Source organism: Loxodonta africana, chromosome 3 (assembly GCF_030014295.1).
Source record: "Loxodonta africana isolate mLoxAfr1 chromosome 3, mLoxAfr1.hap2, whole genome shotgun sequence".
Lineage (NCBI taxonomy): Eukaryota > Metazoa > Chordata > Mammalia > Proboscidea > Elephantidae > Loxodonta > Loxodonta africana.
In genome coordinates, this window is record NC_087344.1 from 105,750,952 (window position 1) to 105,895,130 (window position 144,179).

General features: G+C 41.1%; 1 protein-coding gene across 2 annotated transcripts; it reads left to right on the plus strand.

The window, feature by feature from the left end:
* The first annotated feature begins 7,071 nt into the window (after positions 1 to 7,071).
* AK4 (adenylate kinase 4) lies at positions 7,072 to 98,647 on the plus strand. 2 transcript variants are annotated; one of them, XM_003411039.4, is made up of 5 exons: positions 7,082 to 7,400; positions 52,104 to 52,223; positions 92,680 to 92,852; positions 96,364 to 96,482; positions 97,847 to 98,647. In XM_003411039.4, exons 1-5 carry the CDS (start codon positions 7,256 to 7,258, stop codon positions 97,959 to 97,961), a joined length of 672 nt encoding a protein of 223 aa, XP_003411087.1. In that variant the 5' UTR covers positions 7,082 to 7,255; the 3' UTR covers positions 97,962 to 98,647. The 2 variants fall into 2 exon arrangements, with proteins under 2 accessions (XP_064138167.1, XP_003411087.1); XM_064282097.1 differs by lacking the exon at positions 52,104 to 52,223 and having other exon boundaries at positions 7,072 to 7,400.
* The last annotated feature ends 45,532 nt before the right edge of the window (positions 98,648 to 144,179 follow it).

Sequence of the window (144,179 nt, forward strand, 5' to 3'; positions counted from 1 at the left end):
ACCAGCTGGAATTTGGTAGCCTTATTTCATTGTTCTTGTATTCATTTTATTGCATTCATTTATTTATGGGTAGTGAATGATATATAGTTCCCTTCTCAAATAAATTATTCAAACAAAATCAGTCAATATAAAGAAACATAATAAGTAGATAAGAGCCCAGGTGGTATGAGGCTATGGCAAAATTGTGAAAGTTGTAGAGAAATGGCTGAAGTTTAGAAAATAAGAGCACTGGCCTCGGAATTAGAGAATCTGGGGTTGAGTCCTAGCTGTACCACCAACTAGCTCTATGACCTTGGGCCGTTCACATAACTCTTAGAACATTAGTTTTCTCACCTGTAAAACAGGCATAAGACCCTTTGCACTGCCTTCTTTGCAAGCTTGTCAGAATCTGATGAATGTGTAAATTACCATGAATTGTAAGAGGCAACATGGACTGATGTTGAGTGTGTTAAGTCTGAGAGTGAGACTTGCCAGTGTTAATAGAATACATATTACAGGCAAAGTGCCATATGTTTTTGAGGATACAAAGATGAATAAAACTGGACCCCGGCCCTCAGAGCTTACACTGTTGGGTAATATGTAGACAAACATAACATAACAGACAGTTATATAATATTTGGCAGGCTATGATAAGTATTATAAATGGGTTAAAAATTCGAGGCAAAGTAAATAGTATGAAGTTAGTTACTTGAGTATATGTGGTAAGAATTGTTGTTAGCTCTTGTTTGGAAACCCTGGTGGTATAGTGGTTAAGTGCTACAGCTGCTAACCAAGAGGTTGGCAGTTTAAATCCGCCAGGAGCTCCTTGGAAACTCTATTGGGCAGTTCTACTCTGTCCTATAGGGTCACTGTGAGTTGCAGTCAACTCGATGGCAGTGGGTTTGGTTTTTTTTCTTGTTGAGTAGGCCCCTGACTCATGGATACCCCATGCACAGTGGAAAAAAATGCTGCCCAATCCTGTGCCATCCCCATAATCAGCTGTGGATTTGACCATAGGGTTTTCATGGGCTGATTTTCAGATGCAGATAGCCAGCCCTTTCTTCCCAGTCCATCTTAGTCTAGAAGCTCCACTGAAACCCCTTCAGCATCAAGACAACACACAAGCCTCCAGTGACAGATGAGTGGTGGCTGTGCATGAAGCTCATTGGTCAGGAATGGAACCTGAGTTTATCGCATGGAAGATGAAAATTCTGCACCGAACTATCACTGCCCTCTGTGATAAGGATGTTGTTATTTGCTCTGGAGTCAGCTCTGACTCATGGCAACCTTACACATGATAGAACAAAATGTCGCCTGGTCCTGCAGCATCTCCATGATCTTTGATGTGTTTGAGGCCATTGTTGAGGCTATTGTGTCAATCTACCTCATTGAGGGTCTCCCTCATCTTCACTGATCCTCCAATAAGAATATAGTTGTTGTCATGTGCCATTGAGTCAATTTTGACTCATGGTGACCCTATATAACAAAGTGAGCTGCCCGATAGGGTTTCCTAGGCTGTAATCTTTAGAGGAGCTGTTGGGTGGGTTCAAACCACCAACCTTTCAGTTAGCAGCCAAGCTCTTAACCACTGCACCGCTAGGGCTTCTTCCAATAAGAATAGTTATGATTTACTGAGTGTCTTCCAAGTACCAGGGAATTTGCTCTGTCTTTGTTATATTATCTCATTTACTCCTCATCATTCAGGAACTAAGATCAGAGAGGCTATATAATTGGCCCATGGTTAATAATGATGATGATGTTCACGATTGTATACTATTATATATCCAGCATTGTGCTAAGTCCTTTATATACATTATCTCATTTAGGCCTCACCACAAGCCTATGAGGTAGGTATTATCTCCCTTTTACAGATAAGCAAGTTAAGGCTCACAGAGATCAAAAGGCTTGCAGAGTTAATAAATGGTGCTGTTGAAATTTGATCCCAGGTCTGTTTGACTCTAAATCCTACTTCTTCTTGTTCTGCTGTCCTTTCAGCAACTGATCTTTGGGACCCTGAGGTGGCTGCGCACAGGGATGCTCAGTGGTGGACTCTTTTGTGAAATCTTAGGTTCCACTTTCAGCTGGTTTTTTCTAGTTAGTTTACCTGTGTCACTCCTCTTTCCATTTCATAATCTAAGCTCCAAAAAAAGCTAAGTAAAGTATAAAGTCCTAGGACCACATATGTGATTAGCAGTGCTCTGTGACTCTGTAAACTGATGTTAGTGGAGGCATCTCAAAAGTAGGCAAAAGAACCAGTTGACAGGGCAAGGTGTGGCTACAGGGCATCAGTTTGTGGGGGTGAGTAGCTGTATGTCCTGTGTGAACTAACAAAATTAGTTTTTGATAGATAAAAAGGGAACATAGGGATATTCTAAATCCAACCTCATTTTACAGACAAGAGTTAAGGGCCAAAGGTCACACAGCAGGCAGAGGAATCAAGAGACCACATATCTCCCTTGTTTCAGTTTAATGTTTTTTTCGCTACAGCAGTGGTTTTCAAAGTGTGGTTTCTGTATCAGCAGACTCAGCATCACCTGGGAATTTGTTTTTGTTGTTTTCAGTTGCAGACCACTGGATTCTGACTCAAAGTGGCCACATGTGTTACAGAGTAGAACTGTTCCACAGGATTTTCTTTGCTGTAATCTTTTAAAAAAAATTTATTTTGTTGTCGTTGGGAATATACACAGCAAAACATACACCAATTCGACAGTTTCTACATGTGCAGTTTAGTGACACTGATTACCTTCTTCACGCTGTGCAACCATTCTTACCCTCCGTTTCTGAGTTTTCATCCCCCATTAACTCACTGCCCCCTAAGGTTCCTATCTAATCATTCAAGCTATTGTTGTCAATTTGATAGTTCTTAAAAGAACATAATGCTCAAAGCAGACTTTTTTTAGTAGTTAAGCTAATCTATTATTTGGTTTTAAGAAGATGTCAGGTATTTTTTTTTTTTTTTGTACTTTAGATGAAGCTTTACAGAACAAACTAGCTTCTCATTAAATTAGTACACATATTGTTTTGTGACATTGGTTAACAACCCCATGACACAAACTTGAGTTCCCTATTACCAGCCTTCCTGTCCCCTCCTGCGTTCTAGTCCTTGCCCCTGAGCTGGTGTGCCCCTTTAGTCTCATTTTGTTTTATGGGCCTGTCTAATCTTTGGATGAAGAGTGAACCTGAGGAGTGACCTCATTACTGAGCTAAAAGGGTGTCTGGGGGCCATTCTCTCACGGTTTCTCCAGTCTGTCAGGCTAGTAAGTCTGGTCTTTTTTTGTGAGTCAGAACTTTGTTCTACATTTTTCTCCAGCTCTGTCTGGGAGTCTCTATTTTGATCTCTGTCAGAGCAGTCAGTGGTGGTAGCCAGGCACCATCTCGTTGTACTGGACTCAGTCTGGTGAAGGCTGTGGTAGTCCTTTGTCCATTAGTTCTTTGGACTAATCTTTCCCTTGTGTCTTTGGTTTTCGCCATTCTCCCTTGCTCCAAACAGGGTGAAACCAGTGGATTATCTTAGATGGCCGCTCATAGGCTTTTAAGACTCCAGACGCCACTCACCAAAGTAGAATGTAGAACATTTACTTTATAAACTATGTTATGCCAATTGAGCTAGATGTTCCCTGAGACCACGGTCTCAGGGAATTTTTTTTGTTTAAGGTTTAAAGATTATCTCAGGGGTTCATTCAACCTCCATGGCTCCAGAAAGTCTGGAGTCCATGAGAATTTGAAATCCTGTTCTGTATTTTTCCCCATTTAATCAGGATTCTTCTATAGAATATTTGATCAAAATGTTCAGTAATGTTAAGAGTGAGGGGAGGGGCAGGGACAGAAAAACACTTAATAGACAATAAAAAAAAAAAAATCCACTGCCGGGGATTCCGACTCATAGCTACCCTACAGGACAGAGCAGAACTGCCCCATAGAGTTTCCAAGGAGCGCCTGGTGGATTTGAACTGCTGACCTCTTGGTTAGCAGCCGTAGCACATAACCACTACACCACCAGGGTTTCCTAATAGACAATAGATAAGTGGTAACTTTGACGAAGGATAAGACAGTACGCAATACTGGGGAAGCCAGCACAACCTGTACAAGACAAGGTCATGGCAGCTCCATAGACACATCCAAACTCCCTGAGGGACGGAATTGCTGGGCTGAGGGCTGTGGAGACCATGATCTCGGGGAATATCTAGTTCAACTGACATAACATAGTTTATAAAGAATATGTTCTACATTCTACTTTGGTGAGTAGCATGTGGGGTCTTAATAGCCTGTGAATGGCCATCTAGGTTACTCCACTGGTCTCAGCCCTTTGGGAGCAAGAAGAATAAAGACACCTGAAGATACAAGGAAAGATTAGTCTAAAGGACTAATGGACCACATCCACCAGGGCCTCCACCAGACTGAGTCCAGTACAATGAGATGGTGTCCGGCTACCACCACTGACTGCTCTGACAGGGATCACAGTAGAGGGTCCTGGACAAAGCTAGAGAAAAATGTAGAACAAAATTTTAACTCAAAAACAAAGACCAGACTTGCTGGCCTGACACAGACTGGACAAACCCTGAAAGTATGGCCCCCGGACACCCTTTCAGCTCAGTAACGAGGTCACTCCTGAGGTTCACCCTTCAGCCAAAGGCTGAACAGGCCCATGGAACAGAACAAGACTAAAGGGGTGCACCAGCCCTGGGGCAGGGACTGGAAGGCAGGAGGGAACAGGAAAGCTGGTAATAGGGAATCCAGGGTTGAGAATGGAGAGTGTTGACGTGTTGTAGGGTTGTTAACCAATGTCATAGAACACTGTGTTTACTAACTAATGAGAAATTAGTTTGTTCTGTAAACTTCACCTAAAGTACAATAAAAAAAAAAAGTTCAGCAATGATTCTTGGCTGTACTTTTAACGAAGAGTACTGCTGGGTAGGTTGGAACTGCCAACTTTAGGCTACCAGTACAGCACAGTTCGTACCTTGGAGATTTGTTAGAAATGCAAATTCTAGGGCCTCACCCCAGACCCACTGAATCAGAAACTGTGGGATATAATATACAGGATGTTGTAGGAGGAAGACAGGGAGATTTAAGTCCTTATAGAAGCTCTTCTTCCTCTTTGTTCCCAGGTGAAGGGCTGAAAAGGCTCAGTATAACAACCTCCTGAGGTCTACAGAACACTCCCTGAGATAGTTTAGAGAGTTTAGAGTCTGCCCTATCCAGCCTGGGCCTTTGACAAGAAGGTGGATGAGCCTATGGAACAAATGCCAACCTGGGGTTGGTAGTCTGCGTGTGCTTCCAGGTAGCCAGAGAATAGGCACTATCTGGACCATTCTGTGCTTGAAGAAGGCTGTGGGGTAGAGGGGCTGGGCAGCAGGATACTATGTCATGTTCAGCTCCTCTCCCCAACACAGCAGAACAGCCAGGAATCAACAGCAGGCTCTTCTCCACACCGTCCCCACTGTCCGTGTCCTTCCGTTTCTCTGAGCTGTGAGCGGCGGTGCTAAGATTCCTCACTGAATTTCCTAAAGGCAGGAGGCCTGTGGAACGAGGGCAGAGGAGAAAGGGCTGGCAGAAAAATCAAAGGCGTATGGGAGGCACCTGTGTGCTCCTGCTGAATTTTTTTTTTTTTTTACTTTATTCAAAGAAAGATAATATCTGAAATGCCAAAATAATAGAAACTGATTTTGCACTTTAGCAGTATTTCCGGCAGGTTAGACTGGCCAGGAAGCAGGAAACCTATGAATGGTTATCGCACCAATTGAGGTGGGAACAGATTTAAGAGAATACGGATTGGGATATTCAGGGGAGGGGGGAGAGCATGGAACCCCAACTTGGACCTGGTGAGTTGAAAGGCCAACATCCGGTTGCTGAAGTCAGGGAATAAGTTGGCTATAAAGTCCTGAGCATATGAGCAGCTGTTAGCGCCTTGCTTTTCCCCTAGGAGCCTGGGCTTTGGAGTCAAGTAGACACGGATTCTAAAGCCTTGCTGGAATGTGGCCCCCACGAGGGTGGGACTTGTTTTCTGTTGTTCACTACTATATCCCAAGCGCCTAGATACTGTCTGGCACAAAGTAGGAGCTCAATAAACATTTGTTGAATGAATGAATCAATGAATGAACGGCCTCATTCCAAGCATCTTTTCACCTGTAAACACCCTACCTTGGAAGACAGTTGGAAAAGGAAATCACCTAGCACCAAACTTGACAGACAGTAGGCACTCAACAAGTTGTATTTTTCTTTCCCATTAGCACTACACCCGGTACCTCCATGACCGTTGAGATGCTTCTAACTCATGTGACCCCAAAAAAGGGATTTCTCTCCCTTCCGTCTTCTCCACATCCCTTCGTTCCAGCAGATCCCACTGGGTCCTGGGGAGCACACGGGTCGGGGAGGGCGGGTTGGGGCGCAGAGCTGGGGAAGGGGAGGGGGCGCCGGCCGGCGGCTAGCTCGGAGCCGGGCTCCCGGGTTACGTAAGGCGCGAGTCCCGCGCGGCCGGCCAGGGCGCGGAGTGGGGGCGGGCGGAGGCGGCACCGCCCAGCGGGATCTGGGCTGGAAGCCACTCGGCGCGCTGCTTCCCAGCCGAGGTGTGTGCTTATTTGATTGCTCTTTGTAGGGAGGCGCCGAGCTCCGGCTCTTTGCGAGCCCCGCGGAGGGGGAGCGCATCCCAGCAGCCCTCGGCGAAGGTGGGCGCTGGGCCGCCCGCTCGGCCGGCTGGCAGCCACGGCTGCTGAGAATCCGGGGAATGTGACAGCCGCGGGGGAGGGGCCGGGGCACGGACTAAACGCTGCCCACGTGCAGGGACCCGGGCAGGGGCTCAGCCCACAGGCCGGCTGGTGCGTGGGGCGGTGGGTTGCGCGCTTCGACTCTCCCGGTTTTATTGGCTCGGCGGGGACTGTCGTGGGGATGTCCGGCCTCCCGGCCCCCCTCCTCAATCCGGCGGGGGGAGCGAGATAGAGGAAGGGATGGAGGTGGGGCTGGCCAGGCTGACCTCTTCCCCTCGAGGCTGATCACGCTGGCGGGGGGTGCTCTAAAGTGCTGCAGAACCGCTGCGTGGGGGCGAGGAGGCTGGTGAGGGCGGGGAGGTTTAGCGTGGCGCGCTACTCCGCCTTAGAGTCCGCCTGGGCGTGGAGCTGAGGGGAGGGGTTGTCTCAAAAGTCTCTCCTTCCCTCTGCAGGGTGCCTGGCGAGTACACGCGCGAGCGAAGGGTGCCAGGGACAGGGGAAGAAGAAACAAAGTTCCCGGGGCTCCCTCCGGGGCCGCTGTCTTTTTAGCCGTCCCTCTCCTCGCGAAGGCAATGGCTTCCAAACTCCTGCGCGCGGTCATCCTTGGGCCGCCCGGCTCGGGCAAGGGCACGGTGTGTCAGAGGATCGCCCAGAACTTCGGCCTCCAGCATCTGTCCAGCGGCCACTTCTTGCGGGAGAACATCAAGGCGAACACGGGTGAGCCAAGGGGGGATCGGTTAGGCCGGGGAGAGAAACGGCTGGAAAGGGGCCAGTTCTCCGCTGGTCCCCGGGCGCCCTTCCCCCGCCCGCGTGTGGTCGTGCAGGCTCGTACGTGACGGGGCGCATGCAGCCGACAGGCGGGCGGTCCGCGGCGGTGCGGGTTAACCGCGCCCGGGGAGGAGTCCGAGGCTCGCTTGGAGGATGGTGGGAGGTGCACAGGGCTCCTCTCTCCGCCGGACTCCTGCGGAAAGCTGATGACAACCCAGCGGAGGGAGCGAGAATCAGGCAACTGACAATTTCAAAGCTTCCGTTTACGTTGCCGCCTTAAGGCAAAGCCGCCCTTGATCCCCATGGTTCCCCCTGTACCCGTGTCCCTGAGGAACCGCGGCACCCTGCCCTCTTGTCCGACCCCCGGAGGCCGAGCGTCATCCACCTGTGGGAACCGGGCCCGGCTGCACGCGGGGGAACCTGTGGCGCTGCGGGGCTCTCAGCTGCGCACCCAGCCCCGCGCGGTCTCGGCCCCCGGGCCAGAGCCCTGGGCGGCTCCGAAAGGCGTGTTTGTTGGCTGCCGCCTTCTAAGGTAAACTCTTTACCGCCAACTCACCCTCCTCCCCAAGCCAGGGCCTGGCCCTTAGGAGACTTTCTGGTAAATTACATTTTGAATCTAGCCTCCCGTGGCTTGTGTGCTGAAGCTGGGGACGTAGACCGCTTGATCTCAGTCTGATCATCCCCCAACTCGTTTCCTCCCACCCCAAGTTCACACTAGTTCGTAATGAATTGGCATTAAAAGGCGAGAGGTCGCAGTTGTGCCGCAGCGAGGTACTTTCCCCTTCTGGGATGCAGATACTCATAATTAGCAACTCCTTTATGAAAACTTGTTATTGCCGACTGGGTGCTTTAATGTCGCTCCTGTTCTCATCGGTGTCCAGCGCGGTTGTTGCCCATCATGGGCTAATTATCCAGGCATCTTCATTTCAGAAGCGCAAACTAGTTTGAAGAGGTGGGCGGAGGACTGTGCTGGAAAACAGAAGGAAAGCTTAAAAGCAAGAAATTAAGGATCTCAAAGGCAGAGTTTTATTCATTCTCTCTTAAACAAGTTGTAAAGGCAAGCTTAAATTTTGGTTTTCAAGAACATCCTACCCCTAATCTCTCAGAAGAAGTGTTTTGTGTACTAGATTGTACCCTGAGTTTTCTCTTGTGGGTACTGTTACCTCATTTGGGCCTATTTTAATTTCACATCCAAAAGCATTTTATTCTGTCTGTGTTTGGTATGTGGTTTTGAGGAAGAGAAGCTGGGCTCCCAACCTAATAGTTTTGTGTTTAGGTCTGGCTTCTCCAACAGTAGGGGAATAGAGACATAGTGAGGGAAGCGAACAGCCAGGGTGTTAACAACAACGACACACACACAAAAAAAAGGTTGCTATGTAGTTTATTCCAATTCATAGCAACCCAATAGGACAGAGTAGAACTGGTCCATAGGGTTTCCAGGGAGTGGCTGGTGGAATCAAACTGCGCACCTTTTGGTTAGCAGGCAAATGCTTAACCAGGGCTCCATAAAACACCAAAAAACCAAACCCATTGCATCGAGTCTATTCCAACTCATAGTGACCCCACAGGACAGAGTAGAACTGCTCCATAGGATTTTGAAGGAGCGGCTGATGGATTCAACTGCTGACCTTGGGGTCAGTGGCTATAGATGATGTAGCTCTTAACCACTGTACCACCAGGGTTCCAGAGAGTCCATTTATTAATTTTTTTTTTCTGTGTCTGGCTTGGTGACTTACTTTCTTTGGGCATGAAGGGCTTTACACTATGTGTCCTGGGACTGGACCCTTTCTATTTTTAAAGAAAGTGTGATAGAAAGTGGCTTCTTTCTGCTCTTAGGGGTTCTGTTTTCCCTTGTTCTCATTTTTTTTTTTTTCATTTTAACTCTCCAGTGCTCTGAATTTAGTTTCTGTTCTCTTTAAAATTCCTTCATTTTTTCCTCTTGGAGTAAAAAGTGACTATGAAATGTTAAGATTATCCCCTTTTCTTTTTTTTCGGGGGGGGGGAATCAAGTAGTTTTTGCCTGGATCAGTTTAGAAACTGTTATCAGGGAAGAAGGAGAAAAATTAAGGACAGCAATTTGTTTTGAAAGTGACTTGTTCTAGCGGGGGGTGGGGAGGGTGTTCTTAGATTATTTTTCTTTCTCAGAAGGTCTAAGCAAGAATCTTAAAGGGTGACTACCTGGTAGATGAGAAAACATTCTGCAGTATTTGTTTTTCTGTCTGTAACCTGCTGTTTGCTTTTACCTAATTTTCTGATAGAGAAGTATAACAACTCATCTGTATGGACCCTTTTATAGTTGAAGGTTTGAAAGAGATGATGAAGCACAACAAAACCCCAGGAAACAGAACCTTTGTAAGAATTTGAATCAGAAGGGAGCTCAGGCCATTTGCACCAGCCTTGATGGGGTGGTTCTCCTGCCTACATGGCTTTCCTCCACCTGCAGCGACTGCCTGGTGCAAAGTTGCTCTTCTAGGGAAGGGCCACTCTGATGTTGCTGCTTCTGTGAAGTCTTCCCTCACGTGCCATGGCAGAATTCATCTCTTTCCCCTATAGGTCTTTGATTCTTTTGCTGGTGTCACATACAGTTGTAATGCAGTGCAATAAATATCTGTCTAATTCATTCAGTAAACATTTACTGAGTACCTGCTATGGGTCAGTCAAGTGTCCTAGGTGCTGCTGGGGCTATAGCAGTGTTCAGGAGAGTTCTCTGACCCCTGTCCTTTCTCCCTTCCCCATGCTACCACTTGCCACTGAGACTCACAAGACAGGAATCTGCAAAGTATCTAATGCAGAAAAGGAGTTCAATGAGTTTGTGGTCATTGAAGGCATGGGTCACAAATTTTGTGTACATCTTCCCCAGGAGGAGTCAAACAGCCTCCAACAATAGAGTCCATTCTGTTTAATTGGCTCCAGTTTATGGTGAAAACTTGTACTTTATATGGATCTGAGATTAGCTTCATTATTGTTGTCACCCATTGGCCCTTCCTAGTCTGCCTGGAGCTGTGCAGGATGAGGCTTCTCAAATACCTTAGTTAATGACCCAGCCCCACATTTTCAGATCTTTGGCTCACATTCTCTTCAGCATATTGCGTGAGTGAATAGAGGAGAGAGTTCTCTTAGACCGCCAGGAGCTGGGTCCTAGACTCTGTCATAAGGAATACTAGCTTTTCTCTGTGTGTGCACACGTATGTGTAAGAGCACACACATGCATGTGGGGGCATTCAGTTGAGTGAGTCCCCTTGAAAATTCTTATGCTTAGTGATACATTCTTTTCTTGGGTGACGGGTGACTGAAACCTTCCTCTGAAGGATATGAGAATTCTGTTTTAAGAAGTTTGACAAAAAGTGGTATTTTTTTTTTTTTAAATCCCAGTTTTCTGTACTGGGTCTACTATCCCAAGTGTAGGAAAATTGGCAGGTTTCCACTTGGAAGCATCCTGGATTTGATTGAGAGAAAAGCTGTTCAGGAACAAACCTGTTTCTGTCCTTAATTAATATTAACTGCAGCTCATGCTGGAGTTTTACAGATGGGACTAGCATTTCAAATTATACTGTGGGCTGAGCTTTTCTTCTCTGAAAAGGCGACCTAGTTCATAGGGCTCAGGGTACACATTAAGTATAAATGTGTGTCTTTTTCTTATGCAAGGATGAAAACTGAGAATTGGAGGATAGAGAGGTTCTGTTGTACTTGAGAGAGTTCAACGATGTATCTAAAACAACTTTAGTTAGCCTTTTTGTAGATCATACAGCTTCTTTGCTTATTGCAGGGCTCTAGGGCTGAGTTTAGAATATGCCATATTCATTTCTTTTCCCCTAGCCTGGTGAGACATTGCCCGTGAGACATTGCCCAGATCTGACAGTTTTTTTTTTAATAATTTTTATTGTGCTTTGAGTAAAAGTTTACAAATCAGGTCAGTCTCTCACACAAAAACCCATATACACCTTGCTACACACTCCCAATTACTCTCCCCCTAATAAGACAGCCCGCTCTCTCCCTCCACTCTCTCTTTTCGCATCCATTTTGCCGGCTTCTAACCCCCTCCACCCTCTCATCTCCCCTCCAGGCAGGAGATGCCAACATAGTCTCAAGTGTCCACCTGATCCAAGAAGCTCACTCCTCACCAGCATCCCTCTCCATCCCATTGTCCAGTCCAGTCCATGATCTGACAGGTTTTGAGGCCTCTTCCCAGTCTTCAGGTCCACTCCACATCTCTGTACTTTTTCTGATTCCTGTGTCTGAGGGTTTTCACATGTATTTGAAGAGCCCTACTTGATTCTTTTTTGTTTATTTTGTTGTTGTTGAGAATATACCCAGGAAAACATACACCAATTCATCAGTTTCTACATGTACAATTCAGTGACATTCATTACATTCTTCAAGTTGTGCAGCTGTTCTCACCCTCCTTTTCTGAGTTGTTCATCCTCCGTTAACATTAACCCGCTGGCCCCTAGACACTTTAAAATACTAACAGAACTTTTTATTTTGTTCTTTTTTGTATATTGGCACCTCCCTGAACAAACTTGGCGATCAATTATTTGATAACTTTTTTCTCCCACCTAGATACATATTGTGAACATTTTCCTGTATTCTTAAAGCTTCAAAAATATTTTAGTGCCTATATAGAATTTTATATAGTATTCCATTCATTGAGTAGATACTTCTGAGTACCCACTCAAATGTTCCTTTGTTCACAGAGGTTATAGTCAGAGGGAGGTGACGCAATGAGCAGGTTGAGGAGACAGAGCATACACAAGTATAGAATAAACAGGATAAGATTAGATAAGAGGTATATATTATTAAAGAAATGCAATGGTGATGAGTTAGTGACAAGAGTTAAGGTTGTTTGATTAGGGAACGCCTCTCTGAGAGGTGAAAAACAAATAAGGAATGAGCGTGTGTGGATCTAGGAACAAAGTGTTCCTGGGAGAAGATGTAGCAAGTGCCAGGTCCCTAAGGTGGTAACAAGTGTAGCTCGTTTGAAGAACAGAAAGAAAGGCGCTATGGTTGCAGCCTGTTGAGCACAGGGGACATGGAAGAAGGTGAGATCAGATTGATGAGGGGGGGCTAAGTCAGGTAGAGCCTTGAGGACCCTGATAAGGATCAAATTTTATTCTAAGGACACTGAAGAATCATTGAAGGGCTTTAAATAGGACAGTGACACAAATTGGTTTATCTTCTAAAAGTTGACCTTTTGGACACTGTGTGGAGAATGACTCCAGGTAAGCAGGAGTGGTACCAGGAGACCATTGTGGATAAGGAGAGTAGACCATGGCTTGGATTGGGGTGGTAGTAGTGAAGAAAGAAATAAAAGGCTTTAGGGTATGTATGGAGGCAGACCCAACTGGACATAGTGAGTTGGGTGAGAGGAGTGATGGAGAGAGAGCTGTCCACAATGAGTCCTAGGACCTTGGTCTGGGTACCTACCTTGGCCTGAGCACCTACACAAATGTGCCTTGGAGCTGAACTAGAGTGTGTCTAAGCAATCCATGTGGAACATTTGGGTTATTTGCATTATTTGTCTTTAAATAATGTTCTTATGAGCATCATTGGGCACGTGTATTTTCTTTGTGATTGATTCCTAGCAATAAAACTACAGAACCAAATTGATTTTTAAACCACAGGGGAAGAAGAGAGTTTGAAACTTCACTTATAAATGTTCAGTCAAGTTCCTGGTGTTACCTTAACTCATTTACTTTTTGGCCTAACAAATATTTTATGTATAGATACACATCTAAACATACTTAGATATTTAAACAAACTTTTTCTTTGTTTTTCTGATTGTACAAATAATTGTCAGTTATCGAAAATTTACAAAGTTTAGAAGAACAAGGAAGACAATCACTTGTAACACCAGTAACTGGAAGAAAAAAAGACCGTTAATACGTTCATGTACAGTATATTCTTCCAGACTGTTTTAGGAATAAGTATGTAAATATACACACACATACATAGGTATTTTGAGTTATATTGTATATTACTGTTTTTGTAATTTTTTTTGCTTCATTTAACAGTGTATTGTTTAACATTTTCCAATGTCATTAAATTCTGTTCTTTAATGTGAGTTTAGTGCCGATGTACTATTTCAGAATAATTTATTGAGTCTGTATTTTTTTTCTGCAAAGGTAATATATGCAGGTGGTAAAATTTTCAAATAATATGCTCAGAATGGAGTGGCAGGTCTCCCTCCCATCTGTGACTTCTGGCTATCAGTTCCCCTCCACAGGGGCAGCCATTTTTTACTTTCCCTGGATGTTCATCCAGAGAGTTTGTGCATGTATAGCATATATGGATATATGACAATGCTTCCTTTTAAAAAAATATATATATATATAAATTTATACTTTGTTTTGCACTTTTTTTTTAACTTATAGCTTAGGTACTGATTTCTATCCACATATACTAGTCTACCTCATTCTTTTTTAAAAATGGCTACATACTCTGTTATTGTACAGATGTACCATAGTTTATTTAACCAGCTATTCGTAAATGTTTGGTGTCAGGACTTTTTAACACATTTAATATGATTGAGAACCCTAAAGAGTTTTTGTTTATGTGGGTTGTACCTATAGATATTTATCATATTAGAAATTAAAACTGAGAAATTTAAAAGACGTTGGTTCATTAAAAAAATAATAAGCCCATAAAAACATAAATAACATTTTTATGAGAAATAACTTTTCCAAACAAAATCTAATGAGAAGGGTAGCATTGTTTTGCATACTTGCAAATCTCTTTAACATCTGGCTTAATAGAAGGAAGCTAGATTTTTGTATCTGGTTCTTCATTCAGTCTTGGTGATACGTTGTTTTGGTTAGAGTATTTGAAGAGTATGGCCTTAGACAGATAAGTTTTTGGAGAAGGGAGGACCTCATAGACTCCTGAAAAATTTTCATTGCCCCTTAGAAATCTTTGGACCATACTTTGAGTACCACTGATTTAACCAGTCCTCTGTTGATGGGAATTTAGGTTATTTATAGCCCTTTGGTACATGAAGTGTGCTGACCTGAATGTCTTTTTAAATATGTCTTTCAACAAATGTTGAGTGCCAACTCAAACTTTTGAGTGTTGGCCTGTGGGATATAGAGAGGTAAGACAAGATTTTTCCCCTGAAGGAGCTGCTAGTTTATTGGGTGAGGCAGCCAGATAAACAAGTACAAAACAAAGTGATGAAGGTTGTAGATATTGTGGGACATAGATAGGGAAGAGGCAACTTAACCAGAGTTTAGGAGGAGATGGGATTATGGAAGGCTTTTTAAAGGAGGTGTTCCTCAATTGAATTTTGACAAGTCCCATTACCAGGTGAGGAGATGGGGTGGTCATGGCCCTATTATATCTGAAACTGCTCTTCTGGAGCTTGTTTGTGGTCTGCCAGGGATCATGCTTTTGTGGCACGGTCACACCTTGTGCATTATCATCTTTGCCTTTACTCACCTTTGTATTATCAAAGGAAAGGGTTATTATACCTGTTACGTATCACCTTTTTCAGTGCCCAGTACTTGTGCTTTCATTTATGATACAAATATATTGGCGTCATAGTTTATGAAGCCTTTAAACTACCACTTCAGAACTTCCTGGAGCTCAGTTGTTTATGTGGGTTGCACCTATAGATATTTATCATATTAGAAATTAAAAAATTGGGCACCAGACTATTTACCTATAAATCTACTCACTGTGAAGGACGTAGTGAATTGCCTGTTTCCTTTTAAACCACGCTTTAGCAATCTGTGTATTTGTCCATGTAAAAAGAGTTAAGGACTTGGAAATTTTGTTTTCTTTGTAAAGCTGTAGACAATATGTGTTTACAGTGGGTCATATATCTCAACCGTTTGCGAGTAGGTAGTAGAGGCTTTTGGATCACTCTGTGCTTCCCCCGCCCCCCCCCCCCCCGCCCCGGCCCCACTTGATGTTTAGTTCTCAGGTTGGCCTTTAAGACATAGTACAAAGGTCTCATTTGTACAGGTTCATGAAGTTCAGTTAGGTGGCTGATGTTACATTTTAACAGTCTCACCTCCAGGTTCCAATAGTTGTTATACTAGCTAAACAACAGATCTGGTAGCAAGCATCCCTTACTTAGCCAGAGAAAAATGTTGAAATAATGCAAAGTCATTGCTCCTCATCAAATTCTCAAGAAGCAAGAGATCAACTATTTTCTGACCTTCAGCACTTTCTTATGGGGAGCAGCATCCTGTGACCTGGCACTTTGTAATTCTTGTGACTTGGTAATCATAACTAGCCTTTGCAGTGGGCCAAGCATGTAACCAGGCCCTGGGATGGCTAATTTATGCAAATTATCTCTAGTCCATAAGGAGCACTGGTGGCACAGTGGTTCAGTGTTCAGCTACTAACCGAAAGATCGGTGGTTCGAACCTACCAGCTGCTCCATGGGAGGAAGGTGCAACAGTCTGTTTCCATAAAGATAACCCCATTGGAAACCCTGTGGGACAGTTCTCCTCTGTCCTGTAGGGTCATTGTGAGTTGGAGTCGACTATATGGCAATGGGTAGCTCTAGTCCATATACAAATATACAGAGTAATTTGTATTATATCATTTAATAGATGAAGAAATGGCCTCAGATATTGAGTAACTTGCCCTAGCTTAAACAGCTAGTTAAACTGAGAAGCTGGCATTCACACTTGGGACTCTAGAATCAGGGTTAAACTTCCCATTATGTCATGCTGCCATCCAGGCATGCTAGTAACTAGTAAAATCCCTACTTCAGGTCTTGTACATGCCATGCTGGGGCAGTGGATGGCAGGGCAGGCCTCCCAGCTTGGTTCTTCACAAGTGCACTGAGGTTCAGCAGGCCCTTTAAGGATAGGCTTAAGGTGTGTGGTATTACGTTCTATCCCCGACCCCCTCCCCCCAAAGAATTAAAAAGAGACAAGCTGAGTCCCTCTTCCATCACCAAAAAAAGACCAAAAAAGGTCTAAAATATAGACTTATAATTTTGAGGAAGTAGAAATTGCTTTGGATCACAATGGTAGGGTGCTAGGATAATGCCTGAATTTGCTTTTATTTTGTTAGCCATTCGACAAATGTTACTATGCCTGCATTTAGTATGGGGAGATATGCAAAAGTAAAACCTAGTCTCTGCTCTCAAGGCGTTTATATTGCAGGGTTCACAGTCTAGGATCCAAATTATGTTCCCATGAATGATGGTAGGGTGTATGTACATGGGTGAAACAGTGATATTATGGACAAAGGGGAGGAGGACATTGTTCAGATTTACCTTTCCCCTGTAATACCTTTCCCACTTCTGTTAACCTCTGACATCTATTTTTAGCCCCATAGATTCCATGAAGCTTTTCCCCAGTTATTGAAGCTACTGGTCATTTTCTTCTCTGAAATTTTTCTTACACTTATCTGTACCTCTAATTTGGCATTCATCATTTCCCTCCCTATGAAATAATCTATTTCATTAACTTCATTTATGGTCTCTTGCTGCTTGAACAGTAAATTCATTAATGGCAGTTCATTTCAACAAATGTTTTGACAGCCTATTAGGGCAGGAGGGGAGACAAGCTATAAAACGGAAGAGTAAACAAGATACCTTCTTATGCTTTGTACCTTATATCTTGTAGAAGTTCTATGAAGAAAATAAGAGCATAATGAAGGAGAGTGTCTGGGAAGGCTAATTTACATTGTGACATTGGAGAAGCCGTCTTTGAGGAGGTGACATTTAAGCTGAGCTCTGAACGAGGATAGGAGTCAGCCAGCTGAAGATTTTTGAGCTGACGGAACAGTATATGGAAAGATCGTGTCTTAGGCTGGGTTCTCTAGAGAAGCAAAACCAGTAAAATGTACTGGTATCTGCTTTGTATACATATATATATAGAGAGAGAGACAGAGATTTGTATCAAGGAAATGGCTCATGCGGTTGTAGAGGCTGGAAGGTCCCAAATCTGTGGGTCAGGCTGGAGGTTTCTCCTGATTCACTTAGTTGCTGGGGCTGGTGAACCCAAGATCGCCAGGTCAGAGAGCAGGGCTCTTTCTCACAGGCTACGAAGATCAACGAATCTCAAGATAGGCAGGCCAAGACCACTGCCAGCTCAAGTCCCAAGAACTGGAGGTCAGATGAACAGCAGCCAGCTGCAGGATCCAGAGTGAGCAAAAGCCCACAAGCCTTGCCAGAAAGTTCACTTATATTCAATGCAGGCCACAGCCCCAAGGAGACTCCCTTTCAACTGATTGGCTACTCATAGCAGATCCCTTCATGGAGGTGATCACATTACATCATATCTCATCACGGAAGTGATCACAACAACATACGACTGCCAAACTACATCGTAACTACCAAACCACTGAGAATCATGGTCCAGCCAAGTTGACGCGCAACCTTTAATTCATGTCTCAGAGGGACTCAGCATGTCTCTTTTTAATTCTTTGGAGGGGGAGAGTCAGGGGTAGAACATAATACCAGACACCTTAAGCCTATCCTTAAAGGGCCTGCTGAGCCTCAGTGCACTTGTGAAGAACCAAGCTGGGAGGGCTGCCCTGCCATCCACTGCCCCAGCATGGCATGTACAAGACCGGAAGTAGGGATTTTACTAGTTACTCATGCCTGGATGGCAGCATGACATAATGGGAAGTTTAACCCTGATTCTCTTTTTTTTTTTCTAGAGTCACAAGTGTGAATGCTAGACTCTAATGCTAAATGAGCTTGTGACAAGAAGAGAAGGCTGGTGTGGCTGTAGCACAGGGAGAAGATTATAGGAGAAGAGGCTAGAAAGGGAAACAGAGGCCTGATCATATAGATCCTCTAGGACATGACCAGGAGTTTGAGCTTCATCCTAGTTGGATAGGAAGCCATTTAGTGATTTTTTTTTTTTTTTTGGTGGTGGTAATAGTTTTTATAACAGCTTTACTGAGATAATTTCATATCATAAATTCACCCCTTTAAACTGTAAAATCCATTGCTTCTGAGTTGGTTCCAACCCATAACGACCCTATAGGACAGAGTAGAACTGCCCTGTAGGGTTTCCAAGGAGCAGCTGGTGAATTCCAACTGCCAGCCTTTTGGATAACAGCTGAGCTCTTTAACCACTGTGCCACCAGGCCCCTTAAACTGTAAAGTCACTTAAAATTTTCATTTTGTTAAAATGTATTAAAAAAAAAAACCCCCAAACCAAACCCCTTGCTGTCGAGTTGATTCCGACTCATAGCAACCCTATAGGACAGAGTAGGACTGCCCCATACAGTTTCCAAGGAGCACCTGGTGGATCTGAACTGCTGACCTTTTGGTTAGCAGCCGTAGCTTTTAACCACTATGGCACCAGGTTTTCCAAATATATTAAAAACACTTTTAAAGTTATTTGAAAATGTGAGTCAATGATTTTTAATGTATTTACAAAGTAGTGCAACCACCACCATGATGTAATTTTAGAACATTTTCCTCACTCAGAAAGAAACCTTGTTATCCATTAATAGCCACTCCCCATTTTCCTCTCCCTCCAGTCCCTGGCAACCATGAATCTACTTTCTGTTTTTATGGTTCAGCCTATTCTGGATATTTTTATATAAATTGAATCATACAATATGTGATTTTCGGTCCCTGGCTTCTTCACTTAGCATGTTTCAAGGTTCATCCATGTTGTTGTATCAATACTTCATGCCTTTTTATTGCTGAATAATATTTTATTGTATGGCTATACCATATTTTGTTTATCCACTCAGTCACTGATGGACACTGGGGTTGTTTCCTACTATGAATATTCATTTACAGGTTTTTGTGTGGACATATGTTTTCCTTTCTCTTAGGTGTATACTCCTAGGAGTAGAATTGCTGAGTCTCATATGATAATTCCATGTTTAACATGTGCACTGTTTTACATTCCCACCAGCAATGATCGAGGGTTCCAGTTTCTCCACATCCTTGTCTACACCTGTTATTGTCAGTCTTTTTTATTTTGGCCGCCCTAGTGGATGTTAAGTAGTATCTCGTTGTGTTTTTGATTTACATTTCCCTATGACTACTGATGTTAAGCATCTTTTCATGTACTTTTTGGCTATTCGTATGCCTTCTTTGGAGAAATGTCTGGTCAGATCCTTTGCTCATGTAAAAAATTGGGTTACTTGTCTTTTTGTTGTTGAGTTATAAGAGTTCTTCATGTGTTTTGGGTACAAGTCCCTTATCAAATATGTGATTTGCAAATATTTTCTCTCATTCTGTGGGCTGTCTTTTCACTTTCTTCATGGTGTCCTTTGAGGCACAGAAGCTTTTAATGTGGATGAAATCCAGTTTATCTGCTTTTTCTTTTGCTGCTTGTGCTTTTGGAGTCATATCTAAAATGCTATTGCCTAATCAAGGTGAGGCCGATGGTTTTAAACATAGGACTGATATCTGATTCACATTTTGAATAGGTCAGTCAGGCTATTTGGAAAGAGGGTTGGAGGGTGCTAAAGTAAAACCAGGGAGAACAGTTAAGAGGCTCTTACAATAGCTACAGACAAATGGGCAGACTTTAAACTTCAGTAAGTGCTTCTTGAATCAATGGATTCCAGTAGCATCTTCTTCACAGGAATAAGAAATGATCTCTAACGTCAAGGAATTCATGAGATAAAACATGTATTCAATTGATGGTTTTAGCACTGAGATTATACTGAGTTCTATTAAAAGGAATTTAAAAAATTGTGAAAGAGCAGTGACAGGAGAATTTACTTTATATAAACATTTATTGAGTTCATTTCTGTATATCCAGTGTCTAACATACCCCTTACCACGGAGTCATGTTACAGAGTAGAACTGCTCCGTAGAGTTTTCTTGGCTGTAATCTTAATGGAAGCAGATCGCCAGGGCTTTCTTCTAACGTACCAACTACTGGGTGGGCTTGAACCGCCAACTTTTTGGTTAGTAGTCAAGCACAAACTGTTTGCGCCACCTAGGGACTTTGTCTGACATACAGTAAGTGCTTAATAGTTGTTTCACTTCTGCATGAGAGAGTAAATGAGAATCTTATAGAAGAGATGGCATTGGAAGTGGGCCATGAGAATGGGTAAGGTCTTCTCAAGTAGAATGGTGAGAACAGGGTAATTTTGATGGAGGAACCATGTCTGGATGTTGATGATTAAAATTAGGAGTATTTTGATTGAAATCTAGAATTTAAGGAATTATATGCAAGGATACTGGATTGAGTTGATAAATAGGAAGTTTGTGGGGAGTCAGTGACTTCCTCAAAGCCCTTTAGTGACATGATCATAGTTGCATTTCATAGCAAAGTGCCGAGTAGATTAGAGTGGAAAGAAACGAGCACAGCTAACATAGTGTCAAAACAGTTTAGATGGGATGTAGTATAAAAGTAATGGAAAGAAGAGGATTGGGAGAGGTTGGGACACAGTGATGTATCAGGTAGTACCTGCTTTGACTGTCTGTGTATGGGGATAGTGGACCAGGGCAGAGCTGAGTGTAGCCCTTTGAAAGTTTTAGCTTCAGTGATTGGCAGAAAGGTGGTCGCATTTAATAGAAGGAAGGAAGACCAGCGTTGGTGAAGGTAATGAGTTTCTGAGTTTGGAATATATTGAGTTTGAGATACATTGAGTTTGAAGCATCTGTGGAAAGTTTGAGGTGGAGATATCCAGTGGGTTTTTGCATAAGAAAGTAGTGGGCTCAGGAGTTGGCTATATGATACAAAAGAAATATTGTGGACTTTGAAGTTAGGCATACCTCTGGCTCTATGTCTTACTGGGCCTGGCAAGTAGGAGGTTTCCCTCTGTTGTTTGTTCCCGTCTTCTCTGGAGTCATAATGCTTCAGTTTCATTTAAAATCTTCCCAGTGAGGGCCATGATCTTGGGGAATATCTAGCTCAGTTGGCATAACATAGTTTATAAAGAATATGTTCTACATTCTGTTTTGGTGAGGAGCGTCTGGGGGTCTTAAAAGCCTGTGAGTGGCTACCTAGGATACTCCACTGGTCTCACCCCTTTGAGAGCAAGGAAGAATGAAGAAAACTAAAGACATAAGGAAAAGATTAGTCCAAAGGACTAATGGACCACGTCTGCGACGGCCTCCACCAGACTAAGTCCAGTACAGTGAGATGGTGCCTGGCTCCCACCACTGACTGCTCTGACAGGGATCACAATAGAGGAGAAAAATGTAGAACAAAATTCTAACTCAAAAACAAAGACCGGGCTTGCTGGCCTGAGAGAGAGACTGGAGAAACCCTGAGAGTAAGGCCCCCGATACCCTTTCAGCTCAGTAAGGAGGTCTCTCTTGAGGGTCACCCTTCAGCCAAAAATTGAACAGGCCCAAGGAACAAAACAAGACTAAAGGTGCACACCAGCCCTAGGGCAGGAACTGGAAGGCAGGAGGGAACAGGAAAGCTCGTAATAGGGAAGGAACCCAGGGTTGAAAAGGGAGAGTGTTGACTTGTGGTTGTTAACCAGTGTCGTAGAACAATGTGTGTACTATTTGATGAGAAACTAGTTGGTTCTGTAAACCTTCATCTGAAGTACAAAAAAAAAAAAAAAGACATATAAAAAGAACCCTCCCCCCTCCAAATAAATAAAATCTTCCCAGTTAATATGGTGCCTTGAGTGGTGGAATCACTGGCACAGTTCAGTGGGATTTAGGCATTACATGGAGTGGGGGCATGGACTACCCAGCAGAGACTGCAAACACTAACCCTGATGGTGCAGTGGTTAACAGTTGTGGCTGCTAAACAAAAGGTCAGCAGTGGGGTAGCTCTACTCTGTCCTATATGGTCGCTATGAATCAGAATCGACTCGATGGCAATGAGTTTGGTTTTTTTTTTTTTTTTTTTGCTTGATTGTGGTGCCTTCTTATTTTTTCCTTGAACTTCTGTTGTATCTAACGTTGTCCAAATAAAAATGACTGCATTAAACTTAGCGTGTGTACTTATCTTGGAAGCCTCCCTGAACCCATAATTGATTTTTAAAAATCGTGTCATCATTAAGGTGGACAATTTTCTAAGTTTACCTGTTTGTTTGGGTAGATTTCTTCAAGGTCTTTTAATATACTGGGTTGTTGATATATGTGATTCAACTTTTTCTTTGCTTTGTTTTCCTAACTTCTAACTCACTGCTTCTATATTTTTCATCTATAGGACCCCAATAAATCTTCTTAAGAATAGCCAGTGTAGTTTCCATAAGAGCTATGACATATTGATTGCCTATATGAGCAGACATTTTCTTAATTGGTAACTATAAATATTGTCTCCGGATATAATTTAGTTTTTTGAAAAAGCAGATTGATTTTTAACTTCCATGACTTCAATGACTTAGTTTTTAAAAATTAAGACTCTAGCTTGGAGCAAGATGAAAATGCAAGACTGTTTCCATTGAACTCAGAGTTTTGTTTTGGCATTCCAAGGTTTTCAGGGACTAAACAGTATGCATAACAATGAATGTGTTAAGTTGAATTATTTGTTCCATTTCTTAATGTCTTAGAGTTGGAAGGGATTTTAGAAGTCATTCTGTCCAACTGGCCATTCTGTGCTGAGTCCCTTCTGTAGCAGCTGACAGACAACTTTCCTCCTCTGGTGGAAGGCCCTTTCATTGCTGGACAGTTCTAATTGTTGGAAGGTTTCTTTCCTTATGCCAAGATGAAAGCAAACTCCTTGAAACTGTCATTCATAAACTTTCATCCATTTCTCCAACTTCAGTCTTTTGGTGTCACATAAGTTAAATCCACTAGCCCTTCAGGTAATGCAAAATGGTTGCTGAGCACCACTTCTCTGACTCAAGTGGTCATTTTTTCCCTCAAGAAAAATAGCTCTAGTTTCTTCAACCATTCTTCCCATGATGTTGTTTCTAGATTCTTTTTCAGCCTGGCTTCTAAATAAACTTCACTGTGACCCTTTTAAATAGTGATGGCCACCACTTACCACTGGCTGAGTGTGGTGGAACCAGGGTAGCTGAGGTGGGTTTATGCTCCATATTCTATTTTCTTTCTAAATGAGCATGTTATTTGGGGACTATTTCTAAACAGTGTCCTGCAAATAATCGTTTGTATTATTAAGTATTCCTGAGTGAGGCTTGCTTTACCTTGTAGCTTGATTAGATGCTTAAAGCCTACAGTACTTTGAGGGTATGTCCTTGACTGCTAACTGTGAAAGGTTGGAGCTTTGAACCCACTCAGCCACTCTTCAGGAGAAAAACCTGGAATTCTTGGCTGCTATAAAGATGACAGCCAAGAAAACCCTAGGGAGCAGTTCCACTCTGTCACATGGGGTTGCTATCAGTTGGGAGTGAATTGATGGTACCCAACAACAACAACCAAGGTCATCTCAAAACCTAAGTATAGACACTGGCTACTCAAATCTGTAGTCTTGCCATTTGAGTCAGGGAACAGAAATTCTCTCCCTTGGCTCTTTCTAAGAGTTAGCATGATTCTATAGAGTTTGTGGCAAGGCAAATTAGGAAACTGTTGGGAGCATGGTAGAATTCATACTTTAAGAGCCTGACTATTACAGGACACTGATCCGTGTTGAATAACTCTTGACAAACTTTGTCTAAATTGTCTTTATAGTTTATTTGGATTGTTTTCCACATATTGTTATTTTCTAAAATCCAGGACTATATCGGTCTTAGTGATGCAAAGCTCTGAGGGGTGATATGGTTGTCTTTAAGAGCATGGGCTCTGGAGCCAGATGGCTTTGGTTTGGAATCTGACTAGGCCACCCTAGCTCTATGACCTTGAGGAAGGCAGCCAACCTCATTTATAAATGAGAGTAATGGTAACTACCTCATAGCATTTCCGTGTGAGTATTAAACAAATTAGTAGGTGTCGGCAGGACTGGAACTAGGGTGAGGTGAGGCACTCTCCTGGAATGAAAAATCTAAAGGGTTACCAAACAGACTCAATAATCAAGGTAGATAATATTCTGATGCCGTAAGATGAACAAAATACCAAAATGCTAAATAAAGACCAGACCCGAAAAGCTGGGGATTAGAGTGAGACGAGTGAGAACAAGTGGATTCTGTCTTTATTTACAATTGCAGTAGTTTTTCATTGTCAGTTTTTTGCATTAATTTCGATATTTTTAAAAGCTGCATTAAAATATTTATTTTTGATTACTGGGTTTGGTTTTGTTTTTGGTGCCCTCTTAAATTTTTTGTCTGAGGTGAATGCCTCACTTGCCTCACCCTAGTCCCGGACTAGTGTGCTGGAGTTTATTGTTAGTCGTTGATGGCTACGGTGGCTTTATAGAGGAAATAGCTTTTATTTAAGAGCATGATAGAAGGATTTTGTTTTGTTTTGCTTTTTAGGATAGATATTTCTGTTATGTTGTCTTAGAGTGCCAACCCCAGTCTTAAAACCAAGATCAGTTTTAGGATATTAAAGGATATAGTTGTTCTTGTCTGCTATTAAAGGTGTTTTGAATTTCAAGTTTCAAATGCTGCTGGGTCTCAAACCCCAGAAAATGAAAATGAGCGTACTTAGTTGATGTCTAGAGGAGACTAGCCAAACCACACAGACTGAAAGATTGCTTCTCCTTGATGACTGAGGTTGTGAAAGACAGCCACAGATGGTGGCTGAGCCAGCCGTAGCTGGAGCTGCTGTTAGCCATCGTGAGATGTTCTCCGTGACACGAGCCAGGGACTCACTGGAGAGGGGGAGGATTCTAGAAGTTCTATTATGATAATAGAATCTTCCTATAATCCTGGTTTTGCTCTTATTTACCTTTAGTTATATAGCTCTAATGCATAGATTATAAGCAGATCTTGAAAGTCTGTTTCATAGTTAATGGCCAGTGAAAAGCAAACAGAAGTTTCAAAATGATGCTTAGTGTAAAAACCATAGAGCAAAATATACTGCTTAATAGCCGCCATAGCTGTTAGCATTGGAGTTGGTTACGTTTGAATTTACCTGAAGAGTTCATCATTTTGTTTTTCTTTTCTTTTCTTTTTTTAATTAATTTTTATTAAGCTTCAAGTGAGCATTTACCATTCCAATCAGTCTGTCACATGTAGGTTTACATACATCATACTCCCTTTTTCCACTTGCTCTCCCCCTATTGAGTCAGCCCTTTCAGTCTCTCGTTTCGTGCCAATTTTGCCATCTTCCCTCTCTCTCTATCTTCCCATCCCCCTTCCAGTCAAGAGTTGCCAACACACTCTTCAGTGTCCACCTAATTTAATTGGCTCACTCTTCATCTGCATCCCTCTCCCCCCCACTGACCAGTCCTTTTCATGCCTGATGAGTTTTCTTCGGGGATGGTTCCTGTCCTGTGCCATCAGAAGGTCTGGGGAGCATTGTCTCTGGGATTCCTCTAGTCGCATTCATATCATTAGGTATGGTCTTTTTATGAGAATTTGGCGTCTGTATCCCATTGGCCTCCTGTTCCCTCAGGAGTTATCTGTTGTGCTCCCTAGCAGGGCAGACATCGATTGTGGCCAGGCACCAACTAGTTCTTCTGGTCTCAGGATAATGTAGGTCTCTGGTTCAAGTGGCCCTTTCTGTCTCTTGGGTTCTTAGTTGTCGTGTGGCCTTGGTGTTCTTCCTTTGCCTTTGCTCCAGGTGGGTTGAGACCAATTGATGTATCTTAGATGGCCGCTTGTTGGCATTTAGGACCCCAGGCGCCACAATTCAAAGTGGGATGCAGAATGTTTTCATAATAGAATTATTTTGCCCGTTGACTTAGAAGTCTCCTCAAACCATGTTCCCCAGACCCCAGCCCCTTCTCCGCTGACCTTTGAAGCTTTCATTTTATCCCGAAAACCTCTTTGCTTTTAGTCCAGTCCAATTAGGCTGACCTTCCTTGTATTGTGTGTTGTCTTTCCCTTCACCCAAAGCAGTTCTTATCTACTGATTGATCAATAAAAAACCCTCTCCCTCCCTCCCTCCCTCCCCCCTTTGTAACCACAAAAGTATGTGTTCTTCTCCGTTTTTTCTATTTCTCAAGATCTTATAATAGTGGTCTTATACAATATTTGTCCTTTTGCCTCTGACTAATTTCGCTCAGCATAATGCCTTCCAGATTCCTCCATGTTATGAAATGTTTCAGAGATTAGTCACTGTTCTTTATCGATGCGTAGTATTCCATTGTGTGAATATACCACAATTTATTTACCCATTCATCCGTTGACGGACATCTTGGTTGCTTCCAGCTTTTTGCTATTGTAAACAGAGCTGCAATAAACATGGGTGTGCATATGTCTGTTTGTGTGAAGGCTCTTGTATCTCTAGGGTATATTCCGAGGAGTGGGATTTCTGGGTTGTATGGTAGTTCTATTTCTAACTGTTTAAGATAACGCCAGATGGATTTCCAAAGTGGTTGTACCATTTTACAATCCCACCAGCAGTGTATGAGAGTTCCAATCTCTCCGCAGCCTCTCCAACATTTATTATTTTGTGTTCTTTGGATTAATACCAGTCTAGTTGGTGTGAGATGGAATCTCATCGTAGTTTTAATTTGCATTTCTCTAATGGCTAATGATCGTGAGCATTTTCTCATGTATCTGTTGGCTGCCTGAATATCTTCTTTAGTGAAATGTGTGTTCATATCCTTTGCCCACTTCTTGATTGGGTTGTTTGTCTTTTTGTGGTTGAGTTTTGACAGAATCATGTAGATTTTAGAGATCAGGTGCTGGTCTGAGATGTCATAGCTGAATATTCTTTCCCAGTCTGTAGGTGGTCTTTTTACTCTTTTGGTGAAGTCTTTAGATGAGCATAGGTGTTTGATTTTTAGGAGCTCCCAGTTATCTGGTTTCTCTTCATCATTTTTGGTAATGTTTTGTATTCTGTTTATGCCCTGTATTAGGGCTCCTAGGGTTGTCCCTATTTTTTCTTCAATGATCTTTATCGTTTTAGTCTTTATGTTTAGGTCTTTGATCCACTTGGAGTTAGTTTTTGTGCATGGTGTGAGGTATGGGTCCTGTTTCATTCTTTTGCAAATGGATATTCAGTTATGCCAGCACCATTTGTTAAAAACACTATCATTTCCCCAATTGACTGACACTGGTCCTTTGTCAAATATCAGCTGCTCATACATGGATGGATTTATATCTGGGTTCTCAATTCTGTTCCATTGGTCTCTGTGCCTGTTGTTGTACCCGTACCAGGCTGTTTTGACTACTGTGGCTGTATAGTAGGTTCTGAAATCAGGTAGAGTGAGGCCTCCCACTTTCTTCTTCTTTTTCAGTAATGCTTTGCTTATCTGGGGGTTCTTTCCCCTCCATATGAAATTAGTGATTTGTTTCTCTATCCCCTTAAAGTATGACATTGGTATTTGGATTGGAAGTGCGTTATATGTATAGATGGCTTTTGGTAGAATAGACATTTTTACTATGTTAAGTCTTCCTATCCATGAGCAGGGTATGTTCTTCCACTTAAGTATGTCCTTTTGAATTTCTTGTAGCAGAGTTTTATAGTTTTCTTTGTATAGGTCCTTTACATCCTTGGTAAGATTTATTCCTAAGTATTTTATCTTCTTGGGGGCTACTGTGAATGGTATTGATTTGGTTATTTCCTTTTCGGTGTTCTTTTTGTTGATGTAGAGGAATCCAAGTGATTTTTGTATGTTTATTTTATAACCTGAGACTCTGCCAAACTCTTCTATTAGTTTCAGTAGTTTTCTGGAGGATTCCTTAGGGTTTTACATGTATACGATCATGTCATCAGCAAATAGTGATAGCTTTACTTCCTCCTTGCCAATCTGGATACCCTTTATTTCTTTGTCTAGCCTAATTGCCCTGCCTAGGACTTCAAGTACGATGTTGAATAAGAGTGGTGATAAAGGGCATCCTTGTCTGGTTCCCGTTCTCAGGGGAAATGCTTTCAGGTTCTCTCCATTTAGAGTGATATTGGCTGTTGGCTTTGCATATTGCCCTTTATTATGTTGAGGAATTTTCCTTCAATTCCTATTTTGGTAAGAGTTTTTATCATAAATGGGTGTTGAACTTTGTCAAATGCCTTTTCTGCATCTATTGATAAGATCATGTGGTTTTTATCTTTTGTTTTATTTATGTGATGGATTACATTAATGGTTTTTCTGATATTAAACCAGCCTTGCATACCTGGTATAAATCCCACTTGATCAGGGTGAATTATTTTTTTGATGTGTTGTTGGATTCTATTGGCTAGAATTTTGTTGAGGATTTTTGCATCTATGTTCATGAGGGATATAGGTCTAAAATTTTCTTTTTTTGTAATGTCTTTTCCTGGTTTTGGTATCAGGGAGATGGTAGCTTCATAGAATGAGTTGCGTAGTATTCCGTCTTGTTCTATGCTTTGAAATACCTTCAGTAGTAGTGGTGTTAAGTCTTCTCTGAAGGTTTGGTAGAACTCTGCAGTGAAGCCGTCTGGGCCAGGACTTTTTTTTGTTGGAAGTTTTTTGATTACCGTTTCAATCTCTTTTTTTGTTATGGGTCTATTTAGTTGTTCTACTTCTGAATGCGTTAGTTTAGGTAAGTAGTATTTTTCTAAGAATTTATCCATTTCTTCTAGGTTTTCAAATTTGTTAGAGTACAATTTTACGTAGTAATCTGAAGTGATTCTTTTAATTTCATTTGGCTCTGTTGTGATGTGGTCCTTCTCGTTTCTTATTCGAGTTATTTGTTTCCTTTCCTGTTTTTCTTTAGTCAGTCTAGCTAATGGTTTATCAATTTTGTTAATTTTTTCAAAGAACCAGCTTTTGGCTTTGTTAATTTTTTCAATTGTTTTTCTGTTCTCTAATTCATTTAGTTCAGCTCTAATTTTTATTATTTGTTTTCTTCTGGTGCCTGATGGGTTCTTTTGTTGCTTTCTATTTGTTCAAGTTGTAGGGACAGTTCTCTGATTTTGTCTCTTTCTTCTTTTTGTATGTGTGCATTTATCGATATAAATTGGCCTCTGAGCACTGCTTTTGCTGTGTCCCAGAGGTTTTGATAGAAGTATTTTCATTCTCGTTGCATTCTATGAATTTCCTTATTCCCTCCTTGATGTCTTCTATAACCCAGTCTTTTTTCAGGAGGGTATTGTTCATTTTCCAAGTATTTGATTTCTTTTCCCTAGTTTTTCTGTTATTGATCTCTAGCTTCATTGCCTTGTGGTCTGAGAAGATGCTTTGTAATATTTCGATGTTTTGGATTCTACCAGGATTTGTTTTGTGACCTAATATGTGGTCTATTCTAGAGAGTGTTCCATGTGCACTAGAAAAAAAAGTATATTTTGCAGCAGTTGGGTGGAGAGTTCTGTATAAGTCTATGAGGTCAAGTTGGTTGATTGTTGTAAGTAGGTCTTCCGTGTCTCTATTGAGCTTCTTACTGGATGTCCTGTCCTTCTCCGAAAGTGGTGTGTTGAAGTCCCCTACTATAAATGTGGAGGTGTCTATCTCGCTTTTCAATTCTGTTAAAATTTGATTTATGTATCTTGCAGCCCTGTCATTGGGTGCGTAAATATTTAATATGGTTATATCTTCCTGATCAATTGTCCCTTTTATCATTATATAGTGTCCTTCTTTATCCTTTGTGGCGGATTTAAGTCTAAAGTCTATTTTGTCAGAAATTAATATTGCTACTCCTCTTCTTTTTTCCTTATTATTTGCTTGATATATTTTTTTCCATCCTTTGAGTTTTAGTTTGTTTGTGTCTCTAAGTCCAAGGTGTGTCTCTTGTAGGCAGCATATAGATGGATCGTGTTTCTTTATCCAGTCTGTGACTCTCTGTCTCTTTATTGGTGCATTTAGTCCATTTACATTCAGCGTAATTATAGATAAATAAGTTTTTAGTGCTGTCATTTTGATGCCTTTTCATGTGTGTTGTTGGCCTTTTCATTTTTCCACATACTTTTTTGTGCTGTGACGTTTTTCTTAGTAGATTGTGAGATCCTCATTTTCATAATGTTTAACTTTATGTTTGTTGAGTCGTTACGTTTTTCTTGAGTTATGGAATTGATATTCCTTTTTGTGGTTACCTTATTATTTACCCCTATTTTTCTAAGTAAAAACCTAACTTGTAGCGTTCTATATCACCTTGTATCACTCTCCATCTGGCAGTTCAATGCCTCCTATATTTAGTCCCTCTTTTTGATTATTGTGATCGTTTATCTATTGATTTCCATGATTTCCTGTTATGTGTATTATTTTGTTTATTTATTTATTTTTTAGAATTAATCTTACTTTGTTTTTGTGCTTTCCCTATTTGAGTTGCGTTGATATCAGGACGTTCTGTTTTGTGACCTTGTATTATGCTGGTACCTGATATTATTGGTCATCAGGTCATACAATCTCCTTAAGCATTTCTTGCAGTCTTGGTTTAGTTTTTGCAAATTCTCTAAACTTGTGTTTATCTGTAAATATCTTAATTTCTCCTTCATATTTCGGAGAGAGTTTTGCTGGATATATGATCCTTGGTTGGCAGTTTTTCTCCTTCAGTGCTCTGTATACATCATCCCATTCCCTTCTTGCTTGCGTGGTTTCTGCTGAGTAGTCTGAACTTATTCTTATTGATTCTCCCTTGAAGGAAACCTTTCTTTTCTCCCTGGCTGCTTTTAAAATTTTCTGTTTGTCTTTGATTTTGGCAAGTTTGATGATAGTATGTCTTGGTGTTTTTCTTTTTGGATCAATCTTAAATGGGGTTCGATGAGCATCTTGGATAGATATCCTTTTGTCTTTCATGATGTCAGGGAAGTTTTGTGTCAGGAGTTCTTCAACTATTTTCTCTGTGTTTTCTGTCCCCCCTCCCTGTTCTGGGACTCCAATCACTCGCAAGTTATCCTTCTTGATAGAGTCCCACATGATTCTTAGGGTTTCTTCATTTTTTTAAATTCTTTTATCTGATTTTTTTTCAGCTATGTTGGAGTTGATTCCCTGGTCCTCTAGAAGTCCCAGTCTACATTCTAATTGCTCGAGTCTGCTCCTCTGACTTTCTATTGCGTTGTCTAATTCTGTAATTTTATTGTTAATCTTTCGGTTTTCTACATGCTGTCTCTCTATGGATTCTTGCAACTTATTAATTTTTCCACTATGTTTTTGAATAACCTTTTTGAGTTCTTCAACAGTTTTATCAGTGTGTTCCTTGGCTTTTTCTGCAGTTATCCTAATTTCATTTGTGATATCTTTAAGCATTCTGTAAATTAGTTTTTTATATTCTGTATCTGATAATTCCAGGATTGTATCTTCATTTGGGAAAGATTTTGATTCTTTTGTTTGGGGGGTTGGAGAAGCTGTCATGGTCTGTTTCTTTATGTGGTTTGATATGGACTGCTGTCTCCGAGCCATCACTGGGAAACTAGATTTTCCAGGTAATCAGCTGGTACGCTGGCTCTTAGTTCTGAAAACGATCGCTGTCTGCCCGTATTTGTTCGTTCTCCGTCTCTAAGTCTGTGTTTGTTGTTCAGAGTTCGTAGATTGTTATATATGTGATCGATTCACTTGTTTTTCCGAGTCTTTGTTTCAAGAGGGATCCGCGGTAGCGTCCACCTAGTCCGCCATCTTGGCCCCGCCTCCCATCATTTTGTTTTTAAATACCAAGTGAAATCCAACTGTGTACATGAGAAGTGGAGTCAGTGTAAAGCATAACTTTATGTTGTTAGCGCTGCCAGACATTGTTGCCTCGTCGTGGTAAGATGGCTTTGTATACAAGTTTGATCATCTTCAGAGACACCAGGTATCTTCTGGCTTAGTGTTAAAAAACAAAAACAACCAACCAACTAGTTGCCATTAAATCAATTCTGACTCATGGCAACACCATGTGTGTCAGAGTAGAGCTGTGCTCCATAGGGGTTTCAGTAGCTGATGTTTTGGGAACTTGATTGCCAGGCTTTTTTTCCAGGGCACCTCTGGGTGGACTCAAGCCTCCAACCTTTTCTTTAGCAGCTGAGCACATTGAAGGGAGGGGAAATTCTTGTCACAAGGGAGTGTGTGTCACCTTCTTTGTATCAATTTTTAGAGAGCAGCTGTGTAGCCACTGAAGTATATACGCCTGCTTTGTTTTCCCCCTTTCCTTTGACAGGTGGAGAACGTGTGAGAATGTTAAAATGACTCTACAATTAGTATATCTGGTGGGGCATTCAGTTTCATGACTGTGCTATTTGGAATAGCAATATGGATCAGAAGAATATGTAGATTTGAGTATAGAAAAAGCTTAGGAGTCAAAATCGAGGGGCTGATACACTATATACAGTTTTATTTATGAGGGAAACACCCTCGGATATCTAGGAATGCACGTGAAAATGGAGGCATCTGTGAGAATAGATCGTCTTACCCAGAAAGCAATCTTTGGCATAATGGGCAGAGTTTAATATTTCCTGTTAGGGAATCTGCCAGCTCATTTCAAGATTAGTTAGTGAAGTAAGACTTCAAGAGTTACAAGATGAAATCCATGCTTTCTTCTCTTCCTCTTCACTACTGTTTCTGGACTAGCTTAGACTGAGTTTTAAAGAGATTTGTAAACTAAAAATCCTAGTTGTTGGTGTTCAGTCATCATGGTGTAGGGCATGGGAGTGGCTGTGTTATAGGGAAACAATTGTGTTCTCAGAGTGTGTGTGTCTGAGGGGTGGAGATAATTGGATAACAGTCTCTGGCACTTGGCTGGTCCATTTTTCATACTTAGCTGGTGTTTTCCAGCATTATCTATTGAAATGGAAAGATTCAGCCCTCATCCCCTTTTCTATGGGAAGCACAGCACTTCAGGCTACCACCTCCAGGGCTGGGAACTTTCCCTAGTTGCCTCTTCTTCAGATTTCAAGCTTCTCTGGAATTCTTCACTTCTGCTTTTCAACTCTTTTCTTATAACGGCAGCTCTTTGCTGCCGAATTTCACCCATGTTGGACGGTACCTTTACCCTTCCCTCCTCCCAAATGACCACTGAAACAAGGTAGCTGTTTGTTGCAAACTTGTATTGAAGGTTTGGAGGTAATGGAGATTAGAGTTTAGTATAGACAACTTCTTGACTTTGCATATTAGACATCATTATCCTAAAAACCCACCAGCCATTCCTTGCACCCGCTTCTAGCCCCTGCCTAATTCTCCCTTGGCTTAGAGTTACAACTTGCTGCCTTTTTGCCCTTTTCCTTCCTGTAGACTTTGCTCTTTTTCTATCAGCTTTTGATTGTCCAGTTTGTGTTACTTTCTTACCCAATACTATTTACCTCTTCATCCCCAATCCCTAAAATAAACCCTGGCCTTATTTTGCTGATCCCAAAACTCTTTAAATTAGTATCTTAGTTATCTAGTGCTGCTATAACAGAAATACCACAAGGAGATGGCTTTAACAGATGGTTATTATTTCACGGTCTAGGAGGCTAGAAGTCCAAATTCAGGGTGTCAGCTCCAGGGGAAGGCTTTTTCTCTCTGTCAATTCTGAGGGAAGGTCTTTGTCATAAATTTTCCCCTGGGCCTAGGAGTTTCTCAGTGCAGGGACCCCAGGTCCAAAGGACATGCTATTCTTCTGGCCCTTACTTCTTGGTGGTAGGTGGTCCTTCTCCTCTCTGCTTGCTTCTCTCTTTTATATCTCAAAAGAGATTGACTCAAGATACAACCTATTCCTGTAGATTGTATCTTGCTTCATGAACATAACTGCCTCTAATCCTGCCTCATTAACATCATAGAAGTAGGAGTTATAACACATAGGATAATTACATCAGATCACAAAATAGAGGACAACTGCATAATATTGGGAATCATGGCCTAGTCAAGTTGACACGTATTTTTGGGGGACACAATTCAATCCATGAAATTCCACCCCTTGGCCTTCTAAAATTCATATCCTTGCCACATGTAAAACACTTTCACCCCATCATATCATCCCAAAAGTCTTAAAATCAACTCCAAATCCAAATTCCATCCCAGGGCAAAATTCCTCTTCATCTGTGAAATCTAGAATACAAGTTACGTATTTCCAAAGTGCAATGGTGGAACAGGCACGAGGTAGATATCTTTGTTACAGTTCAGAGAAATTAGCTCTCAAGACTTGAAAATAATCCTCTGTTCTTTGGGACCGTCTGAGCAATGGCTCTGCCCTCCAGACTAGGGGTGTTAGCCATACTGTCTGGATTCTGGATGGAGGCCCCTCGGCCCTGGGGTTCATCTCTGCCTTCCAGGCCTGCTGGGGTGGCCCCATTATCCTAGCCTGAGTGGTGACCACATGCCCTTGGCCATGGCAGGCCCCATTATTCTGCCCTTGGGGCATAGCAGCCCTGCCCCCTCAGCTTTGGGCAGTGGATCCAGCCCCATTCCGCTGGCACTTGTGAATCATAGCCCCATACTCCAGAACCGAGTTGTGAAGATCTGACTCTTTGAAACCTAGGAGGCTGTGGCCCCACCCTTTGAGACCTCAGAGGTCATGGCCCTACCCTTTGAGAATGAGACAACTCTGCTTCCTGTGCTTCTTGTTTCTTCAGCTTCTGCTTTCTGGTTCCTTAACCTCTCGGCCTTTGGGCCCTTTGGCTTCTTGGTCTGGCTTGGCCTCTTCCCTGCTCTGTCAAGTGTTCCAAAGCTCTTTAGCTCCACCAGTAAGTGCCTGGAGGCTCTGCACTCTGCCAATAAGCGTTGGCCAGAAGGCACTCAGCTTTCTTGCTCTGTGAGTTGGCAAGTCTAGCTCTGCAGACAAGTGCCTGGAGGTACCCCACCCTGTCAAGAGGCCTCCTGCCCGAAGGCACTGAGCTCTTTTGCTCTGTAGGTTGGCTCCTATGCCATCTCACACCAGTCTCCTGGTTCTGCTGCTGCCATTTCTCTGTGCTGTTTCTTGCTGTCTGAGCCATCTCCTATTTACAGCTCTCCTCCCTTCCTTCTGAGACCTCACCGGAATTGTCTTTGGCGTCCATAATTCCACTGACAGTCTCTTCAAGGCAATCTAGGTTTTTACTGTTAGGTACTTTAAAATTCTTCCAGCCTGTACCCATTACTCAATTCCAAAACTGCTTTCACATTTTAGGTATCTGTTAGAGCAGCACCCCACTCCCAGTACCAAATTCTTAGTTATCTAGTGCTGTTATAACAGAAATAAAGCAAGTAGATGGCTTTAAAAAACAGAAATTTATTCCCTCTCAGGGTATAAATCCAAATTCAGGTCACCAGCTCCAGGAAAGGTTTTCTCTCTCTGGTGGCTCTGGGGGAAGGTCCTTGTCATTAACCTTGCCCTGGGCCTAGGAGTTTCTCAGCACAGGGACCCAAGGTCCAAAGGACACATTATTCTCCTGGCTCTTCTTTCTTGGTGGTAGGAGGTCCCTCTCCTCTCTGCTTGCTTCTTTTATATCTCAAAATAGACTGACTCAAGATACTACCTAGTCCTGTAGATTGCGTCCTGCGTCATGAATATAACTGCCTCTAATCCTGCTTCATTAACACCATAGAGGTTAGAATTTACAGCATGTAGTATAATAACATCAGATCACAAAGTGGAGGACAGCCACACAATACTGGGAATCATGGCCTAGCCAAGTTGCCACATGTTTTGGGGGGCACAATTCAACCCATGATAGTTGGTTTCCCTGAAAAAGGGGCCCAGAAAAAAGCATTAGGCAGAAGCTTTGAAGTTTTAGTTTTTTTTCTTTTAACATGATCAGATTTTTAGATAAAGTGTCTTCATTTCTACCATGTCTCTCTAAGAAAGAGAGGAAACATAGAGATTTAATTTCCCTTTACCTAGGACAGACCCTCAAGGGTCAGGGTTTATTATTTTTTTTTCCTATATCGTTTTTGCTTTTCTTTCTTTTTCCTTTATCTGTTCTTCCTTCATCTGTTCTATTTAAAAGCTATTGATTGGATCCATTACTCCGTGAAGCTTTGCTTAAGTTACCTTGCAGAACAAGACGTGCCCTTGAGGTGTTCTCAGTACAAAAGGGGAGGGAGACAGATGGTTGAACAGAGAATTACAATGTGGCAGGAGCTGCGAGAAAGGGACTAATTGCTGACTAAGTGGAGACTGTGCCTGGAAAGGCACTACACAGCATGCGTCAGGAGCACGGACTCTGGGATCAGGTTGCCTAGGAAGTGTACAGGGCAAGTTACTCATCCACTTTGTAACTCACTGTCCTTAACTGTGGAATAAGAATAGTAATGATATTCCCTCTGGGGGGGTATGAGAATTAAATAAGGTACTGCATCTAAGAGCTTAGAATAAGGTTTGGCCCAATGTTTAATTTTTTTTAAAACTCTGATCCATGGTAAAAGCTTAAGTATAACCTTGCAAATATGTATATGCATACAAACACGTAAAACTGACACATATTATACAATTTACATTATTTTCCCTTTTTGCAGAAAAAAAATTTTTTTTTTTCAGTTTCATAAAAACAGAATAGTGGCCTTGATTGCAGTTTCACAGCCACTGGTCCAGCACTAAGTACATGTTTAATGAATGTGGCTTCTGGTGGTGTTATTGCTGTTGTGGTGTTCTCCCTGGGTGTTGAAGGATAAGTGCATGTTGACTCACTTAGTGGACTGTTTGACCCCACAAGGAGTCTTGGTGGCATGATGACTCTGGGGGAGAACACACCTGACAATCTGCTACTGTAAAGATTTCAGCCTAGGAAACTGCATAGGGCAGTTCTACGCTGTCCTATAGAGTCCCTACGAGTAGGAATTGACTTGACAGCACACAACAACAACAGGAGTCGAGAAAGGAGCCCTGGTGGTGCAGTGGATGGTTAAGAGCTTGGCTGCTCACTGAAATGTTGGCAGTTCCAACCTACCCAGTGGCTCTGTAGGAGAAAGACCTGGCGATCTGCCCCTATAAAAAATACAGCCTAGAAAACCATAAGAGGCAGTTCTGTTTTGTCACGTGAGGTCGTTATGGTCTAAATGGACTCAACAGCACCTCATAATAACAACAAGGAGTCAAAAAGGTGCCGTCATAAAAGAGCGTCTGTGTCAGCTCCCTCCCTCCTCCCCTTTCTCTTTGTTCACTGGACTGTCTGGTGCCAGCCCTGGGAGGCTGATGAGCAGGGCACATTTTTGGTGCTCTTGCTGCATTCTCCACCAGAGCACTGCCAGAAAGTTATGACAGAGAAGAATACCCCATGGGCAGCAGTAGCAATTCATCCTGTTTGAGCAGATGGCACTGGAGAAGAGCAACTTCCCTCGTGCTGGTCTGCAGCCAAGATCCTGCACAGCGAGGCAGCCAGCCGACAAGGCGCATGGCACAGCCGGATCCACACCCCAGGCCTTCTACAGTTGGGAGGAATTACTTTTTATGTTGCTGTAAAAGTGAAATTCCTCCCTGTCCTCTGAACAGAGCTAGTAATTGGGCCGTAATCAGGTTATGGGGGTGACTTGTCTGTGCTGTTTGCAGAGAAAATGTAGAAACCCCATGAGTTTTAAGTGTAATCTTACTCCTTAGGACTGAAAGTGCTTGGTGTGGTGGATACCAAGGTAGACTTGAAGAATGTAAGCTTGAGAAGATGCTTAAACTCTCTGGGTCTAAGACTTATCTGTGATTTTGGAAAATCTTTCAGATCCCTTGTCTTTTTCCTGTTTTTTCCCTTGCCCAGCTTCTGTTGCCTACATCCCAATCTGTCTTTTCTCCTCTGCTGCTTATTTAAGGCAACATGTGGTACTGCGCCAGATGTTCATGGTGTGTTTATAAATGCACGTGTTTCTGTCCTTGGCCAAGAAAACAGTCCTGACGTAGGATAGCCAAAAATGTTTTGGCTTGTGCAACTCCCAATATCTTTTCCTTTCATGATTCATTTAAAGTCTTAAAATGAGGTTACTGTACCGCTTTTTTCTTTCAGTCAATATGAATGGTCAAATAATAATAATTGATCCTGCTGGTGAGATGAGAAGGTTTAGGAATAAAGAATCTACTGGATATTCTTTGTGCTTAGCTATTAAATCACCTTCTTCCTCAGTAATGTGAGCCCCTCCCCTACCCAAAGTCATCGTTGTTCATACATATTTTTCTCTTGGCTGTTACAGAAACACATCTACTACCAACACATTTCTGGACCCAGGGGGCAAAACTAGACTAAGTGAACATAAATATCCAATGTGGCTTGAGAGAAAAGAGCAAAGAGGCCTAAGAGAGCAGTGGCTCTCATTCTTAGAGTCTTCAAGTCAAAGTATGGGAGAAGGAACACTGGCAGATGATTCAGATCTGTGTTCTGCTCCCAGCTCCACTTCTCATGTCTGGAATAGGTCTAATGTCACTGCTTTTCCTGCCCATGAAAACTCTTAAAGTCTCTAAAGCACTCCTTACCTCAGAGGTAGAAATTCAGTGTCTGCAGTGAAGCTGGTATGTTTTGAAGCATACTGGGGAGGTCAGTCTTCTTCCCCTCACACAAGCCCCCAAGCCAGGTACAGTAAATGGAAATCCCACCATAGAGATAACAGAGGTAGAAGGGTCCAACTCCCTCATACAGATGAGGCAACTTGAGGCCGCAAGAAGTGAAGTACAGTGATGTCCTGTAGGTAGAGAATTGGAAGCAGACCTAAGATCTAAGACTGCTGATTCCCAGTCTGGTAGTAATTTTCTGTATCACACTCACTTCTTGCCTCATTATGAAGGCATCTTAATGTTTTTAAAAGAATATTCCCCTTAGATAAAATGCAAATATCAGGAAATAAATCATTAAGAATTTTTTTCATTTTTAAGTTCGCAGTTGGTGATGGAGAGATGCACTTTTGTACTTGACATAAGCTTGAGTTCAAATCTTGAGTGAAAAGATAATTTTTTCTTTTTGTAATTAATTTTGACTTGGGGGGGTAGTTGATTTACACAGATCACAAATTCAAATATTTTTGAAATACAGTTTAGTTAAACATGAATAATAGTCTTCCTATTATGAGCTAAATATTTTAGTCTAAGACCAAATTGTGCTCATGCAGAACCTGTACATAGACAAAGAAGCAGTTGTTCGAACAGAACCAGGGAATACTGCATGGTTTAAAATGGGAAAAGGTGGATGTCAGGGTTGTATCATTTCACCATACTTATTCAGTCTGTATGCTGAGCAAATGATCCAAGAAGCTATATAAAGAAGAACACGGCATTAGGATAGGAGGAAGACTGATTAACAACCTGTGATATGCAGATGATACAACCTTGCTTGCTGAAAGTGAAGAGGACTTGAGGCACTTAATGATGAAGATCAAAGACTTCAGCCTTCAGTATGGATTACACCTCAACATAAAGAAAACAAAAATTCTCACAACTGAACCAGTATCCAACATCATGATCAGCAGAGAAAAGATTGACGTTGTCAAGGATTTCATTTTACTTGGATCCACAATCGACACCCATGGAAGCAGCAGTCAGGAAATCAAATGAGACATTGCATTGGGTAAATCTGCTGCAGAAGACCTCTTTAGAGTGTTAAAAAGCAAAGATGTTCCTTTGAGGACTAAGGTACACCTGACCCAAGCCATAGTACTTTCAGTCACCTCATATGAATACAAAAGCTTGACATTGCTTAAGGAAGACCAAGGAAGAGTTGATGCCTTTGAACTATGGTATCGACAAAGAATATTGAGTATACCGTGGACAGCCAGAAGAATGAACAGTTCTGTCTAGGAAGAAGTATAGCCAGAATGCTCCTTAGAAGCGAGGATGGTGGGACTCTATCACATATTTTGGACATGTTATCAGGAGGGCTTAGTCCCTGGAGAAGGACATCATGCTTGGTAAAGTAAGGGGTCAGTGAAAAAGAGGAAGATCCTCAAGAAGATGGATTGACACAGTGGCTGCAACAATGGGTTCAAACATAGCAACAATTGTGAGGATGGCACAGGACTGGGCAACGTTACGTCCTGTAGTACGTAGGGTTGCAATGAGTCAGAACCGATTCAGCAGCACCTAACAACAACAACAATCACATGCAACTTTCAAAACAACTCTGGGTAGTACTGTTCACATTTTATAGATAGGTAAACTGAGGCATAAACTTGTCTGAGGTACATACAACTTGATCCAAGTCTTATACCCCTTAAGTGGCAGAGGCAGGATTTACACTCAGGCAGTCTAGCTCTGAAGTGTACACTTGTCCGTTATACTAGATTCACGATTTTCTTCATAGCTTCCAACAGTCAGTGTCAAAGAGTTATTTAAGACCATGTCTTTTTGGTGTCAAGGAAAAGAAAGCCTGGCTTTGAGCAAGGCCAGTTGAAGGGTGGACACTGAACATCTGAAATGAGTCATTTGAGTTCAGTGCCAAAATGCCTTAAATTTCAGAATTTCTTCCTCTAAAGGAGTTTGACATTTATTTTGTAGCCAATGTTTTTTAAAAGCTTATTTTCTTAATAGAAGAGATTCATCAGTGTGATATCAAAGATAAACCATTTATGGAATGAAAGTTTTCTTCAAGTAACTACATCAAGGCCAAAATATTCTTATAAGTAGGGATAGAAAGCACTTGTAGTTTGCAGAATCACAAAGCTACATTTCATGTTTCAACGTGCCTCTTAGTGTGTGTGTGTGTATTAAATGTGGGTGGTTGTGTTTTTTCCCAATTTTGTCCCTTATATGAAGTCTGATACATCCAAGGTGGGGCAGTCTCATAAGGGAATCAAACTTTTATATGGGGGTCTTTCACTCTAAGCATTCCTAGCTCCAGCAATGAAAAGAACATAAGTCGTTATCAGTTTCTGAAGACTTTGCCAAGGATCTTGGGAATTTGCTATTCTGTGGACAATTGTCCAGCTCTGTCTTCTTTATCCAGTTTGATCCACTTTATAGGCAGTCAGAACAAAAAGGGGATAGATTGTGTGTGTGTATATGTTAAAGATAAAAACTGTATGTAACTACCTAGCCTAAGAAATAGATATTACCAGTACCCTTGAAGCATCCATATGCCCTTTCTCTGTAACTACCTCCCCCCCACCACCACTACCACTGTCCTTCTGGTAATTATTCTCTTGCTTTACCATATACTTTTGCCTTGTATGTGTATCCCTTAATAATATATATTAGTTTTGTCTGTTTTCGATTTTTATATAAATGGGTAGACTGTAGGCAAAAAACAATAAAATAAACTTCATTATTTTTATTTATCGGTTGTGCCTGGGAAAAGGTAGACCATTCTTAAAACTTGACTTTCTTTGAAATAGGCCAGGTCGTCAGCTGTTTGGTGCCTGACCAAGCCATCAGAAACAGCTCATTCCTGATGCTCCCTTCGTTATTTCCCTGACACCTAGGGAAATGTGCCGTAGCCTGGCATGGAATTAGTTACTCAGTGAATAGTATTGAATGAATGGTTGAGTTATAATAGCAAAGTAAATGAACTTCAGTTATCAGGACAACTTCCCCGTAGTTAATTTTGATATCTCTTTGCAACTCAACTGAATGTGAAAACCCTAACTGGGAAAGGTGTATTCCAACGTAAATTCTGAATAAGCATAAAGATTAGTAATTGAAGTGTTTGCGTCTCCACGCATCCATCCTCCACTGTGTTTCTGTGACGGTTTGTACACCCCTGTCTCACAGCACTTGTGTTATTTTATTGTTATTTGTGTATGGGTATGTTGGGCCCCTCTCCTCACTAGTGAGCTTCAGAGGGCATTCCTATGCTTGTGACTAGCGCATAGTAGATGCGCGGAAAACTTTGGCAGGATAAATGGTGCGTTCTTGGGAAAGAGCATATTCACCTGTGGTTCAGAGTAATTGGAGTGACTTTGGGATTGAGGCAGTGATCTAGGGGTGAAATGGGAGCTCTCCTGTAGGGTGCTGACAGGGTCATCGCACAGCTGACTAGAAGCATGTCATTTTCCTTGCCTCTGTCACAGAACACACTTGACGTTGATGTCCTTATGCTGGCACTTTCTGAGTTAGTACTAAAAAATATATAAGACAAGGGAGATGAGGCAAACATTCAAATAACATAAAAAGACCTCATTTTCCTTTGCTTAAGTGTTAATGGGGAGGTGGTAGCGCAGTGGTTAAAAGTTTCTCTACTGACCAGAAGGTTGGCAGTTAGAATCTACCAGCTGTTCCTTGGAAAGCCTGCAGGGTGGTTCTGCTCTGTCCTATAGGGCCACTATAAGTCGGAATTGACTTGATGGCAATGGGTTGGTTGTTGATTGGTTGTTAATAGTAGTTGAGGTTTGATCCGAGAGACTTCTATTCCAGTGATGGATTTTACCTGAGTAATCTCCACCTTCGTTTGGTAAAACAAATATTTTTGTCTCCAGTGTCAAGAGACTTAAGGGAGCCTGGTTGGTTTTCTATAACTGCAGAGTAGCGTTTTCAAGAATAAACTATTCAGTGGTTGGAGGTGAATTAGCTGTCAGATTCAGTGTCCACCAAAACGCTTTAATTTCTGTGTGACCGGTAATCTATTCCTACATCATAATATATTTATGTGGAAGTTTATTGGCAATGTAAGTGCCTGTGTAACTTAATTGTGATAACTGCTGACTATTTTTCTATTGGGCACTGTGTAAAATTCCATAAAATTTTGCTTTGGAAAAGTTTTTGTGTGGTTAGCACCAAATCCTAGTATTTAGGCTCTAAGCTCTGGGGTAGGTAGGCCTCATATCAGGCCAACATTACCCATTACTTGGCATAGGGCCTGGCACATAGTAGGTGCTCAATAAATAGCAGCTGAATGAATATTTAGTGGATTCAGAGAGTATTTAAGCCATAAAACCAATCACACTCCATATTCTCCAGTTACCTTATTAGTGAATAGTGCACCTTTTTTTTTTTTTTTCTCCTAATTCATGACAATGATCCGTCTTTCACATTTTGGATATTTATGGATTTATTTGTATTTGGAAGTCATTCAGTCTCTGGAATGTTTAAGCTGGCTTTCCTGAATAATTAGGGTGGCTGTAGAGTTATTTTTATGCTACCTAAATATCTGGGTGTGTTTTGTTATGATTTTTGTAAAGAAATGTCATCCACTTGATTGGCTCTTCTAGTTACGTAGAAAGAGGAATTTTCTTTTCAACCAATTTTAAGGTAATTTACAATGTGGGTCCAACACCCTCCCCCTTGAGCAGCTGACAGTGTTTTGGCATATTCACTGCCCTGAATACAGTGATCTATTTCAGACTGTTAATGTAAATGCAGGCAACTTTAATGTAGGAGAATTAAGGCCAATAAAAGTATATTTTCCATAGTCTAGAGGCATGAATTTTGGAGAGATGATGCGTTTAGTAGGTAGTCTTAAATTCTGTATTATCTTAAATTTTTAATTTGGTATTATCTTAAATATACAAATTAATAAAAAAAAAGTGGTGCCATCGAGTCAATAGGTAGTCTTAAATTCTGAAAATTTATATATTATCTGATTTGGTTAGAAATTGAAATTGTATATTTCCCAAGGTTACCAAGTTTGTATTATCTATTTCAGCTGGAATAGGTTGTTAAGATGCGTGGTCACAAAATTTATATTGTTGTAAAATATGTGAAATATTGATTTACTTTTAATATACTTACCATTGATGATACCATTTTTGTATATCTTTACATTTTCACATGTAGTTTTGTTATATGTATGATTTTGTAATCTGACGCTTAAACTTTCTTTTTGGAAAAAGTTTTTTTCTATGTGGCCTTAATCATTGGTGTTCTGTTTAACCTCATAAACACAAGATGGATTTATATTTTGGTTGTTGTGAAGATTAAAAAATGCAAAGCTGTTGGCCTATTTTAGGCACCCTAAGTTTATTAATGCATATGAAAGCCAGACAATGAATAAGGAAGACGGGAGAAGAATTGACGCCTTTGAACTGTGTTGTTGGCGAAGAATATTGAATATACCATGGACTGCGAAAAGAACGAACAAATCTGTCTTAGAAGAAGTACAACTAGAGTGCTCCTTAGAGGCAAGGATGGGGAGACTGTGTCTTACATACTTTGGACATGTTGTCAGGAGGGATGAGTCCCTGGAGAAGGACATCATGCTTGGCAGAGTACAGGGTCAGCGGAAAAGAGGAAGACCCTCAACGAGGTGGACTGACACAGTGGCTGCAACAGTGAGCTCAAGCATAACAACAATTGTAAGGATGGCTTAGGACCGGGCAGCGTGTTTCGTTCTGTTGTGCCTAGGGTCGCTATGAGTTGGAACCAACTCGATGACACCTAGCAACAGCAACAACAACAAGTTTATTAAGTTTATTTTTAAAACCTTCCTGTGTGCTTTATGAATTACCTCTCTTTTTTTGTGTGTGTATGTGTATGGGGCCCTGGTGGTGCAGAGCAGTTAAGCATTTGGTTGCTAACTGAAAGGTTGGCAGTTCAAACCCACCAGCCGCTTCGTGGGAGAAAGATGTGGCAGTCTGCTTCCATAAAGATTACAGCCTTGGAAACCCTATGGGGCAGTTCTACTCTGTCCTATAGGGTTGCTATGAGTTGGAACCGACTTGACAGCGACGGGTTTCAGGAGCCCTGGTGGCGCTGTGGTTAAGAGCTAACCAAAAGGTCAGCAGCTCGAATGCACCAGCCACTCCTTTGAAACCCTGTGGGGCAGTTCTGTTCCTTCCCGTAGGGTTGCTGTGAGTCAGAACTGACTCGACAGCACCTAACAACAACATGTGCACTAAGGATACAAACGGTGTCTAAGACTGTCCACAGCCTTTCCTAGGAATATTACTAGAGAAACTGGAGAAGGTGTGCGTTGTATGCCATTCTGGCACTAGTATTTGAAAATGATACTGCTTTCTTTTCCAAGTAAACTGACAAGGGCAAATGAAGGTCTGTTTTTGTGGAATGGACCTCTATCTTCTGACAAAATATTTTATTTCAGTTTGTTGTTGTAATGAGGTCTTCATTCAGATACAGATACATCTTAAATTCATTTCTCTCAGGTTTGTTGATCTTCCTGGTTTTCATGATGAGAATTGAAAGACGTGGTGGAAGTTTGATCTTGTATCAGGTTAGAGGACGTGTTGCCGTCCCTGCTCCAGAAAGGAGCCAAGGCTGCCAAAAATAACAAACGTATGTTGAGCTTACTTCTTTCTCTTAATTAGTAAATTGGAGTAAGATGGTTCTGGAAGTCTTTTGCAGAATTATTTTAATCTTGGAAATGCACAGTGTATGTTGTATTAACTCAAGGTGCTATACCAAGGGGCAGATGAAGGTCTTCACTTGTTGCTGTTGCTTTAGCTCAGGCCTTCATCTCTTGCTTTGATTATCATCACAGCCTCCTTTGCTTCTACTCCCTCTCCTTCCCCACTCTGCATTTCGCGTTCTGGGAGCAGAGCTGGCTTCACAGAGTGCGGCCTGTGTAGTTAGTCCATAAGGCCCAGCGCTTAGAACGGGCTAGTGCTCGGTTTAAAGGTTTAATATTGATGCCTTGAAATACTTAATAATTTCTGAATAAGGAAACTCACATTTTCATTTTATACTGGGTTCACAAATTATGTAGCTGGTCCCATCTTTGGGGGTGGCATTTTTAAAACTACTTACTTAAAAAAAAAAAATCCTCCGAAGTCCAGACTTCTTACTCAGTTTGTCTAGCCCCACTTCTCATGGTGTTCCTTCCTTCAGGTATCCTACTCAGCTTGAAGTCCCCCCAGATATGCCCATGCCTTAGTGACATCTGCTAATGGTGTTTTCTTCTCCTGATTTTCCTGGCCCGAGCTCTTCATCTCTATTCATGTTTTGCTTGTCTCATATTTCCTCCACAAAAATTGATGTCTGGCAAGGTAGGTCTGTATTTGATCCTGGCGTAACAGTTCTTTGGTAACTGTGCAAGAAGGTTAGATTTTTTTGTCAGGGTAAAAAGAAATTCTCTATCAGGGTATTCATTCATGAACAAATTTTTGTGGCGCATCTAATATATGACAGACTATTCTAACACTGAGGTTATGACAGAACTGCACTCAGTTTGTTCTAGATGGGGGAGCAGAAAATGAATTGACAAAAACACATCAATACATAATATGTAAGATTTGGCATCTAGAAAAAATGCAAAATAGAGTAAAAGACTAGAGGGTTTTGGGTAAGTCTGTCTCTATGCTACCTTTATATAGGGTAGAAGACCTATTTAAAGTGACGATCAGAGATCTGAGTGAGGTGAAACCATGACCCCTGCAAAATTCTGGAGGAAAAGAGTGTTCCTAGGAGAGGAAACAAATGCAAAGGCCCTGAAGTGAATCTTCGGGAAACCACAGCGAAGCTAGTGTGGCTGGAATTGAGCAGGCAAAGAAGGGAGAAGTAGATGAGGTTAGAGAACTAGATAGCTAGGCCTTCATGATAAAAACTGGTTTTATTCTGAATAGGATGGGAAACTTAGAGGAAAGCCATCTGGCTTGCATTTAAAAAGAATCACTTTTGCTATTGTTTGCAAAAGGGGTGTTTTGGAAGCCTGGTATTAAAACTGTGTCAAAGAGAGGAGGTAGGTATTCAGCCATCTCAAATGGCACTGAGAAGTGAAGTAAGCTAAGAATTGAGAATTGACTGTTCAGGCAGTGTGTTTATTTTTTGGTTGCCTGATGTGCAAAAGACCCCCAAAGCTGTCTTGATTTTGTAGCGGGACAAGAAATGGTATGAGCAAAGGGCTCACTTCGTGGCCTTAGCTGTGAGATCCTTTATCCAGCCATCGATTCTTTGGCCAGTTGTCTCCTCTTTACTGCGTAAAGATTTGTAAATTAAGCTTTAGTGTGTAACTCACTGATTCCTTCCTTTCTGATGACCCAGCCACATGTTAACTACCACACGAGTCCAGTGCCATCATTGTGCCTTACTCTTCGAACAATGAAACATGAGGCTCTGCAGCCGTCCTCACAATTTTCTCTTGTTTGCTAACAGCAGTTACTGTTGCACTGTTATGTTCTGTTCGGTTGTCTCTTGGATATTAGAGACGTTGTGGAAGTAGAATTTTAAGAACTTCATGTTCAAGTGGATATAAAGAATGAGAAGTCAAGAAAATTAAGACACTGATGTTTCATCTTAGGTGACATCTGAGGAGAGTGATCTATTGACTGAGGCAAGAAACATTTGGGCAGAAACAGAGTGGGAGGGTAAAGTGTCATTTTAGACGTGATGAATTTGTCAGTGAGAGATACATACTGAACCATCTAGCAGAAATTCTGAGTCCTGGTGGTACAACGGTTAGTGCTTGGCTGCTAACTGGAAGTTTGGAGGTTCGAACCTATCTAGCAGCTCTGTGGGAGAAAAACCTAGTGATCTGCTCCCATAAAGATTACAGGGCAACTCTGCTCTGTCACATGGGGTTGCTATGAGTCAAAAATCGTCTCTGCGCCACCCAACAACAACAACAGAAGCAGGTTCGTTAAATTACTGAATCCAAATGCATCCTAATACTATAAAGCCCCCCCACTTGAAGTGAACATAAATGTGGTTGTGCGCCATTGAATCAATTCCGACTCATAGTGACTCTATAGGGCAGGGTAGACCTGCTCCATAGGGTTTCCCAGGCTGTAATCTTTATGGGAGCAGATCGTCAGGTCTTTTCTCCCATGGCTTCCAACCTCTGACCTTTCGGTTAGCAGCCAAGCGCTTAACCATTGTGCCACCAGGGCTTCTTCCATAAAAGTTGTTGTGGAGTCAGTTCCAACTCAAAACGACCTATGTACAACAGAATGAAGCACTGCCCAGTCCTGTAACATCCTCACAATCGTTGCTATGCTTGAGCCCATTGTTAATGTACCCTAATCCCCAGACCCGTTTTCAAAAGTCCTTATATAGTAGCCCTTCCCAGGCAGTCTTTCAGTCTTCGAACGTTTTCGAGGCAACTTTTCCCATCTCTTTATAATTTAATTCCCGCTACTAGCCCTGATTCTAAGTCCTGGGGATAGAAGGGGATAAAACCTTTTCCATGTGTCAAGTATCAAGTTATAGGTCAGTTGCTATCATGCCCTTCTCTGGGGCTTTTATTTTCGGACTGAAACATTTCTTACTCTCTCACAGTTTCCAAATGGGATGCCTGGAGCTAGTTCACATTTCAGTCTCTTGTTATGGATTGAACTGTGTCCCCCGAAAACTATCTTAAAGTACTAGCCCCTGCACTGGTGAATGTGACCTTGTTTGGGGAAATAGGGCCTTTCTTTGCAGATGCTATTAGTTAACGAAGACACACTGAAGTAGGGTTGGCCACACACAGGGGGAAGGCAGCATGTGAGAGTCTGCCTACCAGTCAAGGAACCGCAAGAAATACCCAGGGCTGCCAGAAGCTGAAAGAGACAGGGAAGGATCTTCCCCTAGAAACAACAGAGAGAGGATAGCCCTGCCAGTGCTCTGAGTTCAGACTTCTAGCTTCTAGAATTGTGAGAAAATAAATTTCTGATTTTTAAGGTCACTCATTTTGGGGCACAGTAAAACCTGTGAGAGCTGGAACTTGTATAAGGCAGAAACCTATCAGAGAAGGAAAACTCAAATATCTTCCACTAAAATGAGCGCTAGAAAAATGGTAAGACTGTACCCTGTCAAAGGCAGAAAACTTGGGAGACGCAGAAAAACAAGGCAGTCCCGTCGAGTTCTGGCTGTCACAGGTTTCACTGTGTTTTTTTATGGCAGCCCTAGGAAACTAAGCCCTTTGCCTTGGAAGATGTATGTTTGTTGTTTTTCTCTACCTTAAAGCTTGGAGGGTGGGACTGAGAACAGAGCTCTAGGTCTGGCCTGACATTGCAGAGAAGGATAGCACCAAACTTGTCCGTTACTCCAACCATACTTTCTGACAATGATTTTTCAGACATAAGCCATCAGACTTAACCTTTTAAATCATTTGAGCATACTTGGAATATTTTTGTCAAGGTTTATTTTATGGTCTCTGTTTCTTCTAACTTTGATCCTTTTTTGTTGCGGCTTAGGGTATTGAGCTGGTTGACTACAGACAGATGTCCACAGGGACTTAGTTGGACATACAGTCCTTCAAGCTCATGGTTTGTAATCCCCCTTCTACCATGATATGGTTCGTAGGTGACTTTGGTGGCTTAGAGCCATCCTGAAATCATTGTTTGGAAAGAAATGCTCAGATGTACAGTGTGATACAGTGAAAGAAACCCATTCATATGCATTGTTTATGAAAAGGTTAGTATCTGGTGGGTGGTTTTATTTTACTTTATTTCTTTCATATTAGACAAAGAAATACTATTATTAGAGTCTTTCTGGTTCCAAAGGAAATGGGAAGAATTGCCCATTATCTAGGCAGTGTGGTAGGTATTGTTAGTTAAGAACATAGAGTTTGAAATCAGATCTGAATTAGTTTCTGATCTAACATTTACTGGCTGCATGGCTTTGGAAAAGCTAGTGTTTTTGAGTTGCAGTTTTCTCACCTTTGAAATATGTGCACTACTCAAGAGAACGGAAAACATATGTCCACACAAAAAGATGTATTTGAACATTCATGGTAGAATTATTCCTAGAAGACAGAAAAGTGAAAACAGCCCAAATATCCATCATTGATGAAAGGATGAGCAATTGTGGTATATCCATACAGTGGAATATTGTTCTGCAATAAAAAGGATATACTGATACATGCTACAACATGGTTGGGCCTTGAAAATATTATACTAAGAAGCCAGACATAGAAGGCCTTGCTGGATGGATTCTGACCGCCAACCTTTAGGTTAGTAGTTGGGTGCAAACCATTTGCAGTGCCCAGGGACCTATAAAAGGCCACACATTGTCTGATTCCATTTATACGAAATATCCAGAATAGGTAAATCTATGGAGACAGAAAGTAGTTTAGTGGTAGCCAGGGGCTGCAGGGGGAGGCCAATGGGAAGTTACTGCTCGTGGGTACTGGGGTTCCTTCTGGGCTGATTAAAATATTCTGAAATTAGGTAGTGGTGATGTTTGCACAACATTGTGAATATACTAAAAACCACTGCGTTGTACACTTTAAAAAGTGAATTTTATTGGATGTTAATTATGTCTCAATAAAACTCTCTTAAAAAATATGACTGTTACCTCCTATCTTAAGGTGAGGATCTTCAGGGTATAAAAATTAAATGGAATAATACACATAAAATGCTTAAGGCACAGTAGCTGAGACATAGTATGTACTCAGTTAATGATGGGTGGGTGGTTTTATTTCTTTTTTTTATTTCTTGTTATTATCATTTATTTCTTATTGTGATCATTGCTCTTAATGAAAGTAATGCTACTTAAGTATCAGCAAGCTGGAACTTTCATTCTCTGCCACGCCTCTAGAATATTACCTGGTACGTAGTATGTAATCAATTAATATTTGTTGAATGAATGTGGTTCATTTCCATTCACGAATGTGGCTGTCCTTTGTGTTCTGCTTCCTGTGGCATGTTACTGAACCAGCATCAGTTGGGCCTGTGTTTTGAGCTACTTTGCCAATGAATTGACACAGATATAGAAATCTGTTTATATGGAGCTCTTCATGGAGCCCTGGTGGGGCAGTGCTTAAAGAGCTTGGCTGCTAACCAAAAGGTTGGCTGTTTGAATCTACCAGCCACTCCTTGGAAATCCTATGGGGCAGTTCTCCTGTGTACTCTAGGGTCGCTATGAGTTGGAATCAACCTGACGGCAACAGGTTTGGATTTTGGTTTGGAACTTTTCACAGCCCATATTTCAGTGCTGAAACTGGGGTTAGAGGTGTAGACTCAGTTTGGGAGAAGCTAAGACTCTACCTAAATTCAAGGCAAAAAGATTCCTGAGCTTTTTTCCAGTAACATTTCTGCTTTGATTTTATAGGGGGGCAGTGGTGGTTCAGTGGTAGAATTCTCACCTTCAATTCAGGAGACCTGGATTCAGCTCCAAGCCAATGCACCTCATGTGTCTCCACCTCCATCTGTTAGTGGAGGCTTGTGTGTTGTTATGATACTGAACAGGTTTCAGCAGGGCGTCCAGATTAAGACAGCCTTAGGAATACAGGCCTGTCGGTCTACTTCTGAAAATTGGCTGATGAAAGCCTATGGATCACAACAGTCTGAACCACAGCCTGACCAGCAACATTTTGTTCTGTTGTGCATTGGGTCGCCATGAGTCAGGGCCAACTGGATGGCAGCTGACAATATGTTTTTATAAGACTTTAGTCGGCTTATTGAGAATGTGGTTTTTAATGTTGATTATTAGTTCCCAGCAGAGCAGAAGACTTCATCTGTGTTAAAAAAAAACATTCATTTCCTACAAATATGCAGAGTTAAAATGATAATTTGCTTTGCTTAAACCCATCTCACAACTTTTATATATTAGAAATTGTTATTTTAAATTAAAATAGAAGTTTTTTTCTCTGAAAAAGTTTTTTCCTTTTTTTAAACTCATGGCATCCCACTAATAATGCTGAGCTGCTTTTAAAACTGTCAGCAAGGTGCCGTAAGAGGAATAAACCTATTGGTTGCATTATGCAGTGTTTTTTCTGTGAGGATCGGTGGAATTTTTTTCCTTTGGTCTTCCTAAGTAATTTGTTGTGTTTTTCAGCTGTCTTAATCTTCCAGACACCATGAATCATGTAGTTGGTCATGCTTCCTTATTACCATAAACTGTTGAGAGTCTTAGTGCCAAATTTATGGCTCACCTCTAGGAAGTATCCAGGACTTCTTTCCCAGGCGTTTGTGTACTACCCTTCCCCTTGACTCCAACTTTTAATTTTTTTTCTTATTTTCTCTTTGTCTGATTTACATTATCTTTTATTTGTATTTTTTGGCGGTGTATATCTTAAGGAACTACCTTTTAAAATACTTTGGGAGACAAATGGGTTAAATAAATAACAGTGCCACCATTGCTGAAACTAGTATTTTTAAGAATTACTCTAAAGACATCTACCTGTAACTTTTCTCCAAACCAACAAGGAAGAATGGGAAAGAAGGCAAAACTGTCAGAAAAAAAAAAAAAATTGTAAGCACTTTTTTGTTTTGGGAAACCTTTTTTTGAGTTCTCTTTTTTCTGTCTTTTTAATAGAAGTTGGTGCTATGGCAAAGCAGTACATAGGGAGAGGTCTTTTGGTTCCAGATCGTGTGATCACACGCCTGATGATGTCGGAGCTGGAGAATAGGCGCAGCCAGCACTGGCTACTAGATGGTGAGTTGGCCCTGTGGGTAAGCCGGACTTCTGTGAGTAGAGCGTTATGGTCTCCTTTACATACTCCATTAATCTCTCACAGAAAAACTTGTTCAGTCCTCGGAAAATGGCTTTTTTCTAAACTTTCCGTCGTATTTTTAGGCATGTTCCAGTTTGGTAACATGGTAGACACCTACTCTGGGGCAGCGTTTGCTTCCTGTGCTTCCAGGCTGCCTTCGCCAGAGCCACTGAATTGAAGCATGAAGCATGGCAACTCGTGGTTTCAATTTGTGTGGTCTTCACCGAATGCTTGTTCCGATTTCTCTGGTGTCTTTTGTTTCCATGACTAAGTATCATTTAAGTATAACTCATCTTAAATCAGAGTTCTTCTAGTCACAATAGGCCACACAAATTAAAACTATGAGTTACCATCCTTCACCTGTCAGATTAACAAAGATAAAAAAAAGTCTGAAAATCTTTTACTGAAAAAAAAAAAAAAAAAGGTGTAGGAAATAAGTATTTTCGTGAGTGTAAAATAGGCAACTTTTGGAGACCAGTTTAGCAATATCTGTACATTTTTATTCAGCAATTCCATGCTGCCTAAAGATGCATCTCCAAGGATGTTTATTTCAGCATTATTTGTAAACAGCAAGAAACTAGTAATAACCTAGGTCTCCATAAGGACTCTTTAAAGTTTGGTACATTCATTAAGCAAGTAATATGCACGTACGAAAAAGAGTGAGGAATCACTTGATATTAACACAGCTCCAGGATACATTGCCAAGTGAGAAAAAAAAATCTAGTTGCAGTATACCCATAAAACCCAGTGCCGTCAAGTCAGTTCCGACTCCTAGCAACCCTATAGGATAGAGTAGAACCATAGAGTTTCCAAGGAGCGCCTGGCGGATTTGAACATAGTGTGTATTGTATACTATTACTTGTGGAAAACTACATACACTTACTGGAGCCCTGGTGGTGCAGTTGTTAAGAGTTTGGCAGCTAACCAAAAGGTCGGTAGTTCAAATCCACCAGTTGCTTCTTGGAAACCTTATGGGGCAGTTCTATTCTGTCCTGTAGGGTTGCTGTGAGTCAGAATTGACTCCACCGCAACAGGTTTGGGTTTTTTTTTTTTTTTTTGAATATATATTTATACACCTGCAATAAACTGTCTTTGGAAGGACACAAAAAACTGATAATGGTAGTTGGCTCTGGGTGAGGATTAGGGTTGGGAGATTTTTCTTTCACTGTGTATATCCTTTAATACTGTTTAACATTTAGTATATAATAATACATGAACCTGATTCAAAAAGTCAATTAGTGGTTCCTAAACTTTTTGGGAACCACTAGTTGACAACTGTGATATTTTACCCAGAATAATGCATACAGATGCTCACGCAAAATATCATACAATTCTGGACCCCACAAAGCTGCCATATTGTTTGTCCAGTATAAATCTTTTGATTTATTGAAGGAAAAAATGGACTAGGTGGATTATTTGTCTAATTAAATAGTAAGATTCCTTGGTGCAATGAAAACAGAAACTTGACGAGCTTTCTAGGTACACAAAATGCAGTTAGTGAGATTTATCTATAACAAACTTCTTTCCACTGCAGAGCAGTTTTTCCTTACTTCATACAATGCATTCAGTCCTCTCCCTATTTGGTGCAACTGAGGCTTCAGGAAGGTGTGACTTATTTGGAACCTTTATATTTGTCAGTCACATAGAAGCCGGCGGAATTGTGCTATACTTAAACCACCAGATTACCTAGTGTCTGAATCCATGAGTCTCCAAAATGAATAATATGGTGGAGTATGTAAATAACTGTATCAGTGTTTCTGAGTGTGTAGTGTGGAACATAAAAAATTGCTAGGCAGGAAAGCAAATTTTATGATTGAAAATGTTTAGAAAATGTCAGGTTAAGTATTAGCAATCACTAGCATTTACTGTGTGCCAAACATTATCCTGAACACTTAATACACATTTATTATCTCATTTGGTCTCCATAATGACCATATAATATAGGCATTATTATTAATCTCCATTTAATAGATGAGAAAACTGAGGCAAACCTGTCTAAGGTTAAGGTTCAGTAACCCGTCTAAGGTTAATAAGTGCCAAGGTTAAGCAATTTCCTTCACTTAAGAACTTTACAGACCCTTTAATATGATAATATGATTTAACTCTTCACAGAGGGAGGTAGAGATAGCATGCGGCATTTTCTGAATTCATTTGACTGTAGAATCCCCCAGCCCATCCTCAACCTCCACAGAGAACCTCCAGGATTTGTTCTGTGAAGTATGCTTTGTAAAATACTGCTCAGCATACATTCTTCACTGTGTGGGTTTTGGAGCCCTGGTGGTGCAATGGTCAGAGAGCTTGGTTGCTGACCAGAAAGTTGGCAGTTTGAATCCACCAGCTGCTCCTTGGAAACCCTGTGGGGCAATTCTGCTCTGTCCTATAGGGTCGCTATGAGTCGGAATTGACTCACTGCCAATGGATTTGGTTTTTTTGGTGCAGGTGTTAGTTGACTATAAAGTAGATCATATATTTCTAGTGCTTTCCATTTAAAAAATGTGCATTTTTGTCCACATGGGTCTAGAGGGACCTAACAGACTGAGTTGGAAACTTTTGTTAAGATAAAGGCTATAATTTTCTGTGGAAGGCATGGAATTTTTTTTTTTTTCCCTGAGTATCAGAAACTCTTAGGTGCTGTTGATAAAATGGTAACACGCTGTCCCTGTCCTTAAGGGAACTGAGCTTATATTCCAGTAAAGGAGTCAATTTTATAAAGAACTGTAAAAAAAGTTACTGACTCTATAAAAGAATCATATATAAATGGAACCCAGAGGACACAAAGGAGAAAGCTATCTATTCTGTTTGGAGGTAGGGAGTTGGAACAACTTTATGAAAAATGGATGAGGCGGAGCCAAGATGGCAGAATAGACACTTCCAGTGAGTCCTCTTTACAACAAAGACCTGAAAAAACAAGTGAAACGAGTATATTTGTGACAAGCTGGGAGCCCTGAGCTTCAAAGGCAAGCTTAGAAAATGAACTGAGGGGCAGGGGGAGGAAGAGACCGTTCAGAAGCGGAGAGGAAATCCTGGACCTGAATCGCGGGGATCCCTCAGATACCATTCCTGGGGCTGCGGCAGAGGGCTGGTACTAGCGTTCGGCCACAGTTTCCTCAGGGAGAAGCAGCCAGCCACACAGCCTACTCACCTGAGAACCTGAGAAGAACGGCGCTCTCAGTAAAAGCTAAGTACTTGCGTGTATTTTACCACGCCCCCCCTCCAACCCCAAACCTGGCTTCAGCGGCTGAATTCCCTGGGCCTGAGATGGGCACTGTTGAGCACCTAGAACCATCCTCCTGGCCTTGGGGAAGGAAAAAAATTACAGTTGGGGGAAAAGATAATTTGCTAGCTCCACTAACCGCGGGAGCTCAGGACAGAAGCAGCTCCTGTCCAGGCATAAACTGTCCACAGATTTTGAGCCCCTTTCCCTTCCGCATGGACCTTTCTGGGCCTATTTCGGGAGAATAGGCCCTTGTTGGCAAACTCCAACCATTTCAGCTGTGTGGTGGAGAGGTGGGTGTTTGATGTTTGACATTCCTTTGCCTATTAAACAAGGTACTCACCGACCCACATCAGGGACCTAAGGACTGGTAGCTCCACTCAGGTCACCCAGCCACCCGCGACAGGCGTCCAAAGATACCTGGTACCTCCCAGTCTTTACAAGCAAAAACTTTGGGTGCCCATGGTCCCTCTGCAGAACCCACCCACCTGCGTGCTCTAGGGAACAGGGATGCGCTTTCCTCAGAGAAACTCGGGGGTCGGTTCTAAGCCCCCTGCCTTGTTCAGAGTGTGACCTTCTGCTGCAATCAGATACTGGTATATACGCCAATCATTCCTGCCCCTCTAAGACTGTAGGACAGAGACTGTACCACACACTTGATGATCAGCTACCTGGAAACCTGAGCTGAATTCATACAAGAAAACTGAATGGACTCCTAGATTGATATACCTGAAAACAGCTCTAGCCATCTGGGGACAGGATGTCAGAGCTCCAAAGGCGAAAATAACCGAGCTAGCTCACTCGAGCAACCCATTTAGGCATATCAAAACAAAACAAAGCAAGAAGCTACGACACAGTAAGCAAGCATAAACTAATACAATAACTTATTGATGGCTCAGAGACAACAGTCAATATCAAATCACATAAAGAAACAGACCATGATCACCCCAACAGGCTCTCAAAACAAAGAATCCAGGGATCTTCTAGATGAAAGTGCATTCCTGGAATTACCAGATGCAGTATACAAAAGTTTAATATACAGAACCCTTCAAGACATCAGGAAGGAAATGAGGCAATACGCAGAGCAAGCCAAGGAACACACAGATAAAGCAGTTGAAGAAATTAGATTATTCAGGAACATAATGAAAAGTTTAATAAGCTGGAGAAATCTGTAGACAGACAGCAATGAGAAATTCAGAAGATTAATAAAATTACAGAAGTAGAGAACTCAGAGAAGTCAGAGGAGCAGAATTGAGCAAATAGAAGCTAGAATTTCTGAACTCAAAGATAAATCACTTGGCACTAATATATTTGAAGAAAAATCAGATAAAAGAATTTTAAAAAATGAAGAAGCTTTTAAGAATCACGTGGGGCTCTATCAAGAGAAGTAACCTATGAGTGATTGGAGTACCAGAACAGGGAAGGATAACAGAAAATACAGGGAAAATTGTTGAAGATTTGTTGGCAGAAAACTTCCCTGATATCATGAAAGATGAGAAGATACCTATCCAAGATGCTTATTGAACTCCACATAAGGTAGATGTTAAAACAAAGTCACCAAGACATGTTATAATCAAACTTGCCAAAACCAAAGATAAAGAGAGAATTATAAGAGCAGTGAGGGATAAATGAAAAGTCACCTGCAAAAGAGAGCCAATAAGAAGAAGCTTGGACTCCTCGGCAGAAACCATGCAGGCAAGAAGGCAATGGGATGACGTATTTAAAAAATTGAAGGAAAAAAAATGCCAGCCAAGAATAATATATCCAGCAAAACTGTCTCTTAAATATGAAGGTGAAATTAAGACATTTCCAGATAAATACAAGTTTAGGGAATTCATAAAAACCAAACCAAAACTACAAGAAATACTAAAGGGAGTTCTTTGGTTAGAAAATCAATAATATCAGGTATCAACCCAAGACTAGAACACTGAGCAGAGCAACCGGAAGTCAACCCAGACAGGGAAATCAAAAACAACAAAGCAAGATTATAATTAAAAAAAAAAAAAAAAGGCTCAAAACAGGGCAACAACGATGTCATAACATAATAGAAGACAACATTAAAATAATAAAGAGGGACTAAGAAGTGTAATCACACACCTTCCATGTGGAGAGGAAGATATGGCAATACAAAGAAATAAAAATTGGTTTTAAATTTAGAAAAATAGGAGTAAATAATAACGTAACCACGAAGGAGACAAACTATCCTACTCATCAAAATAAAATACAAGAAAAAAATAGAGACTCAGGAGAAACAAAGTCAACAACGAAAAATATGAGGAAAGAACAACATATAAAGATTATCTACTCAGCACATAAAATTAAGTGGGAAAAAGAAACTGTCCACACACAAAGACATAAAAATGATAGCATTAAATTCATACCTATCCATAATTACCCTGAATGTAAATGCACTAAATGCACCAATAAAGAGAAAGAAAGTGGCAGAATGGATTAAAAAACAAGGTCCGTCTATATGCTGCCTACAAGAGACACACCTTAGACTTAGAGACACAAACAAACTAAAACTCAAAGGATGGAAAAAATATATCAACCAAACAACAATGAAAAAAGAGCAGGAGTGGCAATATTAATTTCTGACAAAATATACTTTAAAGTTAAATCCATCATAAAGGATAAGGAAGGACACTGTATAATGATTAAAGGGACAATACACCAAGAAGATACAACCATATTAAATATTTATGCGCCCAATGACAGGGCTGCAAGATACATAAAACAAACTATCAGCATTGAAAAGTGAGATAGACAGCTCCACAATAGTAGTAGAAGACTTTAACACACTACTTTTGGTGAAGCATAGGACATCCAGAAAGAAGCTCAGTAAAGACACAGAAGATCTTAATGCCACAATCAACCAACTTGACCTCATAGACATATGCAGAACACTCCACCCAACGGCAACCAAGTATACTTTCTTTTCTAGTGCACATGGAACATTCTCTAGAATAGACCACGTATTAGGTCATAAACTAAGCCTTAGCAGAATCCAAAACATTGAAATATTACAAAGCATCTTCTCTGACCATAAGGCCATAAAAGTGGAAATCAATAACAGGGAAAAGAAATCAAACACTTGGAAACTGAACAATACCCTACTCAAAAAAGACTGGATTGTAGAAGACATTAAGGATGGAATAAAGAAATTCATAGAATCCAATGAGGATGAAAACACTTCCTGTCAGAACCTTTGGGACACAGCAGAAGTGGTGCTCGGAGGCCAATTTATGTCAATAAATGCACACATAAAAGAAGAAAAAAGGGCCAAAATCAAAGAATTATCCCTGCAACTTGAACAAATAGAAAGAGAGCAACAAAAGAAACCCACAGGCACCAGAAGGAAACAAATAAAAATTAGAGCTGAACTAAATGAAAGAGAAAACAGAAAAATAATTTGAAAGAATTAACAAGACCAAAAGCTGGTTTTTTGAAAAAATCAACAAAATTGATAAACCACTGGCCAAAATGACAAGAGAAAAACAGGGGAGGTAGCAAATAACCTGAATAAGAAATGAGATGGACGATATTACAACAGACCCAACTAAAATTAAACGAATTATATCAGATTACCATGAAAAACTATACTCTAACAAATTTGAAAACCTAGAAGAAATGGATGAATTCCTAGAAACACACTACCTATTTAAACTAACACAAACAGAGGTAGAACAACTAAATAGACCCATAAAAATAGAAGAGATTGAAAAGGTAATCAAAAAACTCCCAACAAAAAAAAAAAGCCCTGGTCTGGATGGCTTCACTGCAGAGTTCGACCAAACTTTCAGAGAAGAGTTAACACCACTACTACTAAAGGTATTTCAGAGCATAGAAAAAGATGGAATGCTACCAAACTCATTCTATGAAGCCACCATATATCCCTGATACCAAAACCAGGTAAAGACACCACAAAAAAGAGAATTACACACCTATATCCCTCATGAACGTAGATGCAAAAATCCTCGACAAAATTCTAGCCAGTAGAATTCAACAACATACCAAAAAAATAATTGACCATGACCAAGTGGGATTCATACCAGGTATGCAGGGGTGAGTCAACATTAGAAAAACAATTAATGTAATCTACCACATAAATAAAACAAAAGACAAGAATCACATGATTTTATCAATTGATGCAGAAAAGGCATTTGGCAAAGTTCAACACCCATTCATGATAAAAACGCTCAGCAAAATAGGAATAGAAGGAAAGTTCCTCAACATAATAAAGGGCATTTATACAAAGCCAACAGCCAACATCACCCTAAATGGAGAGAGCCTGAAAGCTTTCCCATTGAGATTGGGAACCAGACAAGGATGCCCTTTATCACCGCTCTTACTCAACATTGTGTTGGAGGTCCTAGCCAGAGCAATTAGGCTAGATAAAGAAATAAAAGGCATCCAGATTGGCAAGGGAGAAGTAAAAGTATCTTCGTTTGCAGATGACATGGTCTTATACAGAGAAGACCATAAGGAATCTTTAAGAAAACTACAGAAACTACTAGAAGAGTTCAGCAGAGTATCGGGATACAAGATACACATAAAAAATCAGTTCGGGACTGGACTGGACCAAAAGCAAAGAAGTTTCTGGGATAAACTGAATACTTCAAAGGTCAGCGGAGCAAGGGCGGGGGTTTGGGGACTATGGCTTAAGGGGACTTCTAAGTCAATTGGCAAAATCTATTATGAAAACATTCTGCATCCCACTTTGAAATGTGGCATCTGGGGTCTTAAATGCTAACAAGCGGCCATCTAAGATGCATCAATTGGTCTCAACCCACCTGGAGCAAAGGAGAATGAAGAACACCAAGGTCACATGATAACTAAGAGCCCAAGAGACAGAAAGGGCCACATGAACCAGAGACTTACATCATCCTGAGACCAGAAGAACTAGATGGTGCCCGGCTACAACCGATGACTGCCCTGGCAGGGAGCACAACCAACAGAGAACCCCGGAGGGAGCAGGAGATCAGTGGGATACAGACCCCAAATTCTTACAAAAAGACCATACTTAATGGTCTGACTGAGACTAAAGGAATCCCGGCGGTCATGGTCCCCAAACCTTCTGTTGGCCCAGGACAGGAACCATTCCCGAAGACAACTCAGCAGACATGAAAGGGACTGGACAGTGGGTAGGAGAGAGATGCTGATGAAGAGTGAGCTAATGATATCAGGTGGACACTTGAGACTGTGTTGGCATCTCCTGTCTGGAGGGGGGATGGGAGGATAGAGTTGGAAGCTGGCAAAATTGTCACGAAAGGAGAGACTGGAAGGGCTGACTCATTAGGGGGAGAGCAAGTGGGAGAACGGAGTAAGGTATATATAAAATTATATGTGACAGTCTGACTTGATTTGTAAATGTTCACTTGAAGCTCAATAAAAGTTAATAAAAAAAAAAATCAGTTCGATTCCTCTACACCAACAAAAAGAACATCGAAGAGGAAATCACCAAATCAATGCCATTTACAGTAGCCCCCAAGAAGATAAAATACTTAGGAATAAATCTTACCAGAGATGTAAAAGACTTATACAAAGAAAACTACAGTACACTTCTGCAAGAAACCAAAAGAGACTTACATAAGTGGAAAAACATACCTTGCTCATGGATAGGAAGACTTAACCTTATAAAAATGTCTATTCTACCAAAAGCGATCTATACATTTAATGCAATTCCGATCCAAATCCCTGTGACATCCTTTAATGAGATGGAGAAACAAATCACCAACTTCATATGGAAGGGAAAGAGGCCCCGGATAAATAAGGCATTACTGAAAAAGAAGAACAAAGTGGGAAGCCTTACTTTACCTGATTTTAGAACCTATTATTTTTGAAACCCTGGTAGCATAGTGGTTAAGTGATACAGCTGCTAACCATAAGAGTCAGCAGTTCGAATCCGCCAGGTGCTCCTCGGAAACTGTGGGGCAGTTCTACTCTGTCCTATAGGGTCGCTGTGAGTCGGAATCAACTCGATGGCACTGGGTCTGGGTATTATACTGCCACAGTAGTCAAAACAGCCTGGTACTTGTACAACAACAGATACATATACCAGTGGAACAGAATTGAGAATCCAGACATAAATCCATCCACATATGAGCAGCTGATATTTGACAAAGGCCCCAAAACATTTAAATGGGGAAAATACCATCTTTTTAACAAATGATGCTGGCATAACTGGATATCCATCTGCAAAAAAATGAAACAAGACCCATATCCTACTCCATGTACAAAAACGAGCTCAAAATGGATCAAAGACCTAAACGTAAAATCTAAAACGATAAAGATCATGGGAGAAAAAATAGGGACAACATTAGGAACCCTAATACGTGGCATAAACAGTGTACAAAACATTATTAAGAATGTAGAAGAAAATCTAGATAACTGGGAGCCCCTAAAAATCAAACACCTATGCTCATCCAAAGACTTCACCAAAAGAGTAAAAAGACTACCTACAGACCGGGAAAAAGTTTTTAGCTATGACATTTCCGATCAGCGCTTGATCTCTAAAATCTACATGATACTGCAAAAACTCAACTACAAAAAGACAAATAACCCAATTTAAAAAATGGGCAAAAGATATGAACAGACACTACACTAAAGAAGACATTCAGGTAGCTAACAGATACATGAGGAAATGTTCACGATCATTAGTCATTAGAGAAATGCAGATGAAAACTACAATGAGATTTCATCTCACTCCAACAAGGCTGGCATTAATCCAAAAAAAAAAACACAAAATAATGTTGGAGAGGCCGTGGAGAGTTTGGAACACTTATACACTGCTGGTAGGAATGTAAAATGGTACAGCCACTTTGGAAATCGATCTGGCGCTGCCTTAAAAAGCTAGAAATAGAACTACCATATGATCCAGCAATCCTACTCCTTGGAATATATCGCAGAGAAATAAGAGCTTTTACGCGAACAGATATATGCACAACCATGTTCATTGCAGCACTGTTTACAATAGCAAAAAGATGGAAGCAACCAAGGTGCCCATCAACAGATAAATGGATAAATAAATTATGGTATATTCACACAATGGAATACTATACGTCGTTAAAAAAGTGATGAAGCTGTGAAACATTTCATAACATGGAGGAACCTGGAAGGCATTATGCTGAGTGAAATTAGTCAGTTGTAAAAGGACAAATATTGTATAAGACCACTATTATAAGAACTTGAAAAATAGTTTAAACTGAGAAGAAAACATTCTTTTGTGGTTATGAGGGGGGAGGGAGGGAGGGAGGGAGGATGGGAGGGGGTATTCACTAATTAGATAGTAGATAAGAACTACTTTAGGTGAAGGTAAAGACAACACATAATACAGGGGAGGTCAGCGTAACTGGACTAAACCAAAAGCAAAGAAGTTTCCTGAATAAACTGAACGCTTTGAAGGCCAGTGTAGCAGGGGCAGGGGTTTGGGGACCATGGTTTCAGGGTACATCTAAGCCAATTGGCATAATAAAATCTATTAAGAAAACATTCTGCATCCCACTTTGAAGAGTGGTGTCTGGGGTCTTAAACGCTAGCAAGCAGCCATCTAAGATGCATCAGTTGGTCTCAACCTACCTGGATCAAAGGAGAATGAAGAACACCAAGGACACAAGGCAGTTACGAGCCCAAGAGACAAAAAGGGCCACATGAACCAGAGACTACATCATCCTGAGACCAGAAGAGCTAGATGGTGCCCAGCTACAACCGATGACTGCCCTACCAGGGAACACAACAGAAAACCCCTGAGGGAGCAGGAGAGCAGTGGGATGCAGACCCCAAATTCTCATAAAAAGACCAGACTTAATGGTCTGACTGAGACTAGAAGGACCCTGGTGGTCATGGCCCCCAGACCTTCTGTTGGCCCAGGACAGGAACCATTCCCGAAGCCATCTCTTCAGACAGGGATTGGATTGGACAATGAGTTGGGGAGGGATGCTGGTGAGGAGCGACCTTCTTGGATCAGGTGGACACTTGAGACTATGTTGGCATGTCCTGCCTGGAGGGGAGATGAGGGGTTAGAGGAGGGTAGAAGCTGGCGAAATGGACACAAAAAGAGAGAGTGGAGAGAGAGAGCCGGCTGTCTCATTAGGGGGAGAGTAATTGGGAGTATGTAGCAAGGTGTACATAAGGTTTTGTGTGAGAGACTGACTTGACTTGTAAACTTTCACTTAAAGCACAATAAAAATTATATATATATATAAAATGGATGAATAGATAGGTGTTCCTCCAATGGATGAATGGATGTTGAAAAGGCAGCAATGTGAATAGGGTGAGAGCGAAATGATTTAGCCTAGTATGTTCTTGGGTCTGCTCTAAGCATAGGAAGGCAGGGGACATCCTGGGGTGGCTGGCCTTTGAATTTGTACTAAAATGGTTGAACTGGAAATTGTTGGCTAGAGGTACCACCGAAGAGTTTAATTAGGGGCATGATGTGATCAGATTTGCATCTCACAAAGACCGTTCTGTTAGCATCAGAAGGTAAAGTGCCAGGGTAGGGAGGGGTGGGTGATTGGAAGCCAAGTAAGAGATGGTTAGAATAATGAGACCAAGAGATGTTGAAGGCTGAATTTAAGCAATAGCAAGCAGTGGGATGGACACCCCCCCCGCCCCCGCCACACACACAAACAAAACAAAACCAGTTGCTGTTAAGTTGACTCCAACTCGTAGTAACCCAACATGTGTCAGAGTAGAACTGTGATTTGTAGGGTTTTCAGTAGGTGACTTTTCGGAAGTAGATTGCTAGGCGTTTTCTTTTCAGGCGCTTCTGGGTTGACTCAAACCTCCAGCCTTTCAGTTAGCAGGCAAGCGTGTTAACCATTTGTACCATCCACTATTTTTTGTGGGACAGAAAGGAGGCATTATTTATGAGAGCGTGGATCGATGAGGAAGAATTGACAAGAGTTGTCACTGACGTTAGGTACTACAGCCCTGGGGTTTTCTTATATCGTGTTCTGGGCTCTGAGTTTCTTAGCTGTCAGCACCTCCGTATACCTCCCCAGGCATGGTAGTTTCTCCAGACTCTACACATTTAATTCATAATAGTTAGCCCCCCAAAACTTTTTCTGTGGGTATTTGCAGAGACTGATAAACTTGGGCTTTGCCATTACCTGACAGTAGTTTCTCTAGTTGAAATTTTTTAACCATAAGCCTTCTCACCTTGTAAAATGAGCTTGTGTAGTTCTAGTGAACACAAAATTGGTCCGAAAAGGATCATCTCTGTTAAACCCTTTTGGAAAGATGGTTAGTGTAATGAATAAGAGCTTGGACCTGGAGCCAGACTGCCCTGTTGGATTCTCATTTCTGCCATTGACTGGTAGTATGTGAGCTTAGACAAGTTATTTAACCTCTTTGCCTCTAATTCCTCACGGAAAACAGGGACTAGAAAATGTCAGTTTAAATATAAACGCTCATTAGCATTTATTGAGCGCTTGCTGTGTGCCAGATATGGTTCTGAACATTTAATATTTATTACCTCATTCAGTCCCCATAATGACCACTGTATGTGAAGTGTTTAGAAGAATGCTTGTTACACAATAAGCGCTATATGAGATTTTGTCATTATTATTTGTCTTGGCTGCTAAATTTTTGGGGGTGACTACACGAAGTACTAAGTTTAAAAAAGCGGTTTCAAAAATATTTAGCCATGCCGAGTTGAAAAATCCGTTTCAGTTATGTAATGTTTTACATATCTTTTCAATGTTTGCTTTTGGATTACTTTTCCTGTCAGGGTGAATAACTGAAGTTCTTTTACATCATAGGCCTGTTTTTAGTAAAGTGCTTCAGTCTCCTTCATGGTGTAGTTTGCGGCTTTCTCCTTGCAAAGCCATCTGGTCACTTTTTCAGTTGATTTTTTTCTTTGGAACTGGAATGAATCCATTTGGCAAAGTGAAGAGCACATGGGATGCCAGTTGTGGTGTTCAGCTTTGAGTTCCTTATGTCACCGGGCAAGTGCTCTGCAGAGGGTGTGCTGTTGGGTATGTTAAAGGTGACTGAATGTGTAAGGGTCAAGAAGGGAATTCTGGATGACAGATGACTCATTACCTTGGTCCATATGGCTGTAGAGAGGCATTCTGCAAATGGTGGGTAGGAACTAGTAGAGTGGATGCAAGCCAAGGGAACGAACGCTAAGGGTGGAGGTTAGTTAGTGCTCTGTGGATGAGTTGCTGCTTCCTTGCGAAAAAAAAAAAAGATTAGCACTACCTTTCCTTCGTCGTGTACTTTCCAATTTGGTAACAAACACTCCTTTGTGTGTGTTAATATGTATATGTGTGTGTTTTTGCTCCTTGTTCTTTCTCTCTTTTCTTTTCCTTAGAAGTTTCATGTGTCAGTGAATGTTGAAAGCAGTTTTTTAAAAATAATTTCTTTAATTTTTAAGACAGATATTCTTCCAGAGAATTGTAACACAAAATTTGTCATAAATTTTGTTACATTGCTGGAAGTGTTAGGGGCCATTGAGTTGATTCTGACTCATAGCAACCCTTTGTACAACAGAATGAAACACTGCCCGGTCATGCCATCCTCACACTTGTTGCTATGTTTGAGCCCATTGTTGCAGCCACTGTGTCAGTCTATCCCGTTGAGGGTCTCCCCCTTTTTCCCTGACCAAGCACGATGTCCTTCTCCAGGAACTGGTCCCTCCTGATAACATGTCCAAAGTACGTGAGATGAAGTCTTGCCATCCTCACTCCTAAGGAGGATTCTGGCTGTACTTCTTTCAAGACAGATTCGTTTGTTCTTCTGGCAGGCCATGGTGTATTCAGTATTCTTCCCCAATACCATAATCAAAGGCATCAATTCTTCCTCGGTCTTCCTTATTCATTGTCCAGCTTTCGCATGCATATGAGGCGATTGAAAACATCACAGCTTGGGTCAGGCACACCTTAATCCTCAAAGTGACATCTTAGCTTTATAACACTTTAAAGGGGTCTTTTGCAACAGATTTACCTAATGCAATACGTCTTTTGATTTCTTGACTGATCTTTCATGGGCTTTGATTGTGGATCCAAGTAAAATGAAATCGTTGACACCTTCAATCTTTCTCTGTTTATTATGATGTTGCTTATTGGTCCAGTTGTGAGGATTTTTGTTTTCTATAGATTGAAGTGTAACCTATACTGAAGGCTGTAGTCTTTGATCTTCGTTAGTAAATGATTCAAGTCCTCTTTGCTTTCAGCAAGCGAGGTTGTGTCATCTGCACATCGTAGGTTGTCAATGAGCCTTTTTCCTATTATGATGCCCAATTCTTCATATAGTCCAGTTTATCAGATTATTTGCTCAGCATAAGATTGAATAAGTATGGTGACATGATACGACCCTGACACCCACCTCTTCTGATTTTAAACCACGCAGTATTCCCTGGTTCCCTTTGAACGACTGCCTCTTGGTCAATATACAGGTTCCTCATGAGCATGATTTAAGTGTTCTGGAACTCCCATTCTTTGCAATGTTATTGATAATTTGTTGCGATCCACTCAGTCCAGTGCCTTTGCATGGTCAATAAAACACAGGTAAACCTCTTTTTGTTATTCTCTGCTTTCAGCCAAGATCCATCTGACGTTGGCAATGATATCCCTCATTCCAGGTCCTCTTCTGAATATGGCTTGAATTTTTGGCAGTTCCCTGTTGATGTACTGCCGCAGCCATTCTTTTTAGTTGAACTTTAGATGAAGATTTACAGAACAAACTAGCTTCTCATTAAACTGTTAGTACATGTATTGTTTTATGACATTGGCTAACAACCCCACAACATGTCAGCAGTCTCCTTTCTCCACTTTGGGTTCCCCTTTACCAGCTTTCCTGTTCCCTCCTGACTTCTAGTTCTTGCCCCTAGGCTGGTGTGCCCCTTTATTCTCTTTTTGTTTTATGGGCCTGTCTAATCTGTGGTTAAAGGGTGAAGCTCAGGAGTAATTTCATTACTGAGCTAAAAGGGTGTCTGGGGGTTTCTCCAGTTTCTGTCAGGCCAGTAAATCTGGTCTTATTTTGTGAGTTAAAATTTTGTTCTACATTTTTCTCTAGCTCTGTCTGAGACCCTCTATTGTGATCCTTGTCAGAACAGTCAGTGATGGTAGCCAGGCACCGTCTAGTTGTGCTGTACTCAGTCTGATGGAGGCCCTGGTAGGTGTGGTCCATTAGACCTTTGAACGAATCTTTCCCTTGTATCTTTAGTTTTCTTCATTCTCCCTTGCTCCGGAAGGGTTCAGACCAGTTGAGTATCTCTTAGGTGGCTGTTCACAGGTTTTTAAGACCCCAGATGCTACTTACCAAAGTAGTATGTACAATATTTTCTTTATAGATTGTGTTATGCCAATTGACCTCCATGTTCCCTGAGACCAAGGTCCCCACAGCCCTCAGCCCAGCAGTTCAGCCCCTCAGGGAGTTTGGATGTGTCTGTGGAGCTTCCATGACCTTGCCTTGTACAAGTTGTGCTGGCTTACCCGGTATTGTGTAGTGTCTTACACCCTTCACCAAAGTTACCACTTACCTGTTTTCTGTTTAGTGTCTTTCCATTCCTACCACTCCCCTCCTTCGTAACCATAAAAGATTATTTCTTTTTGTGTGTAAACCTTTTCATGAATTTTTATAGTAGTGGTCTCATACAATATTTATCCTTTTGTGATTGACTTATTTCACTCAGCATAATGCGCTCCAGATTCATCCAGGTTGTGAGATGTTTCGCAGATTCATCATTGCTCTTTATTGTTGCGTAGTACTCCATTGTGTGAATGTACCATAGTTTATCCATTCATTTGTTGATGGGCATCTAGGTTGTTTCCATCTTTTTGCTGTAACCATTTTTGAGTGATCTTTAGCAAAACTTTACTTGCATGTGATATTAATGATATTGTTCGATAATTTCTATAGTCTGTTGGGTGACCTTCCTTTGGAATAGGCACGAATATGGATCTCTTCCAGTCAGTTGGCCAGGTAGCTGTCTTCCAGATTTCTTGGCATAGACAAGTGAGTGCTTCCAGCATTGCATCTGTTTGTTGAAACATCTCAGTTGGTATTCCGTCAATTCCTGAAGCCTTGCTTTTTTGCCAATGTCTTCAGTACAGCTTGGACTTCTTCCTTCAGTACCATCGGTTCTTGATCATATGCTGCCTCCTGAAATGGTTGAACTTTGACCAATTCCTTTTGGTACAGTGACTCTATGTATTACTTCCATCTTCTTTTGATTCTTACTGCGTCGTTCAATATTTTGCCCATTAAATCCTTCAATATTGCAATTCCAGGCTTGAGTTTTTTCTTTAGTTCTTTCAGCTTGAGAAATGCCAAGCGTGTTCTCCCTTTTTGGTTTTCTAACTCCATGTCTTTGCACATTTCATTACGATACTCACTCTTTCTTCCCCAGCCACCCTTTGAAGTCTTCTGTTCAGCTCTTTTACTTCATCACTTCTTCTGTTTACTTTAGCTATTCTACATTCAAGAGCAAGTCTCAGAGTCTCTTCTGACACCCATTTTGTTCTTCTCTTTCCTGCCTTTTTAATTACCTTTGGGTTTCTTCATGTATGACTCCCTTGATGTCATTGCACAGCTGGTCTGGTCTTTGGTCATTAGTGTTAAGTGCGTCAGATCTGTTCTTGAGATGGTTTCTAAATTCAAGTGGGATATACTCAAGGTTGTACTTTGGCTCTTGTGGACTTGTTTTAATTTTTTTCAGCTTCAACTTGAACTTACGTATGAGCAATTGATGGTCTGTTCCACAGTCAGCTTCTGGTATTGTTCTTACTGATGATATTGAGCTTCTCCATTGTCTCTTTCCGCTGAATTATTCAATTAGATTCCTGTGTATTCCATCCAGTGAGGTCCATGTGTGTAATTACCATTTATGTTGTTCAAAAAAAGTATTTGCAGTGAATTAATCATTGGTCTTGCAAAATTCTGTCATAGGATTTCGGGCATCATTCTATCACCAAGGTCATATTTTCTAACTACCAGTCCTTCTTCGTAGTTTCCAGCTTTTGCATTTCAATTACCAGTAATTATCAGTGTGTCTTGATTGCATGTTTGATCAATTTCAGACTGCAGAAGTTGGTAAAAATCATCAGTTTCTTCATCTTCAGCCTTAGTGGTTGGTGCATAAATTTGAATTATAGTTGTATTAACTGGTCTTCCTCGTAGGCATATGGATATTACTCTATCATTGACAGTGTTGTATTTCAGGATAGACCTTGAAACATTCTTTTTGACGATGAATGCGATGCCATTCCTTTTCAGTTTGTCCTTTCCGGTATAGAAGAACTTATGATTGTCTGATTCAAATGACCAATACCAGTTCATTTCAGTTTACTAACGCGTTGAATATCGACCTTCAAGCATTTTGTTACATTTCGACAACTTCCTATTTTCCTAGATTTGTAGTTTGTACATGTCACATACTGATTATTAATGGATGTTTGCAGCTGTTTCTTCTCATTTTGAGGAATGCTACATCACCAAATGAAGATCCCGAAGGTATGACTCTATCCACATCATTAAGGTTGACTCTACTTTGAGGAGACATCTCTTTCCCATTTGCATTTTGAGTGTCCTCCAACCTGAGGGGCTCATCTTTCAGCACTATATGAGACAACGTTCCGCTGCTATTTGTAACATTTCCACTGGCCAGTTTTTTTAGAATAGATTGCCAGGTCCTTCTTCCTAGTCTGTTTTAGTCTGGAAGCTCCACTGAAACCTGTTCACCATGGGTGACCCTGCTGGTATTTGAAATACTGGTGGCATAGTTTCCAGCATCACAGCAACACACAAGCCACCACAGTAAAACAAAGTGACAGACAAGTGGTGGGAAATTTTGTTATAAAACCATGTTTTATAACCTTTCTAGAGAGCATCACTATGAGTTGGAATCGACTCAAAACCAATGTTTTTTTTTTTTTTAATAGAGTGGGTATTTACTGCTTATTAGGTTATCTTAAGGTGAAATAGTAACTAGGGAGTGAAAACAAGTACATATTCACTTTTTAGAAGAGGGCTGGCAGTGAGGTGGGGCCAGTAGGGAGGTATATTAATAATAGTTTTTTTCTTTTTTTTTTCATTTCTAAACTTGACTGCCAACCTGTGCACTTAAACGGTAATTGACAAGTTCTCCAACTCAGTCCTATTTTCTGTCCAGGTGCCAAAATGTAACACAGAATTGACTACCATACGATTTTAGTTGTAGATATTGGTAAATATTTTAAATTTGGTGTCAATGTTTGGTTTCATGGAAAGGAGGCTTACATTTTGGGATTATAGTAGAATATAATTTTAGCCTTTTGTTGAAGATAAAGATATTTTAGAACTAGATTCATCATTCAGTCCATGATCGTATGTTCCATTTATTTCTTTCTGAGCATTGTAGAATGCTAACTGGTGCTTTCTGAAAGTCATTCTGGGATTCTTTTTTGCCAGAGTCAGAGCTGCTTAACTGTGTACAGTATTTGTGTGTATTTTTTTCCCCTAAGAGTTAAATAATCTGAGCTTTATACAAAGACCTGAGATATTCCAGGGTACATGTTCACTCAGAGCCCTTGGTAGCCAGGTAAGATGTGTATGTCTGGAAATTAAAATTACAGATGCTGGAGCTAGAGTATTTTGTTCTAATTTTACACATGTGTTTTATTACACACCTGATGCATAACTGCTTTGACTTTATCATCTCCATTTTTTTCTTTTTGCGTTAGACCTCTGAAGAGTGTTATATCCCACTGGGCAGCATATGTCTGCAGAACAAAGGCGACAGCATCATCTCAATCACATCTTTTAGGAAATGCCCAGGGGAATTTTTTTTTTTTTTTTCTGTTGCCCTTGTGAATGTAGGGCATGCTTCATGAAGAAAATGTAGAATAGATTTGTTTACAAGGTCACTGAAGAAATTCTATTTAGAAAAAAATGCATCAGACTTCATGTGTGTCTATTTGTGTACGTAAAAGGGTCATAGATTATCTTACTCATTTGTATTTAGATGTTTAGTCCTGAAGAAACATTGTCAGATAACCTTTGTCTCTTAGGTCATTGTTAAGGCAGTGAAGTATGCTCTGATAGGTTGAATGGAAAGTTTGAAGCAGTTGAAATGATGCCTAAAGGATGGAGTGTAGATATAGAAGTTTAGGGGGCTCTACTTTACTAGGAGTGCTGTGGCAGTTAACGTGCCTGCTGAGCGTAGACTGAACAACTAAAGATCTTCGGTGCCTCATCAGGCAGCTCCTTGACACACCCATGATCTGTCCCTCTTTTTGTAGCTCTGTTTATTCACCCAAAGTTTATTTTACATACCTCGTGTGTGTAATACACTGTTAGGTCCTGGGCTCCTAAAATAAACTACAGGTATGACTGACTTTGTACTGGAGCAGTGTTAGTGAGGAAACAAGAAGAGTGTATTACAGAGGAGTAGAGGTAGAATAAGCCTTCCAAGGAGCTCCTGATACAGCAGGCGCAGAAGACGTTTTTTTAGCCAACCATGGGGCGGGTGGCGGGGGGGGGGGCATCTGTATTCCAGGAGGTAAGTGGAATGATTTTTATAAGTGAGGATGGCATTCTTTGTGAAAACAACAGCCTGAACGAATCTCAGCGTGTGTTTAAATTCATCTCAGGGCCACAATCCTAGCTACCCAATTCATACCTCAGGACAGTATAAATACTTGTTTTTGTGAAGACTGACCAATGTTTTTTTTGTGCATCTTAAATTTTGATTTGAGGAGAGATTTTGGGAAGTAGCCCTTAAATCATTTTCTTTGTAAGCATATTACTTTTTGAAGGGGTACTTTAAAGGTAGAGTTTGATCAAGGTATTTGCTTCCCTGATGGTGTAGTGGTCAAGTGCTCAGCCGCTGATCGAAAGATCAGTGGTTCAAATCCACCAGCTGCTCTGTGGGAGAAAGGTGTGGCAATCTGCTTCTGTAAAGATTTACAGCCTTGGAAAGCCTATGGGGCAGTTCTGCCCTGTCCTACAGGGTCACTGAGTTGGAATCGACTTGATAGCAATGGGTTTGGGTGGTTTTTTTATTTGCTTACTGTATACTTGGTTTTTGTGAAGAATCAGCATCTATTTGTTAAGCGACATTGATTTTAGACGTGTTTTTATAGCTATATAGCTGTAATAGTGTTCCCTGAAATGACGCATTTTTAACTTCGTGTTTTAAAACAAACTTAACATTTTTTTTTAATCATCTTCTTGGAAAAAAGAATTATAAAACCTAAGATCTATGTTTGATTATACTTCTGGATATGATTATTAAGTACTTGGATATTCTTCAGTGAAAAGATTTGTAGATGTATAATTCATTTCAGGTTGAAGCAGTGTATTGAATGAGAACACATAACTTCACTAGGGGAAGGTGGGCAAAAAGAAGAATTAGTGTCTATATCTACTTTAAGTTTAAAGACCAGGAAACAGTTTTCTAAACAGCAATATTGGTTGAGTTACACGAGAAAAAAAGATCTTTACTCATTGAGGTTAGGCTGTGAAGACTCATTTTGGTGACACCCGACGTGGCATTTCTGCACTTCCCATCTGATGGTGTACCTTATCTAAAGCACATAGCCTGCTCAGACTTTATATCTAGCTGACTCCATTAAAACTATTGTCACCCCTTTATTAATAGTGACTGAGTGAATTCCTTTTGGCTCTATGTTCTTGTTAATTTTTCCTACAACTAAGTATTTATTGGGCACTAAGTCTGTGCCAGGCACTGCCCAGACACTCAGGTAGAGCAGCAAACAGGGCAGATGGGACCTGGCCCTCCTGGTATTTAGAATCTAGTGGTGATTCACTCTTTGTGCTGCTTGCTCTATGTGTTGAGAGTCAACTTTGATTTCTTTGGTTCAAATCCAAACCAAAAGAACTTGGTTTTTGTCCCCATTCTTGATGGTCAGGGAATTATATTGGGAAGGCTTCCTGGAGAAGGTGACACCAAGAGCTTGATTTTGAAGATAGGGATGAAGCATATTCTAGATGGAGGGGATGTCATGAGCAAAAGGTATGGAGGCATGAAAGAACATGGTGTGCTCTGGAAACCACAAATAGTTGGATATTGCAAGAGCAGAAAATATGAGCAGATGAGCCTAGAAAAGAGGGTGGGGGCAAAAATTAAACAGTTTATGAAATTCAAAAACAGGAAGTTAAGTAAGCATCAAAGTTAACATTAAAAAATGAGTTAGAAGCAAGTCAAAAATAAAATTTAAAACTTTGAGTTTGGAAGAGTAAATAACTTATTTTTAAATGTTCTTTCCAACATTTAAAAATGAACTGGATTAAAAAAATTTTAATTTACAAATACCTTAGACATTAAACCATAGTTTTCCTGTATTTGGGCATGTTTTATCATAAATTTTCAGATGAACCTAGCCTTTTTGCTACTGTTACTTAGAGGTCTATAAAGTAAGACACAGGGTGAAACTATCTTCAAACCCTAATTTTAGACATTAGAAAAGTCAGCTTCCTTCATTTGTGAAATAGGCATCTTGGGAACTGGATGGATTGCAAAAATCCATTGTAAAGCTTCATCCAAAGTGTATGAAATAGACTTTGTTAGTTTAATACTAAAATAATTATCGTCCACTTACTATTCAGCAGCACTGTGTTAAGAAAACATTAACGTAGTAGAAAAAGTATGAAATTGTGAGTTAGACCTGAGTGTCAATCCGTTACTTATTAGCGGAGTACGTAGTGTTGAGCAAGCAGTTACTTCTGTAGGAATCATATCATCCATAAAATAGAAGTATTTATGGCCTAGGTTTGCAAAGATTGGTTAACTATAAAACTCTGAGTATGTTCTTACACATAGTAGGTAATCAAATGGAATACATGTGCTGTTATAATATTAATATATGCTGAGCTAGAATATATATATCCTGACACTGATATAGATGTTAGAACTTAACATTTCAATAATCAACTGAATTCTGTTAAGTAAGCATTTCATTCACCCCTCATTATGTGCACTTGGGGAGAGTGTAAACTAAACATACTTCGCGCAAACACTTGGCTTCCGTTAAACCTTACCTAGTAATATAACAGGACAATATAAAACTGTCCTATCACTAATAAGTGGTGTAGTGGTTAAGTGCTACAGCTGCTGACCAAAGGGTCGGCAGTTCGAATCCGCCAGGTGCTCCTCGGAAACTCTATGGGGCAGTTCTACTCTGTCCTATAGGGTCACTATGAGTCGGAATCGACTCGACGGCATTGGGTTTTGGTTTCATATTAATATGATAACAGCACATGTATTCCATTTGACTACCTACTATATGTTTTTTTTTTTTTTTTAATCACTAATAAGAGCATCTGAGGTTTGGAGAGATGAGCATGTTGATTCGGGCTAAAAGGGGGACAAGAAGTGCAGAGCATGTAATTTTATCTTTTTCCTTTGTTTTTATAAAAATTATATGTGATCACTATAAAACATTCAAGCAATATGGAAAAATGTAAAGAAAAGTAATAAATCACTTAAAATCCTACCAGGCAGAAATAACCACGGTTAACAATTGGAAACAACCATCATTCTAGATTTCTCTCCATGCACATATGCAGATAGAAATGCCTAAGAATGGCATCATACTTTACATGCTTTGAAATAAGTATTTAGTTCTACTCAAATTTAACAACAACAAAACGAAAGGAATTATTAAACTGCAGGAATTATTGCTGAACTTCAGATAAAACATCACAAGGGATGTAAGTTCTTATGGGAGTTTTTTTTTTTTTTTAATAATTTTTATCATGCTTTAAGTGAAAGTTTACAAATCAGGTCAGTCTGTCACATATAAGCTTACATACACCTTACTACATACTCCCATTTACTCTCCCCCTAATGAGTCAGCCTGCTCCCTCCTTCCAGTCTCTCCTTTTGTGACCGTTTTGCCAGTTTCTCACCCTCTCTACCCTCCCATCTCCCCTCCAGACAGGAGACGCCAATACAGTCTCAAGTGTCCACCTGATACAAGTAGCTCGCTCTTCATCAGCATCTCTCTCCAACCCATTGTCCAGTCCATTCCATGTCTGATGAGTTGTCTTCGGGAAGGGTTCCTGTCCTGGGCCAACAGAAGGTTTAGGGACCATGACTGCCAGGATTCCTCTAGTCTCAGTCAGACCATTAAGTCTGGTCTTTTGATGAGAATTTGGGGTCTGCATCCCACTGTTCTCCTGCTCCCTCAGGGGTTCTCTGTTGTACTCCCTGTCTGGGCCTTATGGGAGTTCTTAAAGATGATAAAAGCCATTAAGAGATAGATAAATTTGTTTTAAACAATTCACTTTTTTTTTAGACATTTATTTAATTTAGACATTTATACTTAAACATTTCCTCCCCGTTTTTGTTGATTTTTATTAAAATTCATTACAATTTTCTTCTGTAACGGGAATTCCCCAGTTTTGTTGTCTTGCATTTAAACAATTTAAATGAATTTTGTACCCTTGTTCTCTTACCCTCCACCACTACTCTGTTGATCTTATTTTGATTTATCTTCTTGTTATAGCTCGTGAGTACACTAGAAATCATTGAATTGTACACTTTAAATGAATGACTTGTGTGATATGTGAATTATGTCTTAATTAAGCTGTACTTTTTTTTAACACGAGGGCAGCAGTGATTCAGTGGCAGAATTCTTACCTTCATGCAGGAGACCCGACTTGGGTCTCCAGCCAGTGCACCTCAAGCACAGCCACCTCTCATCTGTGAGACGAGGCTTGCATGTTGCTGTGATGCTGAACAGGTTTCAGTGGTGCTTCCACACTAAGACAGACTAGGAAGAAAGGCCTGGAGATGTACTTTGAAAAATCAGCCAATGAAAACGTTATGGATCACAATGGTCTGATCTTGTACACGGAGTTGCCATGAGTTGGGGCCACTTCAGTGGCAGCTAACAATAAACAATAACAACATTTTTTTTTTGACCACTTTTATTTACAGTTGTTGATAAGATACTTTAGAAGAAATTTAACACAATCATTCCCACATATTGCACATGAATATCTTATTTTTTGCATAATGAATTAAAATAGTATATCCTAGGATCTATGATTAAGTTAAGGATGTGAAGTCATATCTAAAAAATTCATTTAGCTCACCAAACTCATTTCATATGTGCTGTTTTCTATCAGTTTTAAAATTTGCAGATATCACCAATCCATGCAGAATCACTAAATTCTTAGAAAAATGCATACATTCGCTCATTCGTGTGTTTTTTTTTAATTTTTATTGTGCTTTAAGTGAAAGTTTACAAATCAAGTCAGTCTCTCATATAAAAATTTATATACACCTTGCTTTACACTCCTAATTGCTCTGCCCCTAATGAGGCAGCACACTCCTTCCCTCTACTCTTTCTCCTCGTGTCCATTCAGCCAGCTTCTGGCCCCCTCTGCCCTTTCACCTCCCTTCCAGACAGGAGATGTCAACATAGCGTCATGGGTCTACTTGATCCAAGAAGCTCATTGTTTACCAGTATCATTTTCCATCCCATAGTCCAGTCCAATCCCTGTCTGAAGAGTTGGCTTTGGGAATGGTTCCTGTCTTGGGCTATCAGAAGGTCTGGGAAGCATGAAGTCTGGGGTCCTTCTAGTCTCAGTCTGACCATTAAGTCTGGTCTTTTTAAGAGAATTTGGGGTCAGCATTCCACTGTTCTCCTGCTCCCTCGGGTTCTCTGTTGTGTTTCCTGTAAGGGCAGTCATCCATTGTAGCTGGGCACCATCTAGTTCTTCTGGTCTCAGGCTAATGTAGTCTCTGGTTTATTTGGTCTTTTCTGTCTCTTGGGCTCATAATTACCTTGTGTCTTTGGTGTTCTTCATGCTTCCTTGCTCCAGGTGGGCTGAGACCAATTGATGCATCTTAGATGGCCACTTGCTAGCAAACAACTTTTTTAAAACAACTTTTCCATTCATCACTTGGTTGACTGGATTTTGTTGGATACTTTTTCTTCCTTCCTTGTTTCCTCCCTCCCTCCCTCCCTCCCTTCCTTCCTTCCAGAGGGCTAATGAGGTACTGTATTCTGAGTTTTCTTCTTGTTTGAGAATGCCTCCTGTTGTCCAACATTTAGCTAACTGGGATGTTCTTGTGTGATCCATTTTCTTTCATAACTTTACAGCCATTTTTCTGTTTTCCTCTGGACTGAATTATTGCAACGTAGGAGCTTTTCCCCCTTTTGAGGATCTTTTTTTGTTTGTTTGTTTTCCTGTATTGAGTTCCTGAAGAATTATTTCTTCATACTTAAAGTAAATAGACTGTCTCAAAGTTGCCTTTTTTTTTCTCTGTCTCTATATTGCTTATCCTTTTGACCTATAACTCAGTTCTTTTATTTCAGGGATGCTTCACTGTGTTACGTCTTTTCTTGCCCATTTGTTCAGTTTTTCTATTTCAAGAATGCCAGTTATATTGGATATTATATGGATATTCTTTCCCTTTATCATATTTTCTTTAAATATTTCTTGCTTCTATGTTTCCTTCTGCCTTCAGTCATGTTCAGACTTCTTGAGGTCAGGGGAGAGCAAAACTTGGTTTATAATTCCCTAACTACTTCATAATTTATTCACCTGTATATGCTGTGCACACTCATGTTATGGGGCCTTTGCCTTACCCTTCCCTCTACTTGCTGTGCTCTGTCTGGAGAGCTCCATGTGATTAAGAGCTCTACTCAAGTATCCCCTCCTCAGAGGCTCTTTCCTACACCACCCTGTCTACCCATGTCATTCTTTTTTCTTACCTTATAGTCACGTGACATTACTTATTTATCAACATATTTGATTATTCACTCCTCTCCCTAACTCGCACCCATAATACAGGCCCCAGGAAGCAGAGATTATGTCTGTTTTGTTTATACCTATATTGCCAGTACCTGCAATGGAGCTTAACACATAGTAAAGGCTTATAAATTTATGTGCAGTGTTAGGTTTCATTTGCAGCCTGTAGCTCAGCCTAGGTAGGGCATACTTGGCCCCTGTTGTATTCTTTGGGGCAGAAATACAGGCTTATGGTGAAATCAATTACAAATTCCTTTTTTTCTTAATTGAGATATAGCAAGACCAATTTCTCCCCAATATGTTTATGAAGACTTAACATTCAAAGAGCAAGCAAGCAGGGTTCTCCAACATAGGAGCCTTTAAGCAAGGGGCGTGCAGGTGCCAACTCCTTTCTCAGTGCAATGTGCATCTTCCCTTACAGGGAAAAGGACTTCAGTATAACTTGTTCAGCAACAAAGGTTATAAACTAATAGTTTCACATGTGCCTTTGAAAAACAAAAAAATCGCCAGGCTGATACCAGAGGATCTCAACGCCATTTGGGAATTTTCCCAAGAATTTCTACCTATGGAATTCATCTTTTATTTCACAAAGCCACTTTGCAGAGGCAAACTTGTGGTTTAAAACCAAGTTTTCTGGAGTTACCTATCTTCTCTTTATCAGTGAAAGACCAAGTAGTGATGATAGCATATCTAAAATTTTAAGTCATTTTCTACTAACCTATAAACTGCAGGGCAGGAGCACTTATTACCAATCTCTTAAACTTTAGGATATATACTAGAATAGTTCTAGGTATCCCAGGTAGCTTTCAGTGAACAGGAAGTGGGACCCAGAACCCTCAAGCAGAAATGTACAATTCCCAAAGTAATGTATCTAAAACATCCGTTTGCCAACATCTGGAACACAGCTGCTGCTTATTTTCACTGCCAATAAAAATGAAATGAAATGGAACATAGAGGTTTTAGATACACGTACAAACATTGTTTAAACAAATAAGATAATTATAATATATAAATGAGAAAAGGCCTTTAAAAAAAGTAGATTTTGATGGTGATTAATTTAACTTGCTACTAAGGTTTCTGGCTTGTTTTGTGAATGGTTTGAACTCCTCAGGGTTAGGGAAGACTGAAAAAATAACTACTTGCTTTCAACATGAGCTTGTAGTTCAGTGATTAATTCTGGTGAACAATGACTTGCATTTGTAACTTGGTTCTTGCATTCCCAATGACTGGGAAGAACTGGATGGTTAGAAGTAACCATGGTGGCTCCAGATCTTAATGGAGCTGGGAAGGGGGGCCGATGTTGCGGCCTTTTCACAAGCTGCCAACATGAGGAGATGTTGACAGTTGCCCTTCAGTACTGCCTTTTTACTTCCATCAAGGGTTGCTTTGATGCCTTGGAAGATGGTCGTGGACTCTGGCTCCGTGCCCTTTCTCTGGAGTAAATACACTCCAAATTAGAAAAACAGAAGTATTCTAGTTCCCTCTTCCCTTCCACTGCCTCAGCTTGTTGCTGTGGCACCTCCCACTTCAGTTGCCCTCCCTTCGGCTCTTGGCATGGCTGGAGGAAGCAGGTGCCAAGGCCCCGTGGCCAGCACTTCCGGGAACACAACAGTCAAAAATTGAGCGATATCTCACTGTACCCAGTGAGTCTTTTTTTGGAGTCTAAAAAAACACCACTCATCTGTCAGTTTGTCGTGCTGTGGTGACTTGCATGTTGCTATGATGCTGGAAGCTATACTACTGGTATTAAAAATACCAGCAAGGTCCTCCATGGCAGACAGGCTTCAGTGGTGCTTCCAGACTGAGACAGACTAGGAAGAAAGGCCTGGTGAATCTACTTCTGAAAACTAGCTAATGAAAACCTTATGGATCACAGTAGAACATTGTCCAACATGCTTGCTTTGGACCTGTCATCAGGAGGGATCAGTCACTAGAGGAGGACATGATATTTGATAAAATGTGGAGGGCCAGTGAGGGTGTAGGAAACCTTTGGTAAGCTGGATTGGTACAATAGCCGCAATGAGGGACTTGAATATGCCAGTGATTGTGAGGATGACACAGGACTGGGAAGCATTTCATTCTGTTATACATAAGGTCACCATGAATTGATGGCAGCTAATAAAAACAACAACGAAACAGAACCTGTAGGTACTGTAATAAGTGATATAGCACAACAGATTCTTGGAGAAATTTAACTACATAAAACTTCAGCTTTCAACCTGGATTGGCTATCTGAATGAACAGGGGAGAGCAGCTTTTCTAGGCCTGGTTAGGGAACAAGGGGTGGGGATAGCCTTTGATAAATGATAAAGCTACTTTGGAAGCATTCCATACTCCTGATGAGAAACCATGCAATGGAACAGTCTCATACCTGTGGCTGAAGGGAGGAGAACAAGCTTTCTGTGCTTAATCACGATCTTTCCTTTAGCTGTTGGGTTTTCTGTACATTTAACAGTTAATAAAATAAAATAAAATATATTGACTTGGAATAGGCTATCTAATTAAGGAAGCTGAAATACTGTGAGTTACTTATTTAGAAAGCATGTCTTTGAGGGTTACTTTTAGTAGAAATAAAAGCATACGACAACTTTGTGGTAATTCTTCCTAATGGAAGAATTACTAATGCTGCCACCTGTTGACAAAATTTGAGTGTGCTTCTAGTCCACTTGGTCAGTAATGAGTACCCACAGAGAATCCGACAGTTCCCTGGGCACTTCAGGAGTAAACACAGCTAACAATGACAGCATTGATCAGCCTTCAAGAAGCTTGCAATTCTAATAGTAGCTACAAAGAGACATGTTTAAAGAGGAATTCATGTCCACAGCCAGAGTGGTGTGTTTTCCCTTTGGTCCAGTAGTGTTATCAGTAGGCTCCCTGGTCTAAACTTCATTAAAAAAAAAAAGAGAAGATAATTGCTTAGTCCGAATGTATTTAAATACTTCATGGTTTTCATGTTCAGGATGGCTATTCGGCTGTTCCTAGTCATAGACATAGATTTTCTATTACAAGATTTCTGTGGATCATGTTTTAACATGCTATGCCTCTGCTCTTTGCTTCCTTTCAAGTGCCAATATCTTAACAATTCAGAGTACCTGGGAATTGAATCTCATACCAAGAGTTGATCCCTAGAAGGGAACTTGGATATCAATTGTTAACTAAATCTATTTGAGAGCAAAATGCCCATATCCCCCCCTCCCCCGTAAAGTCAATATGAGCATCTCCCATCCTGATACGTGGACATTCCTACTTGGTAAGTCTCAACTAGCCTGCAGACTGTGCTCCTCCAACAATAAAAACAAAACAAAACTCGTTGTCATTGAGTCATTTCATATGTGCATTTAAAAAACAGATAGTAGTGATGGTTGCACAACATGAAAAAATATGTATATAGCTGGATAATGACCAAAACCAAACCCTTTGTTGTCGAGTCAATTCTGAGTCCTAGTGACCCTATAGGACAGAGTAGAGCTGCCCTATAGCATTTCCAAGGAGCAGCTGGTGGATTTGAACTGTCAGCCTTTTGGTTAGCAGTTGAACTCTTAACCACTGTGCCACTAGGGCTCCTGAATGATGACAGTTTTCTAAAAATGGTTTAAAATGGTCTGGTCAGACTGTACCTTATCTGACGTTCTGTTCTTGGCAATGGATTGATGTGAGAATTATACCTGAATAACTTTGATGATTTGTTCAGCCCAACTTGAGACATTGATGTAAATAGATGTAAGGAGTGCTAAAGCTACCATGGATTCCCTGGGAGGTGCCAATGGCTAACGCACTTGGTTGCTAACTGAAAGGTTGGAGTTTTGAGTATACCCAGAAGTGGCTTGGAAGAAAGGCTTCACAATCTACTTCCAAGGAATTATCCATGGAAAACCCTGTGGAACACAGTTCTACTCTGACACATAGGGTCTTCGTGAGTCAGAGTTGGCTCAACAGCAAGTGGTTAAAAGCTACCATACCACCTTACAGAATTCATCGTTTAGGCTGCCATTTCCTGTGTATGACCTGAAGCCCTAAGTTAGGATTCTATAGGCTGAAGAATATTATAAGAGGCTTGTAGACAGATAAATACTGCTGCCTACTTTGTGGAAACTGTGTCCTAACCAGAGTGGCAGCCCTTCTCCAGACCCTGTGATACCCCAGGCCTGTGACATTGCACTCCAGATTTTGATGGGAGACTGAACTCAGTCCCAGGCCTTTGTGTTTGTCTCAGAGTCTAGGAGACCAAACCTATCATTGCCTGGGACCCTTAGCCAGTTCTGGTACAAATAACTCATGCCAGAATTACTTTATTTGAGGCCAGTCACTTCCAACCGTGCCTTTCATCTCCATGATTCTTGGTCACTAATGAGAAGGTAAGTCATCCTTCAGTGTCCCGTTTTTCTTTTATATCCTCTTGTCTTTATCTACTATTGAATCCCCCTTAATTCTTTACTCTGAACCTCAGTTTTCACAGCTTTGAAATGGGGATAATGCCCAGTTAGCACAGTTATTGTGACTTTTGAGATAAATATTTATTCTTTTATTCAAAAAATATTTATTTAGCAACTACTTTGTGCAAGACATAAGGAGCCCTGGTGGCAGAGTGGTTAAGAACTTACCTGCTAACCAAAAGGTCAGTGGTTCAAACCCACCAGCCGTCCCATGAAAGAAAGATGTGGCAACCTGCTTCCGTAGAGATGACAGCTTTGTAAACACTGTGGAGCAGTTCTGCTCTGTCTTGTAGGGTCCCTCTGAGTCAGAATCGACTCGAGAGGAACAGGTTTTGTTTTTTTGGTATGTGCAGGCACTATTCTAGGCACTAAGGATATAATAGTAAATAAGATTTTAAAAAGCTCTGCCCTCATGTATCTTACATTCTAGTAGGAAAAAGAAGTACCCAAGAAATAAAGCAAGTTGTGTATCATATGAAAAATGGTGACGAATACTATGAGGAAAAATAAAGGAAGGTAAATGGGGTGTCAGGAGTAGGGTGGAGGTGCAATTTAACAGGATAGTCAGAGAAGTTCTCACTGACAAGTTACAATTTAAGCCAGACTTCTGGGACCTAAGGGCACTTGTAGATATTTAGGGCAAGAGCAGTCCGAGCAGAGGGAACATGAACTGTAAATGTCCTGAGGTGGGAGCGTGCAGTTTGAGAACAGCAAGGATGGCCGTGTGGCTGGTGCAGAGTAATGGACACAGACGAGGTAAGAGAGATACCGGGGACCCAGATGGGCAGGGTTTTGTAAAACTAAAATAGCAAACCCATTGCCGTCAAGTCGATTCCAACTCATAGCAACCCTATAGGACAGAGTAGAATGCCACAGAGATTTTCCAAGGAGCACCTGGTGGATTTGAACTCCCAACATTTTGGTTAGCAGCTGTAGCTCTTAACCACTACACCACCAGGGTTTTCTAGGTCACTGTAAATTTCTGGCTTTTTCTCTGCATATAATCTGTCTGGCACATCAGGGATGCTCAACATATGGTAACTGTAATGATGAGGATGGGGATGCTGCCATGATGCTTTGACCTTTTGGTAGAAGACAGATGGGGTTCTTTAGGTAATTACTTTTTATGCCCCCTGGAACAGCAGCATAGTAGAATAGCAAGAGCCCTTCAGTAGAAACCCAGATGCCTGATGTTAAAGTCCCAGTTCTTTGGTTGACCCTCGCCAAGACCAAACTTATTTACTAAACTGAAAATTTCTGCTTTTCCCACCTTACTGGGTTGATGTGAAGAATAAAAGATAAGTAAATTTATATGAATACTGTCTTAGGCTGAGTGCTCTAGAGAAGTAAAACCGGTGAAGTGTGTAAATATGTATATATAGGAGCCCTGGTGGCGAAGTGGCTAAGAGCTCAGGCTGCTAATCAAAAGGTTGGCAGTTCAAATCCACCAGTCACTCTTTGGAAACCCTACAGGGCAATTCTTTTCTGTCCTGTAGGGTTGGTTTGAGTTGGAATTGACTCAACACCACAGAGCAACAATAGCGTATGTGTGTATGTGTGTGTGTATAATATATATATAGAAAGAGAGAGACAAATTGATCTCAAGGAAATGGCTCACATGGTTGTAGAGGCTGGCAAGTCCCACATCCATAAGTCAGATGTCAGGCTGTAGACTTCTCCTGACTTATGTAGCTGCAGGGACTGACAAATGGAAGATCAGCAGGTAAGCTGGCAGGCTCCTGGCTCACAGGCTGTGGAGGCTACTGAATCCCAGGATCAGCAGGCAGCTGGCTCATGTCCCGAGAACCAGAGGTCAGATGATGATGAGCTGGATGCAGGATAAGCTGGATATATATATATAATGTAGGCCACACCCCTGAGAAAGCCCCCCTTACAGCTGATTGCCTGATCACATCAGATCACATCATGGAAGATGACTAAATCATTACATAACTGCCAAACTACGTCATTATATAAACTACTGAATCACTGAGAATCATGGCCCAGCAAGTTGACATACAACCTTAACCATCGCAAATACTTTGTAAACAAAGTTGTTAGATGTTGTCAAATAGGTCCCGACTCATGGTGACCCCGTGCACTATGTGATTGGACCATTGTGATCCATAGGGTTTTCATTGGCTGATTTTTGCAAGTGGATCACCAGAATTTTTCCTAGTTCGTCTTAGTCTGGAAACTCTGCAAACCTGTTCAGCATCATAGCAACACACAAGCCTCGAATGACAGATGAGTAGTGGCTGCATCTGAGGTGCACTGGCCTAGAATGGAACCTGGGTCTCCTACATGGAAGGCAAGAATTCTACCACGACTGCCCTATTGTAAACAATAGACAAGATATATGAAACATAAAGGCAAAGTTTGCTGATGTATTATATGACGGACTTGGAAGCTATCTAATCCAGCTTCTCTCAAAGCAGGGTTGCCTTGTATATGTGAATGCTTCTGTGAAAGGGACTCTCATTGGTGGGAAACACAGTAGAGCTTTCCCTTCTTGATTTGGGTTCTGTAATCAGTTAACACACCCTGCATGTGGATTAGTTTTTTGGAAGGTGTGTCACCATTGCTGCGTGGAGGTACGCTTGTGCTATCAGCAGCTTAAGACCGGAGTGTTTGTGCTGAATTTGCCAGGCCATAACCCAAAGTAAGGAAACCCTGGTGGCGTAGTGGTTAAGTGCTACGACTGCTCAGCGGTTCAGATCCACCAGGCGCTCCTTGGAAACTCTAGGGGGCCTTTCTACTCTGACCTATAGGGTCGCTATGAGTCGGCATCGACTCGACGGCAACAGGTTTGGCTTTTTTGGTTAACCCAAAGTAAGTGCACTATGATAAGGTATGGAAGTGCATCAGGAAAGTAGATTTAAGGAGTTTTACTATTGAAAACTGAGGTAGTTGATGAAAGGGGCAAACAGAAAGCTGTAGAGTGGGAGGCTTATGGAAGTAGCGGGTGTGCTATGCCCGGGTTGAGCTCCCTTGTGAGTGGGTGGTGACTGGTAACTAAAAGTGCTGAGCTGTAATTGTGGCAGAGAGCACAGAACTCCAGTGACTCCCAAAACTCTCAGAAAATCTCAAAGGAATTAAATATGGGCAAGTGGGTGGATGAGAGCCTCTCCTTCCTGCTGCCTTTTGATTGAATTGGGAAGCTGGCTGAGCTCCTAGCAGAGTGCTACCAAGAGCAATGGCACCATTGACTCGGCACCCCATATGTGCCTAACACTTGGCATCTTAAACATTTCATAGAGATTGTCTCTCTTAATCCTCAAAATGGCCTTATGCAGTAGGCATTGCCCTTGTTTTACATGTGCGGGAACTAAGGATCAGAGAGGTTAGGAAACTTGTTGAAGTTCTCACAGCTATGACTGGGTAGAGCTGGGATTGAAATTTGGGTGTGCCTCAGTCCAAAGCTTATGCTCATAACTGACATGCTATACCGAGTCCTGAGTGTGTCTGGCACAAGGCTGCTTCTCCTCACGTTTGAAACAGCAACTGGAACCCGGGTCTTTGATCTCTGGTCCAGTGTTCTTGCTGATATGCCCTGCTCTCTCCCCTTCCACACCAGTTTCTTTAGCGGTAAGACACTGACAAGTACTTGAGATTCCCTGGACAGGAATGACATAGATAGGTGGCTGTGACAGGTCTGAGCAACCCTGGTGGCACAGTGGTTAAACGCTAGCCTGCTAACCAGAAGATGTGGCAGTCTGCTTCTGTAAATATTTACAGCCTTGGAAACCTTGTAGGGCAGTTCTGCTCTGTCTTATAGGGTTGTTATGAGTCAGAATTGACTTGATAGCAGCAGGCAATGGCTATGACAGGTCTTGAGTTAGGACCTTAATTAACCTGGAAATACTCGCCTCTGTTTGGGACCTTCCTTGCCGTTTCTTCTCTTCCATCAACCTAGGTCAAGGAGCCTTGTTATTCAAAGTGGTTTGTACTTGCTTATAAGTGGAATTAAACTGAAAAGAAAAATGGGGGCAGGTAACAAGTACTTACTGAGTATTGTACTTCCTTTGTTGTTGTTGTTTTGTTACTGAGAAGTTTGGTGGTTCTTAATCAAGGGTAGTTATCAGAGTCACCTGGAGAACTTTTTAAACAAACCTAAGTCCTGATCCCACTGCTGTATGTTCCGCTCCAGGAAGTCTAGGATGGGCCCTGGGCATCCATAATTTTTTTTTCCCCTTTTAAATTTTCGCTGGTGATCTTGATGGGCCCCATCAGAAGGAGGACCTATGAAGTTGTGGAATGACTTATTCCTATACCTCCTACCTCTAAACCATTGAAATGGTTGCACCACAATAATACTAACATCTTAAAATATAATTCTTCCATTTTAGCTTTTGTTACCTACTCAGAGGCTTTCACATTTTCCGTGGTTATTTAAACTTCACTCTATTTTGAGTGTTGGAGGGCATAATAGGAGCTGCAGCCCTAACAGAGAACCTTTAAGCCACCAGAATTAGTTATTCTCTGTGGTTGTTAGCAGGTTTGAATGTGAGAACCCAGTAGGTGGGTACTGCTCAAAATATTAGTCCTGCTGAGTTCGACTTATTTTGTATGCAGTTGTGTTCCTCCAGAGGGCCCCAGAGTGCAGAAACAGCTATAGAGGAGCTGAGCAGACTGGTGTGCACCCTCATTAAACAAGAAAACTTTAGCCAGTAAGATTTGAACCTTTATTTATTGAAAGAACTAATGTTATATTCTTTTTTTAGAGCGCTCTAGTCTTTCCTGGGGGCAGTGGTAGTTCAGCTGTACAATCTTGCCTTCCATGTGGAAGATCTGTGTTAGAGTCCCGGCCAGTGTACCTCATGTGCAGCCACCACCCCTCTGTCATCGCAGACTTGGCGTTTTGCTGTGATGCTGAACAGGTTTCAGCGGAGCTTCCAGACTAAGACAGGCTAGGAAAAAAGGCTCGGTAATCTACTTCTGAAAACCAGCCAGTGCAAACCCTATGGATCACAATGGTCTGATCCAAAACTGAGTGGTGTTTCATTCTGTTGTGTATAGGGTCACCATGAGTTGTGGACCGACTTGATGACAGCTAACAATATCAGCCTTTCCTAGTGTTCTCTTGTCATTTCTCAATCTCTACCCAAAGACTAATGAACGTTTTCTTGTCAGGAATCCCCAAGTGATGCTAGAACACAAGGCAGGGACTGTGACTGAGAACACAGGTCTTGAGAGGCATGATCTCTAAAATTCTTTGTGCATACTTATCAGTAAGAAAGTCAAATTTATATCTTTAGTGTACGGATGTTTACCTATCTGTAAATTATGAACATGGCTTTATTAATGTATGCCTTATAAAATGTACACTGCAAAATAGAAGTGGAAAACATGACTTAAAAATATAATCGAAGTTCTAGTATTTTCCTTCTGTACTCCAGTAGGGTCACTTTGGAAACTACAGTTTTAGCAGATGGCTTTTCCTTGATATGAAAGGGGTTTGGGGACAGAGGGTAGAGATGCCCTTGGCCTCATTTTAATGCAGAACCTTTTAACTCCAGTTTTTATCTTGAGGCTTTTAGTAAAGAATGGGTTATATAGGGAAAGGCAGACCCCAGCAGATCAGTGAGAGATGCCTTTATGTGGGTGGTTCACTGTTGCTGGTCTTTCAACATAAGTGTGCCAAGCGACAACAAGGAGAGTAAGACACATTTAAATCCCCATCTCAGGAAGCTCATCCACCAGGCCAGCCCTGGTGCACAGTGTAGAAGTCAGGTTTAGAATGTTGAGTAATGGACTTAGTGCAGCGCCCGCCTGCCAGCAGCTCTCTCTCTAGCATACTGAGTCTGGTCTACAGTGAGCTATTGAGGAAAGGGGGCATGGAGGGAAGGACCTGGCTGGGGAGATCTTTGAGAGAAGGACCCCTGGGTGGCGTGAATGATTAAGCATTCAGCTACTAACCAAAAGGTTGGAGGTTCAAATCCACCCAGAGGCACCTGAGAAGAAAGGCCTGGGGATTTACTTCCAAAAGATCACAATCATTGAAAACCTTATGGATTACAGGTCTATTCTGACAAGCATGGGGTCACCATGAACTGAAATAGATTCAGTTGTAACTGATTTTGTTTTTGTGTTTTAATATTCAAAAGGGATTTTTGTGGGGAAAATAAAGGAAGCAGGGTTTTATATGAATTCACCTGAGATCCCAACTCCAGCCCCCATTCTGTGTAGCCATAGATTGAATTGAGCCTTAAAGTCCCACACTGGTTCAAATTTTGCTCCCTAGTGACCCAGACGGCATCCTACTGTTACCTGCCTGATGAGCTATCACGTGTTTGGAGTCCCAAGATATCCCTAGGTACTATGAGGCACCAATTCTAAAATCCAGTTTGTTTTTTTCTTAATAATCAAGAGACGTTGCTTAGTAAATTGGTATTAAAGTAACTGAGACATTCCATAATAGAAAGGAAAATGTTACCTATTGAATTTACAGAGCTCAAAAGAGTCATAAAATTTCACAGAATTAAACTTAGATTTTAAAATAAGACAATCTGCTGAAATAAGAATGGTCACTGGATGGAAAACTAGAAGACAGCTACTCCAGTGATTTGCTTAAATGTTTGTCCACTACGTGCCAAGCGTTGCTGCCTTCTAAGGCTAAAACCAAGGTGTCCATAGTGTACTTGATCTTAGGTAGATACGGTTTGACCTTTCACATCTCCAAATGCCAAGTGTGAATCTGAGTTATATCCTGACCCTAAGAGAAATTGTTGAGATTTGAATAAATCCCTAGTCATCAGTTCTCTGTTTAAAAATAAAAGTTGCTTTTACCATTATGAAAATATGCTCATTAAAAAAAAAAAAAAACCAGAAGCTCTAGAAGGTAAAAGGAATCACCCACTGCTAAAGAAAACCACCACAAGCTTATTTTCCAGAATAATTTCCTGACATGTGGGTGCTTTTGTGAGAAGGAAACACTTGGCCAGAGGATCAGTGTGGGAGGAAGGAGAGGATACAGCTGGGTGGCGGTCGGCACAAGAGGCAGTGGCTAGGCTGAAAGATTAGAAATACCTGAGTTTCTGTGTTGAAGTCAGCCCCAGTGCAAGATGGATCACAAGATGTGAAAACAGTTTCTTCTGATGCTATCTATAGTGTTGGAGTAACCCTTTTGCCTAGTGGAAACTGGTGGTTAGGTGCATGATAGCCAGTGAACAGAGATGAGTTCTGGAAAGTGAACCTTTCCACGTGTGTTTCAACTTGCTTTATCTTTCTCTGACATAAGAATAGGGTTGATAGGGTTGAAACGTGCTCTAGATTTGGTACTCCTTGTTTTTGTGTTGCTGACCAAAAGGTCTGCAGTTCGAATCCTTGAAAACTCTATGGGGCAGTGTTACTCTGTCCTATAGGGTTGCTGTGATGACAACGGGTTTTGTTCTTGTGTCATTTTGGGAGAGATGCAATTTAATTTGTATCATTTTTCTGCAGTAAACAACATCAGAAGTCAGGTACTCATACCACTGGATAATTTCTCTTTTTTGGAGAAATCAGAAAATAAATTCCAGCTTTACTAGAGGAGGTTTAGAGCAGTGATTCTGTAATGAAACTCCAGTTTTATTTTTCCCCTGATCCATTGTAGGTCAATCCTTTTGTAGAATACAGTAAAAATAAATTCTTGTAAAAACTAAAAACAAAACCCAGGTATGAAAAATTCAAGCCCAAATATTAGATTCAACAGACTTAATACTACTCTGTCAAATTGCTATAAAATTTCTAAGTGCTGCGTCTCAGTCTCTGTGCTTACTGTGACTCAGACCACCAGTGGACACCAGACAATACTTTGGGTTTTGTAAGATGTAAGGAATAGATGACTTTTGCTGGAACTTGCAACAAGGCATAAGCAAATTTATCAGGGAATAAAATTTGCAAATCACCCCAAAGCCCTATATTAAATTGCCCATTTGTATTAGTTTTTTGGAGATAAAAGACATAACAGTGATCAAGACAAAGTTCCTTTTCTCAAAGAGTGAGGTAGGGATAGGAAATAAATATAAACACTAAGAAATTATTCCTAGTAATAAATAATAGAAAATAAAAAGGGTAATAAGATCATGGGAGGGGAATAGGGCTACTTTAAAAATATGCTAGGTAAAGAAGCCTCCCTGAGGAAATTACATATAAGCTTATATCCCGAGAAGCCACACATTCAAAGACCTGCAGGAATAATATCCTGGGCAGAGGACAGCAGGTACAAAGGCCATGGGGCAGAGGTATCGTGGGCATATTCAAGGATAGAAAGGAGACAGTGAGGCCTATCACGAGCAATACTGAAAGCAAGTTGATGAGGCTGAAGTTATCTTGCGGGCAACATGTCTTTTGACACTGGACAAAAGAAGGATTAATTAGAGGGGTGTGGATAAGGTAAATGGTATGTTGTGTGCAACCAAAAGATGAGGTCATAGAAGCAGGTGAGTTGAGTTACAACTGGGAAACATTTAGGACCCAGAAAAATCAACTTCATCAATGATCTTGTCCAAAGTGCTGCTGTGTGTACAGGAGAGGAACAGAGGCCTGCTTCTCTTTGGGAAAGGGATAGATGAGGAGCCAGGGAAGGATGGCCTTGAAGAGAGGGGCCTAGGCTCATGAAGAGGCAAGAATAAGAAAGGCTTTGAAGGGAACATTGGAGAGAATTCTCAGCTGTGGATGGCAAGCAACAGGTACCTGAAGCAGGACAAAGAGTCACCTTAGGGTGAATTTTGTCACATTCAACTTAATAAGCACTCTGAAATCAGCTTGGCATTCCTACCACTTAAGGATTTCAATGCAGAGTACAGCACATATATGTTTAAACAACTGACTTCCTACAGTAAGGAAAGCAGTTCTTTGAACAGTGTTTTAGGGCCATGAAGACCCACATTTAAGTTGTCATCTTAATGCTTTTCAGTGATGAAAGGGTGGAGGTGGGCTAGTATGAAGTGATTTCAGACTTTCTCTTCTGAATGTTGCACCTCCTAATATACTTTCCTTTTAGCCCTCCGCCCAACTGGCTCTTCTGCCTAACTAAGATTTAAAGAACATTTTTGGAAAAGTGGCAGATATGATAAGGTTATCACCAGAGCATACAGACTGTACAGTCAAACCTGGAGCTAAATTTCAAGCAGATCAATCCCTGGGATAAAAAAAAAAAATGTAGTTTAGAGTCACCTAACTCCTGAGGTCATGCAGAGCATATTCTTAAAGAAGAAAAGGGAGACATGCTCACGAGCCCAAATTTTTATTTTCTTGTTTCTCTTCCTGCATTTAGAAAACTAGGGCGAATTTAAAAGTTGTACAATATCCGAATAGTATTAAAAGTGCCAAATCTTCTTGAGATCAAGCTTGCCCACCTTGGTTAAGGGCACAGATTAAGCTGAAGTTGTGGATGAAGGCCTCTGCTTTAGTTGATTTGCACTTTATGTGTATAACTTTGTGGTGGTAGCCTAAGAATAATATGGAGCCTTGGTGGTGCAGTGGTTAAGACTTGACTGCTAACCAAGAGGTCGGCAGTTTGAATCCACCAGTGGCTCCTTGGAAACCCTATGTATGGGACAGTTCTGCTTCTTCCTCTAGAAGTCGCTGTGAGTCAGAATCAACTCAATGGCAACAGGTTTCGTTTTTGTTTTTTTTTTAAGAATAATCTACTCATAAGTTCTTGGAGCTAAAACGACACAAGATACTTTTGTCCCTTTGCTTCTTGAAGAGAAGAGGAAGTGAAGGTTCAGGGAGATGATGTAACTTGCCCAGAGTCACACAGGTAGTTAAGAGTTGAGCTGGGGCTGGAGCCAGGACTGTCTAATGATTTTTCCTTTGGCACTTTCTACTTTTATCATATGACAACTCCTTAATCCATTTGAGTCTCACTCAAATTTAAAGCAGCATATTTTCTTTTAATGTTAAATTTACAGGGGTAGATATAAATCCCTGTATAAAATTTCTTTTTGGGTAATATATGTGCAAACTTGACTATTCTGCCACTGAAGATATTTCAAGGACTAATTGAATTTGGGAAATGTTTTGCATTTCACATATTTTGTTTTTGGCATTTAGGTTTTCCTAGGACTTTAGTACAGGCTGAAGCCCTGGACAGAATCTGTGAGCTGGATCTAGTGATCACTTTGAACATTCCATTTGAAACGCTCAAAGATCGTCTCAGCCGACGTTGGATTCACCCTCCTAGTGGAAGGGTATATAACCTGGACTTCAATCCACCTCATGTACATGTAAGAATGTATAAACTGCTTTCATGAATTGACAAGCAAAAGACAGTACATGTCGGTTGAAACTGAGTGAGGGCTATGAGTAAAAAAAAAAAAAATTTTTTTTTTTTTTTGTAGGCTGTTCAAAAACCACAAATCTACATGGCCAACAAACATTTGAAAATGCTCAAATTCGCTAGTAGTCAGGGAATGCAAATTAACATAAAAATAGAATATCACTTTAGATCCTTGGACTTTGCAAAATTAAAAAGATTGTAATACCTACCATTGGTGGGAATCTGGGAAAAATGGTACTCTCTTCTTTATTAGATAATACAGAGTATTAATAGTTTTCTTTTAAAGCAACCTAGCAATATACATTAAAGTTGTTAAATACTTCATTCAACCCACTTTTGGGTTATAGCCTATGGGAATCAAAGCGTTGGCAGGTAAGGTCTTGTATGCAAAGATGCTTCTTTCAGTATTGTTTGTAGTGGCAAAAAAAAATCCAAAACTTCACAAAATGAATGTTCGTCTATACCAAAACAAAACAAAACCTATTGCTATCAAGTCCATTCCGACTCATAGTGACCCTGTGGGACAGAGGAACTGCCCATAGGGTTTCCAAGGAGTGGCCGATGGATTTGAACTGCCAGTCTTTTGGTTAGCAGCTGAGCTCTTAACCATTGCAGTTCTAGGGCTCCTTTTCTATAGGAAATAGATAAATTAGAACATCCACATATTGAAATATTAGATAGTTAGTAAAAAGAATGAATTAGCACTATACTCTTTGACCTGGAGAAATATTTAGGTATATTGTCAAATGAGAAAAAAAAATCCTACTTTTGTAAAACCTTTACTGCCCTTCTCTATGTATATCTGTTCGTGTATGTATGTTATATGCTCTCTAGCTTTATAAGAACAGGGATAAAGAGATAAAGGCTGGTAAAATGGCTGGATCTGGGATGAATTAGGGAATAGAGTCAGAGATGATTGAGGGCGATTAAGAGGACTGGGGAGGGCTTAAAGGAATAAAGAGATAATCCTTAAGAAGAAGTTTAAAATGTAACATTTAAAATGTAAGGCAAATGATGGTAAATGTTTAAAGAAACTTTTTTAATTAACACATCCTTTTAAGAGTTACTGTTCTTTCTGGTGAAGACATGAATTAGTTCAATCTGATGATTCTTAACTCCAGTCATTGGGTGGTAGGTAGATTGGTAGATAGTACTACTAGTTATTGTCCAAATGTGGAAGGGGTGGCAGTTGTTTTGAATTGAGTTAATCTTTATGGAAAAGGTTAAACTTGAATACAGATGGATTCAGTAATTAGCACAAAAAACTACTTCAAGATGCTTAGGACAACTTCCCAACTCCTCCTGGGCGCCGTAGTCTTAGTAATGTCCCAGTAAGACTTGTTCATCTGAGTTAAGCACTAGTCTCCTTCTGAAGTCTGTTTTTAAAAATGTGAATAGTTCTAGAATTCCTTTGTTGTATCCCTTCCTCCTCTTCCTCCTTTCCCTCCCAAGAAGCTAGGATTGGAGCAAGGGGAAAGGCTGGGAAGGGAAAGGATGTTCTGAAAATACAGATGGGAACACTGAAGTCCATCACAAATGCTTCATTTTGGCTCTGTCCAGACCTGCTAATGCAAAGATACTCATAAAATTTGAGAAACCTTCACATTGAGTTGCTTTCCAAAGCTTGGGTTTCTCCGAAAGAACACCTGCAACTACAAGGCTACTTCCAAAGACAGCAGTTAAAGTGCTGGTCTGAGCCAGCTGTACACAGCTGCTGTGGCCAGCCTACCAAGGAACGAGGGATGCTATTGCCCCAGCGTCGTTCTGCTCTTTCTGTATTTGCTGGTGCTCTGAAGACCTACCTGGTGGGTCTGAAGACCTGGAAGTGACTTCTGAGTCTTGTGGCTGTAAGTAATATAAAGGACAAGGGAATATAGGTGATATACAGCCTTCTTCCCGTTCCCAAATCTCCTGTTGTGTCATATTCACAGCTGTGGAATACACATGTGACAATTATGTGACTCACCAGTAAATCATAGTGTAAGTTACGAACCCAGGGCCCCAGCTATAATGAAACTTTAGTACATTTCAAATTTCTCGCCAGTTTCTGATTATCCAGTTGCATTGCCTGAGCCCTTTTGGTTTTGCTCTAGCCTGCATTTTGACAGATTTATTTCTTGTGACTATCTTTGCTAGTGAGTAATAGCCATCGACATGGGAGGCAAAATTCTGATGTGTCCATTTTCCTATTTGAAAGTAGGTTTGGTTCCTGAGGAGATTAAAGTGCACTGAAAATCAGGTTTTTGGTTTTGTTTCTAATTATATTTTTTATTTCTCAGAATGTTTGTCTCTGATTATCATAAGTAATTGAGTTATGCATATTTTAATAGACCTTTAGATATAATGTTATCATTTGATCTAGTAAAATAACCTGAATGAGATTAATCTCAGAGGAGCTAGATGATGGAGTTTGAAAGCTGGCCAGAGGTGGAACTGAAGTGTCTTTTCAGATTAATGTTTTTCATAGGTAAACTGAGTTAGTTCTTTGAGACATTTTATTTTTCCTATTAAGAACTCAGGCTTTGTGATACATGCTGTCATACGAACATGGATGAACACTGAAAACATTATGGTGAATGAAATCAATCATTCACAAAAGGACAAATATGTATGATCCCACTTATATGAAATAGGCAAATGTATAGAGGCCAAAGCTTGTAGTGGTTATCAGGTTTGGAAGGAGGGGAAAAGGGTGAGTCATGGCTTAGGGGGCACTAGGTTTCTGTTAATGATAATGGAATAATATGGAAAAGGAAGTGGTAATGATGGCATAAGGAGCCCTGCTGGCCCAGTGGTTAAATGCTCTACTGCTAACTTAAAAGTCGGCGGTTCAAACCCACTGGTTGCTCCATAGGAGAAAGACCCGGCAATCTGCTCCTGAAAAGATTACAGCCAAGGAAACACTGCGTGTCAATTCTACTCTCTCATGTAGGGTCGCTATGAGTCAGAATCGACTCAATGGCATACAACAACAATGGGGGCATAACCAGTGTTACTGAATTGTGTATGTAAAAAATTTTGCAAATGTTCTGTTATGTATATTTTTACCACAATTAAAAACAGAGCTCAGACTTTAGAAAGCCAGGCCATTTTTGGTATAACTTTTTTAGAACTATTTAGAGGACCAGAGTGGCATTGTTTAAAGGTTGTTTGTTGTTGGAAGAGACATTGAATGTTAAACTGTTAATTAAGAGTACCATTTATCAATAGCACTGGAACATGTTTGGAAAGATCTGAGGAGTTAATAAAGATTTAATGTCAGTTCTCATGAAAACAGTTTTACACGCTGTTTAGAGTGCTGTTTATTCTTCAGTTACCCTCACCGTTGTCATTTTCACTCAGGGCTAACTCATGTGGTAGGAATCAAAGGTCAGTGCATGGTTTTGCACAAGAGAATTTTTAACCTGTGAAATGACTCAACTGTTAGCCGTATTTACTTGTTTCTCTGGTATTTTTAGGGAATTGATGACGTCACTGGTGAACCATTAGTCCAGCAGGAAGACGATAAACCTGAAGCAGTAGCAGCCAGGCTAAGACAGTACAAGGATGTGGCAAAGCCAGTCATTGAGTTATACAAGTGAGTGTGCTTCAGCATTTTCACAATCATGGGCCAACTGGGAAGGTGCGGAGCCTGGTGGGAAGTCTATTGGACTGAGGCCAGGTAGTGTTCTTTTAAGCTGTATAAACTCTGAAAGCTCAGTTTCTTCCCAGAGGTCAGATGAAATGTTGGAGTTTTACATGAAAGATGAAGTCCAATACTTTTATCAAACTATCGTAACATAAGGAACAAAACCTGATCATCTCAATCTGTTTTGGTTATAAAATTAGACCTAGGCTTATTTTCATTTTCCTTTTTAAGTGGCTGAAATTATGGTCTACATTTTGATACTCCCATATTTAATATCTGATTTAGAGAGAAGATTAAAAAGGACTTTTGGTCTAGGTGGGTTTGTAGGGAGTTTAACAAAGAAAAGCTAAAACCATAAACTACAAATTGAAAATTCAAATGGCTTCAGGGGCCAGGCAGGTATTGGAAATGGGTGGGTCAGACCTGGTGGGGGATGTGTTGAGCTGAGTGGTTGAATGACAGTCTAACTGGACAGTTCCTGTGCTGTTCCAGCCAGTTACCACCACAGGGCACGCAGACCAGTGTGGCCAATAATTCTTGTTTTTTAAGAGAAGCAGAAATCTGGCTCTCTGTGTGAAAGAAAAAAAAAAATCTAGTTTTTATATTGGCAACAAATTCCAATTTTAACAGCATGCAAGCCAGATAAAACCCATATGGTGACTGCATTCAAGACAGCAGTTTGCAGCCTCCACCATTATCAAGTTCTAGCTTTTTTTAAAAGAAAAAAAAAAAATTGCCATCGAGTTGACCCAGACTCATGGTGACCCCATGTGTTTCAGAGTCAAATTGCTCCAAAAGATTTGCAGTGGATTTTTTGGAAGTAGATCACCAGACCTTTCTTCCAGGGTGCCTCTGGATGGACTCAAAACCACCAGCCTTTCAATTAGCAGCCGAATGTGTTAACTGTTTGTACCACCAGGGACTCCTCTGGCCTTTTAGCCCCCGAATAACTTTGCAAACCTTTAGAGCAGAGGCTGCTGATCATATTTTGATACACCCTGTGTGTCATGATCCATTGTTGTAAGTAAAAAGAGTTAGAGTAGCAAAGTTTGTTAATGATGTGCTTTTCAAAACCTATAATGTTATCCTCTGGTATGTTTTAAAGAGACAAAAAAAAGGTGGCATCATGGCAAGCATGCTAGATTTGCAAACCCTATGGATTTATTTTGGTACACCCAGGGGGGTGTTTATACTTTTGCAAGGGGCTATTTTGGCACTTAGCGATGTGTGATTAGACCATGAGGTCATGCTATCCTATAAGTGTATTAAAAGGAAATTTAAAATGCCTTTGTATGTTGGACTTTGTCTTTCAGGAGCCGAGGAGTGCTCCACCAATTTTCTGGGACGGAGACTAACAATATCTGGCCTTACGTTTACACGCTTTTCTCGAACAAGATCACACCTGTTGAGTCCAAAGAAGCATACTGAGCCTACCCAATGGAAGAACCAGGAAAATGTGGTTATATTCAGTTGTGTGTGAAATATTGGTGCCATGTCCAAATTAGAAGCTAGCTAATACAGCTTGCAGTGTCTTTTCTAGTATAAACGGTGAACTGATATGAAAACTTACGAGTAGAAAGAGTTAATGAAGAGGCTGTCCTCTGCCTTTCAGAAGGAGGGACACCTATACATGTTTAAGATGTCTCTGCACAGGTCTCAAAGCCTTTATGAGAAAGCAAGTATAGGTTGGATTTCAAACAGTGTATAATCTAAGCTCTTGCTAATTTTGACAGCCATGTTGTTGCTCTAGTAGCCTTTTTACATGTGATGGTGTTGGTCTCTGGTTCTCCCTGTGCCCTCAAATGCTATTGAACCACAGCAAAAGTAGGTCTGAGAACACGAAGGGCTGTAGCCCAGGTGTTGTCCCCAGTTCTCTGATACGTGCTCTCCTGGTGACAGTGGGATTAAAGCCAAATGCTCTCAGTGGTTGCCTCTCTGGTGTTGAGTGACTGTGTGTCTACAATCCATTTTTTCTGCTAGGAGTGACACCTTCTTTTCCGCACATACGCTCCATAGAATCTCCTTTTCAGACATCCTGGAATGAAAGGATTTGGCTTTTACTATTTTTATTAGACTGTGTTATTTGTACGTCTGTTTTCTTCCTTCCTGTGCTATTAATGAACACTGATGGCTGTTGCTTTTGTCCCTCTCAAATTCCTTTTTCTAATTGCTGAGAGCTAGGAGATTCTATAGATCCCTTCATGCACCAAGAACTGAGCTAGGCGGAAGATCTTAAACTGCTGGTCTGACTCTCATGGGTTGACACTGCTCCTTTCTTAAATTGTGAAAAAAATAAAAGCCCCAAAGTCTCCTGGGAATCTTCAAAAAACATGAGAAATACCACTCACATAAATATTGAAAGATAGTATCTCGTATATAGTAGTAATAAGATCATATGAAATTACTACACTAAAAGAATATTTTTTTCTTAATATTTTTTTGTTCAAGACAAAAAAAATGTATTTTGAAAATGCTGCTAAATACTGATGCTGACAATATTTTTCTCCTGCAAGTGACCCAAGTGTATTAAAAATAGTTTGTAAAGGAAATGGTGAGGAAAACATTGTACTAGCTGTGCCTAGATGGAGTATGACAGCTCTGTGATTATGGGAAAACAAAATATTTATATTTTTCTACTCCAAAGATGCATTCTGTGGGGTGACCATAAAGTCTAGAAATGTAGATAATACTATTTTGTCACACATTATAATGTCGTATCAATAAATAGTTTATTAAAAATTTGCCAGTTTTCCAGACTTGGTGGCCACCTTGTGAAGTTCTTTTTCTCTGGGAAGGACATTGAACTTTATTCCTGCTGCCTTAAAAATAAATATCCCTCCCCCCCAAAAAATACATACCCCTTCTTCATGTACAGTGATTGTCCCCAGGGAGAGTTACTTAGTATTTTTGGGAGTGACTTCCATCTAACCCCTTCATACTGATGAGAAAGAAAAGTAAATAAGCCTATTTCAGCACTTCCGTAGTATCGATACTGAAACACATTATTTACCTGCTGAAGGTGTCCCGGTGAATCCCCAGTCAGCTCAATGCCCTCTCTATTCTGTACAGTAATGGGCACAGCATGTACTTACAAATACTGCCCAGACTTTTGGCAGTTCCTCTCCCTCTGTTCCTTTATGTGAATGTTCTTTAGCTGTCTTGGTGGAAACACAGAGCTGCCTCCTCATCTTCTCACTCACGGCAAAATAAGATTATTTTTTAGTTGTTAGCAATTAAAATGACCAGTTCAGATCTATGAGACATCATTGCATTCTCTTGACTTCTGAGCACTTTTTAAGAGTTGAGTTTGAATGCCAGTTGGCAAGGATAAGGTAAAAATCAGACATATAAATAATGCTCAGGTTTCCTGGGGAAACAGGTATGGGGAAAAACAAATCTGATATGAGAAAATTGCACAATTTAGAGTAGTTCTGCCTTGGAGACTACTTCCACAAACTAGGAAAAGTTTAGAGAGTTAAGGTTATTATATGGATAACTCAAGAGAGGCAAGTGTGTGCTTTTTGGCAGCAGAAGATTTTTCAAACTGGTCTTCTTCACTTTCCTTTGTGTTTTGACACTTCGGTTATAATCATTGCCTTTGGAATTTTGGGGAGAGGTGTAGGGAATGGCCTGGTCCATGATTCCAAGAGTGTGATTCCATGCTCTCTGTTCATCCATCCATCCATCCTTTTCTTCCCCCCTCCTCATTTCCAGGCAGACAGACAGTTGTTGCCAATGTTGGAGTTATTCAGAATGCATCAACAGAGTTTGCCGTTGCTGGGATTGCCCAGAAGTTGAGGGTCCTTTGCTAGGAGAGACCAATAAAAGATACCTTTCTGTAGTCTTTGAACAGTTGTACTTGTTTCCGTATTCAGTAGTCTGAAAAATCTGTTTCTGGTTTTCTTCAACAAAAACTCTGGCTTTCCCTTAAGTGATTTTATAAAAATTAAAGTTACCTTGAGAGTATATGGGCAAAAATAAAATTAAGGGGAGAGCTTTTCTTGGTTTTCCTTCTACTACCACACAAGTGGTTTCTTCACAGTTAAGCACAAAGGGTAGTTTGGATGGTCTCTAAGGTTCCCACCCTGCCTCACATTCTGTAGTTCTAGCCAGCTGTTAATTCAATTTGCTCTTCATAATTGGAACAGGCTTCCTACTTACTTAGAACTTGAAAATGCTGCTGTGTTCAGGACCCGCTAACGCTAATGTAAACTTACAACCTGTACCATTGATGAGAGCCTACTGAGTGATATGTGCTGTCCTAGGACCTTTACGAACATCTCATTTAGTCTTTCAAGCATCCTGTGAGGTGAGCATGTTTATAAATGAAGAAGGCCTGGAACAGGGTTGTGATGCATCTTGCCCAGCATCAGTGCCCAGTGCACAGTGTAGCCAGGACTCAAACCCAGGTCTTCCTGACTCTGAAGCCTGAGTTTATTTCTGAATGTCAACTCCCTATCATGTCCCAAGCAACCCAGGGCCCCAAGCCTGCTTTGCTCTGCTTGTATGTTGGAGTGGGCTCACATCAAGAATTGTAGAGTTCACGCTGGTGACGTTCACCTCTGCATGACCCTTCCTTTTTTTTTTTTTTCTTTTTCTTTGCTGAAGCAAAGAAAGCTGCTAGAAGGGGAGTCTGAGCCTTTGTCTCCTCCGTCACTACACATGTATAAATAAAAGGCTGTCAGAGTAGACTGGGCTTGAACCCAGGCTAATCCGTAGAGGAGGGGTGCTCCTATTCCTCACCTACCCTTTCGGTGTCCATGGTGTTGTGCCCCTGCAGGGCCGTTACCCTTGAGCCATCCCAAACTGTGGTGCTCACATGTAGCCTGTGCTTCTTGGAGCAATCCAGGCACTACTCACTCTTCTTCCCCGAGATCAAAACATATTACTGTCACTCCCACCCTAAAGTAAGGCCCTGTCTAATAAACTAACCCTTTTTAAAGTGCTAGCAGGTAAGCAAAGGATGATTGAGCACCTAATACAGGTAACTCTTGACTTCTTTTTTTTTTTTTTTAACCACGTCCCTGTATTACACATTAACATGATTCTAAATGCCAAATCCAGACCTTTGCCATCTGGCATAGAGATGAGTCACGTGGTGGCACTGCTTGTCATTCAATGATTTAGTTTCATTCTGGCAGTAGCCAGGGGAGATTTGCTTCCTACCTTATCCTCCTTTTACCTTCCCCAAGGACCACCCTCTGCCACCCTCCACCAGCCAAGTTCAGATGAGCTCTAGCTTCCCCTAGAGTGGGCCCCCTTTTTGGTAAGGAAGGAAAAAGGTAAGAATAGCCAGGCGTGAGGGAGGATTCTTGGAGAGAGAGAATGCTGTGGTTTTTCTTGCCATTTAACATGTCATTGAGGCAGGACAATTTTAGAAGGAAAGATGCCTGTGCAAACCAATAAATTGGGCTTTTGTAAAATTTAGTTCACTGAGACCTGAGTTTGCTATTCAACTTACTATTTGTCTAAAAATCAAGATCTGCCTTTCTGCATGAGTCTGGAGACAGGAGATAAGAAACAGCAAGAATTCTCTCTTAAAGAGTTGACCAGACTGCTAGGGGTCTTTGCTTAAGCCGTAAAGACCACAAATTTTCAGGTGTCTTAAGGTATGGGCATCCTGAATATGTGTGGTGCTTTATGCTAAGTGCACTGCATGTAACATCTAGTTAAATCCTCTGCAGCTACCCTATGTAATAGATACTGTTATGCAAATTATCCCGCATCCTTGTGTTTAAAGACTGAAATAATCCTGTTGAAATAAACCTGTTGGGATTAATCAGGAAATTCAGAAGGGCCTTTTCGGTACCTTTCCCTAGTTGGCATCCTTCACTCTCACTAACAGATGTAATGGCGTGTTAGCTCTGGCCTGGAATCTTTGCCTTTGCTGTTCTCCTGCTGAGAGAGGAAATGGGCGCCCAGAGAGTCATGGTGGTAGTTACACACTGTAGATGCAGAGCGTATATGTCTCGTCTGTACTCTGCTGGATTATAGGATCTTGGGAGGCATTTGTTTCTACCTAATAGACTTCATTTATTACCTTTCATATAACAATATACTTTCCTGCTACAGTTGATTTTGCTAAAGAGGCAATTCATAAGGCGGTGTCCTCCGCATAGTCTGAGTTGCTCTCTCTGTATCCCCCTCCATTCTCTAAAGAAGAGCCCAGTCACGGAGACGTCTGTTTCACGTGGGAACGTGGTCTGGCCATAAGCTATTGTCCTTTCCATACATAACTGACCCGGTCTGGTTTCCAGATGGGAAATGTGCAAGACCCAGATATCAGGAAACTATGAAACCATATATCAACTATGAAAAAATCTGCTTTTCCTGCTTCTGTCGAGACGTATTATCATTAAAATTGTTCATAAATGCCATACCTTATCTGTTTTTTAACAAATTGCACAGCTCTTGCCAAAATAAATGCCATTATCTGTGTGCTTCAGGGAATTCCCTGATTCAATCATCATTTTATGTATGTGTGTGTTATGTGTTATGGTACAACATTTTAAAAAGAATGAATGCTCTTGTGTGGAATGGATATGAATTCCTTCCTTTGGTAATAAAGGCTATTCCAGGAATCACACTCTCATTCTTAAAATAAAATATTACCTGTTTAAACCTTTTCAAAGGAGCAGTCTCTCTTGAAGATTCTCCCTGGAGTTAATGTGTATCTAACTTTATTTCATAGAATTTTTCTTTTCTTTGTTTTAAAGCTTTGGCTATAGAGTCCGAAATGTACTTATATAAAAATTATTTTGTATTTAATTTAGAGAAGAATAAAGGGAAGAAAAATGAAAAGTCAGATTCAGTCTTTATGTAAGCTCCAAGCATGTAGGGCTTAGAGGGCTTTTCTAGTTTTATGAGAATTTGTACTACTGATTTTTATATATCCTTGTTTATGAAATGAGCAGATCTCTGGGGAAACTGTTGAGTTACAATGGCATTTCACTGTGATCCCTCTCAAGCTCAGATCAGTTCTTTAACCTAATGATGACTTGTTTCTTTGGTTTACTGTCTTGTGAAATGTCAGCTCAAATTTCCCAGAAGCCTTGTGTTTACGATGAGTCAGAGTGCTTTTCCTCAGTATGATGGTTGTCAGCCTTCTTGATTTTTAATGTATGTGCTCATTCATTCAATGTACCTAAACCTGTAGTCTAATCTGTATATGCTACCCTAATTGTTAATTGTATTATTATTTTGATTATCTTGCTTGAAGATTGATTCCTACTTTTCAACTTCATAGAAATAAAGTGTTTTTTCTGCTTATAACTAATCAATTCATTTAATAATATTTGTGTAGCTTTTTACATTTGACAGTATAAATTGTCACAGATATTTCCATTTATGCCACTCTGCAGTCACTACCTTATCAACAGCATTATTTCTAGTTTGCAGATGAGAAAAATAAAGAACATGACGTTACCTGGGTAAGGTGACAGTTTGTGGCAGAGCAAAAGTTATGATCTCTAGTCCCATTTTCTTTTTTATTATATGTTGCCTCATTTTGTACACCCTTAAGTTTCTTATTTGTACAACACTATATTCTTTACAAATTGTCATGTACATTCTTTAATTTTGTTTTTGAAACAACTAGATGATATGAGCAGATTCTTTCCCTATTTTACAGATGAGGAGACTGTATCCTAACGTCAGAACTTTCTGAAGGTCGCAGCATTTGGGGTTACTTAGCAGAAACCTCCAAGGCCTGTCTGGTGGGAGCTAGGGCATGGAGGAGATAACAGCCTCTGCTGAAGAGACCCCCTGAGATAGAGAGGGAGTGGAAGGAATACCCTGATGACCCCCTTCCTTACACCCTCCTGTCTTTTGTAGGGCCTGAAGCTGAAGCCAGCTGACAAAAGAGTCTTAGAAACGTGGCCTGCAGGCTTCCATGCCCCTGAGCAGGCAGGGGAAAGGTGAAATGCATATGGTAGCAATGTGGTAGATTGTATTGAAATTTAAGACGTCCAGCGCCCCTCCTTTTGGATTTCACATCTCAGGCCCACTGACTTCATGCTTGGGCATATGACTTGCTTTGGCCAGTGTAACGAAAGTAGAAATGAAGTTTGCTGCTTTTAAGAAGAAGCCTTAACAGCCAGAACATGGCCACCAATCTCTATTCCTCTGCTATGAAATTGGCAATCTTATAAGACTCTTACTTCAACCTGGATCCTAAAATGAAGACTTGGAGCCGAGCTCCATCCATCCATCCATCCATGATGGATGGCTTGTGTCCATAAAAATTTTTTATAAGAACGGGGATTTGGGTGGAGTTTGTTATCACAGTGTACTCAGTGGGAGCTGACTGATTCAATGGGCCCAAGACTAGTAGAACATGCCATCCGATTTAAACTTTAATTCCCTTATCAAGCACTATCAGGCTCTAAGGATACCAAGATGAGTAAGTCCCGGGTTTTTCCTGAAGTTCCTCACAGTCTCGTGGAGGATGTGTACATGTGGTTAGATAACTCTGTACGTAACTGTCAGGATTAATCACTGCTTTATAGGTGAGGAAATACAGAGGCAGTGACTTTCTTGGCTGGCCAAGTAGAGACTAAAGAAGAGCTAATAGCTGAGTGGTGTGGAGAAGCAGGAACCCAAGAAGAGGGAATGGTGTGTGCACAGAATATTGAGCATATATGCCAGGTAGAGGCCAAAACAGTATGAGGAAAAACTTGGGAGATAAAGGGACAAGTGAGTTATACTGGGAAGGATCTGGTCTAACTTTGTTGGTGATAGCACAGACCATATGCCAGGAAGTGACATACCAGATTTTCATGATAAAAATGTAACTCTACTACATGTCTGAACTAAGATGAAGTAGGGTTCAACAAAAAGCAATGATCACTTTATAACAGGAGTGAAAAAGACTTAAATGCCTTTAGGGATGATGCCAGGAACAAAAACATGTGAAATGGGGGGTGATGTGAGCCAGTAGGGAGTGATGGGGACGGTGAGGAACTGGAGATAACTGCCTTATCTAAAAGGGAGTCACTGCTCAGATACGGCCAATTGTTACCATTTTAGGAATGGTGACTCAATGCTGCCCAATCTTTCAATTTGTCAAAAGAAGCTAGAAATCTGTATCTCTGTGTGAAATTTTATTTTTAAATGCTGGCAATTTAAATTTTATAAAGCACCACAAAGGACAAACAGCCTATTCCTGTAGACCAATTTGGGACTTCTGGGTTAGAGAGAGATGCAAAGAAGTAGGAATGAGGAACTTGGTAGCTAGACATCTTTAGGAAGTGTCTTAGTCATCTAGTGCTGCTATAACAGAAACACCACAAGTGGGTGGATTTAACAAACAAATTTATATTCTCAGTTTAGGAGACTAGAAGTCTGAGTTTAGGGTGCTGGCTCTAGGGGAAGGCTTTCTCTGTCAGCTCTGGGGGTAGGTCCTTGTCTGTTCAGTTTGTTTCCTGGTTCCTTGGAGATCTCTGTGTGGCTTGCACCAGTCTTCTGCCATTTCTGCTCTCTTCATTTGTTTCTTTTTTTATGTCAAAAGGGATTGACTCAGGATACACCCTATGCTAATGCTGCCTTATTAACATAACAAAGACAACTCATTACCAAATGGGATTATAACCAGAGGCATAGAGGTTAGAATTCACAACACATATTTTTGGGGGACATAATTCAATTCACAACAGGAAGTGAGGGGACGAAATATGTATAGAGGGGAGGATTTTCTGGTTCTGACAACAAAAACATGAAGCGATATAGGATTATGCTTTATTATATATTACCACATATTTAAAAAAGTTACTTGACTGCCTCTCCCAGAGTTCAACTGGATATAATTTTTTCCATATTTCAGCAATGAATGTGAGCATCCAATGATAAAATGAAAACCATACCCATACTTAAGGAAACCTACATAAACTCTGTGTGTGTGTGTGAATAAAATATAAGTGTGTACATACCTGAGTATGAAATGGAGGATATTAGGTACAATTTGTTGAGGTTTACTCTGTGCCAGGGTAATATGCCCACGTGTCTGTCAGTTTGTCGTGCTGTGGGGGCTCGTGTGTTGCTGTGATGCTGGAAGCTATGCCGCCAGTATTCAGTTACCAGCAGGGTCACCCATGGAGGATAGGTTTCAGCTGACCTTCCAGACTAAGACTAGAAAGAAGGACCCAGCAGTCTACTTCTGAAAAGCATTAGCTAGTGAAAACCCTATGAATAGCAGCAGAACATTGTGTGATATAGTGGTGGAATATGAGTCCCCCAGGTTTGAAGGCACTCAAAAAATGACTGGGGAAGAGCTGCCTCCTCAAAGTAGAGTCGACCTTAATGATGTAGTAAAGCTTTTGGGACCTTCATTTGCTGATGTGGCACGACTCAAAATGAGAAGAAACAGCTGCAAACATCCATTAATCAGGACCTGGAATGTACAAAGTATGAATCTAGGAAAACTGGAAATCGTCAAAAAGGAAATGGAACGCATAAACACTGATATCCTAGGCATTAGTGAGCTCAAATGGACTGGTATTGGCCATTTCGAATCAGACAATCAGATAGTCTACTATGCCGGGAATGACAACTTGAAGAGAAATGGTGTTGCATTCATTGTCAAAAAGAATGTTTCAAGATCTATCCTGAAGTACAACGCTGTCAGTGATAGGATAATATCCATACGCCTACAAGGAAGACCAGTTAATACGACTATTATTCAAATTTACGCACCAACCACTAGGGCCAAAGATGAAGAAATAGAAGATTTTTATCAGCTGCTGCAGTCTGAAATTGAACAGGCAATCAAGATGCATTGATAATTACTGTCAACTGGAATGTGCAAGTTGGAAACAAAGTAGAAGGATCAGTAGTTGGAAAATATGGCCTTGGTGATAGAAACAATGCCAGAGATCGAATGATAGAATTTTGCAAGACCAACGACTTAGTCATTGCAAATACCTTCCTTCACCAACATAAACAGTGACTATACACATGGACCTCGCCAGATGGAACACGCAGAAATCAAATTGACTACATCTGTGGAAAGAGAATGGAAAAGCTCAATATCATCAGTCAGAACAAGGCCAGAGGCCGACTGTGGAACAGACCATCAATTGCTCATATGCAAGTTCAAGCTGAAACTGAAGAAAATCAGAGAAAGTCCACAAGAGCCAAAATATGACCTTGAGTACATCCCACCTGAATTTAGAGACCATATGAAGAATAGATTTGACCCATTGAACACTAGTGACCAAAGACCAGTCGAGTTGTGGAATGACATCAAGGACATCATCCATGAAGAATGCAAGAGGTCATTGAAAAGACAGGAAAGAAAGAAAAGACCAAGATGGATGTGAGAGGAGACTCTGAAACTTGCTCTTGAGTGTCGAGCAGCTAAAGCAAAAGGAAGAATTGATAAAGTAAAAGAACTGAACAGAAGATTTCAAACGGCCTCTCAAGAAGACAAAGGAAAGTATTGTAATGACATGCGCAAAGAGTTGGAGAAGGAAAACCAAAAGGGAAAGAATACACTTGGCGTTTCTCAAACTGAAAGAACAGAAGAAAAATTCAAGCCCCGAGTTGCAATAGTGGAGGATTCCATGGGGAAAATATTAAACTACGCAGAAAGCATCAAAAGAAGATGGAAGGAATACACAGAGTCATTATACCAAAAAGAATTAGTTGATACTCAACCATTTCAAGAGGTGGATACGATCAGGAACTGATGGTACCAAAGGAAGAAATCCAAGCTTCTCTGAAGGCATTGGCGAAAAACAAGGCTCCAGGAATTGATGGAATATCAATTGAGATGTTTCAACAAACAGATGCAGCGCTGGAGGTGCTCACTCATCTATGCCAAGAAATATGGAAGACAGCTTCCTGGCCAACTGACTAGAAGAGATCCATTTTTATGCCTATTCCCAAGAAAGGTGATCCAACCAAATGTGGAAATTACAGAACAATATCATTAATATCACACGCAAGCAAAATTTTGCTGAAGATCAATCAAAAACTACTGCAGCAGTGTATCGACAGGGAACTGCCAGAAATTCAGGCCAGTTTCAGAAGAGGAAGTGGAGCCAGGGATATCATTGCTGATGTCAGATGGATCCTGGCTGAAAGCAGAGAATACCAGAAGGATGTTTACTTGTGTTTTATTGACTGTGTAAAGTCATTCGACTGTGTGGATCGTAACAAATTATGGATAATATTGTGGAGAATGGGAATTCCAGAACATGTAATTGTGCTCAGGAGGAACCTTTACATAGATCAAGAGGCAGTCATTCAGACAGAACAAGGGGATACTGATTGGTTTAAAGTCAGGAAAGGTGTGCGTCAGGGTTGTATTCTATCACCGTACCTATTCAATCTGTATGCTGAGCAAATAATCTGAGAAGCTGGACTATATGAAGAAGAATGGGGCATCAGGATTGGAGGAAGACTCACTAACAACCTGTGTTATGCAGGTGACACAACCTTGCTTGCTGAAAGTGAAGAGGACTTGAAGCACTTACTGATGAAGATCAAAGACCACAGCCTTCAGTATGGATTGCACCTCAACGTAAAGAAAACAAAAATCCTCACAGCTGGACCAATGAGCAACATCATGATAAACGGAGAAAAGATTGAAGCTGTGAAGGATTTCATTTTACTTGGATCCACAATCAACAGCCATGGAAGCAGCAGTCAAGAAACCGAAAGATGCATCGCATTGGGTAAATCTGCTGCAAAGAACCTCTTTAGAGTTTTGAAGAGCAAAGATGTCACCTTGAAGACTAAGGTGCACCTGACCCAAGCCATGGTGTTTTCAATCGCATCATATGCATGTGAAAGCTGGACAATGAATAAGGAAGACTGAAGAAGAATTGACACCTTTAAATTGTGGTGTTGGCAAAGAATATTGAATATACCATGGACTGCCAGAAGAACAGACAAATCCGTCTTAGAAGAAGTACAACCAGTATGCCCCTTAGAAGCAAGGATGGCGAGACTGCGTATTACGTACTTTGGAGGTGTTGTCAGGAGGGATTGGTCCCTGGAGAAGAACATCACGCTTGGCAGAGTACAGGGTCAGCGGAAAAGAGGAAGACCCTCAACAAGGTGGATTGACACAGTGGCTGCAACAATGAGCTCAAGCATAACAACGATTTTAAGGATGGCTCAGGACCAGGCAGTGTTTTGTTGTGCATAGGGTTGCTCTGAGTCGGAACTGACTCAACGGCACCTAACAACAACAACATAGATAATGAAGCTGAGGCTTAGAAATTATTTGCTCAAGATTATCACCCACCACTAAGTGGTAGAATGAGGACTTCTCCTACAGTGCTTACTTACGATTAGTCAGCTGTTCTTCCTCATTCTGACTCTCATTGCCCAAAGACCCAGGGAAACCACAATTAACACCCCTGCATTAAGGCACCTGTGGCCTTGGGCAGAACTGCCAGGAATGGGGGTGAGGAGCCCTGCCTCTTGGATGTGACTAGGAGCTGAGCAGAGTTTAGTCTCCTTTGAGCCCTGGTGCAGTGGTTAAGCACTCAGCTATTAATTGGCAGGTGGGCTGTTTGAACCACCAGCCATTCCACAGGAGAAAGACATGGCAATCTGGTTCCATTAATATTATAGCCTTGGAAACCCTACGGGGCAGTTCTGCTTATTCCTGTGGGGTCACTGTAAGTCAGAATCAACTCAATGGCAACAGGTTTGGTTTTTTATTGGTTTGTGCCCAGTTTTTCTCCTAGCCAGGAGCCTGGGGCCAGTTCGTTAACAAGTCTAGAAGGCCTCCCAATACGATGGAGAGGTTAGCTCTCATAATTCATCAGGAATTGACACCATGCATACTCCCATTCTTGGGCCATGTGCTCTGAAAGAGGAATAAGAGAAATGTAAATGAATAGTTTGCATCCACATCAGTCAGGACAGACTTTCACAGTAGTGGTCCAGATATACTGGCCACTCTAGACACACTGACTATTTCATTTGTATCAGCCATCCTATGTGCACTGACCATTACAGACAAACTACTTTGGATGCATTGACTACCAGGACATACCAACTGCCTCAGATACATTGATCATATGTACCCACAACAATATGAGTCCAATAGGGTTAGGAAGAAAGAGGTCAGGCTAAAATTGAACAAACCATTGTCTATATTTTATCTGTATGTAATAGTTTGGTGTGTTTCCCTAGTATGTAGTTAATAAAATAGCCGAATTTCCTAGTGCTCATATGAAAGTCACACCTAAAATGTATAAATGTTGGGATTTATATGATAAGGCTAGGTAGTAGGGATTCTTTGAAAATAACATATCTAAATCTGAGTATTTCCACACACCCTCCAAAAACCATACAGATTACAGGACAGCAAAGAAAATCATAATTAATTCATCCGCATGGCATGTGAAGAAATGCCAGAAACTCCTGTTTTCATTTGAGTGGGGAAATAAACATCTGAAATTAGTAGAACCAGCTATGGAGCTCATACAGAAGTAGAGAGTCAGACAGGACCTATTTGGAAAAGGGGAGTGCAGTGGGGTCCCAGATAGTCCCATTCTATGTGGAGAAATACTGAGAATAGTCATGCTGGATAAGAGCACTTACTAATGGGGATTGAAAGGAAGTAGCTTGAATGTGCATGGGCCTAGAAGTGTAAGTCTTGAGAGGGCACAGCTTCTGGGAACTTGGAAGGAGGGGACATGTCTTGGAGATTTGGTGATGAAAAAGGAAAAAGAAGGAGATTGAAATTAAAGGCCCTATAGCAACAAGTTTCGTGAAGTCTAAGACACAGTAAACTCCCCTGCCCTACCCCCCAGAAAGATGCTATTCATTAAAGAAATTGCATTGCACTATACCAACTGAAGAGGGCACTCTTAAACTAAGAAACCTAATAAGACACTCAAGTCATTCAACCTTCTATAGGAACACCTGGTCCAGGAAAATCCAAAGACCTTGAAAATGGACAGAAAAAGGCAGCCAACATTCGCACACAGTTACTTTAAGAAAAAAGTAAATGGAGAATCAAAACTCTTCAACTGATGAACACACTCAAGACCCAACCTTGCAGCAGGGGAAACTAGCACACTACTCCAACATGAGTCTAATATTATTAGAAAAGGAATGGTAAATATGAATAAAAGAAATCACAATTCAGGAATTCAAAAATGCAGAAGAGAATGATCAAAAAGGCGTGAAACAAGAGTTTATTGAAAACAGGAAAGAAAGTGATGGAAAAGATAATGATCTCAAAAATTAGGACTAAATTACAAGGTGCACAGAGGGAACAGATTCACAAAATACACAAAAAAGACAAGGAACAGAGGAATGAAAACATCCAAGAGAAAGCAAAATGATGAAAAAATGGAAAGTTCAGAAAGAAAAAAAGAATTATAGAAGACAAAGAAGATCTAGCACACCTATAATTGAATTCCCTAAAGGAAAACAATAAATCAAAACCAACGTTTAACTATAACCCAATAAAACTTAGCAAAATAAATAAATGAAAGAAGGCCTGAACCTACATATTGAAAGAATTCCCTGTGAAACTATGAAAATTGACTCAGAATGATCAACTTGAGACGTATCCTCTTCTACCCAAGAAAACTCCTCTGGACCTCCAGGCAAAAAGACCAAGTGATTCAAATACACAAATCAAAACAACAATGGAACATTTGCCAAGAAAAAGAAAGTGTGAACAAAGGATTGTATATCCAACAAAGCTGACCTTCAGTTATCAAGGTTATAGATAAATAATTTAAAATGCAAAATTCAAGGTATATTCTACTTACTAGTCCTCACTTGGAATCTCAAGGTGGTGCAAGTGGTTAACATAATCAGCTGTAAACCAAAAGATAGGCAGTTCACGTTCCCCCAGAGCACGTTGGAAGAAAGGCTTGGTGATCTACTTAAATCAGCCATTGAGAACCCTGTTGTGCACAGCTCTACTCTGACACACATGAGGTGTTGCCACAAGTCGAAATTGACTCAATGGCAGCTGGTTAAAAAAAAAATCCTTACTTAGGATTTGGTTAACACTAGAGGACTAGCTTCATCAAACCAAAAGATGACTGGGGAAATACAATAAAGGATGATGGTGAGCATCTACTATATTTAATTGAAGAGACTAAAATGAAGGTAGCAACAAGATTTTAAGAATAGTATGTAAATGTTAAGTGTTCAAAAGTAAAAATAATACAACTGAAAAAATAAAAAGATAGGAGAAAGAAGAGAGATAGCAGGATAAACTCCTGATGGTCATATAAGTAATAGGTAGAAATTAAAGTGCACCATTTAAAGCAGACAAGTTGAAGTAAAGAAAAAAGGAATGGGGCATTATATATGGCATTAATAAAAAATACAATTTTTTTCTTAGTATCAAAATAAATTTAAAGAGAACAAATAAATATCGTAAATTCAATATGTACAAGAAATACAAAATATGACACAGCTAAGACCAAATGCATCATCCCTAACAAGAAATGTAAAAGGGCTTAATTCATGTATTAAAAGAAAGCTCTTCAGATTGATTCAAAAATATAACCCAGTTTTATGAGATACACAACAACAATAAAAAACACAACAGGCATACCTAAAATGTACAAATCAACGAAAGAAGCCCAACAGAAAAATGGACAGAAGATATGAACATGTAGATAATTCACGAAAGAAATACAAATGGCCAATAAACATATGACAAGTTGCTGAACCTGAAAAGCAATTAGGGAAATAAAAATAAAAAGAATAATAACCACTTCTAACTATCAATCTGTTAAGAATTAAAAATACTAATAATATCCAGTGTTCAGTAATTAAAATGTAAAGGGCAACTCTCAAAGGGCACATAAATTGATAGAGCCATTTTGGAGGGCAAATTGGCAGTATGTATTGAATTTTTTTTTTTTATTGAATTAAAAATCACATGCCTTTTGATTCTGCAATTTCATTCCAAGGAATTTATCATATGGAAATACATATGTGCACAAAGTTTTGTTTGTAAGAGTACCCACTGAAGCATTGGTTGAAACAGCAAAACTTGAGAATAATCTAAATATCTGACAGTAAGAAATAATAAATCATTGTCTATACATATATGGAATACTTTGCACTGGAACATTTTCAGGGTATAAAGTTAAAAGAAACACATGAGCAATATATAGGTTAAGATATCATTTACATAAAATATGTCTTGTGTGTATGTGTATGTGTGGTGGACATGAAGTATGATTACATAGCTCAGGTGTATAAGAAAGAAAGAAAACTTTCCTCATTTTTCAATTTTGCTTATAATTCAGCTTAGTTTCTGTTTCGAATCCCCATGCCACTAGCCTTGTGGTTATAATCTCAATCAATTGGGAGTTTCTCACTCCTTCTCTCTAGGACTGCATCTGAGTTCCAGGGTGCTCACATAGTGGCAAGGCACTCGGTCCATCTGTTACTTGAGGTTCTCTGTCAACACAGGCATCTGCCAAAATATGCATCCACTCATTTTGCTCCTTCTGCTCCCTACCAAAACCAAAAAACCAAACCCATTGCCATTGAGTTGACTCTGACTCATAGCGGCCCTACAGGACGGAGTAGAACCGCCCCATAGAGCTTCCAAGGAGTGGCTGGTGGATTCAAACTGCCAACCTTTTGGTTAGCAGCTGTAGCTCTTAACCAGTGTGCCACCAGGACGATGGAATCTCTGAGAGACTGTCTGAAGACAACTTTCTGGGATTTTTGCCCCACACCTAGATACAGAGGCAGAGTCCCTCACCCTAGCACCCTCCAAACATCTATATTCTTAACATTTTCTCTCAGTCTCCCTGCTTCCCATCTCTTAGGTGATTATCCAGGGGTGAGGAAAGCGGTGAGTGAAAAATCCCTCCTTCTTCGAATCTTCTATGTTTCTTATTTATAATGTTCCTCCAAGAGCTTTGTATATTCCAGGGTTCATCCTCATTCCAAGAATTTTAGGCTTTGAAAAGCTAAAGCTAGGGGAAGGCCCTCACTATTTCCATACTTATTTTTTCTCTTCGTCCTCTTACTGTGGCCATGAACACAGAGTCAAGCTGCTTAACCTGGAGAGTTGTGGTAAGAGAGGAAATTGGTTAATATTTCTAAATATTTTCCTACCATGTCTTTTACACATATTTATTCATATATGTAAATGTAGAAGAAAGGTCTGGAGAGACACATATCAAGTAATTAATGGTGGCTACTTTCCTCTGGAGAGGGTTGTGAAAAGTAGGGAACTGCAACCCTGTCATTCTTCTGGACGGAGTGGGAGCTTGACATTTGTGAATAGCATTAGTGATGCCACATACTCCAAACTAGAGGTGTGGAAACTGGAAAGGAAATGTAACATGTACAAGAGCTATTTCTCTTTTCCCTCCTTGCTTGCTGATTCCTTACAAGAAGACTGGGTACCTCCTTTCTTTTATCTCCTCCTGACTGGGAATATGATTATCAAATAATGGATTCATCAGATGAATTTCTAACCTATATTTAATTTCCAGTTGGAATCTTCAGTGGATCCCTGCAGTGCAGTGAATTACTTAATATGGCCCTTCTAGCCATAGTCTTTGTAACTCCCACCAAATGATTGTGTGGGACCATGCTAATAAGGTATGGAACCGCAAGGGGATTGATCAGTTTTGCCATCTGTCTAGGCTTAAAATGAGCCATGCCAGAAGCAGGAGGAGAGAATCTCATCACTACAAAGGAATAAGAGCCAGGAATGGATTGGATCCCTGTGCTGAAAAGCTCCTGCAACCAGGAGACCGAGAGACAGCTGTAACACCAAAGACAGTGAGAATGGCCAGTAGAGAAATGGCAGCAACAGAGGTAGGAGGCCTGGCAAGAAAACTGAGTGCCTTTGGGCAAGAGCCTTGCTAGCAGAGTAGGGTGCCTCCAGGCAGATTGGTGCAGCCAGTTTTGCTGACCCATGGAGCTAGAGCTGAGCACCTTGGGTAGAGGCTTACTGGCTGATTGGGGTGCCTCTGGGCACTTACCAGCAGCAGAGCTAAAAGAGCTTTGTAACACTTGCCCAAGTAGGGCAGAGGCTGAGGGCCAGAGAGAGGCATGCCTCTGGGGACGGCTGAGAAGAGGCTGTCCTGATGGAAGAACTGTATCCTGAGCATGCCTGAACCTGAATTGTAACCTGTTACTTCTCTAATAAACCCCATAATCTTGAGTATTGTCTGAGTTCTGTGTGGCCATTGCAATGCATTACTGAACCCAGCAGGGAAGGGACTGTTGGTGTCAGAACTGGTAAAGATGGTGGAGAGAGGAGGCTTGTCTGACCTCTGCCTCATAGGAATCAGCCTTAGGCTGTTGATCTTGATTCTCCTCCCAGCTCATGAAGTTAGAGAATGTCAAAGACACTTCCTCCATGCTATTTTTACAACCCCCAAACCTTATTTTATCTCTATTGTTTCAAATTTCTCTTGGGTTGATTTTTTTTTCTTCTTGTCACCAGAGCTGTTAAGAAATAGCAAAGTAAATTGATACGCACTCTTCTTCCCTATGCTTGACTGTCTTTTAGTTCAAGTCTAAGCAGCTAGATCTAAAGTGGAGGAAGGGGAAACGCAAAGGATCAGGACCCAGTAGAACACACAGTCCCTGAACAAGACTCATGCAAAGATCAATGAAAGCAGAAGCAGATCCATGTATTTGGAGCAAGGTCACACCTATTTCATGGCATGCACACCTCTGTTTTTGGCCTTAGATACTTAGGTGACTTAGATGGAAGCCAAATCATGCCAATTAGATTTACTGCTGGGAGGGATAACTATCTGGACAAAGGAATCAAGATCTCAAAAGACCGTAATAGTCTAGGTCAGAACAACAACATGCAATTTAATGGAAATAAATAAGAAGTCCTACCTTTAGGTTTAAAATATTCAACTGCAGAGGCATAGAATAGGAGGAACTTGGTCTGATAGTTTTTATGAAAAAATTTTGAGATTTTCAATGACTCTACACTAATTTGACCTAGTGTTTAAAAAATTCCCCACCTGCTAACAAGAGATGATATAATCATGGTTCCTATGATAGAAATGTAATGTTGTGTTCAGATGAACAGAAGTGATCATATCATTGTACTCAACACTAGTTTAACCTTCATAAATGATTTAAAAACTCATTGATTACTAAGTAATCGATTCATCAAAGGAGTTTCTATCTATATTTAATTACCAAGTACCTTGGTAGGTACTGAATGTACAGTAATTGTGCATCATCTGAAGTAACTTGGTAAGGTTCTGGAATTCTACTTTTTAGAAAGACACCGTTAAAGAAAAAACATTGAAAAGAGAGTGAAAAGAATGTAGAATGATCAGAAGGAGGGTGTGAATGTGAAGGATCTGAGGTTGGGTGTGGGGAGGGGCAAGTGTAAGTATTCTTCAGATATCAAAGAGCTGTAATGAGCAGCCCAAGGTAGAACTAAGACCAACAACTAAATGCCACAAGAAGACAGACCTGTGATCAATACGAGAAAGACCTAACAGTTATAACTCTCCCATAATGAAAAACGATGAGTTCCCTTTCAACTGGGATGATGATGATGATATGAACAATAATGGTTACCATTTATTGAATGTTTACTCAGTGTTTTTCACACATTATCTCATTTAATCCTCATAACCATCCTTGTGAGGATCAGAAAATTTAAGAAATTTGCCCAGGGTTTGAGTGCCCACCCACAATCCCACAAAAGAGAGGATAGACTGGTATTTCCATATTTCAAACACTGTTTGCTTTAGTCATCTAAGACTTTTTAGCAAAATGATAGTTTGTTCTATCTGAATATCCAGCATGGAGTCTAACACGCAGTAGGTGTTCAGTGTACTGTGCATGTTAATTGAGTAAGAAAGAATTATTTATGAATGGGAGTGAAACATTGTGAAATGAAAATGGGCTTTGGAATAAAATGCACCTGGGGCTCTGCTGTGGTTACAGATCTTGAGATGAGCCTCAGGGGCATGAAAGGTGTTTGTAGAGCAGCGCTGTCCAGTAAAACTTTCTGCAATAATTAGAGGTTACACACACACGAAAAACATATGCATATATATGCTATCCAATATAGTAGCCACTAACACTAACCACATGTGGCTATTAAGCACTTGAGCTGTGGCTAGTTCAACTGAAGACCTGAATTTCTAATTTATTTTAGTCTAATTATTATTAATTAAATTTAAATAGCCACATGTGGTTGTGGACCCTGTATTGGACAGCATAGCTCCAGCAGCTTAGGTTCCCTTGCCATTTCTGCAAGCCCTGTGAACTGTGTGAGGAGGGCACACGAGAGTAATGACTGTGCTGACACAATTAGATGTAGTCAGTTCACCCTGGCTCATCTGGGAGATGTAACAGTCTGGCTGGGGGTCAGAGAACAGCAGCATCAGCAGAACTCACTTCTGAGGATGGCCGGAACTTTGAACCAGTTGGTAGGATGTCCAGGTGGTCCCAAAGGCAGATCATCCAAGGGAATAGCTAAACTCCTTAGGGCATAACTAAACTCCTTAGTGACTGAGAGGCTGTGCAAGCTGCTAACAGTGCAGAACCACCTCCTCATCACCCACTGGTCGTGGCTCCCTGGGGCCACCAAGGTCATGTAGAGAAAAAACAGAGACCAAGAAAATATAGGGGATTTCATGAGACTTTATTGGCCTTTTAGTGCATACCACAGATTCTCCCAACACTGTCCTTAACAGAGGTCCCAAATTCAGATCTTTCCTGCTTCACCTTGTGCCACCTTCTCCATTGCTTACCAAGCTTCAGCCACACAGGTCTTCTCTGTTTCTGCCTAGCCCGTGCCAAGGCCCAGTAGATCATCATGATTTACAGTATGAAACCTGGGGCTGGATCACTGGGGTTCAAATCCTTCCTCTGCCCTTTATCCACAATTTATTAACATTTCGGTGCCTCAGCTTTTTCATTTGTAGAATGAGAATAATAATATTACTTTCCTCATAGGATTGATAGAAGGACTAAATGCATTAGTATATGTAAAGAACTTAGAGTTTTGCCTGGCACATAATAAGTATTATGAAGTCTTGGTTATTATTATTATTATCAGTACCCAAGCATGAGGACTTGTTTTCTCCAGCTAGAACATTTTTCCCATGGACAATTCCTGGTCATTCTGCAGGTCTCAAAGTAAATGTAATTTTCCTGGGGACACTTTCCCTGACTCTCAGTGAGCTTAGTCATGCCTCCCCGCCAGCCCCCCATTATATTTTCTAATAGCACTGCATGCATTTCCTTTATTGCACCAATTACACTCGCATGATTATCTGTTTGGGTATTGGTTGTTTAATATCTTTCTCCTCCATTAGACTACAGGCTTCAGGAGTGAAAGAACCATAGCTGTTCAGGGTTGTACCCCAGGAGCTAGCACAGTACCGATTCAAAGTAGTTGTTTAATAAGAGAAAGAATTCATGTCAGTATCACAGGAGAAGACAACCCAATATTTCAAGCCTCGCTCTTAGAAGCAAGCCTTCTCAAATATTCACATTATCAAAACCTTTCTCCCTGTTGTAGCACCATTCACTCTATCCTCCCAGTTTATTCTCTCCATCATCATTAACGAACCACATTTGGTAATAAGAAGTGGAGGTAGTTACTCATAGAAGTGGGAGACATAAACCAGCAAATGTAATTCAGGGAAATTTGTTCTCTGGGGTTCCATCAAACCATCTAATTTCTTGTTGTGGTCCCTCAATAGCTGAACACTGCAAAGACGTTTCTTGCTTACACTGTCATCCAGTGTGATCAATGAGGCTTGCGGGAGGGATAAGTGGTGTTATGCAGTCACTCAGGGACCCAGACTCTTTCCATCTGCTGGTTCCACCATTCTTCAGAGCCTCAGAGTCCATCACTAGATCTTCTGCCTCCAGCCAGCTGATGAAAGCAAGCTGCAAGGATCTCATGAGAGGTTTCAGAGGCCAGGCCTGTAAGTAGTGTAAATAATTTCTCCTCCATTTCCTTGTTACTGTTAGGTACTGTTGAGTCAGCTGCGACTCATAGCGACCCTATATATTACAGAAAAAAACACTACTCGTTCCTGCACCACCATCACAATCATTGCTATATTTGAGCCAATTATTGTAGCTACTGTGTCAGTCCATCTCATTGAGGGCCTTCCTCTTTTTCTCTGAACCTCTACTTTACCATGTATTACGTCTTTCCTCAGGGACCGGTCCCTCCTGATAACATGTCCAAAGTACGTGAGACAAAGTCTTGTGATCCTCTCTTCATTGTTATGGATTGAATTGTGTCCCCCCAAAATGTGTGTCAACTTGGCTAGGCCATGATTCCCAGTGTTGTGTGATTGTCCACCATTTGATCATCTGGTGTGATTTTCCTGTGTGCTATAAATCCTACCTCTATGATGTTAATAAGACAGGATTATAGGCAATTATGTTAATGAGGCAGGACTTAATCTACAAGATTAGGTTGTGTTTTAAGTCAATCTTTTTTGAGATATAAAAGAAAGAAGCAAGCAGAGAGACATGGGGACCTCATACCACCAAGAAACAAGAGCCAGGAGAATAGCGCGTCCTTTGGACTCAGAGTCCCTGTGCTGAGAAGCTCCTCGACCAGGGAAGATTGGTGTCAAGGACTTTCCCACAGAGCCGACAGAAAAAGAACACCTTCCCCTGGAGCTGGCACCCTAAATTCGGACTTCGAGCCTCCTAGACTGTGAGAGAATAAATTTCTCTTTGTTAAAGCCATCCACTTGTGCTATTTCTGTTATAGCAGCATTAGATGATTAAGAGAAGCATTCTGGCTGTACTTCTTCCAAGACAAATTTGTTCATTCTTCTGACAGTCCATGCTATATTCAGTATTCTTGGCCAACATCATAGTTCAAAGGCATCAATTCTTCCTCGATCTTCCTTATTCTTTGTCCAGCTTTCACATGCACGTGAGGTGATTTAAAATACCATGGCTTGAATCAGGAGTACCTAAGTCCTCAAGGTGATATCTTTGCTTTTTAACACTTTAAAGTGGTCTTTTGCAGCAGATTTACGCAGTGCAATACATTGTTTGATTTCTTGACTGCTGCTTCCATGGGTCTTGATTGTGGATCCAAGTAAAATGAAATCATTAACAACTTCAATCTTTTCTCCATTTATCAGGATATTGGTTATTGGTCCAATTGTGAAGATTTTTGTTTTCTTTATGTTGAGATATAATCCATACTGAAGGCTGCCATCTTTGATCTTCATCAGTAAGTGCTTCAAGTCTTCACTTTCAAAAAGCAAGTTTGTGTCATCTGCATATCACAGGTTGTTAATGAATCTTCCTCCAATCCTGATGCTGTGTTCTTCTTCATATAGTACAGCTTCTCGTATTTGCTCAGCATACAAACTGAATAAGCATGGTGAAAGGACACAAGCCTGATGCACATCTTTACTGATTTAGTTCTATTCGAACAACTGCCTCTTGGTCTATGTACAGGCTCTGCATGAGCACAATTAATTGTTCTGGAAGTTCCATTCTTCTCAAAGTTATTCATAATTTGTTATAATCCACACAGTCAAATGTCTTTGCATAGTCAACAAAACACAAGTAAACATCTCTCTGGTATTCTCTGCTTTCAGCCAGGGTCCATCTGACATCAGCAATTATATCCCTTATTCCACATCCTCTTCTGAAACCAATTTGAATTTCTGGCCAGATTGCATTCCATTAGCCAGACTCAGACACATAACCATGAGCAACAATACAGCTAAGAATGTAGCCTGTGTGCCCAGCGAAAAGAGAAATGTGGATTGTGGTGAGCGCTAGCTATCTCTGTCACAAAAGCAAATTAATACCATGATACACAACAAATATAAGGGAAGTAAGAACTCTATAATTTTAACTAGGTTAGATTTTCATCAAAACAAAAAGAAAGGAGTGTGTACAGACTCTAAGATTTAAAGAATGCGGGCTTTCTCTGAAGGAATGCAGGTATCATAACGCAATCTTAACTACTGCAAAAGGTACAATACTGTGGAACAAAAGTGGCGAGGACTGCAGTCCACACAGTAAAGCTGGTTTGAAGTGCCTACGGCCGTCCTATGCAGTCAGAGCTGAGTCCCTAGTTGAGTCCACCCCATTTTCATTTACCCATCACCACCTATTTCAAGCTTTCCCAATGGACGTCTTTTTGAGTGGGCCTAAAGTGTAACACTTAATTTTTTCTTTCTTATTGTAAAGGTAATATTCACTCATTCTAGAAAGTTTGAAAAATACAGAAAGACATGAATAAAAATATCAAATATCATTTATAGTCACACAGTTGGGTTATCATTTTTAAAAAGGTCTCTGACAAGGAGATTGAAGGAAGAAGGGGAGAGCCCCCAAATCAGCCTCTGTCAGCCCTTATCAGACATTTCCATGGCCCTGTCCTCTTCCCGGAAAGCTACTTGTCTATAGATAACCACTCACACTATCTGTTATCTACCAAGGCATGCAATCAAACTGAGTCATGGGGCAAACTTTCCAGAAGGGTCTCCTCGCCCTTTGAGAGATTTTCCAGTCTCCACGTAAGGCTCTTCTCTCATAGAAAAGAGTTGAATACAGAGACCTTTTGTTACAGCATGTTCAGAATCATATGAAAGGGGAGGATAGAGATTAGTATGACTTGAACATCCGTTTTATGCCAGACAAGCTTCGGTGTCTTACAAATGTAATCTCACATTTCGTCTTCACAATAACCATGTGTGACAGATATTATTATCTCAATTTTACAGAGGAGAAAACTAAGGCACACAGAGGTTAGTTAACTTGTCCAAGATTACACAGTCTAGAAATAATCAAGTCTTTGTAACGACTCTCCTCCACTGCCTCTGAATTCCAGATATTATGGGAAAGATTTGTGGTTGTTGTTCTTAGTTGCCAGTAAGTTAGCTGTAACGCATGGGAACCTTATGTATAATGGAATGAAATGTTGCCCAGTCCTGTGCCATTTTCATGATCTTTAGTATGTTTGAGTCCATTGTTGTAGTTTTGTCAATCCATCTTGTTGAGGGTTTCCCTTGTTTTTGCTCTCTACTTTACCAAACATGATGTCCTTTTCTAGCAAATTGGTCTTTCCTGATGATATGCCCAAAGCAAGCAAGCCAAAGTCTTGCCATCCTTAATTCTAAAGAGCATTCTGGTATACGGGGAAGGTAGGGAAGGAGAATTTCTGAAAAGTCTCCTTAAGTGGGGAAATCTAAGCTATGTTAGGCTGCACATTAAAAGTTACAGGTCAGAAAATATTTCTTGAACATTTTTGTCAGAAACTGCCTTCTCTAAGGTGCCACCGCCTTGGTTCCAGCTTCCACCTGGTAACCCTGACCCCTGGACTGGAGTAACAGCTGTTATCTTCTGGCTAGGGTTGTACTGACTTTCTACTGCTGCTATTCTCTGGAGTACCTCGTGATTATCATGCCCCTGTAATAAAGTCCCTTTGTTCTAATGCAAAACAAAACAAAACAAAACAAATATTACTGGTCGAGATCCTCTGTTTGCCAAGCCCGTTGCTGAATGCAGAGAATCCTGTGATTAATAAGCTAGGTGTCAGATGCAAAAAATGGGAAGTTTAGTCTATGAAGACAGTTTTTAATCACATACATTCAATATAACATAGAAAGAACTTTGACAGAACTGTACATGAGGTCTTGTGGGAGCAAAAGATCAGAGTCAATTAGCCAAGCAAGAGTCATGGTTGTCTGATCCTTATCTTCCATGACATTTAGTTTTTGATACCATCTGTATGCTAGGACCTAGTGAATGATAAACCTTTGTGTCTGTACCTTTGAGATCATTGATTTGATCCCTTCATTTTACAGAAAGAATGTGCAGGCCACATTTTCCTCAGTGTTTATTTTTCCCCTTGTTTGCAATCATCCTTTCATGTCCCGTGAAAAGGATAGGAATCTGTAGTCAAATAACCCGGGTTTAAATCCCAACTGTTCACATACTAGTTATATAACTTTGTGCAAGTTACTTAATGTTTCTATGCCCCAGCTTTTTCATTAGTGAAATAGGGACAGTAATAATTACTCCCATTGACCATCAGCTTCCCATTTTATCACAGGGCAAGTGACAACCCTACCAGGCTCCCTGTGATCCCTCCACCCGTGCCACCTCCCTAGCCCCTTCTACAGCTGCCCTCTTTGTTTACTCTCTTCTGTCCACACTGGTCTCCCTGGTGTTGCTCAGGCCGGGCTCATTCTCTAGCTTCCTGCCTACAAAGGATCTTTACTCCAGGTGTTCCCTCTACCTACAATGGTCTTCTTTCATGTACAGGCTTAGTTGACCTCTTTCCTCTTCTTCAAGTCTTTGTTCAAATTTATTTCTCAGTAAGGTCTACCATGGCTACCCCACTTAAAATTGCAACCTGCCCTGCTCCTTCTCCTTCAACCAAGTCCCCTCACCCTGCTCTGCTCTTTCTTTTATCCACAGCACTGATCCCTCTTGTCAAACGTCACTTTTTACTCATTTAATTTCCCTATTGTTTCTTGTCTCTCTCCCTATCTCCAACAGAAGGTAAGCTCCAAAAGGACAGAAATCTTTATCTGATTCATTCCTCTTGAAGCCCAAGAGCCTACAATAATATCCAACACAGAGTAGATGCCCAGTTAATACTAGCTGAATATATAATGCATTATAGGATTGCTGTAAAAGAAATAAGATTTGTTTGTAAAGTTCTTACATAGCATCCAATGTGGAGTATTATCTTAACAGTACCAAAAACCAGTTGCTGTCAATGTGATTCTGACTCATGGCAACCCCGTGTGTGTCCGAGTAGAACTGTGCTAATTTTTTGGAAATAGGTTGCCAGGCCTTTCTCTCATGGTACCTCTGGGTAGACTCAAACCTCCAAACTTTCAGTGAGTAGCTGAGCACACTAACCATTTGTACTATCCAGGAACTCCATCATAATAGTAGCTAACACATATTCAGTGCCAGGTGTTGTTCTAAGTGTTTACAGTCCTCACAACACCTCTAGGAGGGGGGCACTGTTATCACCATTTACAAATGAGAAACAAAGGAACAGAGATGTTAATTCAACCTTTTAATATCACTCTGCTAGTAAATTGTAGAGCCCGGTAGTGTGGCACCAGAGTCTGTCTTTTAACAGCTATGCCCTACTGCGTCTTTGAAAAAACATCATTTATATTTTTAGATCAATTTCAAAATGAATCGGCATTTTTGAAGGCCAGAATTGGTACTATAACAAGGTGCTTTATAATAACATTATATTGCATGAAATTGCCACACAAAATCCATATTGAACTTTTTCTTTTCATCTTGCTCCCTAGCCCCATCTTTGCACTTAACACCTGCCATGACGAGCCTGCATCCCAGGTGATAGATTCCATCCAGCTTCATTGTCCCTGCCAGCTGGCTTCAGGCACAGATTTAGCAGAAAATGAGTGGTGGAGGTTTTGCTCCCCCTTCCTTTTTTTTTAAATAATTTTTATTGTGCTTTAAGTGAAAGTTTACAAATCAAGTCAGTCTCTCACACACAAACTTATACATACCTTACTACATACTCCCCTTTACTCTCCCCCTAATGAGTCAGCCCGCTCCCTCCCTCCAGTCTCTCCCTTTGTTACCGGTTTGTCAGTTTCCAACCCTCTCCACCCTCCCATCTTCCCTCCAGACAGGAGATGCCAACACAGTCTCAAGTGTCCACCTGATACAAGTAGCTCACTCCTCATCAGCATCTCTCTCCAACCCATTGTCCAGTCCAATCCATGTCTGATGAGTCGTCTTCGGGAATGGTTCCTGTCCTGGGCCAACAGAAGGTTTGGGGACCATGACTGCCAGGATTCTTCTAGTCTCAGTCAGACCATTAAGTCTGGTCTTTTGATGAGAATTTGGGATCTGCATCCCACTGTTCTCTTGCTCCCTCAGGGGTTCTCTGTTGTACTCCCTGTCAGGGCAGTCATCAGTTGTGGCCGGGCACCATCTAGTTCTTCTGGTCTCAGGATGATGTAAGTCTCTAGTTCATGTGGCCCTTTCTGTCTCTTGGGTTCATAATTATCTTGTGACCTTGGTGTTCTTCATTCTCCTTTGATCCAGGTGGGTTGAGACCAATTGATGCATCTTAGATGGCCACTTGTTAGCATTTAAGACCCCAGACGCCACACTGCAAAGTGAGATGCGGAATGATTTCTTAATAGAATTTATTTTGCCAATTGACTTAGAAGTCCCCTGAAGCCATAGTCCCCAAACCCCCGCCCTTGCTCCGCTGACCTTTGAAGCATTCAGTTTATTCAGGAAACTTCTTTGCTTTTGGTCCAGTCCAGCTGAGCTGACCTTCCCTGTATTGAGTGTTGTCCTTCCCTTCACCTAAAGTAGTTCTTATCTACTAACTAATCAGTAAATAACCCTCTCCCACCCTCCCTCCCTCCCCCCTCTTGTAACCACAGAAGAATGTATTCTTCTCAGTTTAAACTATTTCTCAAGATCTTATAATAGTGGTCTTATACAATATTTGTCCTTTTGCATCTGACTAATTTCACTCATTTGCTCCCTTTTTAAGTTCTGAGATCTTAAAAGGCAATGTATCATTTATTAATAGAACATTTGCAAAGTAGTTTATTGGCCTATTGTGGACAGAGTACTTTCATACATGGTTTAGGGAAATTTCTCTGCATTCTGTGAGTAGGACAAGGCAAATATTATTATCCCCACTTTAAGGATGAGGTAAGTGAGGCTCAGAAAAATTAAGTGACTTATATAAGGACATTAAAATGGCAAATAAACTAGAGTCAATCCATGTTTTTTCACTTCGCTCAGTGGAGGAGAGAGGTATAAGGCATAGTAGATCTCGAAAAAAGTTTATATTTTTAACATGTGATATTATTTTGCCTTTGAATAATTGCTGTGCCTCCTCTTTCCTGTGCCTGCTCTTCATTTAGTGGGCCTCTTTCGGAACTCGTTTTTTCTCAGCGTGAGGAGTGTTCCTTCAGGAAAGAGTATCTGATCTTTAATTATGAGAGTCCAGGCATTAACCTGCTAGTTGGGAATTGTTCTATAGGTAGTGGAGGCTTGTGGTAACTAGTCTATGAAGATGGTGTCAAATTATTCTGCACTGAACCCTGGAAGACATGGTCCCCACACCCCCTGTTAACCCAGAACTGAAACCATTCCTGAAGCCAACTCTTCAGACAAAGATTACACTAGACTATAAGACATAAAATGATACTCTGAAGAGTGTGCTTCTTACTTCAAGTAGATCCCAAACCCCCCCCCAGTGCCATAACTTCAAGTAGATACGGGAGACTAAATGGGTAGTTCCTGTCCAGAGGTGAGATGAGAAGGCAAAAAGGGATGGGAGCTTGTTGAATGGACACAGGAAATCCAGAGTGGAAAGGAGTGTGTTGTCACATTATAGAGAGAGCAACTAGGGTCACATAACAATGTGTGCATAAATTTTTGTATAAGAAACTAACTTGAGCTGTAAACTTTCACTTAAAGCACAATAAAAAACAAAACAAATTATTCTGCACTCTTTGTATGTGCATGCCATTTCTCCTACCAAGAGGTGAAGCTTATGGTCCCTCCCTTGAACAGCAAAGCCTGTAATTGCTTTGACCATTGCAGGAAGTAACATTTGGGGACTTTTGAGCCACGGCATTAATAAAATCTGGCTGCTTCAGTTTCTTCCCTTTAGGAATCCAGACTGCACGTTGTGAGGAAGTCCAGGGAACCACATGGAGAAGAATCAAGGCCTTGGCTGAGCTTGCAGCTGACAGCCAGAATCAACTTTTCAGTTCTGTGAGTGAGCAATCTTGGAAGTTGATCTTCAAGCCACCCTGAGCCACCCCAGTTGATACCATGCGGAACAGAAATGACCTGTCCCCTCTGAGTCCTGCCCAAATTGTAAAATCATTAGCAAATAAATTATTGTTGTTGTTTTAAGCCATTAAGTTGAAACAAATCTCTTAAAACCCTGAAAACATTTTATATGAGCATTTTTTTCCTCTTCTCACACAAGGTCCCACTGCTGAAAATATTGTAGTTGGAGGGATTTATATACATATTGCTTTTTAAATCTTGACTATATTATAATTTTGTAAACTCGGAGAAGTTCGGATTGGAAAATAAGTTTAATGCGGAGACTGTCCTTAATTGCTTTCTGTACTAATGAAAGTCCTATTGACATTGCTCTTTGGGATAACTGAGATATCATTATTAGTTCCAATGGCTCTGATGGCACTTGAGATGCCTTTAGGTTTAATGTTTAGTTTATTTTCTGGAATTTTCTCTATAGGAGGGTGGGGACCAGATCCCCTCAGGCATAATAGAACAGAGACACAGAAATAAATCACTGAGTTTAAAGGATGTGGCCTTCATCAAAAATCAGGACCTTCTCATCTCTCTCTTTTTGTGTGTGTATAGGCATATACACATACACATATAGACAGATAGATAGATGTAGTTGTGTGCCATCCAGCTGATTCTGACTCACAGTGACCCTATGTGACAGAGCAGAACTGTCCCATGGGGTTTCCTAGGCTGTAATCTTTATGGAAGCAGATCCTCAGGACTTTTCTGCTGTGGAGTGGAGGGTGGGTTCAAACTACCCACGTTTCTACATATAGAGAGAGAGATGATGCCATTGCAAGAGAAGATGCTGTTGTATTTTTTTACCTTTCTCTAAAAAAGGGCATAGTATTTTATAAGCTACCATTTATTTAACTTATTACATACAATAAGAAAACTTAGAACCACACTGTGACGCTGGTAATATTTACTATCTCCATTTTACACATGTATAAACTGAGGCTTAGAGAAGTTAGGCACATTGGCTAAGTGTTACAGATTGAATCGTGTCCTCAAAAATTATGTGCTATAGATCCTCACCCTTGTGTCAATGGATAGAAAGAACCCTGGTGGTGCAGTAGTTAAGCACTCAGCTGCTAACCAAAAAGTTGGTGGCTTAAACTGGTCAACCACTCTATGGAAGAAAGATGTGGCAGTCTGCTTCTGTAAAGATTACAGCCTTAGAAACCCTGTGATGCTGTTCTACTCTATCCTATAGGGTAGCTTGCTAGGAGTTGGAGTCAACTTGAAGACAATGTGTTTGGTTTTTGGTTTACACCTATGAATGTAATCCCATTTCGGAGTAACGATTTCTTTGTTATGTTAATGAGGTCATATCTGTGTAGGGTGTGCTTTAAGCCAATCATATTTGAGATATAAAAAGAGATTAAGCACAGACGCAAGCAAGCAAAGATGGGAGACTATAGATACCACACCACTTGAAGATTGCCAAGGAACCAAAGAAAAGGCGTTGAAAAGAGACAAGGACCCAGAGCTAACACAGAGAGAAAGCTTTCCCTTAGAGCCAGTGCCCTGAATTCAGACTTCTAGCCTCCTAAACTGTGAGAAAATAAAATTCTGTTCATTAAAGCCACTCATTTGTAGTATTTCTGTTATAGCAGTGCTCGATAACTAAGACACCGAGGTCACACAGTAAGTGGCAGAGCCAGGATCTGCACTGCTCTGCCTAGGCGGAAAGCCTAACAAACCAGTTGCTCTCGTCGATTCTGACTCATTGTGACTCCAGGTGCTTCAGTGTTTTCTTGGCTGTGAACTTCCAGAAGCAGATCACAAAGCTTTTCTTCTGAGGTGCCTCTGTGTGGGTTCAAAGTTGTAACCTTTCCGTCAGCCAACAAGCACTTAATGTTTATGGCATCCAGGATGCAAGCCAGTGTCCCACTGGCTTGGAGGACTGTCATTTTATATTTCTGGATTTAGCTTGTAAACACAATGACACGAATGGAATTCAGGTTTTTTTTTTTTTTTCTCCTGTGCCCTGTGAGCAAAATGTACAAATAAGTGGACTTATTTGTTCTGCAGTTTTGACATTTGAAAAGAAATTCCATGTTGCTAATGCTCACAAATGTGCCTGAGGGCGCTTGGGTGTTTCCACTGTGGTGGAAGATCTCTCAGTTGGCATTCTTTTCCCCATGGAGTCCAGGCACTGCAGAGAAGGCTCCCCACTGGATCTGCCTGGAGCAAGCTGTGACTAGGGGAGCCAGAGGCTTTCAGCAGTACTTTAGCTCCAGGCTGGGGGAGGGCCAAAAAATCACATGATGTTTGGACTCAAAGGGCAAGACAAAGAATGTCCCTCTCATTCTTCCTTGACAATGAAGCCTAAGAAGTGAGCAATTGGGTCCCTCCAAAGAGCTGCTTCAACCCACTGGCAGTGTCAGGGCAATGAAAGGAAAGTAAGCCCCTAGGCCAGGCCCACTGGGGCTCCTACTAAGCTATTACTAACAGTAATATTTCAAAACCAGTTAGTGATAGTAAGAATATACAGGGACGGATGGTAGAAATTCCCTGAAAGGGAACTTCTAGGTCATCTGGTTAAATCCTCTCCATTAATGGTGGTGGGGTGAGGTAGTGGTGGTAAAAATAATAAATCAGGAGGGTAAAGGACATAACCAGGATTTTATAGATGGTTTGGGTAACCAGGACTAGATTCTAGGTGTTTTGTCCTCAAGGCCAGATAAGAAATCCCTGAAACAAAGGACGACCTTTGACTAGAGAGTTGGTGGCATGTGGCCACTATTCCTGAGTAGATAATTTCATCTAAGGACCTATTTCTTCATCCTGGAAGCCATGGGGAATAAGGGTTGGTGTAGAAGAAAATTCAGTTTATTGTTGACAAAGAAAGGGAACACCTCTCAATTTCCACCCCCTTCCCAGTCTCTCCTACTTACTTTCTTCATTCCATGTTTATGTCTTCCTATTTTTGTGAGTTAGACCAAGAATAAAATAGGACTGTTTCATAATTATTCTTTGAGGGTCACTTATCTAGACCACTAAGGGCCTCATTCTAAACTGTTGCTGTTGTTAGGTACCTTTCGAGTTGGTTCTGACTTACAGCGACCCTATGCACAACAGAACCAAACACTGCCTGTCCTGTGTTGTTCTCACAATTCTTGCCATACTTGAGCCCATTGTTGCAGTCACTGTGTCATTCCATCTCACTGAATGTCTTCCTGTTTTTCACTGGACCTCTACTTTAAAAAGCATGATGTCTTTTTCTAGGGACAGGTCCCTCCTGATAAATGTCCAAAGTACAAGAGACAAGTCTCCGCATTCTTGATTCTAAGGAGCATTCTGGCTGTATGTCTTCCAATACAGATTTGTTCGTTCTGGCAGTCCACCATATATTTAGTATTCTTCCTCAACTGCATAATTCAAAGGCATTAATTCTTCTTTGTTTTTCCTTATTCATTGTCCAGCTTTCGCATACATGTAAGGCAATTAAAAATACCATTGCTTGGGTGAGGTGCACCTTAGTCCTCAAAATGAAATCTTTGCTTTTCAACACTTTAAAGAGGTCTTTTGCAGCAGATCTGCCCAATGCAATACAACATTTGATTTCTTAACTGCTGCTTCCATGGACATTGAATGTGGGTTCAAGTAAAATGAAATCCTTGACAACTTCAATATTTTCTCCATTTATCATGATATTTGCTTATTGGTTCAGTTGTGTGGATTTTTGTTTTCTTTATGTTGAGGTGTAATCCATACCGAAGGCTATAGTCTTTGATCTTCATCAATAAGGTCTTTCAATTTTGCAAGAACAACAACTTATTCTTGCAAATACTTTTTTTTTTCAACAACGCAAACAGCTACTATAGATGTGGATAGAATACGCAGGAATCAAATCGACTCTATTCGTGTAGAGATGATGGAAAAGCTCAATATCATCAGTCAGAACAAGGTGAGGGGCTGACTACAGAACAGACTTCAATTGCTCATATGCAAGTTCAAGCTGAAGTTGAAGGAAATTAAAACAAGTTCATATGAGACAGAGTATGACCTTGAGTATATCCCACCTGAATTTGGAGACCATTCCAAGAATAGATTTGATGTGTTGAACACTAATGACTCAAGTCCAGATGAGTTGTGGGATGACATCAAGGACATCATACTTGAAGAAAGCTAAAGGAAATTAAAAAGACAGGGAAGAAGCAAAAGATCAAAATAGATGTCAGAAGAGACTCTGAAACTTGCTCTTGAATGTAGACTAGCTAAAGCGAATGGAAGAAATGATGAAGTAAAAGAGCTGAACAAAAGATTTCAAAGGGTGGCTTGAGAAGATAAAGGAAAAAATGTTTTTCTTTTTTTTCCTTCTTAGTGAATGTGTCTATGCAGATTCCGTGATCTTGCCTTGGACAAGCTGTGGTGGCAAAAGGTGAAATATATATATGGGAGTTATAAAATTAAATGCTTCTGTACATCAAAAGACTTTATCAACAAAGTGAAAAGACAACCTACAGATTGGGAGGAAATTTTCAAAAACCATATATCAGATAAGTGGCTGATATCCCAAATATATATAAAACCAAACCGGTCAGTTCTGACTCATGGTGACCCCATGTGTTGCAGAGTAGAACTGTTCCACAGGGTTTTCAGGCTGTGACCTTTCATAAGCAGATAGCCAGGCCTTTCTTTTGAGGTGCCTCTGGGTGGATTCAAACTGCCAACTTTTAGTTAGTAGTTGAGCACTTAATCTGTTCGTGCCACCCAGGGTGTCTCTCTCTCTACATATATATGTAAACCTTTTTTCTAAACCATTTGAAGATATGTTAAATATATCATGGCCCTTTACTCCTAAATACCTCAGTGTGTATTTCCTAAAAATAGGGATATTTTCTTATGTAAGTTATCAACTTTAGTAAATTTAATCTTGATACTTTAATCTACCACTCACATTTTAATTTTTGAAAATTGACCCAGTAATGTCCTTTAGAGGAGCCTCAGTGGCTTGATGGTTAAGCTCTTGGCTGCTAATCAAAACGTTGGTGGTTGGAACTCACCAGCTGCTCCACGGGAAGAAGGTGTAGCAGTCAACTTCCCTAAAGATTTTGGCCTTGGAAACCTTATGGGGTGGTTCTACTCTGTCCTATAGGGCCTCTATGAGTTGGAATTGACTCAACTGCAGTGAGTTTGGTTTTTTTGTAATGTTCTTTAGGGAGTCTCTGGGTGTTGTAAACGGTTAAATGCTATGCTCCTAACTGAAAAGTTGGCAGTTTGAACCCATCAAGAGGTTCCTCAAAAGAAAGGCCTTGTGATATATGCTCCAAAATTTCACAGCCTTGAAAACCCTATGGAGCCCACTTACACTCTGAAACAGGTGGGGTTGACATGAGTAGTGGTGCTGGAATGTCCTTTAAAGTCTTTTTAAAAAATCCCAATTCAGGACCCAGTGTGGAAACCCATTGCTGTCGAGTTGATTTTGACTCATAGAGACCCTAAAGGACAGAATAGAACTGCCCCATAGGGTTTCCAAGGAGTGCCTTGCGGATTCAAACCGCCAACTTTTATGGTTAGCCACCGTAGCTCTTAACCACTATGCCCCCAGGGTTTCCGCCAGGTCCACTTAAAAAACTAAACCCATTGCCTTGGAGTGGATTCAAACTTATAGCGACCCTATAGGACAGGGTAGAACTGCCCCATATGGTCTCCAAGGAGCGCCTAGGTGAATTCAAACTGCCAACCTTTTTGGTTAGCAGCCGTAGCTCTTAATCACTATGCTACCAGGGTTTCCACGTAGGCCCCTTTAATCTAGAAGACCTCCATAGCCTTTCTCTGCCTTTTTGTAACATTGACACTCTTTAAGAATACAGCCTACTCTCTTTTAATAGTATATTATCTATCTTCTCTGATCCTCAGTTTTCCCATCTGTTAGGTGTGAATATAATAGTTTCTCTCCCATGAGTATCATTGGGAGGGTTAGATAAAGTCATGTATATAAAATGTTTGCATCAAATCTGGCACCTGAAAATGCACTCCGTAAAGAGCCAGACAGTGTTAACGGACCTTCGTTTTGATCTTCCTCTTAGACTGTCTCAATTACAAACAATTTAGCCCTTCCAATAATACAGGGGGGCGAAATCCAGATGGAAGACAAAGTGGAGGTAGGGGAGAAGGCAGAGAGGAGGGGGAGAAGAAGGAAGTTTGAGGTGGGGTGTGGTGGGGAAGGGGAGGCAGCCTTAGCTGCTGTTTCAGGTTCCTCATCTGGAAAACGGGAAAATGCCCTACACCCTACAGAGTTGCTATGAGATTTACTCACGTGTATGTAAAAGTGCCTGGACATAGAAGAGATGCTCAAAAAACTCATGGGTTATTCAGAATCCATTGTATGAGGAAAATAAGAATATCTTCCAGACTCTTATTTTCTTCTTCTTCTTTTTTTAAATTTCTGGTATAATATGGAATCATTCTGAGGCAGTAGCAAGATATGAAAAACAAACAAACAAACAAACAAACAAACAAAAAACACTAGAGCCCAAGCTTTGGGAATGTTCGCCATTTAGCAGCCCTGTGACTTCTGGACAGATGACTTAACCTCTCGCTGGGAGCTTCAATTTTATCTTTTGGAATATGGGGATAAAATTAGTGCACATCCCATAGGATCACTGTGTTAATTAATGATGTTTAATGGTACCTAGGCATTCCATGGTTATCTCCTGAAGGAGCGGACCAATGAATAAGGCATTCATTTGTAAAGACGCCCAGCTAGCGCCTTAGTGCTTACTCCACCATAGCGCACCCGAGCACTACCCACCTCCTAGGCCAAGCCCCATTCGCTATGGTTCCGCGCGAGCAACGGTTTCCACCGCGGCCACAAGCTCCTCCCCCGGTGCCCCGCGCCTACCGCCGGCGGCCGGGCACCTCGCAGACGCGCGGCGCTGGTGGAGGCGAGAGGTGACCAGCCGGCGGAGGCGGGAGGCGGCGGGGGAGGGGTGCGGCGCACAGATGGGAGCGACTGAGAAGGGAGGGAAGAAGAGCCGTAGGCTGTTTCCTTCGCTGAGACGGTGGAAGGCGACCCGGCGGCTGTGGAGGACGAGCTCGGCTCCCCAGGCGGCGCAGGGTGAGTGCGGGCGCGGCCGGCTGGGACCTGTTACCCCGCGCGGCCGGCTTGGGGGAACGGAGCGCGGCGGGGGCGTCGCGGCCTGGGGGCCCGGCCCGGCCTGGCCCACCCCTCACAGGGCCGGTGGCTGAGTTCCTCTCGAGCCGGTCTCTGCACGGGCCCCATTCCCCCCACTTCCCAGCCCCAGGAGCATCTCCCTTTTGGTCCAGGTCGCTCTATCTTGTTTATTTTCCCCAGAAGTCACCGTCCTTCTGTTTGGCTCTTGGCAGAGGGGGATCCCGGGTGTCGCGGGGTTACGATCTTACTCAGCTTCGCATCCCCCAACACCTGGCCTGGCGGCTGCACTGCAGTGCCCACTGGGGGAATTAATCTGGATCCAAGGTCCTCCCCGTTAGGACCCCATCCCGTCTTTCCAACCTGTCTGCTGTGACTCCTCTTCACCTGCTAAGGTCTAGCCACAATATTTTCCAGACACATCTCACCTTGTCCTTACTGGGCCTTAACTCACAGTTTATCGAATCACAGACTCACTCCGTTTGTTCATTCCATGATTTTTTTGGAGTCCCTCTGTGAGGCAGGGCCTAGAGTGAAACAAGATAGGTAAAGCTCCTGTTCATGGAACTACTTCTAGAAGGGAATACAGACATTATGCACACAAATTAGGTAAATCACAATTACCTATTGCTATGTCTGCTTGGAAGGAATAAAATAGTCTGCTGGGAGAGAGAAGAAGGGAGGGGACAGCCCTACTAAGGCAGTGCAGTTTGAGACCTGGTGACAGATGAGGAGTTAACTTAAGCAGGGAGTGGGGGAGAGCTTTCCTGCCAGAGGGAATAACAAGTGGGAAGGTTCCAGGTGTGCCTGTTGCCTAGCAAGTAGGAAAGTGATTGGAGAGGAGGTGGAGGAGGAAAGCAGAGGTCAAATCAAGGGCTGGGTGGGCCATGACCAGGAGTTTGATTTTATTCTAAGTGAGCTGGGAAGCCAGTAAAGTGTTCTAAGCAGGGATGTGACTTGATGCGCTGGCTCGCTGCATTCTTTCTAACTGCAATGGCTGTGCCCTCATCCCTCAGCCTGGCCAATTCCTACTCATCTGATAAGACAAGTACAAAATGCCATCTCCTTTGTGAAGCCATTCCTGGGGTTCCTGCCACCTGTAACCTCTCCTTTAGTACTTCGTCCCCTGCAGGACATTCGTCACTGTTCATTTGGTATTGTAGATTGCACGTGGGCAGGTTTCCATCCACTTCATCTTTGCATCTTCCACCAAGCTAAATGCAGGGTGTTGCACTTCGTAGATACTTGTTTGCTGTATGAATGGAAGAGTTGCTGGCCGGTGCACCTGTGTGTATGTGTGTCCTTTCATGTCCTTTTTGTCTACTTCCATCATCTGAGGAGTCTTCTTGGAGCCTGACATGGTGTGATTTCTAAAATGGCTGACCTGATCCCAGGCAGAAGGGAGATTTCACCAGGGCCCTGTCATTGATGTAGTCCCTCCCTCATGAGGATTTCAGGATTAAATGAGTTCATGAATTAAATGAGTTAATTGTAAGACACTGTAACACAGTAAGCATTATAAAAATAAATTTGACAAAGAGCAGCAATAATTATCTTCCAAATATTTATTGCATTAGACAGAAGCTTTTCTATTGTTGGTAGTTAGGGTGACTCTGTAGGTTGGCATTGTTACATTGTTGGCTTTCAGATTTTACTGCACTGGCATCAAGGACTAGAGCTGAAACTTAGTAGGGCTGAAGATTGGTGACTGACCACCCCTTTTCTTTTGCTCGCCTGAGCAATTGGATGAGATTGGTGATTGCAACAAGTACTCAAGTGATAAATTACGTGCATGGGTCCATAGTGTTATTCTGGGTGTGTGTGAATTTTTACAAAAGAGGAATAAATGGATATTGCCACTGTAGTAACTTGGGTTAGTATAAGCTTTCTAGTTTTATAATTTTTAAAACCAGGTCCATATGGCATACAAACCGCTTTCTCCTCGTCATCCATTGTTCCTGTCCTAGAATTCACCCATGCTTCCCAGGGCCCTTTGCCATCCCACACCTCTTAATTCAGTAGGATCTTGGCTGTTCACTACGTTTTTCTGCTTCCCCTTCCCCTCTGCAGCCTGGGAATAAGTCAGTATAATGGCTTATGTGTTATACGATTCTTTGCAATTTACAGAAATATGTAACTACTAGATCTCCCTTAGATCTTGACAACACCCCTGGAAGTAGGGAGAGCAGGTGTTATTTATTTTTTCCATTTTAGAGATGAGGAAGGTGAAATCAGAGCTGCTGAGTGGTTTGTGGGAGGTCGTGTGACTGGTGAGGGCTGACTTTTGCTGCATGAATGGAAGATTGGCTGGTGTGTGTGTGTGTGTGTGTGTGTGTGTGTGAAGGGCTGACTCAGGCCTGACTCCTGGCATGGATCCCTTCTGCCACATCTCCCATGGAGGGGAGCAGTAAAGTTAATAAACATGCAATGAAAAAAATCCATATCCCGATTTTCTTTGAATTTTTAAAGGTGGCTTGAATATCTCGTGATTATCGCTTTGGGCATTGAGTATCATAGGCTTTGGAGTCAGACTAGAATTTGAATCTGCCATTTATTAGCTGTATGTTTTAGGCAAGGCACTTAATCTTTCTTAAACTCAGATACGTATATCTGTAAAGTAAAGTAAAGTAGGGAGGATAATTCCTGTATCATCGTGTTATCGTGTGGATTAAATGAGGGAATGTGTGTAAAGTGCTTGGCATTTCGTGGCTCACACAATGATGTTGTTGTTATTAGTACTCATCCAGACCCTCCGCCAGAAGATCATGCCCCAAACATAGTCAGTAATGGGGCTGGACAATTCTTCAGCTGTCGGAAAAGACCATGGCTGGCGGCTCCTTCTGGACAGCTCTGGCCCGGCTTCAAGGCCTTTTCCACCAGCACCCTTCTTTCTCCCACCCTTTTCCACCAGGAGACTGTAGGTGAGAAGCAGCATAGCTTATAGGAATTCCTGACATCTTTTCAACCTAACTGTGCCCTGAGCATAGCTGACTTTCAATAAGTATGTTTGGAATGAATAGATCCTCTAGAATGTGTATAAATCCAAAGAATGAGCCTGAAGTTTACAGTGTGAACACCTGTGATTATCCCTATAAGACAAATACCTAGAAGGGTCAAGGGTTATATGCTTTTTAAATTTTGTAAGATATTGCCAAATTGACCTCCACACATTTGCCCTGATGTATACTTCTACCAGCAGGTAGTACGTGAGATTCTTCAGGCTTGCCAATTTAGTGTATGAAATGGTCCTGCATGGTTGTTGTAAGCTGAATTTCCTTGACAACTAAAGAAGCTGAGTATCTTTTCACATGAATATTGGCTATTTATGTGTATAGCTCTGTGAAATGCCTTCTCATGTCTTTTCCCATTTTTCTTCCTGGTGCTTTGTCTTTTCTTTATTCACTTATAGGAGCTCTTTAAATATTCTGGATACTAATCACTTGGTAGTTATATGTCCAAAACCCTGTTTTACAAAACAGATTAATATTTGCTACTTATAAAATACACGTAACCTTACAAGTAGTTCTAAATGGCAATATGAACAAGCTATGCCAAGGGGAAATTAACCCCCCAAATGCTTCCATCCTTTCCAGAGCAGCATATTTTAGTCAAATATCAAAGCTCTTAGGTTACAGAAAAAGGAGTCAACGGATGGTGGAAGTATTTTGTGAGCAGTAGATTTTGCTAGCCCTTGAAATTATGGTAGAAAACTGGCTCTGGGTTCCTCCCGCCAGAAATTACCTCCCCAAAACCTTGGTGGGGCTAGAATCCCTTTCCTGAGTTGTGTTATTCCCTGGAATCCACGAGTTAGAACTATAGTCAGTCTCCTGTCATTAGATAATGCTTTCCAGGACAGATAGCATATAAGAAGAGGACAGATACTTGATGGGTGGTCTATGGTCTAATCCCGTGCTGCCATTTCTGGCCATGCCAAACCAAAGTCCGTTGCTGTTGAGTTGATTCCAACTCATAGCTACCCTATAGGACAGAGTAGAACTGCCCCATAGGGTTTCCTAGGCTATGAATCTTTACAGAAGCACACTGCCACATCTTTCTCCCACGGAGTGGCTGGTGGGTTTGAACTGCCAACCTTTTGGTTGGCAGCTGAGCGCTTTAACCGCTGCACCATCAGGACTCCTTTTTCTAGCCCTATGTCCCTGAAAGCAAATCACTTTGTTGATAAGGATTCCTACTGAGCCTATTCCTGGGGCTATTGGAAAGATCAAATGAGATCATAGATGTGAAAGGACTGTGGAAATGCAAGGTGTATTAGCTAGGCACTGTGAAGTAACCCGTACTTGCCAAACCAAAAAACCAAACCCAGTGCCGTCGAGTTGATTCCGACTCATAACAACCCTATAGGACAGAGTAGGACTGCCCCGTAGATTTTCCAAGGAGCGCCTGGCGGATTTGAACTGTCGACCCGTGGGTTAGCAGCTGTAGCACTTAACTACTGTGCCACCAGGGTTTCCATACTTGCCAGAGTGGGAAAATCTCACTGAACTATACAATATTTTAGCCTTAGCCCTTCTTCTGTCACCTGTTCTGGGTATAGGCGAATGAGTGTAGAGCTGTGGTTTTCCAAGTGTGCTCTCCCAGCTCACTGGGAACTTGTTAGAAATGCAAATTCTCAACCAGCCCTATCTCAGAGCTACATAATCAGAAATTCTGGGGGTAGGGCCCAGCAATCTGTGTCTTAACCAGTTCTTTAGGATTTCTGATGCTTGCTAAAGTTTGAGAACTGCTATCCTAGTGGGATGAGTAAGGACTTTAAAATCAGTAAATGTGGGTTTAAATCTGCACTCTCATTTGTGACACAACCAAGATACTAGACCCCTCTTGGGCTTCCAATCTCTCATCATTAATGAATGGAGGATGTTATTAGTTCCCTTAAGATTATCGTGAGAGTAAATGACCTGAAATATTCTGGCTCTGCCACTTACTAGCTGTGTGCCTTTTGGTAAGCCACCTCACCTATCTTTGCTGAATTTTGTCTCATCTACAAAAGTGGGAATGGCAAGAGTTAACACTTGCGTACTGCTTACTGTGTGTCAGCCACTGGCCTAAGCAGCTGCATATTTTTACCTTATTTAATCTTTACAATAACCTTGTTTTGCAATCTCCATTTTACAAAGGAGAAAACTAAAGCACAGAGAGGTTAAGTAATGTTTCCAAAGTTACACAACTAGTAAGCTGGGATTCAAACCCAGGCAGTCTGGTTTAAGAGTCCTGGCTTTAAAGACTTTGTTATACTTCTGTACCCATTTCATTGGGTTACTCTGAAGATTAAAGAACTAATGCACATCACATGCTTAGAACAATACTTGGCAAATAATAAATACTCAATAAATGTATAATAATAAGAAAATTGCCTGGCACATGGTAGGTGCTCTATATGTTAATTCTCTTCCCCTTTCCTAGTGACTTGGCTTCACTGGAGTTATTTAGTGTCTTAGTTATCTAGTGCTGCTATAACAGAAATACAAGTGGATGGCTTTAACAAAGAGAAATTTATTCTCTCACAGTCTAGGAGACTAGAAGTCGGAATTCAGGGTTCCAGCTCCAGGGGAAGGCTTTCCCTCTCCTCTCTGTTAGCTCTAGGGGAAGGTCCTTTTCATCAGTCTTTCCTGGTCGAGGCGCTTCTCAGCGCAGGGACCCTGGGTCCAAAGGACGTGCTGTGCTCCTGGTGCTGGTTTCTTGGTGGTATGAGGTCCCCCTTTCTCTCTGCTTGCTTCTTTTTTTTATATCTCAAAAGACACTGGCTTAAGACACAACCTAGTCTATAGATTGAATCCTGCCTCATCAACATAACTGCCAGTAATCCCACCTCATTAACATTGTAGAGATAGGGTTTACAGCACATAGGAAAATCACATGAGATGACAGAATGGTGGACAATCACGCAATAATGAGAATCGTGGCCTAGCCAAGTTGACATATATTTTTTGGAGGACACAATTCAATCTATGATACCCAGTTTCCCTTGTTGTAGTCATACTGTTCTCTTCTACGGTGAGTTGTAATCATAAACTTCGATCCTCATAGTTACCAGTTTTTCTCTCTACCTCTCACCTATTTTATAGCCACTTGGATACTCTGAGGAAACCATACAGAGGCTTGGTTGGATGAAGAAAAACCAAGCGTAATGGTGCAGGTGAAGCCACCTTCCTACCCCTACATGTTTTGGGAATGATTGTCATAGATTGAATTGTATCTTGCAAAAATATACGTTGAAGTCCTAACCCCAGTACCTGCAGACATGATCTTGTTTGGAAATAGAGTCTTTAAAGATAGTATCAGTTAAGCTACCATCAAGTCATACTGAAGTAGGGTCCTAATCTAAGTAGTGTCCTTATAAAAGGGAAGAATGTCATGTGACACTGAAGCTGAAAGCCAAGAATGCCTGGGGCTGCCAGAAGCTGGGAGAGATAAGAAACCATCTTTCCTTAGAGCTTTCAGGGAGAGCATGGCCCTGCTGACACCTTGAATTCAGACTTCTGGCATCCAGAACTGTGAGACAATAAATTTCTGTTCTTGTAAGCCATCCAGTTTGTGGTCCTTTGTTGGCAGCTCTAAAAAACGAATACAATGACTAAGCAAGAAGAGGCTCTCGGCAAGTCATTGAAAGAGACATTGCTGTTGTTTAGCTACCTTGGAGTTTTCCCCAGTCATGGTGATCCTGTGCACAATGAGATCTGACCATTGGCTGATTTTTGGAAGTAGATTGCCAGGCCTTTCTATCTTCCTAGTCTTTCTTTGCCTGGAAGCTCTGCCGAAACCTTTTTAGCATCATGGCAACGCACAAGCCTCCACTGAGATGGATAGTGGTTGTGCCTGAGGTGCACTGGCTGGGAATCAAACCCTTGCCTTCCCCATCGAAGGCAAGAATTCTACCACTGAACCACCACTGCCCTCTGAAAGAGCCATTAAGCCTGCCTAATGTAAGACATGTTTCTGACCCTCTTTTTGCTTAAAAACCAGTTGCCATCTATCAGTTTTGACTCATGGTGAGCCCATGTGTATCAGAGGAGAACTGTGCCCCATGGGATTTTCAATGGCTGATTTTTTGGAAGTCAACCTCCAGGACTTTCTTCTGAGGAACTCTGGGTGGACTCGAATCTCCAACCTTTCAGTTAGCAGACAAGCCTGTTGACCATTTACATGACCCAGGGACTTCTCTTTGCTTACCTATCCACTTAACCAAGAGATGAAATGCCTTAAAAGTTCCAAACCAAACCCACCTACAGCTGTCAAGTTGATTCTGACTCATAGTGACCCTATAACCACCAAAAAACAAAACCTGTTGCTCTCGAGTCAATTCTGACTCATAACGACACTATAGGACAGAGTAGAACTGCCCCATAGAGTTCCCAAGGAGCACCTGGTGGATTCGAACTGCCGACCTTTTGGTTAGCAGCCACCAGGGTTTCCAGTGACCCTGTAGGACAGGGTAAAACTGCCCCACAGGGTGTTCCAGGCTGTAAATCTTTATGAAAGCAGACTGCCGCATTTTTCTCCCATGGTGTGGCTCGTGGGTTCGAACCACTGACCTTTTGGTTAGCAGCAGAGCACTTAACCACTGCACCACCAAGACTTCTTCGAAAGCTCCAAGAGAATGTAAAAGCTTTTTTTTTTTTCAGGATAACATTTACAACTGGTTGATTTAATCCACAACGTTACAGCAGTGTTTTTCTTTCATTTTTGTTTCTCTAGGCAATAAAAAAGCCTTATTTAATTCAGGGTCTCACAGTTCTTGAAATTCTCTTCAGTTTTGTTCTCAAGATGGCCTCCCTCCCTAGGGATGACTCACCGATCTAGTGACTCAGAAGTGGCATCTAACAAGACAAGGACTGCAGAGTTGTGAAGGGACACGGTAGCCAGTGGAGTCTCCCTGAAGCTTTCCCTAAACCAAGTTATTGAGATTTAGCATCATTTCTTCTTATTTAAACATGTTTATAATGGTCATTGGTACCACTTTATTTGAAGCTTGGAATTTGGCGAAGTCACTGCCTTGTTCTGAAAAGTTCCTAGGATTGAGTCCATCCTTGTCCCTCAGCTGGGTGTGGCCTTGAGGTTTACTGTGAGACAGGGGAAGCCTTCTGAGAGTCACTGGGCCCTGCTTGGGAATGGCCACACAATCAGGAGTCTAAGCGTTCTGTAAATACTGTGTCAGAAGGAAAAATAAAGGTTCATTTTATTTGATGAGGCATACAAAACTTTTGAACCTGTTTTTGTTTTTTTAAGATCAATTAAGAATGTGTAGAGGGATGGATAGACATGCAATGAAGCATGTATAGAAAATGTTCTCATAGATGAGGCTACTGTACAATTTTTTCAACTTTTTTCTATGTTTGAAACTTTTCCAAATAGAATGTTGAGTAAAATGCATGTACTGCTAGAAAGGACCATGCTCTTAAAAACAAAAACAAAACTTCATTTAAATAGAAATCACAGCCCTCTTTCCCTTTTCCATTCTCGTACTACTCCTGACCTTCTCCTTTTTTTGTTTCCTGGGGAGTCTGCTTGATTAAAAAGGGCCTGGAGCTGGGCTGGCAGGTGGCTACTCCTTTATGCCAAGGGCTTCTATTTTTCATGATATATAATTCTCACAAAAACCTACAAGCTAGTTATTATTTTCTACATTTTATGAGGAAACTGAGGCTCAGAAAGGTAAACTTGACCCAGGTCACAAGCTAATAATAACACTACTGTAGCATTTATGGAGTGCTTACTTTATGTGGCAGGCTTTGTACCATGTACTTTACATGTATTAATTGGTTCAAGCCTCACCGAACCCTAGTAGTAGGTACCATTTTTATCTCCATCTTACAAATAGGAAACTGAGACTTAGAGAGATGCAAGAGCTTGTTCCAAATTATTCCAACTCATTGCCCTCGAGTTGATTCCGACTCATAGTGACCCTATAGGACAGAGTAGAACTGCCCCATAGGGTTTCCAGGGAGCGCCTGGTGGATTCAAACTGTTGACCTTTTGGTTAGCAGCGGTAGCTTTTAACCACTACATCAACTCTAGGTTATTCTAGAAGGTAATAGATGGCAGAGCCCATGTTTGAAACCAGTCTTTCTGGCCTTGGAGCCCCTGCCCTACTCTTCAGACCCAGACCTGTGTGCTGCCAAAGGCGGGCATTCTTCCTAACTCATTGGGTGCATCTTGTGGAAACCCCTTGTCCTGAGGCTATGAGCTCCTTGAGACCAGAGCCTGTTTTGCTTAGCAGTGTGTCGTTCGTAGTGCTCAGAGCAGTGCCTGGCACGGTGACATTGCCTGAATGGTGGTTCCCCATCACTGATTTTTCCCTCTCAGCCCCTAGGTGCTCTTGCTGGGTACGTGTTGATGGCTCTGGACTTGGTTTTTGGAGATGGAGATGTCTGTTTCTTTGACATGGTTTATGGACCAATATGGGCTCATTTAGTGGCCATGAAGAGTTCTCAGGAGGGCAGATTTTCATCATTGGTCTTTCTTAAGTTGGCAATGAGGAGCAGAAAGGTATTATCAACTGCTAAGAAAATATGGGAAGAAAAATTCCAAATACTTAAAATTTTCCTAAACTGTCAGGGAGTCTTCACATTTTGGCCGTTAAAAATCAACTCAAAGACCCCTGGTGGCCCAGATGGCATTGACTTTACAGCCATATTTGAGTCTTGGGCTGCAGTAATGAGCAGGTGAACACTGGTAATTAGTTCTTTATATAAATGTGCCCACGCATGTTGACAATTATATAGAGCTTGGTTATAAAGTACCAG

Bases quoted from the DNA above. Each gene is read 5' to 3' on its own strand.
- AK4 (XM_003411039.4), top strand. From the start codon at position 7,256: ATGGCTTCCAAACTCCTGCGCGCGGTCATCCTTGGGCCGCCCGGCTCG. The intron at 7,401-52,103 runs GTGAGCCAAGGG...TCTTTTTAATAG, and splicing joins GAACATCAAGGCGAACACGG to AAGTTGGTGCTATGGCAAAG. The intron at 96,483-97,846 runs GTGAGTGTGCTT...TTTGTCTTTCAG, and splicing joins CCAGTCATTGAGTTATACAA to GAGCCGAGGAGTGCTCCACC.